Here is a 143,119-nt window from a genome sequence, read left to right as displayed (position 1 = left end):
ACAGAAAGAGACTGGCTCACTCACACACTCCACGTATCATCACAGAAAGAGACTGGCTCACTCACACACTCCACGTATCATCACAGAAAGAGACTGACTCACACACTCCACGTATCATCACAGAAAGAGACTGGCTCACACACTCCACGTATCATCACAGAAAGAGACTGACTCACACACTCCACGTATTCTCACAGAAAGAGACTGACTCACTCACACACTCCACGTATCATCACAGAAAGAGACTGACTCACTCACACACTCCACGTATTCTCACAGAAAGAGACTGGCTCACACACACACTCCACGTATCATCACAGAAAGAGACTGACTCACTCACACACTCTACGTATCATCACAGAAAGAGACTGACTCACACACTCCACGTATCATCACAGAAAGAGACTGACTCACTCACACACTCCACGTATCATCACAGAAAGAGACTGACTCACACACTCCACGTATCATCACAGAAAGAGACTGGCTCACTCACACACTCCACGTATCATCACAGAAAGAGACTGACTCACTCACTAACTCCACGTATCATCACAGAAAGAGACTGACTCACTCACACACTTCACGTATCATCACAGAAAGAGACTGGCTCACACACTCCACGTATCATCACAGAAATAATCTGACTCACTCACACACTCCACGTATCATCACAGAAAGAGACTGGCTCACTCACACACTCCACGTATCATCACAGAAAGAGACTGACTCACTCACACACTCCACGTATCATCACAGAAAGAGACTGACTCACTCACACACTCCACATATCATCACAGAAAGAGACTGGCTCACTCACACACTCCACGTATCATCACAGAAAGAGACTGACTCACTCACACACTCCACGTATCATCACAGAAAGAGACTGACTCACTCACACACTCCACGTATCATCACAGAAAGAGACTCACTCACACACTCCACGTATCATCACAGAAAGAGACTCTCACACACTCCACGTATCATCACAGAAAGAGACTGGCTCACACACACACTCCACGTATCATCACAGAAAGAGACTGACTCACACACTCCACGTATCATCACAGAAAGAGACTGACTCACTCACACACTCCACGTATCATCACAGAAAGGGACTGTCTCACTCACACACTCCACGTATCATCACAGAAAGAGACTGACTCACTCACACACTCCACGTATCATCACAGAAAGGGACTGTCTCACTCACACACTCCACGTATCATCACAGAAAGAGACTGACTCACTCACACACTCCACGTATCATCACAGAAAGAGACTGGCTCACACACTCCACGTATCATCACAGAAAGAGACTGGCTCACTCACACACTCCACGTATCATCACAGAAAGAGACTGGCTCACTCACACACTCCACGTATCATCACAGAAAGAGACTGACTCACTCACACACTCCACGTATCATCACAGAAAGAGACTGACTCACACACTCCACGTATCATCACAGAAAGAGACTGACTCACACACTCCACGTATCATCACAGAAAGAGACTGGCTCACACACTCCACGTATCATCACAGAAAGAGACTGACTCACTCACACACTCCACGTATTCTCACAGAACGAGACTGACTCACTCACACACTCCACGTATCATCACAGAAAGAGACTCACTCACACACTCCACGTATCATCACAGAAAGAGACTGACTCACACACTCCACGTATCATCACAGAAAGAGACTGACTCACTCACACACTCCACGTATCATCACAGAAAGAGACTGACTCACACACTCCACGTATCATCACAGAAAGAGACTGACTCACTCACACACTCCACGTATCATCACAGAAAGAGACTGACTCACACACTCCACGTATCATCACAGAAAGAGACTGACTCACTCACACACTCCACGTATCATCACAGAAAGAGACTGACTCACTCACACACTCCACGTATCATCACAGAAAGAGACTGACTCACACACTCCACGTATCATTAAAGAAAGAGACTGACTCACTCACACACTCCACGTATCATCACAGAAAGAGACTGGCTCACACACTCCACGTATCATCACAGAAAGAGACTGACTCACACACTCCACGTATCATCACAGAAAGAGACTGTCTCACTCAGACACTCCACGTATCATCACAGAAAGAGACTGGCTCACTCACACACTCCATGTATCATCACAGAAAGAGACTGACTCACACACTCCACGTATCATCACAGAAAGAGACTGACTCACTCACACACTCCATGTATCATCACAGAAAGAGACTGACTCACACACTCCACGTATCATCACAGAAAGAGACTGACTCACACACTCCACGTATCATCACAGAAAGAGACTGGCTCACACACTCCACGTATCATCACAGAAAGAGACTGGCTCACACACACACTCCACGTATCATCACAGAAAGAGACTGACTCACTCACACACTCCACGTATTCTCACAGAAAGAGACTGACTCACTCACACACTCCACGTATCATCACAGAAAGAGACTGGCTCACTCACACACTCTACGTATCATCACAGAAAGAGACTGGCTCACTCACACACTCCACGTATCATCACAGAAAGAGACTGGCTCACTCACACACTCCACGTATCATCACAGAAAGAGACTGACTCATTCACACACTCCACGTATCATCACAGAAAGAGACTGGCTCACACACACACTCCACGTATCATCACAGAAAGAGACTGACTCACTCACACACTCCACGTATTCTCACAGAAAGAGACTGACTCACTCACACACTCCACGTATCATCACAGAAAGAGACTGGCTCACTCACACACTCTACGTATCATCACAGAAAGAGACTGGCTCACTCACACACTCCACGTATCATCACAGAAAGAGACTGACTCACTCACACACTCCACGTATCATCACAGAAAGAGACTGACTCACTCACACTTTCTATATTTTGCAGCTGTAACATACTGTACCATTCTCTTCAACTCATGCAGTCTCTCAAGCTACTGACCAATTGTCATTTGTCTTACGACATAACCTCATTGACTACATTACATAGGACAGCATTGTGGCTGCCTACCCTCTGACCTTGTTTGAAACAAATTCTATATTTCTAAGCAAATGAATGAATTTTATGGCTATTTTATGTTGAAATGTTTTTATATAGGACATTGTTAAAGCTGCTATTTTGCATGTTTGTAATAAATATTTTAACTGTACTGCAAGTCCATGTAGGCCATTTTTGCACAGTGTGTGTCAACCAGTTGAAACCTGTTTCAGAGAGGGAAAACAACTCTGCTGTGTTGCCCACTCCTGTTCCTGTTTGTTTCAGTCTGGGTCATGAAGTTCAAAACTTTAATTGCTGTTTGTTTTCAATGTGTTAACTCTCAAAATGCACAATTTAATTAATAATGAATGCATTTTGACAAAGTAGAACAAAAAAACATCCATGTTATTGCAATTAAAACTCGTATTTAACTGTAATTAAGGAAGTAAAATGCTGTTTTGAATAAAATGAATTTCTGTGTGTGTTTTTGTGGATCCCCACCTCCCCAGGCTACAGAAGCAGAGTGGAGAGAGAACTTTGCCCTGCTGATGATGCTAGATGGGCAGGACGAGTCTCTCCACTGTTTCTGAGGGTAACACACAACATAGTGAACCTACCCCTAGTGATCCTGAACCTACCCCTAGTGATCCCACCCCTAGTGACCCATGTGATCCTGTCCCTAGAGACTCTATCCCTAGTTACCCTGGTGACTTGACTCCTAGTGAACCTAGTGATCCTACCCCTAGTGACTCTACCCCAGTGACCCTAGTGACTCTACCCCTAGTGACCCTGGTGACTCGGCTCCTAGTGACCCTGGTGACTCTACCCCTAGTGACTCTACCCCTAGTGACTCTACCCCTAGTGACCCTACCCCTAGTGAACCTAGTGACTCTACCCCTATTGACCCTAGTGACCCTACACCTAGTGACCCTTGTGACCCTACCCCTAGGATGTATACATGGCATGGACACAGAGAGATGTGGTCCGAGCCGTAGAGGGTGTAGTGCATCCTAAGACAGGTATAGAAGGGTTCAGAAGAGATCTGGAAGGTCTAGCAGCCAGTTTTAAGCTAGACACAGGGGAAATTGAAAGAGCAGTAAGACAGCTGGTGGGGAAGGACTGGGCAGTGGTCCGAGGACAGGGGGTACCTGGACATAATGATTTGGTGGTATTGCCCTGGGCAGCAGATGGGCCGTATGTCGACAAAATAACACAGCTGTGTAATAATCTGAGGGAACACTATCACCGACATGCTGATTTTTCCAAGGTCCACAAATGTAAGCAGGGAGACATAAGTCAGTACCTAGAGAGGCTGAAAGAAGTATTCAATGCCAACAGTGGGTTAATAGAGCCACCGGTAGCCCAGGGGAACGATACAGCATATCACCAGCAACTGAAAATAGCTTTCCTCAGTGGAATGCGCCCAGAGATAAGTCGTGCCATAAAAAGGACTCTAGTAGGATGGGGAACAGCAACTCTAGCAGAGGTAAAGAGATATGCCGTTCACTATGAGCAGCATGGGGGAAAATGACAGAATTAAAAAAGAACAGAAAAGAGCAGAGTACCTGATAGCGACCCTAGGGGAAATAGCGGGGAGGAGCAGAGACTCTGTAGACAGAAGGGGAAAAACAGGTTAACGCGATGACAGAGAGAAGCGGTGTTTTAATTGCGATAAAACAGGACATTTCACCAGGGACTGTAAAACACCCTGCAAATACTGTAACAAAGTAGGACACAATCACCGAAACTGCAGACATAAGGGGAAAGGCAGGCGTGACAATCGGGGTGGGAAGGGAGAGAAGAACAATATGCGCCCACAGCCCGATTCAGAGGAGGAAGAAGATGAGGCGTGACTAGATCTAGAGGTAAGGCAGAACGTTGTTTGAGTTGGGGTTATATTTTTGCCTACTGGTAAGAATAGGAGAGTTGGTTGTGTGCGCTGGGCTATGTTGGGCTGTAAGGGTGTGAATAAGGAAAAGTTAAGTTTCTGATAATTGTGCTTGGTGAATTTGAGCAGGAAGTTTAATGTATTCTAACATCTGTTTCCATTACGTGGAACAATGTCCGGTCATTACTGAGTGGAGGGGGAGCCTGGACATTTAGAATCTTGAATACAAGACATGCGTCAGTGTATTGCAAAATATTTTTTTTCCAACTCAGGAGCTCATGCTTTCTGAGAATGTAACAGTGATTATAGCTGTTGGGCTTCCTATCAAGCACTTTGAGAGCCTGTCTGCAGACAGACTGAATAGGTTTTAATGTTGTAAAGCAAGCTTGGGGCAAACTAGTCATGTAGTATGTTAAGTGGGGGAGTATCATAGATTTGAAGTACAGTTTGATACCTCTGTAGTCAAACAATTTCATATGTTTTGGAAATTAGCTAGGTTGAATTTGGTTCTTTGAGTTACCTTTTTCATTTGCTTTTTAAAAAGAGAGGTTGGAATCAAGTATGATGCCGTGGTACTTAAATTGGATACCACCTGGAGCTCTTCCCCTGATACATAGACATCTGTCTCAGGGGCATCAGTTGTTTTCTTTGTAGTGATTTCTTGTGTAGCTTGTTGTTTACTATTTGCATGCATTTATCACTGTATCATCTGCATACATTGGAACTTCAGACTCTGTACAGACAGAAGGAAGATCATTAATGTACTAGCTGAAAAGTATTGACCTTTGGGGCATGCAAACATTGTAGCTATGAGTGGAAAAAGAACTTTGGGGTTTCTGAATCGGTGTAGTATAATGAATGCTGACCAAGTGTTTGTGTTTTTTCTCTGGAAAAATGAGTGTTTCATTGTCTCTCTTTGGAATGTTTCCTGGGGCTATAATCTTGGAGAGAGTGAATGAGATAGAGGCCGTGAACTACCAGGTTGAAAGGGCCTGGCAATGTTTTGTTTGTTTTTAACCTAGGGTTTGCAAATACCCACACACAACAAATAGTGGATAACTATTTGTTGATATTTTTAATATACTATGTTTGGATTGGTGTGTTTTATTTCCGTTGGGTTTGAGGAGATTTCCATTTTTCTTAGTGCTACGATATCTTAAAGGGGCACGCACACACCTGGAATTTTAGAAGTTTTATTGTCTGAGTTTTAATTAAACACGTGAATTCTTTTGATAAAGGAATGTTCTGCGAACCTGGGATACAACATGTAGAAAATGTTTGACGGTTTTTCTTTAAATTTGTCTAATATAGTAAGAAACACTTCTTTGAAGGGGTGGTATGACTTATGACCCATATCATGACTTTCCTTTGTGGTTTGATCAGCCTCATTGGAAAGCCATTTGGATAATGAATTTAAGGTCATTTGTAATACTGATTATAAGGTAATTTGTGTAATTGATAATTATGATATAGTTTAAAGTTCTTAGACATATTTGTAATTTAAACCAATGAGAAGAAAGAAAAGGCATAGCCTTAAGGAAGCCTACCTTTAGTCAAAGGCTATCTTCCTATGACCATAAGGGTACAATACATTTTCTTTGTGGAGTGTTTCAGAGTAGTGATTTTGATCAGATTATGTTATTTGAAACTTTGTTTTATCTTTTGACCATTAGTAGTATTTTTATACATTACCTAGCTAAGTTTTATTTTCCCTTAGGTAGTTAGCTGTTGTTCTATATAGATTATATATTTGTGTAAAATTTAACACAAGGCGGTAAAATTGATATTATAGTATTATCTTTTTTTTATTGAATAAGGTTATAAAGTTACCAAGAATAAGTTTAATAATGGTAGACTTATGTTAAGCATTTAGGACATATTCTCAGCCAACAGGACAGGGATATATGACATCTGTGGTGATCCAGGATCATTGATAGTATCGAGATAAACTTAACCTGTTAGGGCTAGGGGGCAGTATTTACACGGCCGGATAAAAAACATACCCGATTTAATCTGGTTATTACTACTGCCCAGAAACTAGAATATGCATGTAATTATTGGCTTTGTGTCACGAGCGGAATGAACAGTTTAAGGAGTGAGTCAAACGCAGGAGACTGAGGTCCGTTGGAACAATCTTAATTTAATAAATCCACGGGTAAGTTTCACATACGGCTGGGAGCATAACAGTCAGAAAAATGGACAAAAAGAAGCTCCGTTCAAAAGGCAGACGGGCGCAGCCCGGCAACCCTAATGCCTAGATAATAAAAGTAACACCACACGTAACAACGAACAATCCCGCACAAAATCCTAGCTAAACACAGACAGACTAAATAACCCCCCCACTAATGACAAAACACAAAACAGGTGCAAAAAAAACCAGACATAACTAATAGACACTGAAACACAGATCGGTGGCAGCTAGTAGGCCGGCGACGACGACCGCCGAGCGCCGCTCGACCGAGGAGAGGCGCCCCCTTCTGTGGATGTTGTGACACTTTGGATAGAAAACACCCTAAAGTTTTTAAAACTGTTTGAATGGTGTCTGTGAGCATAACAGAACTCATATGGCAGGCAAAAACCTGAGAAGATTCTGTACAGGAAGTGCCCTCTCTGACCATTCCTTGGGCTTCTTGACTCTTTTTATTGAAAACTTAGGATCTTTGCTGTAACGTGACACTTCCTACGGCTCCCATAGGCTCTCAGAACCCGGGAAAAAGCTGAATGATGCCGAGGCAGCCCCTGGCTGAAAAACATTAGCGCCTTTGGTAAGTGGTCTATCAGAGGACAATGAGACTGAGGCGCGTGCACGAGGCGACCCCATGTTTTTATTTTCTCTCTCTTTGTACTAAAACACAGATTCCCGGTCGGAATATTATCGCTTTTTTATGAGAAAAATGGCATAAAAATTGATTTTAAACAGCGGTTGACATGCTTCGAAGTATGGTAATAGAATATTTAGAATTTTTTTGTCACGAAACGCATCGGGCGCGTCACCCTTCTTTACACTTCGGATAGTGTCTTGAACGCACGAACAAAACAGAGTATATTTGAACATAACTATGGATTATTTTGAACCAAACCAACATTTGTTATTGAAGTAGAAGTCCTGGGAGTGCATTCTGACAAAGAACAGCAAAGGTAATAACATTTTTCTTATAGTAAATCTGACTTTGGTGAGGGCTAAACTTGGTGGGTGTCTAAATAGCTAGCCCTGTGATGCCGGGCTATCTACTTAGAATATTGCAAAATGTGCTTTCACCGAAAAGCTATTTTAAAATCGGACATAGCGAGTGCATAGAGGAGTTCTGTATCTATAATTCTTAAAATAATTGTTATGTTTTTTGTGAACGTTTATCGTGAGTAATTTAGTAAATTCACCGGAAGTTTGCGGGGGTATGCTAGTTCTGAACGTCACATGCTAATGTAAAAAGCTGGTTTTTGATATAAATATGAACTTGATTGAACAAAACATGCATGTATTGTATAACATAATGTCCTAGGGGTGTCATCTGATGAAGAACATCAAAGGTTAGTGCTGCATTTAGCTGTGGCTTGGGTTTATGTGACATTATATGCTAGCTTGAAAAATGGGTGTCTGATTATTTCTGGCTGTGTACTCTGCTGACATAATCTAATGTTTTGATTTCGTTGTAAAGCCTTTTTGAAATCGGACAGTGTGGTTAGACTAACAAGTGTCTTTAAAATGGTGTAAAATAGTCATATGTTTGAGAAATTGAAGTAATAGCATTTCTAAGGTATTTGAATAACGCGCCACAGGATTCCACTGGCTGTTACGTAGGTGGGACGATTTCGTCCCACCTTCCCTAGAGAGGTTAATCAACTATGTAATAATCTCAGAGATTACTACCATAGACCTGTTGATTTTTCTAAAATCCATGAGTGCAAACAGGGTGACAGTGAGACATTTAGTCAATATTTGGAAACATAAACCATATTTGATACTGACTGTTATGAGAAAGAGCAACAGACAGATAGAAGGAAGGGCAGACGGAGAAGTCCTCCCCTGCACTATGCTGAGACCTTGATGGTTTGAGAATAGTAGGAAGAGAGGAGGAGAGCAAGATAGAGAGCAGAAGGTTAGATTCTCATAATAAGCCAGGAGGAGGAGAAGATAGAAGGGACACAGAATGGTTAGATAACAGTTACTGAGTGGAGACCAGCATAGTTAAATTATAGACAGGTTAGAAGCTGTACCCTCCATGTTTTGGTCCCAGGGACCCGTTGAAGTGGACTTAGTTAAAGGGGTTATTTTAGTATAAGGAGTACCGAAGTCAAATTATAGATTTTATTAAAAGTAATATTTAATGAAGTCCGAGGTTATAAAAGGGATTACTCCCATGTTATATATACTCGGCTACTAGAAGGAGTGATTTAGAGTGGGGGCCAGTACGGGTAGTTGAGGATTCTGCCACAGAGGTATGGTAACTACCTCTGGGAAACCTATTACACATGCTCAGTTGATTTTTAATCTATGAGATGCTGTACTTTGGCCAGAAAAGTTAGCTATTTGTAAGTGTGAGGCTTATAATAAAGGAACAGATAGTATCAGCCTACCTAAGTCATTGTTTAGATATGCAGCAATATTGATACATGGGCAGAGCCATGTGTCAACAGGGAGGATGATAGGCAGGTGGTAGAGCAGGTTAGGAAACACAGCAGGTTAGGAAAGACTTAGTGGCCTATAGGATAACTACTTTTAAAAAAATGGGTAGAATATCCATTCCAACAATTGGAAATGGACTTCATTGAACTATTCCAAAGTGAGGGAAAGAAGGGGTGTTTAACAATAATAGATAAGTAAATTAAATGGGTAGAAGTGTTCCCAACTTACTTGGTGGACACGATTAGGGTAGCTAAAATATTAGGTCCAGATATTATCCCTAGAGTTGGTTTACTAGGATCTATTTCTTTAAACAATGGATTACATTTCAGCTAATCAGGTAGACCATATAGAAATGCCAGAGTTAGGGAGACCAGAACAGGTAGACATAGAAGTTGAGGATATACTAGCAGAACACATAAGAAGACATGTTTGTTAACCAAACCCGTATGTCCAAGATTTTGTGTCCAACAGGTGAATTACAGGAGAAGGTGATTCACTCAATCCAACCAGGAGACTGGGTGTGGATCCAGTCCCTGAGGAGAAAGGACTGGACGCAGCCCCGTTGGGAAGGCCCATACCAGGTTCTGTTAAACCATCGCCTTTGCCATTAGAATAGCTGAGAGAGTCACTTGGGTCCATGTTACCCACTGCAAAAAGGTATGTACACATACAAGCACTGCTGATCACCCACAGAGTTAGGAGAAGAACCGAGTACCAACAGGGTCCGGGGGTTACCTCCTTAATGAAGATTCCCTATCCCGACCGTTCCTCACTGTGGATGCTCCTAGAAGTGTGAGTATGGGGTGGTACCTAGCAGACCGACTAAGGGCAGGAGAGGGTTGGCGGTTTTTGGGAATATTAGGGACTCTGAGCTGCATCATAGTCTTGGTAATCTTTCTGATACATCCTGATCCACCATCTTCCGGTACTAATTATATGACGCCATTATCATTGATAAGAAGTAAAAGACAAACAATATAAAATACTGACCATCGAGGATGAGTGACTTACAGCATAGGAGTCAAAGAAGGTCAAGATGTAGGATTTAAGGTAAACATTAAACATTTCCCTTGGAAAGCAAATAACTTTACAGGGTTTGGGTTGGCCAGATTGGAGTACTCGGCCAACCCACCTCGGTTCACTTTAACTCCTGATGAGTACCAGTGTTATAGATACAAGAAGGGCACCAAGAACTTGGGTGATTTTAATGGCTGTAAGGCAATTGTTAATGTGACTGACTTAGGTTTGGAAGCACAGGAGAAAATTCTTAACCTCACATTACCTATAACTGATGTATGGTATGCTTGTACCAGCAAAGGACGCATACGATAGACACTACCAAAAAGGTAGTTAGGAACTTGTGCGCCGGTGTTATTGGTCCAACCAGCTCGAGTTAGTCATCAGAGGCCAGTTATAGGATGTTAAAGTAGGCACAGGAGGAGTTTTGACCAGGATGGGAGTAGCTTTGTCTAGATGGATGCTATTGGCATCCCCAGGGAAGTTCCAGATGAATTCAAAGCTATGAATCAAATAGGTGAAGGCTTTACCGCTACGTTCTTTTGGTGGTTGACAATAAATAAAAATGTGGATTGGATTAATTACATTACTATAATCAACAGCGATTCATGAATGAAACCGGGGATGCAGTAAAGGGGTTCTCTGACCAATTATCCGCCACCTCCCTCATGACCTGGCAAAATAGGCTGGCTCTCGATATGTTATTGGCAGAAAAGGACGGGGTATGTAGAATGATAGGGGTTCATTGTTGTACATTTATTCCCAATAACACAGCTCCAGATGGATCAGTGACCAAGGCTCTGGCCGGTTTAACCACATTAGCTCATGAGTTAGCATAGAACTCTGGGGTGGACACGTCCCTGACTGGGTGGTTCGATAGTATGTTTGGAAAATGGAAAAATGTTGTTTTTACCGTATTGTGGGCTGCTTTCACCTGTATGAGTGTGTTGGTGTTGTGTGGATGCTGTGTTATCCCATGTGTGAGAGGTTTAATCACCAGGACTCTAGAGAGATCGATTACACAACAAATGATGAGGTATGGACCGGTTTCAAGCGCCGACCAGTGGGATGACAACTTCATGCCTCCAGGCCTAGTAGATGGCTAAGTTTCTTTCAACCACGAGGAGCCCATCTTGGATGAGACTATCTTCAATGTTTAGACAGACTGTTCATTTAATGAAGATTATTATGAAAATCCTAAAAAGAAGAGTTGTAATTGGATATAGGCCTAGAACAGTCAGTGAGGAGTATCTGATATAAATACATGTATTGGTTTTGTTTGCTTTTGTGTAACATTTATGATTCCATATGACGTTTGAAGTATCAGTGTGTAATATTTAGTCATGGGGTGGATTGATAAGGGAATTTATATGTTTAACTTAAGGTTTAAAAAACAATCCACCCTGAAACGTAATTATTAGATTATGTAACTTGTATTATGAATAATTAGAGTGATAAACTTACGTCCAATAAGGTTTGGTCGAGACCAGTAAGGGAGAGAAATGTGTGTGTGTGACTAAGAAAAATACAGAGGACAATTAACCTGTTGGGTCTAGGGGGCAGCATTTGCACGTCTGGATAAAAAAAATGTACCCGATTTAATCTGGTTACTAATCCTACCCAGTAACTAGAATATGCATATACTTATTATATATGGATAGAAAACACTCTAAAGTTTCCAAAACTGTTTGAATGGTGTCTGTGAGTATAACAGAACTCATTTGGCAGGCAAAACCCTGAGACATTTTCTGACAGGAAGTGGATACCTGATGTGTTGTATTGACTTTAAACCTATCCCATTGAAAAACACAGGGGTTTAGGAATATTTTGGCACTTCCTATTGCTTCCACTAGATGTCACCAGCCTTTACAAAGTGTTTTGAGTCTTCTGGAGGGAGATCTGACCGAACAAGAGCCATGGAACGGTGATGTCCCATTAGACACCTGGCGCGCTACTTCATGTTGGGTACCCTCGTTCCAATACGTTATAAAAGGCTATGCATTCGTCCACCTTGAATATTATTCATGTTCTGGTTAAAAAGGCCCTAATGATTTATGCTATACAACGTTTGACATGTTTGAACGAACGGAAATATATTTTTTCCCCTCGTTCATGACGAGAAGTCCGGCTGGCTTACATCATGTGCTAACGAGACGGAGATTTTTGGACATAAATGATGAGCTTTTTTGAACAAAACTACATTCGTTATGGACCTGTGATACCTGGAAGTGACATCTGATGAAGAGAATCAAAGGTAATGGATTATTTACATAGTATTTTCGATTTTAGATCTCCCCAACATGACGTCTAGTCTGTATCGCAACGCGTATTTTTCTGGGCACAGTGCTCAGATTATTGCAAAGTGTGATTTCCCAGTAAGGTTATTTTTAAATCTGGCAAGTTGATTGCGTTCAAAAGATGTAAATCTATAATTCTTTAAATGACAATATAATATTTTACCAATGTTTTCTAATTTTAATTATTTAATTTGTGACGCTGACTTGACTGCCGGTTATTGGAGGGAAACGATTTCCTCAACATCAATGCCATAGTAAAACGCTGTTTTTGTATATAAATATGAACTTGATAGAACTAAAAATGCATGCATTGTCTAACATAATGTCCTAGGAGTGTCATCTGATGGAGATTGTAAAAGGTTAGTGTATCATTTTAGCTGGTTTTATGGTTTTGGTGACCCTGTCTTTGACTTGACAAAACATTACACACAACTCTTGTAAATGTACTGTCCTAACATACTCTAAATTTATGCTTTCGCCGTAAAACCTTTTTGAAATCGTAAAACGTGGTTAGATTAAGGAGATGTTTATCTTTCAAATGGTGTAACATAGTTGTATTTTTGAAAAATTTGAATTTTGACATTTATTTGGATTCAAATTTGCCGCTCTTGAAATGCACCTGCTGTTGATGGAGTGCACCACAGGTGGCACGCTAGCGTCCCACCTAGCCCCAAGAGGTTAAACTATTCATGACCTGACCTGGTTGGAACTTTAAGAAACTTACGACAGGAAAGGGAGCCCCGTCAAGGTTTCTCTAATCTCAGGAGGATAGAACTGCCAGCTTGGTAGTGATAAATGAGGACTGTGGGGAAAGATACATCCCACCTACTGTTTGTGTGTGTGCGTGGAAAAAGGTGGGGGTGAGAGTTATAGGTGGGGGTGAGAGTTATAAAATGACATGTCCTTGCATTCTTGTCTTCAGAACGTTCTTTGAATAAACTGTATTTACATTTTGCATAAGCTGAGTCTTCACCTAATTATTATTAAACCCAGGGTCTTACAAACCTCGGGGATTGGTCAAAGCTTAAATAATTGTTAGTTATCATCATTGGGATTGAAAATTCTCGTGAAGTGAAATTAATACTTTAGCATGTTCTATGTTTTTGCACCTCCTGAATGAATAATGCAAGGCTCTGTCACATAGACCGGATGAGAATACTAAAGGTTCTGTTTATTACTCACTGGCTCCTATTACAAACTCATTTTGAAGGCCAAGAAAACACTGTTTTCATGGAAGAATCTATGTAATTGCTCAGGAACTGCTGGTGTGACATTGTGCCTTAACAGTGTGTCAAAGCCACTAAACACGAGGCCTCACAAGACTCATCTGAAGGTCCCAGGTACCAGTTGAAAAAATGAATGGAAGTATATATGGAGACTGTTTTAATGCCAGAAATATGGGGTAAAATAAATAGATAAATTCCTGATCTTATCTCTCAGATATAGGAAAAACAATTAAGAACAATATGTTTAAAAAATACACTGCTCAAAAAAATAAAGGGAACACTTAAACAACACAATGTAACTCCAAGTCAATCACACTTCTGTGAAATCAAACTGTCCACTTAGGAAGCAACACTAATTGACAATTAATTTCACATGCTGTTGTGCAAATGGAATAGACAACAGGTGGAAATTATAGGCAATTAGCAAGACACCCCCAATAAAGGAGTGGTTCTGCAGGTGGGGGCCACAGACCACTTCTCAGTTCCTATGCTTCCTGGCAGATGTTTTGGTCACTTTTGAATGCTGGCGGTGCTTTCACTCTAGTGGTAGCATGAGACGGAGTCTACAACTCACACAAGTGGCTCAGGTAGTGCAGCTCATCCAGGATGGCACATCAATGCGAGCTGTGGCAAGAAGGTTTGCTGTGTCTGTCAGTGTAGTGTCCAGAGCATGGAAGTGCTACCAGGAGACAGGCCAGTACATCAGGAGACGTGGAGGAGGCCGTAGGAGGGCAACAACCCAGCAGCAGGACCGCTACCTCCGCCTTTGTGCAAGGAGGAGCATGAGGAGCTGGAGGAGCACTGCCAGAGCCCTGCAAAATGACCTCCAGCAGGCCACAAATGTGCATGTGTCTGCTCAAACGGTCAGAAACAGACTCCATGAGGGTGGTATGAGGGCCCGACGTCCACAGGTGGGGGTTGTGCTTACAGCCCAACACCGTTTGACATTTGCCAGAGAACACCAAGATTGGCAAATTCGCCACTGGCGCCCTGTGCTCTTCACAGATGAAAGCAGGTTCACACTGAGCACGTGACAGACGTGACAGAGTCTGGAGACGCCGTGGAGAACGTTCTGCTGCCTGCAACATCCTCCAGCATGACCGGTTTGGCGGTGGGTCAGTCATGGTGTGGGGTGGCATTTCTTTGGGGGGCCGCACAGCCCTCCATGTGCTCGCCAGAGGTAGCCTGACTGCCATTAGGTACCGAGATGAGATCCTCAGACCCCTTGTGAGACCATATGCTTGTGCGGTTGGCCCTGGGTTCCTCCTAATGCAAGACAATGCTAGACCTCATGTGGCTGGAGTGTGTCAGCAGTTCCTGCAAGAAGAAGGCATTGATGCTATGGACTGGCCTGCCCGTTCCCCAGACCTGAATCCAATTGAGCACATCTGGGACATCATGTCTCGCTCCATCCACCAATGCCACGTTGCACCACAGACTGTCCAGGAGTTGGCGGATGCTTTAGTCCAGGTCTGGGAGGAGATCCCTCGGGAGACCATCCACCACCTCATCAGGAGCATGCCCAGGCATTGTAGGGAGGTCATACGGGCACGTGGAGGCCACACACACTACTGAGCCTCATTTTGACTTGTTTTAAGGACATTACATCAAAGTTGGATCAGCCTGTAGTGTGGTTTTCCACTTTAATTTTGAGTGTGACTCCAAATCCAGACCTCCATGGGTTGATAAATTGGATTTCCATTGATTATTTTTGTGTGATTTTGTTGTCAGTACATTCAACTATGTAAAGAAAAAAGTATTTCATAAGATTATTTCTTTCATTCAGATCTAGGATGTGTTGTTTAAGTGTTCCCTTTATTTTTTTGAGCAGTATAGTTTGATTGCATATTTTCTTTACATATTTTATTAATTTATTTGCCAAGTAGCATACATATTATTTATTCGATGAAATCTAAAAATGTATTGTGAGAGCCTATAACATAACTTACCTCCAAAATGCATAGTTTTGGAGCGAAATGCAATAAAAAAAAGTCAAGATAGCAGAGAGTAGGCTCTTTCGACAATGAGACCCACGTTGAGGAAGGTGTTTTTTTTATTGCACTGTTGGGCTGGGAACAACCCCGGTGAAAGCGCAGGTCTGTGTGGGTCCAGAGATGGTTGAAGTCCCGAAAGCATGCAGGGGAGTTCCACCATCTCATCTAAGAGCTTCGACTATTTTGAGAGGAATTTCGACGTTTATTTAATCTGGACCGAAGCGAGTTGGATCACCTGCTCCAGATAGTTGGAGCCAGGATCGCCCGGATGGGTACCAACTGACGGGAGTCCATTAGCTCAGTTGAACGCCTGGCGATTTGTCTCCGGTAAGCTAAATTCTAGTGAATTATTAAAGCCTTTGATTCCGTAATTGATTGATTTTAGATATATTTTATGTGCAACCTAGCTAGCAAAAGGGCTCTCTAGTTAATAGCCCCTATGTGACATATGCACTTTTACAGAATGTTCATTAGGACTATAACTTTTCCCAAAGTTGGTTTAAAATCCCATTTTAATGAAGCAATGTTACCAAATGAAAAGAACGTCGGGGTGCCTTCTGCTCTGATGAAGGTGGGCAAGTCTTCTCCAGGACCCATTGTTGTTCAAGACAGTCAGTCATTCATTAAATTCTTATTGTAATCACTTACACTCTTAGAAAAAAAGTTTCCAAAAGTGTTTTCCTGCTCCTGCTTTCCCCATAGATAGCCCTTTTTGGTTCCAGGTAGAACCCTTTGGGGAAAAGGTTATACTTGGAACCATAAAGGGTACTACTACCTAGAACCAAAAATGGTTCTTCAAAGGGTTCTCCTATGGGGACAGCTGGAGAACCCTTTTACGTTCTAGATAGAAAAAAGTGCTAAGAGTAGAGTTAGGCTGGGCTACAGTTTATTGATAGTCATAGACGGAGTTGTTTTTTTAAACATTTTATTTCACCTTTATTTAACCAGGTAGGCTAGTTGAGAACAAGTTCTCATTTGCAACTGTGACCTGGCCAAGATAAAGCATAGCAGTTCGACACATACAACAACATAGAGTTACACATGGAATAAACAAAACATACAGTCAATAATACAGTAGAACAAAAGAAAACAAAAAGTCTATATAGAGTGAGTGCAAATGAGGTAAGTTAAGGCAATAAATAGGCCATGGTGGTGAAGTAATTACATATAGCAATTAAACACTGGAATGGTAGATGTGCAGAAGATGAATGTGCAAGTAGAGATACTGGGGTGCAAAGGAGCAAGATAAATAAATAAATACAGTATGGGGATGAGGTAGGTAGATAGATGGGCTGTTTACAGATGGGCTATGTACAGGTGCAGTGATCTGTGAGCTGCTCTGACAGCTGGTGCTTAACCTCTCTGGGCCAGTGGGACGTTTGCGTCCCACCCTAGTCAACAGCCAGTGGAATCGCGTGGCGCGAAATACAAATACCTCAAAAATGCTATAACTTCAATTTCTCAAACATATGACTATTTTACACCATTTGAAAGATAAGACTCTCGTTAATCCAACCACGTTGTCCGATTTCAAAAAGGTTTTACAGCGAAAGCAAAACATTAGATTATGTCAGGAGACTACCCTGCCAAAAATAATCACACAGCCATTTTCAAAGCAAGCATATATGTCACAAAAACCAAAACCACAGCTAAATGCAGCACTAACCTTTGATGATCTTCATCAGATGACACTCCTAGGACATTATGTTATACAATACATGCATGTTTTGTTCAATCAAGTTCATATTTATATCAAAAACCAGCTTTTTACATTAGCATGTGATGTTCAGAACTAGCATACCCACCGAAAACTTCCGGTGAATTTACTAAATTACTCATGATAAACGTTGACAAAATACATAACAATTATTTTAAGAATTATAGATACAGAACTCCTTTATGCAAACGCTATGTCAGATTTTAAAATAGCTTTTCGGCAAAAGCACATTTTGCAATATTCTGAGTTCATAGCTCGGCCATCACAGGCTAGCTAATTTGACACCCACCAAGTTTGGGGCAACCTAAACTCAGAATTACTATTAGAAAAATTGGATTACCTTTGCTGTTCTTCGTCAGAATGCACTCCCAGGACTTCTACTTCAACAACAAATGTTGTTTTGGTTCCAACTAATCCATAGTTATATCCAAATACCTCCGTTTTGTTCGTGCGTTCAGGTCACGATCCGAAGGGTAACGCGCGAGCGCATTTCGTGACAAAAAAATCCGAAATATTCCATTACCGTACTTAGAAGCATGTCAAACGCTGTTTAAAATAAATTTTGATGCAATTTTTCTCGTAAAATAGCGCTAATATTCCAACCGGACAACGTTGTATTCATTCAAAGACTGAAAGAAAAAATGGAGAAGTCTCGTGAACGCGCATCTCAGTCTCACTGTCCCCAGGCAGGCCACTTACAAACTCTGCTTCTGTACTTTGCCCAGAGACAGGAGACACGTCATTCCGCTTTCTGAACGCTTTAGAGAGCCAATGGAAGCCTTAGAAAGTGTCACGTAACAGCACAGATGCTGTAATGTCGATAGAGATGCAACAGAAGGACAACAAATTGTCAGACAGGGCACTTCCTGCATGGAATCTTCTCAGGTTTTGGCCTGCCATATGAGTTCTGTTATACTCACAGACACCATTCAAACAGTTTTAGAAACTTTAGAGTGTTTTCTATCCAAATCTACTAATTATATGCATATTCTCGTTTCTGGGCAAGAGTAGTAACCAGTTTAAATCGGGTACGTTTTTAATCCGGCCGTGAAAATACTGCCCCCTAGCCCCAACAGGTTAAAGCTAGTGAGGGAGATATGAGTCTCCAGCTTCAGAGATTTTTGCAGTTCGTTCCAGTCATTGGCAGCAGAGAACTGGAAGGAAAGACGACCAAAGGAGGAATTGGCTTTGGGGGTGACCAGTGAGATATACATGCTGGAGCGCGTGCTACGAGTGGGTGCTGCTATAGTGACCAGTGAGCTGAGATAAGGCGGGGCTTTACCTAGCAGAGACTTGTAGATAACCTGTAGCCAGTGGGTTTGGCGACGAGTATGAAGCGAGGGCCAATCAACGAGAGCGTACAGGTCGCAATGGTGGGTAGTGTATGGGGCTTTGGTGACAAAACAGATAGCACTGTGATAGACTGCATCCAGTTTGTTGAGTAGAGTGTGTTGGAGGCTATTTTATAGATGACATCACCGAAGTCGAGGATCGGTAGGATGGTCAGTTTTACGAGGGTATGTTTGGCAGAATGAGTGAAGGATGCTTTGTTGCGATATAGGAAGCCGATTCTAGATTTAATTTTGGATTGGAGATGCTTAATGTGAGTCTGGAAGGAGAGTTTACAGCCTAACCAGACACCCAGGTATTTGTAGTTGTCCATGTATTCTAAGTTAGAGCCGTCCAGAGTAGTGATGCTGGACGGGCAAGCAGGTGCGGGCAGTGATCGATTGAATAGCAGGCATTTAGTTTTACTTGCGTTTTGAAGCTTGTCTGGGGGTTAGTTAACACAGTGTCCAAAGAGGGGCCAGAAGTATACAGAATGGTGTCATCTGCATAGAGGTGGATCAGAGAATCACCAGCAGCAAGAGCAACATCATTGATCTATACAGAGAAGAGAGTCGTCCCGAGAATTGAACCCTGTGGCACACCCATAGAGACTGCCAGAGGTCCGGACAACAGGCCCTCCGATTTGACACACTGAACTCTATCAGAGAAGTAGTTGGTAAACCAGGCGAGGTGTGGTGATTGATAGAGTCGAAAGCCTTGGCCAGGTCGATGAATACGGCTGCACAGTAATGTCTCTTATCGATGGCGGTTATGATGTCGTTTAGGACCTTGAGCGTGGCTGAGGTGCACCCATGACCAGCTCTGAAACCAGATTGCATAGCGGAGAAGGTACGGTGGGATTCGAAATGGTCGGTAATCTGTTTGTTAACTTGGCTTTCAAAGACCTTAGGAGAGACAGGGTAGGATAGATATTGGTCAGTAGCAGTTTGGGTCTAGAGTGTCACCCCCTTTAAAGAGGGGGATGACCGCGGCAGCTTTCCAATCTTTGGGAATCTCAGACGATACGAAAGAGAGGTTGAACAGGCTAGCAATAGGGGTTTCAACAATTTCGGCAGATCATTTTAGAAAGAGAGGGTCCAGATTGTCTAGCCCGGCTGATTTGTATGGGTCCAGATTTTGCAGCTCTTTCAGAACATCAGCTATCTGGATTTGGGTGAAGGAGAAATGGTGGGGGCTTTGGCGGGTTGCTGTGGAGGCTGCCGGGCAGTTGACTGGGGTAGGGGTAGCCAGGTGAAAACCATGACCAGCCGTAGAGAAATGCTTATTGAAATTCTCAATTATAGTGGATTTATCGGTGGTAACGGTGTTTCCTAGCCTCAGAGCAGTGGGCAGCTGGGAGGAGGTGCTCTTATTCTCCATGGACTTTACAGTGTCCCAGAACTTTTTTGAGTTAGTACTACAGGATGCAAATTTCTGTTTGAAAAAGCTAGCCTTAGCTTTTCTAACTGCCTGTGTATATTTGTTCCTAACTTCCCTGAAAAGTTGCATATCACGGGGGCTATTCGATGCTAATGCAGAACGCCACAGGATATTGTTGTGCTGGTCAAGGGCATACAGGTCTGGAGTGAACCAAGGACTACATCTATTCCTAGTTCTACATATTTTGAGTGGGGCATGCTTATTTAAGATGGTGAGGAAGGCACATCATCTACTGACGGGATGAGGACAATGTCATTCCAGGATACCCCGGCCAGGTCGATTAGAAAGGCCTGCTCGCAGAAGTGTTTTAGGGAGCGTTTGACAGTGATGAGGGGTGGTCGTTTGGTCGCTGAGATCTTGATTGAAAACAGCAGAGGTGTATTTGGAGGGCGAGTTAGTTAGGATGACATCTATGAGGGTGCCCGTGTTTACGGATTTGGGGTTGTACCTGGTAGGTTCATTGATAATTTATGTGAGATTGAGGGCATCAAGCTTAGATTGTAGGATGGCCGGGGTGTTAAGCATGTCCCAGTTTAGGTCACCTAGTAGCACGAGCTCAGAAGATAGATGGGGGGCAATCAATTCACATATGGTATCGAGGGCACAGCTGGGGGAAGAGGGAGGTCTATAGCAAGTGGCAACAGTGAGAGACTTGTTTCTGGAAAGGTGAATTTTTAGAAGTAGAAGCTCCAATTGTTTGGGTGCAGACTTGGATAGTAATTCAGAACTCTGCAGGCTATCTTTGCAGTAGATTGCAACACCGCCCCCTTTGGCAGTCCTATCTTGGCGGAAAATGTTATAGTTAGCGATGGAGATTTCAGGGTTTTTGGTGGTTTTCCTAAGCCAGGATTCAGACACGGCTAAGACATCCGGGCTGGCAGAGTGTGCTAAAGCAGTGAGTAAAACAAACTTAGGATACTCTTTCAAGGCATTGTTAATGATGGTTGATGAGTATTACAATATAATTAGTAGAGCATAATAAACTAATGTGGTAGAATATGTGGGCGTAATTTCATGTTACACATACTATTGATAATTATTTTTTATTATATTTCAGATTCTTGGCGACAGGGGACTCCTACAGGACCATGGGATTCAGCTTTGGAGTTGGATGGCCCACAGTAGCAGGCATTGTCCCCTCTGTGGCACAAACCATTTGGGACTGTCTGGTTGGTGAATACATGCCTGTCCCCAAGGAGAAAGACTGGAGGGCCATTGCTGCTGAGTTCCTGGAGAGGTGGAATTTCCCCAACTGTCTTGGCTCCATTGCCGGGAAACATGTAGTAATCCAGGCTTCACCGTGCTCGGGTTCGCAATTCTACAACTACAAGGGTACATATTCAGTTGTACTCTTGTCTGTTGTAGATGCCTTCTACGTGTCGTCGATGTTGGTGCTTACGGTAAGGGAAGTGATGGCGGGACCCTCCGGGACTCTGCCTTCGGGCATGCACTTCAGGATGGCACCCTGGAGATTCCACCACCTGCATCACTCCCTGGGGCTGAAGACCTGGGACCTGTTCCCACCTGCACCACTCCCTGGGGCTGAAGATCTGGGACCTGTTCCCACCTGCATCACTCCCTGGGGCTGAAGACCTGGGACCTGTTCCCACCTGCATCACTCCCTGGGGCTGAAGACCTGGGACCTGTTCCCACCTGCATCACTCCCTGGGGCTGAAGACCTGGGACCTGTTCCCACCTGCATCACTCCCTGGGGCTGAAGACCTGGGACCTGTTCCCACCTGCATCACTCTCTGGGGCTGAAGACCTGGGACCTGTTCCCCACGTCTTCGTCGATGACGAGGCCTTCCCTTTGAGACCCAAACTCATGATGCCCTACGCTGGACGCCAGCTGCCATTGCCAAAGCCTGTAAGGATCTTTAACAAATGACTATCCAGGGCAAGGTTAGTTGTTGAATGCGCCTTTGGGATTCTGGCAGCCCGGTGGAGAATGTATTGGAGAGTGCTTGGTCTCAGCCCCTCAAATGTCGATGCCTGCGTGAAGGCCACATGTGTTCTCCACAACTACCTGTGGAGGTCATTCCAGGAGCTGCTCCGGATGGAGACGGGCACGCCAAATGGTTACCTACCTGATGTAGGTAACCATTTGGGTCCGAGTATAAAGCTTCAATATACGATGCGCCAAAAAAGCGGTTTCTAAATATGTATAGAACCCAAATACCGCCCGCAACTGCGCTGAAAGATCAAGTGATGATGCCTAATGGACAGCAATGGGGTTATCTGTTTCATTACCCGGCCTGTAGAGTGAAACTCTATACCATAGCCGAAGGAGAAGAAAATACAGACCAGACTTTAGGAGTGGCCTACGGGCTTGAAGACTGACAGGTTTTTCGCAAGGTGGTGTGTCCATGTGGGTGTGTGGAGTTCTATATCAACAACGAGGAAATCTGCAACCAAAACATTCGTGATGGTGGCCTGACTGGGGATTTTAGGTTGCGCATGCTTATTCCTTTTAAAAGTTGGGATCTAATGGAATTGAAAATGTTAGAGTTGTTGGACACTCTTTTTATACAGAGCCAACAATGGCAGAGCATTGTTTGGCTAAGGAAGTGCATAATATATACGAATCCTGAGGATTATGATTCAAAAAAGATTATGACGGGGAGCTTATAGAGGGTTCCTTTTATGAGAAGGAACTACAGAAGGTACAGCTGGGAAAAGACAAAGTCTTTCACATGGAGGAGAAAAGGGTAAAAAATGTTGGTCCGTTGGAGGCGTTGGGGGTTAACTTAAACCCTCATGCATGATAAATACAACATAATTTGCGTGTACACAGGAGTGCATAATGAAACACAATGGCTTCTACCTAACTCTCCCCAGTAATGCGTCTGCACATATATATAGTTTGCCCACTGACAAAGAAATGATCAGTCTATAATTTTAATGGTAGGTTTATTTGAACAGTGAGAGACAGAATAACAACAAAAAAATCCAGAAAAACGCATGTCAAAAATTTTATAAAATTATTTGCATTTTAATGAGGGAAATAAGTATTTGACCCCTCTGCAAAACATGACTTAGTACTTGGTGGCAAAACCCTTGTTGGCAATCACAGAGGTCAGACGTTTCTTGTAGTTGGCCACCAGGTTTGCATACATCTCAGGAGGGATCTTCTCCAAGTCATTAAGGTTTCGAGGCTGACGTTTGGCAACTCGAACCTTCAGCTCCCTCCACAGATTTTCTATGGGATTAAGGTCTGGAGACTGGCTAGGCCACTCCAGGACCTTAATGTGCTTCTTCTTGAGCTACTCTTTTGTTGCCTTGGCCGTGTATTTTGGGTCATTGTCATGCTGGAATACCCTTCCACGACCCATTTTCAATGCCCTGGCTGAGGGAAGGAGGTTCTCACCCAAGATTTGACGGTACATGGCCCCGTCAAATGATGCGGTGAGGTTGTCCTGTCCCCTTAGCAGAAAAACACCCCCAAAGCACAATGTTTCCACCTCCATGTTTGACGGTAGCGATGGTGTTCTTGGGGTCATAGGCAGCATTCCTCCTCCTCCAAACACGGCGAGTTGAGTTGATGCCAAAGAGCTCCATTTTGGTCTCATCTGACCACAACACTTTCACCAGTTGTCCTCTGAATCATTCAGATGTTAATTGGCAAACTTCAGATGGGCATGTATATGTGCTTTCTTGAGCAGGGGGACTTTGCGGGCGCTGCAGGATTTCAGTCCTTCACGGCATAGTGTGTTACCAATTGTTTTCTTGGTGACAATGGTCCCAGCTGCCTTGAGATCATTGACAAGATCCTCCAGTGTAGTTCTGGGCTGATTCCTCACCGCTCTCATGATCATTGCAACCCCACGAGGTGAGATCTTGCATGGAGTCCCAGGCCTAGGGATATTGACAGTTCTTTTGTGTTTCTTCCATTTGCGAATAATTGCACCAACTGTTGTCACCTTCTCACCGAGCTGCTTGGCGATGGTCTTGTAGCCCATTCCAGCCTTGTGTAGGTCTACAATCTTGTCCCTGACATCCTTGGAGAGCTCTTTGGTCTTGGCCATGGTGGAGAGTTTGGAATCTGATTAATTGTGTTAATTTTGATTGCTTCTGTGGACATGTGTCTTTTTTACAGGTAACAAGCTGCGGTTAGGAGCACTCCCTTTAAGAGTGTGCTCCTAATCTCAGCTCGTTACCTGTATAAAAGACACCTGGGAGCGAGAAATCTTTCTGATTGAGAGGGGTCAAATACTTATTTCCCTCATTAAAATGCAAATCAATTTATAACATTTTTGACATGCGTTTTTCTGGATATTTTTGTTGTTATTCTGTCTCTCACTGTTGAAATAAACCTGCCATTAAAATTATAGACTGATCCTTTCTTTATCAGTGGGAAAACATACAAAATCAGCAGGGGATCAAATACTTTTTCCCCCCACTGTAGATCCAGAGGTGCTTCCTCCATTTCATCATCTTCCATGGCTGCACCGGTGGTGGTCATACTTGTGGATGATGTAGACGTTGTAGAGGGTTTCGCTGCACCGGTGGAGGCGTGGGTCTCACTTGTAAATGACGTAGAGGGTCTCGCTGCCCCGGTGGTGATCATACTTGTGGATGATGTAGACGTTGTAGAGGGTTTCGCTGCACCGGTGGAGGCGTGGGTCTCACTTGTAAATGACGTAGAGGGTCTTGATGCACCGGTGGATGACGTAAAGGGTCTGGCTGTAAAATTGCCACTCGTTGCCCTAGGCACAATAAATGGATCCAGAAAAGAAAGAATGTGGCTGAAGCGCCAAGGCTGCTGGCCTGAAGCTGCTGAACCAGACCTCTTCTCTTTCTCTGCCCTTCTCTCTCTCTGATACCTGTCCCTGAGTCTTCTCCACTTCCTCCTACAGTCTTCTTCTACATAGACATGAACATGATAAGCCAAACCATTACCTAGCATAGCTATAGTTTTTAGAAAGCTATCATGGACATTTTACCTACTGTACACACAGACACACACACACATACACGTGCTTATCTGACCAAATTATTAGGAGTACAGTACTATCTACCATTTCTATTACTATTTATCTGACATTCACACTCTTTAAAACATGATTATTTGGGCAAGTTATCAGGGGTAGTAACTAGCATAATTTATATTACTATTTATTTCACACACACACCTCATTGGCTAGGTTAGCAAGCTAGCTAACTAGCCACATCTAGCACAAGCTCACTACTAAACTGACCTGATAATCCTACTATCATGGACACTTATCTCCAAGCAGAATTTGTTTGTGTTTATGTCCCTGTAGCTGTCAGCTGTTGTGTAAAAAATATATGGTTTTGAGGATACTGCGAACATGATTCTCTCCTCCATGTGTCCAACCGCATGCGACCGTCTGCAAAAGATACCTGCCTCAGTATATCTGCACAAAATGTTATGCAGCATTGATGCAATGACGCAGTGGGTGTGTTCGAAGAGTAAGGAACAGGACAGCATCATTGCGTTTTGGGACACCAGAATAACATTAATTTCCAATGAAAAGCTGCGTTTGCCTTGCAGCATTGTATTGCAGAGGCAGTTGCAGTGCGTTTGGTGTGCTGCAATGTGCATACTTTGGATTTATCGAAGGTATGCATCAAACTATGCTTAGACGGCTTGACAGAAATGGTAACAGAAGGTGAATATTGACATTTTGTTGCATACATATCCAGATGATGCTGCGTACTATTTTGCGCCATAACGCTGTCAGTGTGTTCGAAGCGTTAGACTCTGATGGGGTTGAGGCTTCCAAGCATCATTCTGCATTATGCAAAATAATAAGCAGAATCATCTGGATATGTATGCAAGAAAAGTTCAACATTCACCTTCTGCTACCATTTCTGTCAAGTCATTTACGCATACAGTTTGACGCATATGTCCGATAAATCCAATTTATGCTTTGCACCACACCTAACGCACTGCAACTTCCCCTACAACTCAATGCTGCAAGGCAAACGCAGCGTTTCATTGGAAATTCATGTTATTCTGGTGTACCAAAATGCAATAACGCTGTCGGTGTGTTCGAAACATAAGTGGGTCAGATCTGCTAGTTTGGTGCCCTGCAGCCAGGCTTGCCAAATTTCTAGCCTGATGACCTCTCAAAACCATCTACAAGGTCTGGAATCTAGCCCAACATGTTTTGGGGCAGCAAGAGAGGAGTTGCCACATTTATCCAATAAACCCTTTTCCCATAACGTTATCGAGTGAATAAAGAAGGAATATCGACATAATTTGTAATGACGTAGGCTAAGAAGCAAAATGTGGTTTTCCATCAAAAGTTTAAGAATATGTCCCAAGAGAAAATATAAATTGCCTTTTAACTCGCCAGATCATTTTCCATCAATGGATGTCGATTTAACTTGTTTGACTGCTATGATTAAGCAATAAGGCCCGAGGAGGTGTGGTATGCTATAGGACCAATATACCATGGCTAAGGGCTGTTCTTAGGACATAGTCCTTAGTTGTAGTATATTGTAAGAACAGTCCTTAGCCGTGGTATATTGGCCATATACAACAAATCCCCAAGGTGCCTTATTGCTTAATTATAAACTGGGTGGTTTGAGCCCTGAATTCTGATTGGCTGAAAGCTGTGGTATATCAGACCGTATACAACTGGTATATCAGACCGTATACCACTGGTATGACAAAACGTTTATTTTTACTGCTGTAATTATGTTAGTAACCAGTTTATAATAGCAATAAGGCACCTCAGGGTTTGTGATATATGGCCAATATACCATGGCTGAGGGTTGTGTCCATGCACTCTGCATTGCGTCGTGCATAAGAACAGCCCTTGGCCATGGTATATTGGCCATATACCACACCTCCTTGGGCCTTATTGCTTAAATAAATCTGCATGCGCATAACTACAGATAAATCTGACAGGAGAGTTTGAGTGATGAGAGTTGGACAGAGGATCTCGAAATCTCTGTGCAAGAAACACTTGGCCGAAATTCAAAAAACTCATGTTAGGCTATTTTCTGGCAACTGTGCCGTTATTATGTGCCAGATGTTAAGACTACAAACTGTTATAAATGGCCTATTTGCAAGATTGACTTGTTATTTCAATAGGCATAGGCTACTGACTAAAATCTGGTGTATAATTGCAATGTAATGTTGCCATTGTTTGCTGAGCTACATGCAGGTAGCCCACAATAGCCTCTGATAGACCAACATCTAATTTCAGGGAAAAGTCCACAATGACTGATACATTTGTGATAGAGCTGTGACCATGATCGCAATTGATAACTTCCAATTTAATTGACTAAACATGGGCATTAATAATTGCATAATAACACCAGGCTAAAACAACAATAAACTGAAGTTATAGGCAAGTTATTCAATCCAGCTCCAATCCAGCTCCAGAGTGGCACAAAACTCCAGAGATTGTAATTTCAAGATATGTATTGTATCAAATGGTATGCTACTAGTTGCCTACAATGGCATATAAATGAATTGACAAAAGTTGCAAATGTATCATTCTCCACATTTAATGTCAGTTTCATTGTGGGCTTTTTCCCCATAAGAGAAGCATGCAAGGGAGTTCCATAACTTCCATTTCAAATTTGAACTTGCGCAGTGCTCGAGAGCCAAGAACTAAGCATGCATAAAACCCTTTGCTTCATACATTTTTCCATAAACATCGACATTAGAATGCAGTTTACTTTAAACTTCCTCTGAGCGAATGTATCAAATGCGATCTAGTGCCCTAAAGTCATTTTACAGTGCTTTGTCGCTGCTATATCAGTTCTAGCGCGTTACTATGTTTTATGGCAAAAAAGTTTGTCATTATCTAGACACCTATTTCTATCTAAATGGCCTACCTACAACTGGTAAAACAGTTGTCACAACATGCCAGCGTGATGCTCTGACTCAGTTGCCTGCTGTAGCACCTACAAGCTATGTGCAGCGCTCTCTCAACACACACACACCTCCGGGCCTCCACACCACTCACTCAGTAACAGCCTGCTAACTGCCAGATAGGCAGCTACAGCAGATCACAGTGAAATCGTTTTTGTTGTTGTTGAGAAATGCCATGGCGGCCACGGTGAAATTTAGAAGTAGCCCAAAAACCGGCAACCAATACATTTTCACCCACAACATAATTTTCAAAGGTGCCCAATTTCTGAGAAAGCCATGGGGAAAATAACGGACTTGGCAACTTTGCCTGCAGCTCGAGAACACACGGAGATGGCTACCCTGCCTGCAGCTTGTGAACATCTCCTACAGAGCCTGAAAGCACTCCGCAAGAGAAGATTCTGCAAATGGAAAAGCTTAATTGGAAGAAGATTAAAAACCATGTCCCTGGTGATTATGCTAGGTTGAGAGGAGCCATCACTGTGGTCCCGATATCTATGTCCACAGATGATATTAAAGAAAATGTGAAGGGAGGAAGAGTGATTGAGGCCAAAAGGTTGATTAGTAGGAAACGGTTAAAAAAGTGAAAGCTTATCCATGCTGCTGAGGTTTGAGAAGGTTTTGCCTGGAAAAGTACTTTCAATGTCAGAGACTTTGTCCCATCCCCATTGAGGTGTTTTAAATCCCAAAGAATGGGACATGTTCAATGTAAAGAAAGAAAAATATGTGCAAAGTGTGGAGGGGTTAAAAAAACGTAGATAAAAAATATAAAAATAAAAACATGAGCTGGCGCACACCCAGAATAATAGTTTGTGTGGAGGTGCTGACTAACGGCGAATAAACTAGAAACTGTCAAAATAAAGAAAGTCGCACACTCCATGTGTAATCTCCCAGCAATGTAATGGGTATTTACCAACGTTTCGGCATCGCTGTGCCTTCTTCAGGGTGCAGCACAGTGATGCGAAACATTGGTAAATACCCATTAAATTGCTGGGAGATTACACATGGAGTGTGCGACTTTCTTTATTTTGATAGTTCCAAGTGTGGAGGGGAACATGATTACGGTAAATGTGGGAGCAATGTCAAGGTTAAGTGTTGTAATTGTGTGGGGGAACATAGTGCAGCATTTGGTGGATGCCAGGTGCAGAGAGCGGCTAGAGAGGTTCAGAGATATAAAATGAGTCACGATGTATCGTATGCATAGGCTGTAAGGCAGATTGGTGGAATACAGTGTGGCATGATGGAGCTTCCACGGCTGCTCCTCAACTAAGTGAACCTAATGTCGGGGCTGGTGTTTTTGCTGGTCCTGGCGTGGTTTCGAGGCCTGTTCAGAAATCTTGCGCCCATGAACGTGCGGTGTCAAAGGACACTTTGATAATGAATAAAGTTGACTTCATAGGTTTTATTGGTAAGGCTATCAATATGACTCGGGTCGTGGAAAGCACAGAAATAACAGGTTGAAGGTTATTGTGGAGACTGGGGGTAACATGTGTTACAGTAGATATGGTTGTTGACATGCTGAACAATCTGAAGGGTGGAATCTTTCAGCATGAAATATGTCAAGTTTAATGGGGTAGGGGGGTACATTTTATTTTAATGGTAGTACAGAATTGGGAAGATCATAATTGATCGTACATTCCAGCACAGTAGGTGGCGTCATGCACATAGCCTAAACGTTTGTTTGCAGACCGCCATGTCGAAGAAGAAGAGCCGAAGGCAAGGGGGTGGAGTGTAGTCTTTAGTAAATTAGAAACCGTACTGACTTTGGCAACCAGAGCAGAGATCTCCAGCATTGAGATAAGAGTGAGAGTGAGGAAGGAGAACGGCAAAGGACGATAGACGACTGGCAAGGATTTGCGACACATCGGATCATCAGTGATAAACCCAGAGCAAGAAGACTCGTAAGTAGCCTAAAGATCGGAAAATTATCCACTCAACTTTTGAAAACTGACCGAGAAAAATGTATTAAAGCCATGCCAACCTACCACTACACCGGCAGTACAAAGTGGTCGCTCGTGGATCAGTGACTTATGAACGACCTACATAAATGGGGTAATCCGTCATTTATGACCAAAGCAATTAGGATAATAATATAATAATTGCTGTATTGATTTAGTCGAATGTATTGCTCATGACAGTTTGCTGTATGAATAGAATAGTGCACAATATTGCCGATTGATAAAGACTGCATGCCTTCGATACAAACTGCATCCGTCCTCACCAGACTGTTCTCTAGTTAGCGCTTCCTCGGCGTAGTCTAGTCTACTATGTGTTTACATAGGGGGCTATAATATAGTAATGCATATATAATATAGTGCAAAACCACTTGAGTGCACTTATGTCTTCAAATCTTCTGGTAGCATATGGTATGTGTTTGCCGTGGCACATGCAGTAGTGGAACCACTGAAGACATCAAAACCATGAAATAACACACGTGGAATCATGTAGTAACCAAAAAAGTGTTAAACATATTTTAGATTTTAGATTCTTCAAAGTAGCCACCCGTTGCCTTGATAACAGCTTTGCACACTCTTGGCATTCTCTCAACCAGCTTCACTTGGAATGCTTTTCCAACTGTCTTGAAGGAGTAACCACATGCTGAGCACTTGTAGGCTGCTTTTCCTTCACTCTGTGGTCCCACTCTTCCCAAACCATCTCAATTGGGTTGAGGTCTGGTGATTGTGGAGGCCAGGTCATCTGATGCAGCACTCCATCACTCTCCTTCTTGGTCAAATAGCCCTTACACAGCCTGGAGGAGTGTTTTGGGTGATTGTCCTGTCGAAAACAAAATGCGCAAACCAGATGGGATGGCGTATCACTGCAGAATGCTGTGGTAGCCATTCTGGTTAAGTGTGCCATGAATTCTAAATAAATCCCAGACAGTGTCACCAGCAAAGCACCATCACACCTCCTCCTCCATGCTTCACAGTGGGAACCACACATGCAGAAATCATCCGTTCACCTACTCTGCATCTCACAAAGACACGGCGGTTGGAACCAAAAATCAAAACATTTGGACTCATCAGACCAAAGGACAGATTCCCACCGGTCTAATGTCCATTGCTCGTATTTCTTGGCCCAAGCAAGTCTCTTCTTCTTATTGGTGTCCTTTAGAATTTGACCATGAAGGTCTGATTCACACAGTCTCCTCTGAACAGTTGATGTTGAGATGTCTTACTTGAACTCTGTGAAGCATTTATTTGGGCTGCAATCTGAGGTGCAGTTAACTCTAATGAACTTATCTTCTGCAGCAGAGGTAACTCTGTCTTCATTTCCTGTGGCAGTCCTCATGAGAGCCAGTTTCATCATAGCACTTGATGGTTTTTGCGACTACACTTGAAACTTTCAAAGTTCTTGAAATGTTCCCCATTGACTGACCTTCATGTCTTAAAGTAATGATGAACTGTCGTTTCTCTTTGCTTATTTGAGCTGTTCTTGCCATGATATGAACTTGGTCTTTTACCAAATAGGGCTATCTTCTGTATACCACCCCTACCTTGTCACGACACAACTGATTGGCTCAAACGCATTAAGAAGGAAAAAAATTCCACAAATTAACTTTTTGACAAGGCACACTTGTTAATTTAAATTAATTCCAGGTGACTACCTCATGAAGCTGGTTGAGAGAATACCAAGAGTGTGAAAAGCTGTCATCAAGGCAAAGGGTGGCTACTTTGAAGAATCTAACATATAAAATAGATTTTGATTTAACACTTTTTTTTAACTACATGATTCCACATGTGTTATTTCATAGTTTTGATGTCTTCACTATTATTCTACAATGTAGAAAATAGTAAAAAAAAAAATTGAATGTGTAGGTGTGTCCAAACTTTTGACTGGTACTGTAAATATCTCTATCTCTCCAGAATCCAGATTACTGCATCTTGAGTGAGTAGTTTTGTCCAGGATTTCAGGAGCAGCAGTTCTCTGTCCGTCCTTCATTTCTTCAGGATGACAGAGACTGAAGGGAAGTTTGACTTTGCCATCGACCGCGGTGGCACTTTCACCGACGTCTTTGCCCGATTACCTGACGGCCGGGAGAGGGTCCTGAAACTGCTGTCCCACGACCCCCAGAACTACAAAGACGCTCCAACTGAGGGGATCCGCAGGGTTCTGGAGGAGGTGAGATGGAACTCTGGAGAGACGGGGAGAGGAATAAAAGGACTAAGGAATAGACAGATGAGAGAGGTAGTTTATGGAGAAATGAAGAGAGCAGGAAGAGTAGTTTTAGTTAAAGCTTGTGACAAGCTGAGATCAGACATGACGTCAGCAGACCCAGAGGTTAACCAGTGCTTAATGTGTGATCCTCTCTAACCCCCCCCCCCTGCTACATCCTGCTATGTTCACAGGAGACTGGGCAGGCCTTTCCCAGGGAACAGCCTGTGGAGACATCCCTGATTGGCTGGATCAGGATGGGCACCACAGTGGCGACCAATGCCCTGCTGGAGAGGCAAGGAGAGCGGATTGCCCTCCTGGTCACAAAGGGGTTCAAGGATCTGCTGCATATTGGCACCCAGGCCCGGCCAAAGCTCTTCGATTTGGTTAGTGCTTCTCTATGGAATGGAGACTGGGTTGATGCTACAGCACAATAGTTTTCTCTGTGAGGGCCCTTTGTTTGGGGTGGTGAGGTGGGGGGTCACGTCCTGCCTTGTCGGAGACTGACACTAATGTATTGATGAATGAATTAATGCTCACTTGAACAATACCATACCGGCCGTGCTACTGGTACGGTTAACTGAGCGCTGATTATACTATACGCACGTGGCAGTCAGCACTTTTCCACTATGTTGCTTGGTAATGGAATAATGCACTCTTATCATTGAAGCGTTTCAAATGATTCAGTAATGTTTAGGTAGACTCTTTCACGACAAGTTTATACTAAGCCTGCAAAGTTAGTAAGTGATACTTTAAATTAGGATCTAATAGTGCTTCAGATAAAGTCCCCAATTTATTGCATCAAGGGTTTGAGAGGCAGAGCTCACAAATGTCTCTGTTTCTTCATGGGAGTGTACATCTGGAGTGCATCACTGCTCCTCAGTAGGTCTGTGTGAGACCTGTTGGAACTACAGCTGCACCCTCCCATCTCCTGCTGGGCTCACAGTAAAGACATGATCTACATTCTGTTACCAGGGACAGGTGGGCCTGTCAGGGAGCGCTATGGGGTTGGGAGGGACACAACAGGGACTGAATGAATACACCGTGTGCTTACTGGAAGATGTGTGGCAGCATAGAATGAAAAACACACACAGATGCATGTGCATACATAAACACTCAGTGCAGACACGGAACATGCAGCTGTCTCAGAAAAACTGTTGCATGGGCAGTTAATGGGAGGGTAGGCTATATACTGTACACGCATAGGGGTTGGTCTTGGAGTTTGTCCCCAGACCTGTGTTCTACTGTTGGTCCGAGTGAACTTTGACTGTCGTAAAGGTCACTGTGGTGACATACTGACCTAGCATATATCCAATGATATTTCAACAGCTTTGTGCTGTCCGCTGCACCTTTGGGACCAGACCCTGCCCTCTGATCATTTTTAGTTGGAGGTCCTAAGATTTATATGTAAGTGATGACTAATACCATTTCCCAACTTTTCCTGTTCCAGGCCAGCTAGGGCAGCCAGCTCTTACCCAATATCAACTACCATCATGGATAGTCAATACTGAGTTGTTTTATTAAAATTATAAAGTTGGGAGTCTTGTAGATTATTTGCAAGTTAGAGTAACTTAACGCTCTGTGTGTGTGTGACAGGAGGTGGCTGTTCCAGATGTGCTGTATGAAGAGGTCATTGAGGTTGATGAGAGGGTTGTCCTTAGACAAGATGGCTGCCAGCTACCCAGGAAAGAACCCAAGCGTATTGTCACAGGTAACAGCACTACACAGGACTAACTCAATAACCTGCAGGCCTTCAGCTACACAGACTCTACTGTACAGTGCATTCAAAAAGTATTCAGATCCCTTGACTTTTTCCACATTTTGTTACGTTACAGCCTTATTCTAAAGTTCACTAAATAATATTTCCCCCTCAATGACAAAGTGAAAACAGGTTTTTAGAAGTTTTTGCAAATTTATAAAAAATACAAAACATACCTTATTTGCATAATTATTCAGACCCTTTGCTATGAGACTTGAAATTGAGCTCAGGTGCATCCTGTTTCCATTGATCATCCTTGAGATGTTTCTAAAACGTGATTGGAGTCCACCTGTTGTAAATTCAATTGATTGGACATGATTTGGAAATGCACACACCTGTCTAAGGTCCCACAGTTGACAGTGCATATCAGAGCAAAATCCAAGCCATGAGGTTGAAGGAATTGTCCGTAGAGCTCCGAGACAGGATTGTGTCAAGGCACCGATCTGGGGAAGGGGACCAAAAAATGTCTGCAGCATTGAAGGTCCCCAAGAACACAGTGGCCTCCATCATTCTTAAATGGAATACGTTTGGAACCACCCAGACTCTTCCTAGAGCTGGCCGCCCGGCCACACTGAGCAATCGGCGGAGAAGGGCCTTGGTGAGGGAGGTGACCAAGAACCCAATAGTCACTCTGACCAAGCTCCAGAGTTCCTCTTTGGAGATGGGAGAACCTTCCAGAAGGACAACCATCTCTGCAGCACTCCACCAATCAGGCCTTTATGGTAGAGTGGCCAGATGGAAGCCACTCCTCAGTAAAAGGCACATGACAGCTCGCTTGGAGTTTGCCAAAAGGCACCTAAGGGATTCTCAGACCATGAGAAACAAGATTCTCTGGTCTGATGAAACCAAGATTGAACTCATTGGCCTGAATGCTCATCACCTGGTCAATACCATCCCTACAGTGAAGCGTGGTTGCAGCATCATGCTGTGGGGATGTTTTTCAGCAGCAGGGACTGGGAGACTAGTCAGGATCGAGGGGGAAAATGAACGGAGCAAAGTACACAGAGATCCTTGATGAAAACCTGCTCCAGAGTGCTCAGGACCTCAGACTGGGGCAAAGGTTCACCTTCCAACAGGACAATGACCCTAAGCACTCAGCCAAGACAACGCAGGAGTGGCTTCGGGACAAGTCTCTGAATGTCCTTGAGAGGCCCAGCCAGAGCCCGGACTTGAACCCGATTGAACATCTCTGGAGACCTGAAAATAGCTGTGCAGCGACACTCCCCATCTAACCTGGAAGAGCTTGAGAGGATCTGCAGAGAAGAATGGGAGAAACTCCCCAAATACAGGTGTGCCAAGCTTGTAGCGTGATACCCAAGAAGACTCAAGGTTGTAATCGCTGCCAAAGTTGCTTCAACAAAGTACTGAAAAGGGTCTGAATACTTACAGTACCAGTCAAAAGTTTGGACACACCTACTCATTCAAGTGTTTTTATTTATTTTTACTGTTTTCTACATTGTAGAATAATAGCGAAGACATCAAAACTATGAAATAACACATGTAGAAAATAATAAAAATAAACCCTTGTGAATGAGCAGGTGTCAACTTTTGACTGGTACTGTATGTAAATGTGATATTTTCTGGTTTTTATTTTAAATAAATTAGCTAAAAATTGTGAACTTGATTTTCCTTTGTCATTATGGGGTATTGTGTGGAGAAAAACAAATTATTTAACTGTTTTAGAATAAGGCTGTACTGTAACAAAATGTGGAAAAAGTCAAGGGGTCTGAATACTTTCCCAATGCACTGTATGAATATTTCCACACTATGAGGTTGGAATTATACTGTGAAAAGGAAGATAATGCCCTTTTAGTGTAAGAGCTGTTTGAAAAGACCGCCTGAAATGTTTGGGTGGGATGGAATTGTGGCCTGCCTGGTGACATCACCTCTCTGCCAATAACAGCACATTTTCAGTTTTTCCCTCCCCACTCAAACCACTCCCAGATAGTCCTAGTAAAATTCTTGCTTGAGTAATTGTTCTATGCTCAGAAGCTATTTTTGTTTATTTTTGACCATTTTAATTTAAAACAGTCACAATAAGGTCCTTAATTATTACCCAGAAATGATTTGATATTGAGATAAAAACAGCTGCATTGGGCCTTTTCCCATTTAATTTATTACAATACCCATTTTACAATAAAGTAATTATTGCACAAATTTAAACAGAGTGCAGTATTCTTGACCATATCCTGTAAGATATGGAAATGATATGGATACGTTTCCTGCTCCTACTGAGGCACAGGCAATGACTGACAAGGAGAGCTTTTTTAACATATACAGTTTTCAGATGCAAATTCCCCACAGGACTATTACCTCTTTTTTTGTCAAGTTTATGACAGGCTTGAGTGGTAACTGCTTGGGTTAATAATTTGCATCCACACACACACATATAACTGTCCCTTACCTCTGCCCTGTGTCTCTGTCCTCCAGGCAGTACAGGGGACTCCCTGGAGGTGTGGCGTGAGCTGGACATGCAGCGTGTGGAGGACGATCTGAGAGGAGTCCTGTCCCGGGGGATCCACAGCCTGGCTGTTCTGCTGCTACACTCCTACACGTCAGTATACTGCCAACCCAGACAGCAAGACTTTCTCCCAGTTTACTATCTTTAAAGATTGTTGTTGTGTGTGCCTGGTGTCAGATTACCTGTTTTTCTTGGTGTGGGATCACTGTGGTAGATGTGGAAGGTCATGAACAGTCAGTCTGAGAAGGGTAGAGGAAGAGTTTCTGTTATATCCATTCTGGGAGTTCTCGTTTATTGACTTACAGGGTTCTTTCTACTCCGTTTCAAACTGTAAAGTAATTTAAAGTCGCTAGATGTAAGTATGTTGTAAAGGCACCTTCAGAACTGTCTGGCTTAATGCCAGGTCTGATAACCACAGAACACACAACCTTTCAACAGGAGGGAGAGCACTGGAAGGCTTTTCAAGAAAACACTACTGAGTCAACTTTGCAGTTTGCCTAATAGTACTAAACTCATCAAAAACAGAAATGTCCACTCACTGTCAACTGCGTTTATTTTAAGCAAACTTAACATGTGTAAATGTTTGTATGAACAAAACAAGATTCAACAACTGAGACATAAACTGAACATGTTCCACAGACATGTGACTAACAGAAATGGAATAATGTATCCCTGAACAAAGGTGGGGTCAAAATCAAAAGTAACAGTCAGTATCTGGTGTGGCCACCAGCTGCATTAAGTACTGCAGTACATCTCCTCCTCATGGACTGCACCAGATTTGCCAGTTCTTGCTGAGAGATGTTACTCCACTCTTCCACCAAGGCACCTGCAAGTTCCCGGACATTTCTGTTGGGAATGGCCCTAGCCCTCACCCTACGATCCAACAGGTCCCAGACGTGCTCAATGGGATTGAGATCCGGGCTCTTCGCTGGCCATGGCAGAACACTGACATTCCTGTCTTTCAGGAAGTCACGCACAGAACGAGCAGTATGGCTGGTGGCATTGTCATCCTGGAGGGTCATGTCAGGATGAGCATGCAGGAAGGGTACCACATGAGGGAGGAGGATGTCTTCCCTGTAACGCACAGCGTTGAGATTGCCTGCAATGACAACACGCTCAGTCCGATGATGCTGTGACACACCGCCCCAGACCATGACGGACCCTCCACCTCCAAATCGATCCCGTTCCAGAGTACAGGCCTCGGTGTAACGCTCATTCCTTTGACGATAAACGCGAATCCGACCATCACCCCTGGTGAGACAAAACCGCGACTCGTCAGTGAAGAGCACTTTTTGCCAGTCCTGTCTGGTCCAGCGATGGTGGGTTTGTGCCCATAGGCGACGTTGTTGCCGGTGATGTCTGGTGAGGACCTGCCTTAGAACAGGCCTACTAGCCCTCAGTCCAGCCTCTCTCAGCCTATTGTGGACAGTCTGAGCACTGATGGAGGGATTGTGCGTTCCTGGTGTAACTCGGGCAGTTGTTGTTGCTATCCTGTACCTGTCCCGCAGGTGTGATGTTTGGATGTACCAATACTGTGCAGGGGTTTTTACACGTGGTCTGCCACTGCGAGGACGATCAGCTGTCTGTCCTGTCTCCCTGTAGCGCTGTCTCACAGTACGGACATTGCAATTTATTTCCCTGGCCACATCTGCAGTCCTTAAGCCTCCTTGCAGCATGCCTAAGGCACATTCACACAGATGAGCAGGGACCCTGGGCATCTTTCTTTTGGTGTTTTTCAGAGTCAGTAGAAAGGCCTCTTTAGTGTCCTAAGTTTTCATAACTGTGACCTTAATTGCCTACCGTCTGTAGGCTGTTCCACAGGTGCATGTTCATTAATTGTTTATGGTTCATTGAACAAGCATGGGAAACAGTGTTTAAACCCTTTATAATGAGATCTGTGAAGTTATTTGGATATCTACGAATGATCTTTGAAAGACATGGTCCTGAAAAAGGGATGTTTCTTATTTGCTGAGTTTATATGTTGGACAGGAACATAATGGAATGAATCTGATCTGAGAACTACTCTCTCTCTCTGTATGTCAGGTGGTCTGCCCATGAGAAGGCTGTTGGGTCATTGGCGCGCAGGCTGGGTTTCACCCAGGTGTCCCTGTCCAGTGAGGTCATGCCCATGGTGAGGGCAGTGCCACGCGGGTACACCGTATGCGCCGATGCCTACCTCACACCGAAAATCCGCCAGTACTTGAAAGGCTTCACCTCTGGCTTCAGAGGTGGACTGGAGGTTAGTCAGTGTTTTTGTAAATAAATATGTGTTTTATATTATTAACATAATGTTGTGTAGCTGTATTTACTGAGCACTCATAAGTGTGCAGAGCGATCATACTCTTACAGGTCACATTCTGTATAGCTACACATCTTGAAATGGCTGCCTCTCTCAACCTCCTGTACTCCCTCCGCTTCTCTCAACCTCCTGTACTACCGCCGCCTCTCTCTCAACCTCCTGTACTCCCTCCGCGCCTCTCTCTCAACCTCCTGTACTCCCCTCCGCGCCTCTCTCTCAACCTCCTGTACTCCCTCCGCGCCTCTCTCTCAACCTCCTGTACTCCCTCCGCGCCTCTCTCTCAACCTCCTGTACTCCCTCCGCGCCTCTCTCTCAACCTCCTGTACTCCCTCCGCGCCTCTCTCTCAACCTCCTGTACTCCCTCCGCGCCTCTCTCTCAACCTCCTGTACTCCCTCCGCGCCTCTCTCTCAACCTCCTGTACTCCCCTCCGCGCCTCTCTCTCAACCTCCTGTACTCCCCTCCGCGCCTCTCTCTCAACCTCCTGTACTCCCTCCGCGCCTCTCTCTCAACCTCCTGTACTCCCTCCGCGCCTCTCTCTCTCAACCTCCTGTACTCCCTCTGCCTCTCTCTCTCAACCTCCTGTACTCCCTCTGCCTCTCTCTCTCAACCTCCTGTACTCCCTCCGCGCCTCTCTCTCTCTACCTCCTGTACTCTCTCCGCCTCTCTCTCTACTGTAGGGTAGGAGCGTTCTCTTCATGCAGTCTGATGGAGGTCTCACCCCCATGGACCAGTTCTGTGGGTCCCGGGCAGTGCTCTCTGGGCCCGCGGGGGGTGTGGTGGGCTACGCCATCACCTCCTACAGCCAGATAGAGAACAAGCCCGTCATTGGGTTCGACATGGGGGGTGAGGAGGAGCACAGGATGTAGGGGGGGGCACAATGGAGAAGAAGGAAACAGCTACAGGAGGGGAGGGGCCATATGCAGCCTATATAGCATGAGGACAGGGGAAGAGGGTAAAGGCGTCAGCATGCTTCTGTTCAGTTGGCGGCTAGCTGAAGTCTAGATGAACTGAACGAGTATACTCGCATAATCCCTTAAAAGACCTTCGCATGAAAAATTTGAAAAAAGCACAAATACTATTGTTTGTCCATTTTGAGACTCCGTAGCCAGTATACAATTCCTCCAAAGAGTCAGAATTAATCGAAGATGACTCCCGAAGTCTGTGATTAATTTTGACGTTTTTGCCGTAATATACGCATTTTACATCTAAGATGTTTGTTGCAGTATTTCTCAATGAAAACGTTTCCATGAAAATGAGTTGAATGACAACAAAGACTTTATTGAAGAATCCCTACTGTTGACCTATCACCGACGAATAGACTTTGACTACCGACTTCAGCTTGTCTCCCGGAAAAAAATGGTGTTCCTGAACAGCCGAAAAAACCCTTACCGAAGTCCAAACGAACGAAAACATCACAAAATGTTGTCATAATTTATGCACAATCTCTTCCAAACTGTTTCGGCTGGGAAGCATGCGGACGCTTTAAGGGGTTGCTGACTTTGAGAGAGAGAGAGGTGTGAACTAAAGGGTTTAAAAGGAAAGAATCATAGCAGGAAGCAGGAATTGTACTGATGGATGTTAGACAAAGGCTTCTTTGAAGCCCTTGATGACTAAATCTCACATTATTCGATAATACTGGGCTGATGAAGTCCTAGCATTCCATCATTTAGGGAAACTTGAGCTCTTTTACACTTCATGCCCCTAACAGCTACTCTGGGCCACTCTGTGCCCCCTTTTAGGCACGTCTACAGATGTGAGTCGCTACGCGGGTCACTATGAGCACGTGTTTGAGGCCACCACGGCCGGCGTCACCCTGCAGGCCCCACAGCTAGACATCAACACCGTAGCAGCAGGCGGTGGCTCCCGCCTCTTCTTCAGGTCAGTCAGGACAACAGGTTCACACACAGTATGAATATGGACTTTCAGCATACTGTATGTTTACATAGACTTCACTGTACACAGTCTGTTGCTTGGAGGTCTGGGAAGTATAATATCTATTTTCTCGTGTTTGTGATTTATGCTCAGACTGTTCTGCCATAGCTAAACCATTAACCCACAGTTACTACCTATGAACCTATTAGACAAACATTGGATGGCAATGTATAACTTCCACAGGGAATGACTGTGTATGTGGTGGAAGTCAATCTAGTCCAGTCAGTCTACAGGGAGGGAAATGTGACATTATAGTCGTGACCCCACAAATCTCCCCTCTTTGTTCCCAGGTCAGGGATGTTTGTTGTGGGGCCAGAGTCGGCTGGTGCCCATCCAGGACCCTCCTGCTACAGAAAGGGTAGGAATACTGCCCCCCCACCCCATCCCTCTCTCTGTCCCCCTCTCTCTCACACACATGCTCCTCTTCTTTCCACTCCTTTTCTCTGTTGAATAGAGCCGTTACCCTTTTTCTCCCTGGTACAGATTTCTATCCTTAATCCGGTCCACTCAGTTAAATTAAAATGTAACAAACATTTTAACATCTGTACGGCCAAAGCTTTTCCCTCTCTGGTGCCTTTTCCCTACCCCATCTCTAGGAAGATGGTGTGGCCGAGGGGGAAGGCTTAAAAAAGTTGGAATAACTCCCAAATTCCAACAGAAACGCGAGATTATGTAACAGCTCTGGATACAGCTCAAGTGAAGTACTGTAGTAACCTATTAGTTTTCTCCTGCTACTGTTGGTATGGTATGACTCCTGATGTGGAAGTGTGCTATTTATAGTATTGCCTATATTCTGAACACTTATGGTTTGGTAATACTACACAGAAGACATCAATCTGTGAGTTGTAGTGTGGTCAAAGGCCTGGTGTAATGTCCAGGTATTCCTATATGATCTTCATAGGTGGTCCTCTGACGGTGACGGATGCCAACCTGGCTCTGGGCCGCCTGCTCCCCTCCTTCTTCCCCAGGATCTTTGGTCCGGGAGAGGACGAGCCTCTGTCCAGCGAGGAAACCATGGAGCACTTCCAACAGCTCACCCGCGAGATCAACCACTTCCTCTCCACCAACCAATCCCAGAGCAGTGCCAACGGAAGCGCCCATTCAAACAACAGCAGGGTCATGAGTGGCAAATCAGAGATGAGCATGGAGGAGGTTGCTATGGGTTTTATCAGAGTGGCCAACGAGGCCATGTGTCGTCCAATCAGAGCACTGACACAGGTATTGATGGGAGGGATTATATTGATGTGTTTGTTTTGTGTAGTCTGGTGTTTCACTAGAGACATTAGTTGAAATACTTGAATTAGTCCCATTTTCACATTGAAAATGAGCAGCGGAGTTTGTTGTTAGACTACAGCAGCGGAGTTTGTTGTTAGACTACAGCAGCGGAGTTTGTTGTTAGACTACAGCAGCGGAGTTTGTTGTTAGACTACAGCAGCGGAGTTTGTTGTTGATAATTCCACCATTCCATGTTGAACAGAAGTTTCTGCTGCCTTTTCCAAAGACTCTCTCTCCCCCTGTCGCTCGCCCTCTCTGTCTCTCTGTGTAGGCTAAGGGACATGACACCTCTCAGCATGTGTTGGCATGTTTCGGTGGAGCAGGTGGGCAACACGCTTGTGCCATCGCACAAGCTTTAGGTATGAAGACCGTCTTCATTCACAAGTGAGTCCTGTTTCCTGTCTACACATGTCTGAGTAGAGAGTCCTGTTTCCTGTCTACACATGTCTGAGTAGAGAGTCCTGTTTCCTGTCTACACATGTCTGAGTAGAGAGTCCTGTTTCCTGTCTACACATGTCTGAGTAGAGAGTCCTGTTTCCTGTCTACACATGTCTGAGTAGAGAGTCCTGTTTCCTGTCTACACATGTCTGAGTAGAGAGTCCTGTTTCCTGTCTACACATGTCTGAGTAGAGAGTCCTGTTTCCTGTCTACACATGTCTGAGTAGGGAGTCCTGTTTCCTGTCTACACATGTCTGAGTAGGGAGTCCTGTTTCCTGTCTACACATGTCTGAGTAGGGAGTCCTGTTTCCTGTCTACACATGTCTGAGTAGGGAGTCCTGTTTCCTGTCTACACATGTCTGAGTAGGGAGTCCTGTTTCCTGTCTACACATGTCTGAGTAGGGAGTCCTGTTTCCTGTCTACACATGTCTGAGTAGGGAGTCCTGTTTCCTGTCTACACATGTCTGAGTAGGGAGTGAGTTTAGTACACAGGTGGTTGTGTATTCCAAGGAGGGACAGGTGGAGAAGGAGAAAGCGAGGGTGAGCGAGAGAGGCTGGCATGAAAATGCTAGGTTTGTGTTTGGCCAGGGCAAACAGGTGCCTAGGAGGTTGTTCGTTCCTTTTGCAATGTCATTTCACAGTTTGATCCATTACTGTACATTTTACATTTACATTTTAGTCATTTAGCAGACGTTCTTATCCAGAGAGACTTACATTTAGGGCATTCAGCTAGGTGGGACAACCTCAGTCATAATAAGTACATTTTCTTCAATAAAGTAGCTAACTACAGTCAGTGCTAGTAAGGGGAAAAGTCAAGTGCGAGTGAATGTTATTCACAGCTGTAATGGCTGCCGAAGGTGCTTTCACCTAGTGTTAGCTCTGGGCTGTGAAGACCTACACAATCAAGACATCTTTGTTTCTTTATTCTTTGTTATCTCTAACTTTCTTTCACTTTGTAAATGTGGAGTAGGTTGTGTATATCTCTCTAGAAAAAAAAACATGTAAATGAATCCCTTTTTAGATAAGGCAGCAAAATGTGAAGACTGCAAGGAGTGTGTAGACTTTCACTAGACGCTGTGTATTATAGTGTATAAGTTAGCGTTAGGTACATTTTCCTTCTCACCTTTAGATGAAAACGAGTGCTGAGAGATTAGTGCTTTTTAAAGTCGGTTCGAAGAAAAAACATCACTTTTCGACTTCGGTTTCAATAAAACATTAAAAAAAATATCTTGTGAATGATTTGATTTCTCTCTAGAGAAGCGGCATGTTGGGCTCACAAAAACCCCAAACTAAATTGAATTCAAGTAACTGAAACGACGTCGGTCAGTTAGTTGTTTAATAACAAAAAAGAAATGAATTGGTTAATCGCTCAGCACTAGATGAAATAAAACTCAATCAATGTTCCTCCTCTTTAGGTGTTACACAAGTTTATTGAAAAATAAAAGAGTACATTTCTCCATATAACCCTCTGTGTCTCTCCCTCCCAGGTACAGTGGTGTGTTGTCGGCCTACGGCCTGGCGCTGGCTGACGTGGTGGAGGAGGTCCAAGAGCCGTGCTCTCTGCAGTACAACCCTCGCTCCTTCTCTGAGCTGGACCACAGGGTGGAGCAGCTGACCCAGCGCTGTACAGAGACCCTGAGAGACCGCGGCTTCAGCAGGTCAGACACATGAGCACTCACACACACACACACACACACACACTCTTTTCCTTCGTCTGGGTTCTATAATTAAGAAATATTGCCCAAGGAGGTGTGGTATATGGCCAGTATACCACGGTCTTATGCACAACGCTATGCAGAGTGCCTTGATACAGCCTTTAGCCGTGGTATATTGGCCATATACCACAAACCCCTGAGATGCCTTATTGCTATTATAAACTGGTTACCAACATAATTAAAACAGTAAAAAGTCATTTTGGGTCATAATGGTGGTATATGGTCTGATATACCACAGCTTTCAGCCAATCAGCATTCAGGGCTCAAACCACCCGTTTTATAATTAAGAATGAACCAATGCTTTCTTGTCTCTCTTTCTCTCTCAGCTCTCAGATAACCACTGAGGTTTTCCTCCACCTGCGTTACGAGAAAACAGACTGTGCTCTCATGGTGACAGCCACAGGTTACCCCGGCAACTCTCGGTCTTGTAAGTCAGGGGACTTCCGTAGTGCCTTCACTAAGCGGTGAGCACATGAACCTTTCCCCTCACTTCTTTATGTTCCTTCATAATAACAACCAATGATCTTACGTCTACAACCATCGCACGGAGCCCTCATGTTCCCGCTGTACCCCTCCCTCGCTCTCTCCCTCTCTCTCCTTCCCAGCTACCTGCAGGAGTTTGGCTTCACCATCCCAGACCGGCCAATCATGGTAGATGACATCAGAGTCAGGGGCTCTGGGAAGTCCGGAATCAAATCTGTGACCAACACCAAGATGGGATCTGGAATTCTCAAAGCCACTACGGTAAAGAGATTAGTATTTTGAGAGTCACAAATCATCACAAGCACGGATTCCTTACTCTACATCTCAAAGTAATGTCACTTTTTTCACCTGTGTTTACTGTGAATACAGTCTCCTTTTATATGAGTAACAAGTAGTATTACAGTATATTTAATGTATGGCTCCATCCTGGGATCCTCACAATGAACTCAATGTCAAATATATGCTCTTTTCCATCCCTAAGATAACCAAGTGTTACTTTGAGGACGGTTACCTGGATACCAATGTTTACCTGTGGGAGGAGTTGCCATGTGACCACAATATCCCCGGTCCAGCCATCATCATAGACAAGAACAGGTGTATATTTGTCATGCTGTATCACTTAAGTGTCAGGAAGGGACAAGGCTACCTTGGATTATTTACAAATAATTATATTGTAAATACTAAATTCAGATTAGTTTTCAAGCCTAAAATAGCCACTGAATTACATCCGTTGGGATCGATTATGCTGGCATTCTATAGACCGGTGGTTCTCAATCCTGGTCCTGGGGACCTAAAGGGGTGACCATTTTTGTTTTTGCCCTGGGCACTACACACCTGATTCAAATCATCAACTCTTCATCAGGCTTTGATGATTTGAATCAGGTTTGTAGTGCTAGGGCAAAAACCAAACAATGTCACCCCTTTGGGTCCCCAGGACCAGGACTGAGAACCGCTGCTATAGACCAGTGTAATGTCCTCTGTAAGTACTGTTTTAGACGGTGTCATTGGGTTGTTTCCTCCCAGCACCATCCTGGTGGAGCCCAGCTGTGTGGCCCATCTGACAGAAGGGGGTGATGTGTGCATCGCCGTGGGCTCCGACCCCCACTGCCTCTTGGGAACTGAACTCAACACTGTGCAGCTCTCCATCTTCTCCCATCGCTTCATGAGCATCGCAGGTCCGTTAATACCCAGGGAGGAGGGACCGAGGGAGGGGGATGGGAAAGAGAAGGAGGGTGGGGAGGATAGTGTGAAAACGGATAGAGGATAACCGGTGGATAGCTGAGATGGAAATGGATGGGAGTCGAGGATGCAGAAGATTGAGGGATAGGGAGTGTCAAACTTATCACGGAGAAAATCATTGCCATCTACAGTTGAAGTCAGAAGTTTATACACCTTAGCCAAATACATTTAAACTCAGTTTGTCACAATTCCTGACATTTAATCCAAGTAAAAATTCCCTGTCTTAGGTCAGTTAGGATCACCACTTTATTTTAAGAATGTGAAATGTCAGAATAATAGTAGAGAGAATGATTTATTTCTTACATCACATTCCCAGTGGGTCAGAAGTTTACATATATTCAATTAGTATTTGGTAGCATTGCCTTAAACAATTGAAACTTGGGTCAAACGTTTCGGGTAGCCTTCCACAAGCTTCCCACAATAAGTTGGGTGAATTTTGGCCCATTCCTCCTGACAGCTGGTGTAACTGAGTCAGTTTTTAGGCCTACTTGCTCGCACATGCGTTTTCAGTTCTGCCCACAAATTTTCTATAGGATTGAGGTCAGGGCTTTGTGATGGCCACTCCAATACCTTGACTTTGTTGTCCTTAAGCCATTTTGCCACAACTTTGGAAGTATGCTTGGGGTCATTGTCCATTTGGAAGACCCACTAAGCTTTAACTTCCTGACTGATGTCTTGAGATGTTGCTTCAATATATCCACATAATTTTTCTGCCTCGTGATGCCATCTATTTTGTGAAGTGCACCAGTCCCTCCTGCAGCAAAGCACCCCCACACATGATGCTGCCACCCCCGTGCTTCACGGCTGGGATGGTGTTCTTCGGCTTGCAAGCTTCCCCCTTTTTCCTCCAAACATAAAGTTGGTCACTATGGTCAAACAGTTCTATTTTTGTTTCCTCAGACCAGAGGACATTTCACCAAAAAGTATTTGTCCTCATGTGCAGTTGCAAACCGTAGTCTTTTGCCTTATGGCAAGGTGCTCCATCATGCTGGAAAAGGCATTGTTCGTCACCAAACTGTTCCTGGATGGTTGGGAGAAGTTGCTCTCGGAGGATGTGTTGATACCATTCTTTATTCATGGCTGTGTTCTTAGGCAAAATTGTGAGTGAGCCCACTCCCTTGGCTGAGAAGCAACCCCACACATGAATGGTCTCAGGATGCTTTACTGTTGGCATGACACAGGACTGATGGTAGTGCTCACCTTGTCTTCTCCGGACAAGCTTTTTTCCCGGATGCCCAAACAATTCGGAAAGGGGATTCATCAGAGAAAATTACTTTACCCCAGTCCTCAGCAGTCCAATCCCTTTACCTTTTGCAGAATATCAGTCTGTCCCTGATGGTTTTCCTGGAGAGAAGTGGCTTCTTTGCTGCCCTTCTTGACACCAGGCCATCCTTCAAAAGTCTTTGCCTCACTGTGCGTGCAGATGCACTCACACCTGCCAGCTGCCATTCCTGAGCAAGGTCTGTACTGGAGGTGCCCCAATCCCACAGCTGAATCAACTTTAGGAGACGGTCCTGGTGCTTGCTGGACTTTCTTGGGCGCCCTGAAGCCTTCTTCACAACAATTGAACCGCTCTCTTTGAAGTTCTTGATGATCCGATAAGTGGTTGATTTAGGTGCAATCTTACTGGCAGTAATATCCTTGCCTGTGAAGCCCTTTCTGTGCAAAGCAATGATGACGACACATGTTTCCTTGCAGGTAACCATGGTTGACAGAGGAAGAACAATGATTCCAAGCACCACCCTCCTTTTGAAGCTTCCAGTCTGTTATTCGAACTCAATCAGCATGACAGAGTGATCTCCAGCCTTGTCCTCGTCAACACTCACACCTGTGTTAACGAGAGAATCACTGACATGATGTCAGCTGGTCCTTTTGTGGCAGGGCTGAAATGCAGTGGAAATGTTTTTGGGGGATTCAGTTCATTTGCATGGCAAAGAGGGACTTTGCAATTAATTGCAATTCATCTGATCACTCTTCATAACGTTCTGGAGTATATGCAAATTGCCATCATACAAACTGAGGCAGCAGACTTTGTGAAAATTAATATTTGTGTCATTCTCAAAACTTTTGGCCACAACTCTACAGATAAACGTGGTACCTTCAGGCATTTGGAAATTGCTCCCAAGGATGAACCAGACTTGTGGAGGTCTACAATTTCTTTTCTGAGGTATTGGCTGATTTCTTTTGATTTTCCCATGATGTCAAGCAAAGAGGCATTGAGTTTGAAGGTAGGCCTTGAAATACATCCACAGGTACACCTCCAATTGACTCAAATTATGTCAATTAGCCTATCAGAAGCTTCTAAATCCATGACATTTTCTGTAATTTTCCAAGCTGTTTAAAGGCACAGTCAACTTAGTGTATGTAAACTTCTGACCCACTGGAATTGTGATACAGTGAATTATAAGTGAAATAATCTGTCTGTAAACAATTGTTGGAAAAATGACTTGTGTCATGCACAAAGTAGAAATCCTAACCGACTTGCAAAAACTATAGTTTGATAACAAGAAATTTGTGGAGTGGTTGAAAAACGGGTTTTAATGACTCCAACCTAAGTGTATGTAAACTTCCTACTTCAACTGTACCATTGCCATTTAAGTAACAGAAAGGTAACTAACTGAAAACGAGCAAACCACCACTGTAAGTTTCCCCTGAAGTCTCCATTAAATGCCCCATGGTCTCATGCATCTACAGAACAGATGGGCAGAGTGCTCCAGAGAACCTCCATCTCCACCAACATCAAGGAGCGTCTGGACTTCTCCTGCGCTTTGTTTGGTCCTGACGGAGGCCTGGTGTCCAACGCACCACACATCCCTGTTCACCTGGGAGCCATGCAGGAGACAGTCCAATACCAGGTCTGGACTATCACTGCAAGCATGACAATTCACTGCTTTAACAACCTATTCAAAGTCTGCAAATCATACTAAGCAAGTATTTGGGGAAGTGGAGACATTGTTACACTAAGCCAGGAAGAGTATATTGTCATGTCTCTCTGTCCCGCTTTCCTTATTTCTATCCTTGTCATCTACAGATCAAATCCATAGGGAGCACCATTAAAGAGGGTGATGTGATTCTGAGTAACCATCCATGTGCAGGAGGCAGTCACCTCCCTGACCTCACTGTCATCACTCCGGTGAGTTTCACTTATAATAGTCCCTAGAAACATGAGGTGGAGTCGGGGGCCTGGAGCCCGGGGTGGGGGGGCCTGGAGCCCGGGGTGGGGTGGCCTGGGGCCCCTTATCAATATATTTTGCGCTCTCTGTCCCTCTCAGGTGTTCAGGAGAGGCGTGAGTGGGCCAGTGTTCTTTGTGGCCAGTAGGGGGCACCATGCAGACATCGGGGGAATTACCCCGGGCTCCATGCCCCCCCACTCCACCTCCCTGCAGCAGGAGGGTGCTGTCTTCACCTCCTTCAAACTGGTCACTGCTGGAGTATTCCAGGAGGAGGGTGAGGAAATGCTACGGAGAGCAACCCTTATGAAAGGGAGAGCCAATATGTTGTAATATCTGCTTGGCACTAGCGGTCATTGAGATGGTGTGTTGTTATCAGTTGGCTGTATAATATGTTGTAGCCAGGAGATGTTGGTAGCAGTGACTTTCAGTGTAAAGCTATAGTCCCAATAGGATATGTTGAGCTTCACTAAACACACCATGAGACTTGTCTGACTGGCTTAAATCCTAGGAATTCAAAGCACTCCAGGAATCTGTTTTGAAATAACGTTTCCATGGCATTGTACTGATCTTTCTCTCTCTCTTTCTTTCTCCTCCTTTGTCAGCTGTAACTGAAGCCCTCATGGCTCCGGCTCAGTACCCAGACTGCTCTGGGACTCGCAATCTCCATGACAACCTATCAGACCTGCGAGCTCAGGTGGCAGCCAATCAGCGAGGGAGCACGCTGGTGGGGGAGTTGATTGACAGCTATGGGCTGGCTGTGGTGCAGGCCTACATGGGGTACATCCAGGTGAGGAGGACGTCACTGTGAGATGCTTCTTTCAGTTGGGCTGTATTGTATTAGCTTTATTTGGATTCTTAGGTCATATCACATTATAAATGGAGTGGTCAGCATTCCTGTCCAGGTGTTTGTCTTTGTAATCTGACGTGTGTGTGTGTGATTCCAGACTAATGCAGAGCTGGCGGTGAGAGACATGTTGAAAGAGTTTGCCCGTTGCCGGCGGCAACAGACAGGCTCCCTGGAGGTGGAGGCAGAGGACTTCATGGACGATGGAACACCAATCAGATTGCGGGTCCAGATTAATAAGAACGAGGTGGGTGGAGATCTAACACTACCCATCTAGCATGGCTGGGGCGCCAGATCTGTTTGTACTGGAGAAAACTCCTCTTGCTCTTTCGTGTTTGGCAGGCCTACAAACACGAGAGAAGTGTTGGTTAAAATAGACAGATCTGGCAACCAGGGTGCTACCCACCATCAAGACTGGGCAACAACTACTGCTAATAATGTTAATCAACGTTACTGCTCCTTTCTCGTTCCCTCTATCTCTCGTTCTCTCTCTCTTTATCCCTCGTTCCCTCTATATCTCTTTATATCTCGTTCTCTCTATCCCTGTATCTCGCTATCGTCCCTCCCAGGGCAGTGCAGTGTTTGACTTCACAGGGACGGGGACAGAGGTGTGGGGGAACTGCAACGCCCCTCGTGCCATCACCTTCTCTGCCCTCATCTACTGCCTGCGCTGCATGGTGGGCCAAGACATCCCCCTCAACCAGGTCAGACACCGTTCCCATTCTCAATCCACCACAGAACAAAGTCAGTAATGGGAAACCTATGCTAGGACCTCTGGTGGGAGATCATGGATACTGCAACGTTGAAGTTTGGGCTCAGTATACCAACAGCTGTAGGTTTCTATTGTATGGAAGAGTTGTCCTTTAGGTGATATGATCACTTCTAATGACATAATATTATGAATAGTTATATTATTATGATATGTGAAGCAGTGTCTCTATATGGAGAATGTATTAATTAAACCACTGTCTCTCAGGGCTGTCTCACTCCAATCAAGGTCATCATTCCCAGCGGCTCCATTCTCCAGCCTTCCCAGAATGCCGCTGTGGTGGGGGGGAATGTGCTGACGTCACAGCGGGTGGTTGATGTCATCTTCCGCGCCTTCGAGGTCTGCGCTGCCTCACAGGTAGGAGAGAGAGCTGCTACTGGAAAGTTCTGCTACAGTTCCATATGGAGCAATAGTCTTGATGTTTGAGTGTTACCAGCCCTCACTCTCTCGTTTCTTCTCTCTCGCTCACACTCAGGGCTGCATGAACAATGTGACTTTCGGCAACGAGGGGAGCGGTTACTACGAGACGGTTGCCGGGGGAGCAGGGGCGGGTCCAGGCTGGACTGGGCGGAGCGGTGTCCACAGTCACATGACTAACACACGCATCACCGACCCAGAGATTCTGGAGAAAAGGTGGGTGGAGGATTTATAGAGGTTTTAACCTTCTACAATGTGAAAGGCAATGACTTAACATTCAGTTCCATAGTGTCTTTAACCTAGTTGGCTAGCAATAATTTCTTCTGTCCTGTTGATCTGATTCTCAGGTACCCTGTGGTTCTGGAGCACTTCTCCCTGCGGCCCGGCTCGGGGGGTGCAGGGGAGTACCGTGGGGGCGATGGGGTGATCCGGAAGCTCCTGTTCAGGAATAAGGTGGTCCTGTCAGTTCTGACAGAGAGGCGCTCCACCCGACCCTATGGTCTCCATGGTAATCTCTCACATATGACCTCTCCAATGACCTTGATTAGTATGATAATGTCTGTGTAGTTTTGATTGAGTAGCTGTCTGTTTTGTACCGCCATGTCTTCTAGTCATAACATCTATGGTTTGTTGTTCACTGTATTCTGTTCTCTCTCTTAGGGGGTGGCTGTGGGGCATCAGGCTTGAACCAGCTCCACAGAGCAGATGGAAGGGTTCTCAACCTGGGGGCCAAGACCACTGTGAGCCTGGAGCCTGGGGTGAGACTAGACTACTGTCATGGCTGTCAGTTTGTCTGTGTGGCACATCTGCATGGGCCTGTTGGTGTGGTGTACTGCCCACTATGGGCCTGTTAGTGTTCCTGCATTGTACTCATGTTCATGCTTGTCTTTTGATTACCCTACTGACCATCTGTGTGTTTCTGTGTTGCAGGATATGTTTTGCCTGTACACACCTGGCGGAGGTGGATATGGTGAGGACAAGCAAACAGCTGGGGATGGAAGACTCCTTAAAAAGCGCAGGCGCTTGAATGACAACTTCTCTGAGAGGGGCAGTGTGTTTGAGTATCGCATGGCACAGGAGGGTGTGTGAGCGACAGGCTAGGGCTGTAGGGGAAAGAGACCTAGAAACACAGTTCCACTAAGAAGAGTGCGAGGTGTGCTGGAGAGAGCATTTAAAATGCATTCATGTCCTGGTTTTTTTTAGGCCTTGAACAATGCTTTTTTTCCATGTCTATAGTCAACAACCCATTCCACTAGTCAAACCACAGTGTTTAAAAGGATGCTAGTGGTATGTCCTTTATAGTACTTTTGAGTTTGCACAGAGACAAACATGGAAATTGTTTCACTGGAAGGGGAGTTAATGAAACAAGTTTAATCTTCTGAAGACAGACCTTTAGGCCTAGATTCAGTCAGGTCAAGGGTTAACCTGACCTGTGTCAACAGTAGCGTTTGTTGTATTTTCCTTCAAGCTTAGGCAACAGTGTATTAAAGCAATCTCTAGACATCTAGTCTGCTGCCTCTCACCACAACTGATTAGAAACAGGATGTAAAAGCAACACTAGATTATACAGTTGTATGGCTTCAAGGGTGCTAACTAACTAGACTTAACTCTTCAAATCTGTTGAGGTGTAACGAAGACTAGCCGACCTTTGGATCAGATGTATACAGTAAATCACGGCATTGGATTTGTTCTGTGTGGAACTTTGACTTTCATTATTATACAACTAGTTTGGAGATGTATCACAACTGCATGTATCCCAATTGAATACATTTGAAAGCTTGCCATTTATTTATTGAAAAATTACACCATTTAAAACATGAGGTTTTACAGTAGCAGTGTGAGCACAGCCCTGACAACAGGGAGCATCTCAATTGCATACTCTCCTTCTCAAAACTCATTGCTCATCCAATGGGTTGAGGCGTATGCAATTGAGTCTCCCAGAGAACCAAGGAAAGTAGTTATCAAAATTCACCCACACCAAGCCAAAATGACGGTTTGCTGTTCTTGCACTGCCACCCTGTGTTCAGAGCACCACATGGCACAGAAATGTTACAAAATAGCCTGTGTCATGAAGGGTCTGAGCTATGGGAATGAGTACAATGATTGCAGTCACAACACTTAACCCCTGCATGGTGCCTAGGTTTACAGTATCCCCTCAAACTAAAGGCCAGACCCCAATATGAATTCCAGGGTGTTCTGGGAGATAAGGAGACACAGCAGGAGGTGGGGCAGGAGGGTTTGGGTGCGGTGGGGCTGAGAGGTCCTGGGGGGGGGGGTGAAGAGTTCAGGGGAAGGGGTACAGGCTCTGGGCAGGCATACATGGAGACTAGATTGAGAGATAGTGAGCATTGCTGTTGCAGCAGGAGGTTGGTTGGAGTGGCGTGGGACTGCGGATCAAAGACAGGAAAATCCCAATTCCTGTGGTAAAAATGTTGGTCACACCCAAAGAGCAAGTCTGCCTCTCCTTGTCACCACTGAGCACTCACCCACCCTGTATTGACTGATACGGTGGCTACGGCCCTGACGTGACAGAGGGTGGTGGCTACGGCCCTGACGTGACAGAGGGTGGTGGCTACGGCCCTGACGTGACAGAGGGTGGTGGCTACGGCCCTGACGTGACAGAGGGTGGTGGCTACGGCCCTGACGTGACAGAGGGTGGTGGCTACGGCCCTGACTGACAGAGGGTGGTGGCTACGGCCCTGACGTGACAGAGGGTGGTGGCTACGGCCCTGACGTGACAGAGGGTGGTGGCTACGGCCCTGACGTGACAGAGGGTGGTGGCTACGGCCCTGACGTGACAGAGGGTGGTGGCTACGGCCCTGACGTGACAGAGGGTGGTGGCTACGGCCCTGACGTGACAGAGGGTGGTGGCTACGGCCCTGACTGACAGAGGGTGGTGGCTACGGCCCTGACTGACAGAGGGTGGTGGCTACGGCCCTGACGTGACAGAGGGTGGTGGCTACGGCCCTGACGTGACAGAGGGTGGTGGCTACGGCCCTGACGTGACAGAGGGTGGTGGCTACGGCCCTGACGTGACAGAGGGTGGTGGCTACGGCCCTGACGTGACAGAGGGTGGTGGCTACGGCCCTGACTGACAGAGGGTGGTGGCTACGGCCCTGACTGACAGAGGGTGGTGGCTACGGCCCTGACGTGACAGAGGGTGGTGGCTACGGCCCTGACGTGACAGAGGGTGGTGGCTACGGCCCTGACGTGACAGAGGGTGGTGGCTACGGCCCTGACGTGACAGAGGGTGGTGGCTACGGCCCTGACGTGACAGAGGGTGGTGGCTACGGCCCTGACGTGACAGAGGGTGGTGGCTACGGCCCTGACGTGACAGAGGGTGGTGGCTACGGCCCTGACTGACAGAGGGTGGTGGCTACGGCCCTGACGTGACAGAGGGTGGTGGCTACGGCCCTGACGTGACAGAGGGTGGTGGCTACGGCCCTGACGTGACAGAGGGTGGTGGCTACGGCCCTGACTGACAGAGGGTGGTGGCTACGGCCCTGACGTGACAGAGGGTGGTGGCTACGGCCCTGACTGACAGAGGCAGATATCCTACGCATCAGGAAAGACTACTCAATAAATCGCCTGTTTTGTATACCGTTAACCTTTTTAATGGCTCTTTTAAAAATGGGTGAAATAGATCAAATTGTAGACATGACTCCAGTCTAGAAGTTATCTGTCACAGTATACAAATAAGCCCATTAGAGCTGACTGGGGGATTGAAGCTCAACTTTTGTCAACTGCAGATCAAATTGTCTTGTAACACTGGCACAGCTCTAAAGGACAAAGAATACAAGGTATTTGACAGTGAACTTTGACAAGGAAGTTAACGCTGAACCCATTAACACTGACAACTTTACTCAAGTCAGGAACAAACACTTAATTTGGGTTGCACCATCTGAACAAACAACGTCACTGGAGGAAAAGGGGGGGGGTGATCCACTGGTCTAAAGCAATGAGACAAGATGACCAACACACCACGCACACACAAAGACAAACAGCTCGCTCTCCACTTTGAGGTTTAGAGAACCTCACTTTGTTTTCCTACTTGAGGCTCTTGGCACTGAACTAGCACAATGTTGAACAGCACCCTGCCTCTTCCTACATTGACACTCAAAAGAGTGGGGGAAAAAGTCATACCCTGTAAAAGACAAGTAAACGTTTTCAATAATGCCCTTTCCATAACCTGGCTTTATGTGCAGTTTTACAATTAATATTAAAAATACAAACAAAGACAGGAGAAAAAAAATGAAATTTTCCACTGAAAAACTTTGAATAGTTGAGGTAGGTAACAAAGAATTCTTAAAAGAAAATGAATATACAATAGTGAAAACAAATCCCTGTATTAAGACGGAGGTAAACAGTGGTTGAGGTAAATATTAGTGGTTGTATGGTCGAGTTAGATATAAGTAGCACATTTGAATGTACAATTGTCTTCTGTAAACATTTAATACTATGACCTGTCAATTAGAAGTGACATTGATAGGGTGGACACATTTCTAGCCATGATTTAAGCTTGTACGAATAGGTCAGTAGTATCCTTGCATTGCACTTACAATATATTTGGTGCTGGTTTGATTTGACAGTCAGTCAATAATGGGGATGACGCCTGAGAGGGGGCCCACTCTGTAGGGTATACTGACCAGCAGGCTGGTGAGACGACTGATTGGGCAGACCCAGCGCATCAAACACACTCTTATTGGGCGGTACTGACTGGAGCATAGCGTCCAAGTCCATAATGAGGGGAGGGCGCCCGCTGGGTAAGAGGGGCCAGTAGGCATGACCTACAAAATGGCTGGATGTGACAGGAGACCCCCCATAGCCATACAGAGGCATCCCTAGTGGAATCAGAGGGCCCCCATTAAAACGCATGCTGGGCGGGGCCACAGCGTTGGGCGGTGTGTACTTGGCATACGAGGTGGGCAGCTCCCAGGGAGGGGCGGAGACTCTACGGGCAGACTTGTGTGGAGGGAGTCTGCAGTCCTCGTACCCATCTGATCCCGCCTCTCCCTCAGGAACCCGCTTCCCTCCCTGCGACACGCCCCTCCAGTCCTCATCGGAGGAGGAGGAGGCGGGGCTGGCGGAGCTGGCTGAGGCGCTGCGGGCAGTGGAGGAGTAGCGAGGGTGTGGACGAGTGTGGGGCTCCACCCCCCAGCAGTCCCTGCCAGGCTCTCCTGCAGCGCTGGCCGGCCTCAGGCTGTGGAGGAGGGAGTCAATGGCAAAGGACGAGTCCAGCTTGGGCCGGTACAGCGCCTCCTGAAGGGGGGAGTGTTGTCTGGTGGAAAAGGGGGGTAGAGCAGTGAGAGGTGGGCCTGGGGGTAGAACAGTGACTGGTGGGGCCGGGGGCTCTGTGTCTGGCTTATGTTGGTGCCCATGCAGGATGTAAGGGGCGAGGTCCTGGGCGAAGATGGTCTCATCCTGGCGCGACACGGCAGTGTTCTGTCTCTTGAGGAGCTCCAGAGGCACCCGGCTCTCCTCCACAGCCCAGAAGTTGCCCTTCCCCTGGGGCTTACCAGGATCCTTCAATACCTACAGGGACCGGGAGTAACAGACAGCAGTGAGATCAAGTGTATAGTACAACCTGAAAACCAGTCAGACAGGATTGCCCCAGTCTCACAAAACTCTGAATTAGCTAGAATGATTTACTTGATCTAAAGTTTCATGAAGCACTGCAGTGGCCCTTGGTAGGCTACAAATAAAATGTTCTGTATTTATTTGGACAGTGAAGCGCAAACTTAATTTAGCTCAATACTCCAGCATTTGGGATTTGAGATCAATTGTTTTATATACAGTATGAGGCGACAGAGCGCCACCTTTTATTTGAGGGTATTTTAAAATATAGTTGACTGTTTAGAAATAAAAAGCACTTTTTGTATCGAGTCCCCCCATTTGAAGGGTACTTGGACAAATAGTCAAAAGTTTAGTATTTGGTCCCATATTCCAAGCACGCAATGACTACATCAAGCTTGTGACTCTACACACTTGTTGGCTGCATTTGCAGTTTGTTTTGGTTGTGTTTTTTGAATAGGTTTTGCCCAATAGAAATTAATAGTAAATAATCTATTGTGTGCACAAAGATCATGCCCCCAAAACATGCTAACCTCTCACCATTGTCAATAACAGGGGATGTTAGCATTTTATATCATACCCCCATAGACTAAATGCTTTCATTTCTAAGCAGCAAAACAGGTAGTACCCTCAAAAAAGGTGACATTCTGTACTGTCGCCTTATATAAAACATTTGATCTCATAAAAAATGCTGGAGTATAGAGCTGAATTAAGTTTTTGATTCATTGTCTGAAGAAATACAGATGGGAGAGTATACTTGCTTGTAGGTTGTTCAGATTTTAGAATCAAAAAGTGCCTTTTTGAGCCCACTGATTGACATACCAATAAAGACCCCTAATAAGACACACCTTAACAAAGCAGTCATAGGAAGAGAGGTTGTGTCTCACTGAGTCCCGCCAGCCCTTGTAGTTCCCTTCGAAAAAAGGGAAAAGTGTACTAATCTCCTTTAGAATCTGGGGAGAGAGAAGGGAGTCAATTTACTTCAATTGGTGTCTGCATTAAAACAGACAAATTAACAGACTATATGAAGAGATATACTATTTAACACGCCACATGATTGTAGGCATACATTTAACTAATTTATATTAATTCACTGTCATCATGCAGCATTTTCATAGGCCTAGAATAAATAATGTAAGATGCACTGTATTACTGCACAGAGAGCAGTCCTTGACTACACTTCTTATCACCTCAACCCACTGCAGCTGATACAGCTCAGTGTCTGCTTTCACTGTATGCTGCTATCCTTAACAAAACAAACCCAGAAAAGCATGGCAGTGTTACTATTCTGTTAAGCATCAAATGATTGTCCTGCTGGTTAAATGCTGGTTAAATGCAGTTGAACTGCATAACCCTACCCCAACAAAGACAGTTTTTTTTTACTTATCATAAGAGAACATCTCCGATTAGAAATTAAGTTTTAAAATAATTAAAACCCATATAACCTTTTTTCGGACCATGAAACGGACACATAACCATGCATAATTTGGCCAAAATTGACACAACCGTTCGTAATTTGGCCCAAATGTACCATTCTAAACTCGCATGTCCACACACAAACTCACTTTACCTCAGACAAAGTAATCTTCTTCTCTGGAGAGTTTTGGATGACCATGGCAATCATTGCGAGGTAGGAGTAGGGTGGTTTGGGGTAGCGCTGATAGTTTTTTTTCTTTCCACTTTTCGCATTTTTCTCCTCGTCCCAAGATTCCTCCTGGTCTAGCGGTGTCGCTTTATCCATGGGCGCTGAGGCCAGGCTGAATTGGTCAGGGGCAGGCTTCTCGAGCCGTGGAGGCTGTCGGACTGGCGCCTGGATAGGGCAGTAGGGCCAGTGTTGGGCTGGAGAGCTCCGCGCTGTGTTGCTCAGAGGATGGATCTGGAAGTCAAGTTGATGATCGTGATTGCCTCCCAGGCTAGGAGAGCGCAGGTAGAGAGCGGGTGGTGCCAGCATGCTCTGACCCCCCCAGTGCTTTGTCATGCTGATCAACCTGGGGGCAGATCGGGCTGCACGGTCGGACAGGAGAGGGAGGGAGTCGGCCCTTAACCCCTGGCAGACTGCTGGCTCCAGGCCGCTGGCTGGCTGCCTAGTTGAAGAGCAAACAATTAACAGTTTCATGTAAATCCCGCTGTGTAATCGATGAGAGAATGGCGCGCTATCTGCGGGCAGAATGACTGATTGCCCCGGGCGGCTAGGGAGGGTCTGTGTGAGAAAGAGACAGTAAACCTGTAAATAACCCCTCGGACAAACAACATGCCACTTACCACACAGCGTTAATTTTGGTAATCCGCTCCAAAACTTTTACGCATCAAGTGCGCACAGGAGTGAGCTTCTTATATCCGCAGAGAGAAACATCCAAATGTTTTTATTTATATATCAGTCCACTGGAATGAATTGAATCATTAGCCCCCCTTACACAAGTTGTTGGGGATCATAGTGAGAAAGGTAACCCCCAACCTCCATCTCATCCCCTTCATTTTTAAAACGTGCTTACAGTAAACGCAGATTGTGATGTTCCAATGCCACCACATCAGTCGCCAACGTGCCCCATATAAAGGGGAGAAGTCGAACGAGAGGGTCCCACAAAGCAGATTGAAAAATAAACCAAGAGGTATTTTTAGTGAGGCTTTCATTTCATTCAATAGGACCGCTAATATACAAACATTGAGGGATTAACGCCCTGGCCCACTAAAACACATACTGACGGAAGACAACATTTCAACTGAAAGATTACCTCATTAATTGTGTTGCTGATTTGTTCATTGTTATAAATTGTCAACACCGGACAAAATCTAATCGATCACATTAGTCAATAGTAACTGCCCGATTAAGGTCCTGTATACCATATTTTTTAGAATGATAATATTATAATCCAATTATGTAAATATGGTAGATATTGCATAGTCTGAGAAAAACAGTAGGCAGACTAGGCACTGGTATAGCCTGCGTGGTGTCAGCAGAATTAGGATCGATGTTCGTATTCAAGAGCAAATACAAACTTTTGAGAGTTCTCAAAACCCCAGGGACCGTGCAGGAGCGCACCGGGTTTAGGGTGTGTTGCGCACAGTAGGAAGTCCCTTGAGAATATGCAGTGCACGTCCAAAGAGATTAGTTTCGGTAATGTATTTATCTTTTGTGTAAATTAATGTAGTGCTAATGCATAGCCCTTACTTCTCAGCAAAACAAGTTGGATTAGCCAGATTGACCCCGTCTCGTTCCTGGGATTGCCTACTATTCAGCATGTGAGGAAGACACAATGGAAGATTGAACACCATCCATGGTCGCCAAGTGATGGGGACATTCGCACCTTGTAAATACGAGCTATTGTCCGATTTATGCACAAGTTCAATTTAAATATAGGCTATGCAGAAGCCGTTACATGACACATTATTATCAAGGCTGTCTAACCAAGGGAACATTTTAATGAATTAACTCTGACAGTTAGGCAGACCAATATGGGGAGAAATTTGCACTTTCAAACAAAACTGAAAAATGTGCAAGTAATAAATACATGTTGCCTACAATATGTGAAAGTGGCTAAACGCGTTTTAGCCTGTTGAGTGTCTCAGGTAACCTAGGCCTGACTTTATGTCTACCATTATCTCTTCGATCTTACCGTGTAGAAATGAGCAGTCAAATGTTTCAGATCATATATTGGAGTGAAGATGATATCGAAAAGGTACAGGAGACCATTGTGCATTCATGCTGTCCTCACCTGGCTAGCAATCGGCTGGTACACGGTTTAATTGCTCCAATGTGACCTCTCGTTTCCAATTAGTTGTAATCAACCAACTCTTCCTGCTTCCTATTATGAATTGTGTTTTGACAGGCATTCCATGCTAAACACAATTTCATAGTACTATGAAACTAAATATGCTTGGTTATTTGGGTATTTGTAGAAGAACAATGTGATATTGTTTATAAAGACCAACTAATATTTTATTGACTGCTGTTCAGAAACTTGTTAGGACATGTATGTACATCTGAGTAGACATGTTCAGGCCAAAATAAATACTTCAGTATTGCTCCCTGATGACTATTAAAATGAGAAAATTAAGGATAATAGATTATACAGTGCCCTACCTAATTAATGGGACAGTGAAGCATTTTTTTTCTTATTTTGGCGCTATACTCCAAAAGTTTGGATTTGAAATGACTATGAGGTTAAAGTGCATACTGTCAGCTTTAATTTGATGGTATTTTCATCCATATCAGGTGAACCGTTTAGAAATCACAGCACTTTTTGTACATAGTCCCACCAATTTAGGGGACCAAAAGTATTGGGGCAAATTCACTTGTACTTATATTAAAGTAGTAAAAAGGTAAGTATTTGGTACCATATTCATAGCACGCAATGACTACATCCAGCTTGTAACTCTACAAATTTGTTGGATTCACCTTCTTTGGTTGTGTTTGAGATGATTTGATGCCCAATAGAAATGAATGGTAAATAGTGTATTGTGTCATTTTGGAGTCAGTTAAGAACAAATTCTTATTTACAATGATGGCCTACACCGGCCAAACCGGACGATGCTGGGCCAATTGTGCGCTGCCCTATGGGACTCCCAATCAAGGCCGGTTGTGATACAGCCTGGATTCGAACCAGGGTGTCTGTAGTGACGCCTCAAGCACTGAGATGCAGTGCCTTAAACCGCTGCTTTCACTCTGGAGAACAAGCATCCTGTTTGCAACAACACACTAAAATAATACTGCAAAAAAATGTGTCAAAGCAATTCATTTTTTGTCCTGAATACAAAGTGTTATGTTTGGGGAAAATAAATGGATTGGAGCTATGCACAGGCTAAATCCTAGAGGAAACCTGCTTCAGTCCGCTTTTCACCAGACACTGGGAGATTAATTCACCTTTCAGCAGGACAATAACTTAAAATACAAGAACAAATCTGAACTGGAGTTGCTTACCAAGAAGACAGTGAATGTTCCTGAGTGGCCAGTTTTGACTTAAATCTGCTTGAAAATCTATGGCAAGACCTGAAAATGGTTGTCTAGCAATGATCAACAACCAATTTGACAGAGCTTGAAGAATAATGGGCAAATGTTGCACAATCCAGGTGTGGAAAGCTCTTAGAGACTTACCCAGAAAGACTTACAGCTCTTATCGCTGCCAAAGGTTATTCTAACATGTATTGACTCAGGGGGTAATGGAATTGAATTTATTAAATCAAGATATATTATTGTTGTATTTTTCATACATTTTTTACAAATGTTTTAGTTTTTCTTCCACTTTGACATTACAGAGTATTTTGTGTAGATCATTGACAAAAAATTTAAAAAATGTAAAAAAAATGACAATTAAATCCATTTTAATCCCACTTTGTAACACAACAAAATGGGGGAAAAGTCAAGGGGTGTGAATACTTTCTGAAGCCACTGTAATCCTTTTAAGCTTCTCTGAGATACTCCCCGATACTGAGATGGACTAAAGAGAGTAGGTTTAGTCCTGCTGGGAGAGAGGAGTCACTGTCTTTGTCCCCCTGAAGCTTTCCAATAAGGGACAAATTCCATGTCTGAATCATCTACAGACCTTTCAAATACATTCTCAGTCAGGATGCACAATCCTCTGGTTTGGATAAGACTAAGACAAAATCTTTAGTTTGAGAAACAGAAATGGAGGGCACTGCACAGCATGGATGATCCACATGAACAATAACCATGCAATCCCAACATCCTATTTAAGTTATCTTGAATCGGTACACATCATGAGATAATGGCAAACCTTTCTTTTCCAAAGCCTCCTCTAGACAATGTTGCTTCAACAAGCACAGTCAATAAAATATAATTTCCCCACCGATCACAGAACAATTGAGAAAACACATAATTCAGGATGCATCATTCCTAAAGTGAAAAACAAGAGAAGCATCCCATTCTCTGTGCTTGCTACCATGTTGTGTTGCTTAAAAAAAACATGTTGCTACCATGTTGTTGTCATGTTGTGCTGCTACCATGCTGTGTCTTCATGTGTTGCTGCCTTGCTATGTTGTTGTCTTAGGTCTGTCTCTCTTTATGTAGTGTTGTCTCTCTTGTCGTGATGTGTGTTTTGTCCTATAAAAAATAAAAATTATATATATATATATATATATATATATATATATATATATATATATATATAATTTTTATTTTTTTATCCCAGCCCCTGTCCCCGCAGGAGGCCTTTTGCCTTTTGCTAGGCCGTCATTGTAAATAAGAATTTGTTCTTAACTGACTTGCCTAGTTAAATAAAGGTTGAATAAAATAAAATTAAAAATCTGTGTCCAAACCTCTGCAGAATGTTACTCCAGTGTTGACCAGGGAGGTCAGCAGAGGTCAACAGATTACTGAGTCATCATTGTCTGTGGGTCTCAGCAGCAGATTGTCTTGGCCTGGGAGTTTTCCCAGGATTATCTATCAGTCCAACCAACCCCGAGCTGTCAGTGGACTCGTCACATAAACAGAATAGGCCTACTACATTTTAAACAAATTTCAGGTCAAATCTAGCACATGTTAGCTAGATCTCTTCAGGTGTTATCTTCATTCTCTGATAGATACAATACCCTCCCCTTTCACTATTGTAAAATATAACACACCTATATATTTTTTCTAGTGGTTAGAGCCTTGGGCCAGTAATTGAGAGGTTGCTGGATCGAATCCCCAAGCTGACAAGGTAAAAATCTGTCGTTCTGCCCCTGAGCAAGGCAGTTAACCCACTGTTCCCCGCACCGAAGACGTGGATTCAGAGTGGTTGGGTTAAATGCGGAAGACACATTTCAGTTGAATGCATTCAGTTGTACAACTGACTAGGTATCCCTCTTTCCCCTTTCTATGAAGCATGAGAAGGGGTGGACTACAGTATTTTTCATACAGCTGTTCTTTTGACTGATTTTAAAGGGAAATGTCAGAAAATGTGAGACTAAGTTTAGGTAGCCAGGATTTTGTTGTCAAATAGTTTGGTGAAGGTCATTTTACTGTACAGTTACAGTTGATATGCACTGTATGTCACATAATAAATATTGCACCAGGCTCACAGTATTTTAATTCATAGGGTTTGCTCTGAGCAATGTCGTCCTCTTGTGGCACCTTTCAATGACAACAGCCGATGTTATGTTTGAATCAGATGGCGTGTCAAGTGGAGATGAGAGTGGGAATAAGTGGATTACAGTGGAAAATGTAAAAGGAAATAAGAAAAGTAAATTGCTAGTGGACTCTAGTAAATCCAAGTGTAGTTATGACAATTCTTAGGTTGGAGTAAAGGTTTTGGATCGATGTTGTTACCTGGGAGATCCGATTGAGGTCTATAGAAATTGTGGTTTGAGGTGGCGTCGATGAGAGTAACGAGTGGTGTGCACTTTTTGTTGTTGTGTGTATCTTTGGAACAGAAGGAGCGTGCTCTGCGCCTCAGGAAGATATCGGATTGGAATGTGACGTGTGTGGCTCTTCGAAGCAGAGCGCATATCAAGGGTGTTATCTCTGGGGCGGCACTAGAAGGGAAATCAATGGATATATGTGAAGAATTGGATCAAGTGGTTGGTGCACACCGACTGACCCGCGAAGTAGATGGCGCGAAGAAGCCCACTCCATCCATTCTATAGTTTAAAAATATATATAGTCTCTTCTCCCTTCACCTGTGTATTTTGATTTTATGAGATACCCTGTAAAAGCCTTCATGCCCAAACCCACGCAGTGTGATAAATGCAAAATATTTGGTCACGTGTATGTAGATGGGTTGCCTACCCCGGCCAAACCCTAACACACTGGGCCAATTGTGCGCCACACTATGGGACTCCCAATTACGGCCAGTTGGGATACAGCCTGGAATCAAACTAGGGACTGTAGTGACGCCTCTAGCACTGCGATGCATTGCCTTAGGCCACTCGGGAGGCTTCTGCTGTAATTGCGTTGGTGAACATGCACCCGAATTTCTTAAGTGACCTGTTAGGGTGAATGAGACTGAGGCGGTAAGAATATGGACTGTCCAGCATGTCCTATCCAGAGGCGGTGAGAAGAGTGGAAGAAAGGAGTGAAGTTGAAGAAATAATGGTAATAGGAGTAGACACCAGATAAATTAATTGTCAGAGGGATCCTGACATGTTGCATGTTAAGAAGGTGGACTTTAGCGTTAATTGCATTGGTTATCATCTGCACAGGGCAAACAGAGGACATCTTAGAAAATAGGTATTGTGAGTGCGGCTGAGCATTTTGTTGGGACTGTGGGATTATTATGATTATTTTGTTTACAGCAGAGGCATTACAAGGAAGGCTGTCGATGAATGCTCCATCTTCACATGCACCCGAGCCTGTTTATGGATGGGATTTGAACTGTGACTGAAGGAGTGAGATGTTTTTTTATTTTGCATAACGTCGTGTTCCCACCCCATCCCTCAATGAAATATATTTTGTTTCAATACCCGGTGGAGTAGATGGCGGCAATAGACCTGCACCAATAGGTGTATTCTGCCAAACAACTTTAAAAAGAAGAAGAAAAATATGACCGCTCAGCGGTTGTTATGGAGAAGCATTTCCCCTGAGGGCTGGAGAAACATTGGAGCGCTGGCGTTGGGGACAGAAAGCAGCTGATCGGTTTCAGACGGGCTGAGAACACGAGCTCGCCCTTCTGTCAGACTGAATGAACTCCATAGGTAAGCAACATGCGTTGTTTTTCATCGCCAATACATTTGAAAGTCGACATTTGAGCTACGCAAAGCAAACTTTTACCGCGACTGAATGAGGTCAGGTAAGTGAGTTGTGTTAGCAGCCTAGCGATAGCTTGGCTTCCTAATTAATTTGCATGGCAGGCATTACAAAATGGCAATGACGCACAGGTTGGCCACGGAGAGCGGTATGTTTGTAGCAGGTCGTTTAGGATAAGCGATGTAGAAACGTTTGTTGTTGACCAAATTTAACTTAATACTTCAGCTAATTAGTTGCATAGTTTTATGTTACTGGAGTATTAGATTTAGACTATTTTGGCTGAACCAGAAAGCAACTTACTGCGTCTAGTGTAACCTGGCACCTAGCATGCTAAACTAGTCTCTTACCTGTAGCGTGCTAATTAAATCTGCTAACATCTACACACAGTGAAACAGATTTTTCATAATGATTCTGCTTGCTTACTATTCAAAGTTTAATGTATTGGTCAGTCATCAGACATTTACTGTTATTTTAGGTGGATAACTTGTTACATGATTGTAGACAGTTGTTAATATGTTCAATTCATGCAACAAGTTACTTGTATTTTTCAGTAGGCTAGTACTGCAAGACTTTTGCCAGGTACCATGTAAAGAAGCACAGATAGATGTATACATTTTAATGACTTACTTTAGAATAGAAATTCAAGTCTATTGCATTGATGGATTGTGTCCGTGTGTTGTTTTCCAGGTCTGACTATATGAAATATATGACGTGTTAGTGTATTATATTTGTGTGTGTCAAGGACCAACAGGATTTCAGGCCTAGAATTGACGTTATAAGAATGACACTGCCTTGTAAATGACAAACACACCTTATGTCGGCTGTCCCTACACGTAATGTCCGTGCTGCAAACATTTATGATACTGGTCATAGTGGTTCCTATTTCCCGGGCTTTGCATAAATTAGCATTTGATTTTGTTTTCATGAAGAAACAGTCTATTGAAAGAGAGGAAGCAGGTCACATTTCTTACTGTACTTTAGAGAGATCTGGTAGAGGTTACACCTACTGCATGAACTTGAGTAGTACACTGCTGCACTCACATGTGTACACTATCTAAGATTCTGGAGATTAATGCAATAGCTTAGGCCACATTGCAACATGGCACACACACTGGCCTATGTAAACTCTGCTCTGTGGCTGACTAGTGTGTTTAAATCTTGCTGACTCTTTTGAAAGAGGGTCTTGCCACTCTAAGGTCGTTATGTTGTCTGAACAGTACAGTTTTCATACAGCAAGGAGAGAGAACCATACCTAACCAAACGTCTTATCCAACCATAGGATAAACAGTACTAGCTCTGCTTTTCTCTGCCTATCAATGTAGGTCTAACTACTGAGGACAATGTTCAGTTTTCAGAGGAGCCATATAGTGTAGCCTTCACAAACCTTGCTGTCACTTATCCATGTCTAACTACTGTATAGCCTAATGATAAGACAGTAAGGCGGTTGGGCTGATAAGCCTTGAAGGAGTTTATAACTACTGCACCCTGACTTTGACATTTCCTCTTCATTTTTTGCCACCTACTGAACGGAACCCATTAAAATGGTGCCTTTGGGTCTGTCTCCCTCCTGCCTTCCATTCCTCTTTATCTCCATCACTGTCTTTCCTCCACATGCCATACTTTCCCTCTGCTCTCCCCTCCCCCTCCCGTCTGTCTTCCTCCGTCTGCCTTCCCCTGTAGCCTCAGATGGCTGAGTGATTGTGGCTAACATGGATAAAGGTCACTCCAGTCCACACAAGACGGGATTTCTGAAACGTCATGTGTTAATTGCTCATTAAACCATTTTAAAGCTGGGGATGGGGGGGGAAAAGGCCTTTAGGAATATTGAACAGGAGATTAGACAACTGGGCAGTGGTTCAGGTGGCAGGATCATTCCAGAACACCATTGATTTTTTTTAAATCTATTTTTTTCTTTTACCTTTATTTAACTAGGCTAGTCAGTTAAGAACAAATTCTTATTTTCAATGACAGCCTAGGAACAGTGGGTTAACTGCCTGTTCAGGTGCAGAACGACAGATTTGTACCTTGTCAGCTCGGGGATTTGAACTTGCAACCTTTCGGTTAGTAGTCCAACGTTCTAACCACTAGGCTACGCTGCCGCCCTGATTCAGCATTGTTAGCCTATATAAAAGCCAGGGACACAATGTACATGGGGTTGGTCCTTCCTGTCCTCTGATGGAACAGGAATGCAATTTAGGCCCAAGCTAAATCTAGCCAACATGTATGGTCAACTACCACTACCAATTTATATGTTGCTGGATTTATCATAATCACCTATAAGGCTGCTTTAATCAGATTTCAAACCCATTTTTAGATTACATTTGTCTCCCTAACCAATACTTAGACCTGTTTGTTACTAAGCCTAGGCCTATGTGGAACACAGGTTCACAGTAATCCCTGTTTCTGGTCTATAAAGTCCATTTGAATACCTTACTCTATAGACCTTACTCTAACTAATTTATGCACAAATGTGTAAGTCATTTGCTTTTTCTCTTGGGGACTAAACCACACCAAACAAATATTTTTGTGAGTATTCATAGTGAGGGCCAGTCACTGAGTGATTTGTTCCACAGAAACACCGGCCCTCCCTGTCCAGGCTGAGTCATTGACACGGTGGCTCTTGTTAAAGGTTCCAAGCGTTCACCGACCAATCTCAAAGTACACTGATGATACATGAAGAATGCAGATGAGCAAACTAGGCCACCCAGAAGCCTATAAGCTGGTAGTGTGCATTACTGTGGTAGAGACGAGATTCAGCAACACTTGGAGGACAATGGAATCAAATAAAAAGCTTCTTTATTTCAGAAAGTAGAACCAACGCATTTTGACTTTTGGCCTCCAGGGTTTTTTTCCACTCCTGCCGGTGATGCCCAACCTGACGCATTCCTATACAGACTTGAATACTTACTTGGTAGGGTTAGGGAGTGACATGTCAAACGTTCAGTCGGCCTACCTAGTGGCACCCATTTTTAAAAGGTGTGCTAAACGCATCTGCTTGCTGCCAGAAGACAGTAAAACAAACTATCAGGAAGTATGCCTGGTTGCATACATGAACTGAGATACAGGAGAGAGCGTCCCTCACAGTAAATTATCCTTGATTTAATCTTCCCTATGCTATTGACTCTATTAAAGGCCCAGTGCAGTCTAAATCTACTTGTTCCTGTGTGTTGTATCATATTGTACAACAGCTGATGAAACTAAAAGTGAAGAAATTATTTCTTTAAGTTATTTCTTGATAGTTGCTGGTTGAAAACACAATCTACACAGGAACTTCAAATCAGCAGGTTTCCATGGTGACCTCACCATATGTTAAATTGGCTAATAGACCAATAACAAGGAGTTCCAAACATCTCTGCCAGTAACAACTTGTTTTCAGTTTTCCCCTCCCCACTCAGACCACTCCCAGACGGTCCTGGCAAAGTAGTTGCTTGAGGAATATTTTTTTGCTAAAAAGCAATTTATGCCCATTTTAATGGGAATCTATTGCAGTAAAGTACTTAATTGTTACCCAGAAATAATTTGATGTTGATATAAAATGGCTGCATGGGGCCTTTTAATAGCCACTCATCCCTCAGACACACTCTTTCTTGCAGGTAGTAATTTCTGTGGAGGAGGGCTGGGGTGGAGTTGACTTGTGGATAGGCCAGTCTTCGGCAAGAACAAGCTGTGAGGTTCAGTTTAAGGGGTGTGAGGTTCTGGGTGGAGTAGAGAGAGTAGTGAGTTCTCATTGCTTTTTTTTAATGTTCTCTGAGTTTAGAAGACACAGTGGCTGTTATTGAACTGTATCTCCTGTGGGCCTGTCTGCTCGGCTAAAGTACATATACTGTTCTGTCTCTGTTCCAGACTTGCTCGCTGTTCGATTGACTGGCTGCGACTTGGTTTGTTTTATTTGTCGCATTTGAACTACAACAGACAAGCAATGATGTCCTTCCGTCCTAAAAGCTCACTCTGCAACTAACTCTATAAAGGACTGTGTGTACACACAGGGTCAAAGTTCAGCGATAGGTGCCTACATGTTTCCTGTCCCCGGGAGAAGCCTGAGATCATATCTATGGTTGGTTATGTAATTCAACTATCACTTTCAAAATGACTTATGAGCCACCAGGTGGTTATATTCACAGAAATATGAGCATGCTCTCTGCCTATCCTTGTCAGATTTGATTTGATCAGTTGATATCTAGGACTATTCTACTGGCTATCCAGGGTGGAATTAGACGCTTTGTGTAGGTTTCATGGAAATTGAACAAGTGTGATTATATAGGCTAAGCTTCATGGTCACTTACGGTCTCGATGAAGTATAATGATAAGAGGTGAAGGGGTTTATCTCCATGGTGATTGACAGCATTACTGGGAGAACTGTCAGCCAAAAACCGTGAGATTAGGCAGGAAGGGGAAGTTAGCGGTTTTGTGATTTAGGCCAGCATAAGGTGCGAAGACGTAGACATGCACTTCTGTCAGGCTCACACAGATCAGTGTTCACTCTGCAACTGAACAGGCTCGTGACTTTCAGCAGTACAGAGGGGCACAAAGATGGGCGATGACACGCATGCATAGAAAGTTATTAAATCCCTGATTCACATGGTGTGTGTTCTTAGTGAGGACAGCAAACACAGTAAACCGGTTTTATGAACAGGGATGTGGGATGGAGGACAAACACATGAAGACCAGTAGTTCTCCTCACGTCTACATCACTGTTTTCAATATTTGAAATACAGGCATACTGGTGTGGTGTTGTATTTTGTAAACCCTGATTGCAGTTTTATTTCGGTGGCATTGTGGTTTGTTTTTAAATTGTTTACAGCGCTTTCTTCTGATCCTGAAGTAAAGTCCCTAAAGGGATTGTGGGGGACACGGCCTCTCTCAAATTCCTCTTCCAAATCTCCTTAAGCGTCTGTAAATGCTGAGTCTTCTCTCTCTGTGTTCACTGTGGTGGAAAGTAGGCCTTGAAGGGTTACGCTACCTATGCTCACTGATTACAAACTGTTATGTGGTGTGTGGACACTAGACCTCCACAGCCACAGTTGACTGGTTTCCCATGGTGATTTAACCTATAGCCTATAGCCTGTTAGCCAATGCGTCATCAGCAGCTGTTTCTGTGTGTATATATGGCTGCTTAGTCATTCTGTAGGTGCTGTTGAAGGAAGAACAGGTAGATGGGAAGCAGTTCACTTCTCTGTGATGGGGGGTCAAGCGAGATGTGGCCCTGGCCTGTATGCTGCAGTAAATATATTTGAATAGGAATACCAGTATGCTGTGTGTTTCATGTGCCCTGACAGGGACACTTTAGTAGTGTGTGAGGGTGAGTAAACATTCTGAATCCAAGGAAATCCATACACTGTGGTCTGGGTGCTGACAATGGACAGGTCATCCTAAATATAGTTTGAAGCCACAGTGAAGTGTCTTGCCATCTGCAGAGGAGGGTGTCAGGAACAGCTTGTCTTCATACTGCCAGATCATTGATGTCTTCGTCCACCGCTCAGGTAGGCCTCCGTTTGGAGTTGTCTCCCTAGTGTGTCTAGTTGACCTTCCTCTCAGCGACTCACAGGCCAGGCTAAATAATGGATGAGGTGCCTGGAAAGAGCGGCTGGTGTGTAGGTCCGGGACGATACCAGTATCGCGATACGAGTTAGTATCGTGAACAGCCCTAATGTTGGGAACAAACATCATTATGTTGTCATCCAGAGTAAAAAGGAATGAATTTTCTAAACTATAGCACAATATGTTACATACAGCAGGTTATTGAAGGAACAAAGAGTGAGGTCTGCTTCATGTTTACATTTTTGCCACTGAAAAATATTGTGATACTGGTATCATCACATCTCTACTACTTCATTCATTTCATCTGTTATACTGTGTGTGAAATGAGTTACGGTTCAGTTTCGAGGCAATTATCAGGGTGATTATCAACTGGGCAGGGCACCTTCACTGTCGGGAGGAGGATGGGAGCAGGGCCTACCTGTCGGGGCATGAGCAGGGCCTACCTGTCGGGGCGGGAGCAGGGCCTACCTGTCGGGGCGGGAGCAGGGCCTACCTGTCGGGGCGGGAGCAGGGCCTACCTGTCGGGGCGGGAGCAGGGCCTACCTGTCGGGCGGGAGCAGGGCCTACCTGTCGGGCGGGAGCAGGGCCTACCTGTCGGGCGGGAGCAGGGCCTACCTGTCGGGCGGGAGCAGGGCCTACCTGTCGGGGCGGGAGCAGGGCCTACCTGTCGGGGCGGGAGCAGGGCCTACCTGTCCGGGCGGGAGCAGGGCCTACCTGTCGGGGCGGGAGCAGGCCCTACCTGTCGGGACGGGCGGGGGAAGCAGGCCCTACCTGTCGGGAGGGGGGATGAGAGCAGGCCCTACCTGTCGGGAGGGGGGATGAGAGCAGGCCCTACCTGTCGGGGGGGAGCAGGCCCTACCTGTCGGGGGGAGGATGGGAGCAGGCCCTACCTGTCGGGGAGGGGGATGGAGCAGGTCCTACCTGTCGGGGGAGGATGGGAGCAGGCCCTACCTGTCGGGGGAGGGGGAGCAGGCCCTACCTGTCGGGGGAGGATGGGAGCAGGCCCTACCTGTCGGGAGGAGGATGGGAGCAGGCCCTACCTGTCGGGAGGAGGATGGGAGCAGGCCCTACCTGTCGGGAGGAGGATGGGAACAGGTCCTACCTGTCGGGGGGGGAACCATTCAAAAAATGCCATGTCCTCCTAATACAGACAATATTGCGATACTGGTGTGAGATGCTACATACCTAGATAAACAGGGAGGACAGCCAGAAGGGCCACTGCTAGCCTAGCACTTAGCACCCAAACAAGTGTCAAGTACAACAACCCAACTAATAACCACCCTACAACATCCCTCCCTGATCCGTCCTCTCACACTAACCAACCACAGAGTGTGCTGTGCTGAAGCCGTGGTGGTGCTGCGCAGGCCAGGCAGGGTGTGTCAATCATTAATGAAGGGCGTCCCATCTCTGGTTTCCTCAGGGAGGGGGACTGGCTCAAGATTGTGTACATTACGGTAACAGGGAACTCTCTCTGTCTCTCCGTCTCCAGGTGTCAGGGGAGGGAAGTAGAATGTTATGTATTCTCAGCAGCACAATGGATCCTTGAGACGCCTTGATGCTGGACTCTTCCTGGTTCCTGAAGCACCACCTGCACTGGCCTATTACAGGACTAGAAGACTGACAAGTGGTCCAATCCCATGCAGCCCCCACCTCTGACCAACCTCTGCCCTTCCATTCTCTCGTACTATTGCACTCTGAATTAAGGTTCTGTGCCGTATTAGTCCAAATGTCTTTACTTTTGATTTCTTTTTTTTACCTCATTGATAACGGGTTATTTATACTTTTTTTACAGGGACCTCACGATACGATACTTAGGCGCCAATATGTATTGTGTTTCTCATGATTCTATAGTTAGTGATTCGATACTGTGATTTTATTGCAATTTGATGTTCCAAACATATTGCTCACCACATGTCAGCTGCAGAGAGTCAAGAGAAAGCATGAGAAAATGAGTTTTGGTCAGTCATGGAAATAAGTGCTGAAAACATGTTGGCTCACTATTTAAGAAGAAGGAGAACAAGCTATAGGATGACTAGTACAAGCTAACACTTCCTAGCAAGAAAAATAAATGACAAATCGAAAGTAGCGATTTATAATGGGACTATATTGATTTATTATATTTTTTTAGCAGTGATATGGATTTAAGGACTGAAATATGGTTCAAAGTTATTTTTGTTCGCTTTCTACTGCTAAAACCCAGAACCAGATCAGACCAGTGAAACAGGACAGGGGAGGGGGGGTGGGCATTGGCGTGGCATGGCGGAGCACGGCGAGCTGCTCGGTGAGATGGCCACGATTGGGCGTCTGAGCGCCACGGAGCGCTTGAAGCATGCCCAGAAGCGGCGTGCCCAGCAGCTAAAGGGCTGGGCCCAGATGGACAAGGACATGGCCCGCGGTGAGGGTAAGGCCGGCCAGAAAAGCAACAAGAAGGGGCGCACGCGCAGGGTGGTCTTCCCCGACAACATCACTCTGCTGGAGGCTGCAGCCCGCAATGACCTGGCGGAGGGTGAGTCAGTCAGCACACCACTGTGGGACAGTTTCAGAAACCGATTGAGCCTAGTCTTGGGTTAAAAAAGCATGCTCAATGAAGAATCTCTTCATTAAAAGTGCTTTTAAATCCAGGATTAGGTTTAGGCTAATCCATGTCTGGGAAACGGGCCATAGAGGTTTTATTCTACCAAAGGAATTCCCACTACCCCTTAGAAAAGCCTGTAGATAACACTCACTGTTGTTTTCATGGCTGCTGTTCTTCAAAGTAACATGAATACTGGCAGGGCAGTTGCACGACCGCTCTATAAACACAAGTTACACAGGAAATCATTCATGCGTATTTTATGTGAGACGCATCATACATTTAGGCTTATCAGAACAGACATTTGGTTTCAATGGTGCTATTGTTAGCACACCCGATTATGGCTAATTATAGCGGTAACTTTTGTTTGCATTGCAAGAGCAGAGGTTATCTGAAATTTATACAACAGGTGGGTCAAATCCTGCATTCTGATTGGTTAAAAACACATTCCAGACGATTTCTATTTGACAAGTTACCACCGGCCAAAGCTATGACTTTGTAATGCATTAGTGTTCCATTTCACTGTGAAATCCACCGTCTCATCATCATCATCAGCCCAGTCAGACAGGCAATTCCTAAAAGTTGACCTCCACTGTAAAAGTCATCTAGACATTATTTCCTCTTTTTTTTAAGACATGCATATTGTTGTTAGATGTTACTGCACTGTTGGCGCTAAGAGCACAAGCATTTCGCTACACCTGCAATAACATCTGCTAAATATGTGTATGTGACCAATAAAATTTGATTTGAAGACTAGTATTTGGTTTCCAACAGCAGAGATTTGCATAAACCTTGCTGTCTCTCTCGACTCGGGCCTAACAACATCGTTCCAATATATCCTCCAAACACCGGCTTGTCGGGCATTATCACTTAACTAAGATTCATAGTATGACTTACTGGAGTTGTAGTGAATAATGACCATGTGTTTCTCTGCAGTGAGGGAGCTGCTGAACGGTGGAGTCAGTCCAGATCTGTACAACGAGGACGGACTCACTGCCCTTCACCAGGTACACACGCGCTCGCGCACACACAGTCCGACGTCTGCCCGCTTGGTCACCACTGTGTGTGTGTGTGTGTGTGTGTATTTTATGTTTAGTGTGGTTCTCAACACTGTAAGTACTGTCTGTCTGTGGGGTGTCTATCTAAAATCACAGTTTATGTAAACACTGTAGAATGTTTTCTCATTGCTTCTAGAACTAGACATGTAACTGCTGCTCTACTCTGGACTGGCTCTTACATTCCTAGACCGTTGGGAAGGATAGATTTAGTGACCCCCCCCCCCCCATAGCATTACTGTGTTGTTTGGAAACGTCTACCAACACACCACCAAGAAAATACACTGCTCTCTTTAGAAATAAAACACACCCTACATGTACATGTTAGCACACACGCACACACACTGTAAATGCGTAAGAGTGGCACTAGAGAGCACAGTGCTGTCTTTATAGTCATGAAGTATTTCTTCCCTCCAGAAAAAAATGTAATGTGTTTACTTAGTAAAAGGCTGGAGGCCTGGACCTGTGCAAATTCAGTTTACTCTGCAGTTGACAGTAAACCCATGGATGTGCTGAAGAGCTGTGTGTGTGGTGTGTGTGTGTGTTATTATGCCCGTTGTGTGTCTGTCTGCATTCCCCCTGCAGTGCTGCATTGATGACTTTGTGGAGCTGGTACAGTGTCTTTTGGATGCCGGGGCCAGTGTGAACGCCTGTGACAGTGAGCTGTGGACGCCGCTTCACGCTGCTGCCACCTGTGGACACACAGGCCTGGTGCAGCTCCTCGTGCAGTCGTGAGTCACATTATAAACACCTCAACACGACACACAAATGTACACAGTTACAATGTACTGTTCAGGATGCAGAGGACTTTAAAATGTACAAATAGTTTTGACTCATTCCTCTGGGTGAACTTCCACAACTTCTTAGCCTTTCTTCAGACACTGTTGAACAGTTCAAGGACATCCTTATAATTTCCAAGTAGGCTGTGATAACGATGTGTGTGCTTCTGGTGTAACGTTCTCCTTGTCTGTGTCCAGTGGAGCAGAGCTGCTGGCTGTCAACGCTGATGGCAACATGCCCTATGACCTTTGTGAGGATGAGGCCACTCTGGAGCTGCTAGAGATGGTCATGGCAGAGCAGGGTCAGTAGGGAGACTAAAAACCAACCTGATTTCCCCCCCCAACTTATCCTCTCTTTACATTTCTGACCATTCACTCACCCTCTCACCATGGCTATAGCCCGTAGTCGCAGCCCTGTAATCATAGCTACCGTTGAAGTCAGAAGTTTACATACAACGTTTTTCACAATTCCTGACATTTAATCCTAGTAAAAATTACATGTTTTAGGTCAGTTAGGATCACCACTTTATTTTAAGAACGTGAAATGTCAGAATAATAGTAGAGAGAGATTTATTTCAGCTTTTATTTCTTTCATCACATTCCGAGTGGGACAGAAGTTTACATACACTCAATTAGTATTTGGTAGCATTGCCTTTAAATTGTTTAACTTGGGTCAAACGTTTCGGGTAGCCTTCCACAAGCTTCCCACAATAAGTTGGTTGAATTTTGGCCCATTCCTCCTGACAGAGCTGGTGTAACTGAGTCAGGTTTGTAGGCCTCCTTGATCACACACGCTTTTTCAGTTCTGCCCACAAATTTTCTATAGGATTGAGGTCAGGGCTTTGTGATGGCCTCGACTTTGTTGTCCTTAAGCCATTTTGCCACAACTTTGGAAGTATGCTTGGGGTCATTGTCCATTTGGAAGACCCATTTGCGACCAAGCTTTAACCTCCTGACTGATGTCTTGAGATGTTGCTTCAATATATCCACATTGTTTTCAATCCTCATGATGCCATTGATTTTTGTGAAGTGCAGCAATCCCTCCTGCAGCAAAGCACCCCCACAACATGATGCTGCCACCCCTGTGCTTCACGGTTGGGATGGTGTTCTTCGGCTTGCAAGCCTCCCCCTTTTTCCTTCAAACATAACAATGGTTATTATGGCCAAACAGTTATATTTTTGTTTCATCAGACCAGAGGACATTTCTCCAAAAAGTACGATCTTTGCCCCATGTGCAGTTGCAAACCGTAGTCTGGATTTTTTATGGTGGTTTTGGAGCAGCGGCTTCTTCCTTGCTGAGCGGCCTTTCAGGTTATGTCGATATAGGACTTGTTTTACTGTGGATATAGATACTTTTGTACCTGTTTCCTCCAGCATCTTCACAAGGTCCTTTGCTGTTGTTCTGGGATTGATTTGCACCAAAGTACGTTCATCTCTAGGAGACAGAATGCGTCTCCTTCCTGAGCGGTATGACTGCTGCGTGGTCCCATGGTGTTTTATACTTGCGTACTGTTGTTTGTACAGATGAACATGGAACCTTCAGGCGTTTGGAAATTGCTCCCAAGGATGAACCAGACTTGTGGAGGTCTACAATTATTTTTCTGAGGTCTTTGCTGATTTCTTTAGATTTCCCATGATGTCAAGCAAAGAGGCACTGAGTTTGAAGGTAGGCCTTGAAATACATCCACAGGTACACCTCCAATTGACTCAAATGATGTCAATTAGCCTATCAGAAGCTTCTAAAGCCATGCTATCATTTTCTGGAATTTTCCAAGCTGTTTAAAGGCACAGTCAACTTAGCGTATGTAAACTTCTGACCCACTGGAATTGTGATACAGTGAATTATAAGTGAAATAATCTGTCTGTAAACAATTGCTGTAAAAATGACTTGTGTCATGCACAAAGTAGATGTCCTAACCGACTTGCCAAAACTATAGTTTGTTAACAAGAAATTTGTGGAGTGGATGAAAAACAAGTTTTAATGACTCCAACATAAGTGTATGTAAACTTCCGACTTCAACTGTACCTGGAAGTTGCAATCCCCTCTACGAGCCTTACTTAAACCCAGTCCATGTCAAATCAACAATGGTCTTTGTGGAAATGTAGAAGTGTGTAAGAACTCTGACTTGCTGTGTGTCTGTGCAGGTATAACCCAGGACCGTATAAACCGGTGTCGTGGGGCTAAGGAGATGAATATGCTCACAGATCTTCGAGTGCTGGTCCAGAATGGAGCGGACCTGAACGCTCAGGATGACAACGGGACCACGCTGGTGAGACGCTCACATTCAAATAGATGTTTTTTTATTCTTCCCCTCTAATCAGGGACTGATTTTAGATTTGGGCACGAGGTGGGTACAATTCATTATCAGGTAGAACAGAAAACCAGCAGTACTCCGAAGCTCGTAGTGTGGGATTTGAATACCCCTGCTGTAACCCTGAAAACACCTGCCTGGGGAGATTTTCTAGTCTTGTATTATGATCATATCTTCACTTCACCACTGGGATGAAAGGTTGACTAACAATTCACCTCCAGCTGCACATAGCGGCGGCTAACGGCTACTTGTCGGTGGGGGAGCTGCTACTGGAGCACCGGGCCAAGGTGGAGCAGAAGGACAAGGATGGCTGGACACCACTCCACGCTGCCTCCTGCTGGGGACAGGTCAGTATTGTAGCACTCAGAGAACAGGCTAGAATGAAGCTCCCTTTCTCAACGGTCGTGTTATGCTAAATGGCTGGCTCACTGACCTGAACGTACTGGTGTGTCTGTTTCCCTAGATCCTGATGGTGGAGCAGCTGGTGGCTCATGGGGCCAGTCTCAACACCAAGTCTGTCCTGGAAGAGACGCCGCTGGGTAACAACACCACATGTTTACATTTCAGTCATTTAGCAGACGCTCTTATCCAGAGAAACTTCAGATAGCTAGGTGGGACAACCACATCACAGGCATAGAAAGTACACTTCCTCAAAAATGTAGCTATGTTTAGCAGATGTTATTGTGGGTGTAGAGAAATGCTTGTGCTTCTAGTTCCGATAGTGCAGTAATATCTAACAATTTCACAACATATACATACACATCCTAAGTAAGGAATGGAATTAAGAATATATAAATATATGGACGAGCGACGTCAGAGCGGCATAGACTAAGATACGGTAGATGACCAAGATGGCACACACAGCATCACCATGTATCAGAGTGTAAGCCTGAATGGGGAAGGAATCAACAGAAATGTCTTCTGCATTTACTCCAACCCCTCTGAATCAGAGAGGTGCGGGGGGGCTGCCTTAATGGACGTCATCGGCGCCCGGGGAGCAGTTGTTGGGGGTTAGCTGAATGGGGATGACATGTCCTGACTCTGTTGTGTTTTCTGTCCGTGGTAGATGTGTGTGCTGACGAGGAGGTGAGAGCCAAGCTGATGGAGCTGAAGCACAAACACGACGCCATCATGAAGAGTCATGACCGACACAAGGGCACCTTGCAGAGACGAGCCTCCAGCACTGGCAGCAGAGGGTGAGGGGGGAGGGGGGGGTTGAACAAGAGAGAGGATTTGTTCAAGGTTTAAAGATGGAAGGTTAAGAGCAGATGAGGGTTTTGTTAAGATGCAGGCAAAGCCTCAGCCTCTTGTCAGTTTGTAGCTGTGTCTACAGTGTCTGTGTGTCGTCCTCTGTCTGAGCAGTAAGGTGGTGCGGCGTGTGAGCGTCAACGAGCGTTTCAGCCTGTACCGGCGGGAGCACCACAAGGAGGCCATGGTGTGGCAGGAGAGAGGCCGACAGGCCGAGCCGCAGGACGAGGATGAGGACAGACAGACAGACAACGAGCTCCACCAGCACGTTGCCATGGTGAGTGGTACTGTTACTCCTGTCATAGCAACGACACCAGAACAAACTGCTACCATGTTCAGTCGACACTGAGAATAGAGGATATGACTCAGAGTTGATAGGTGAATGTCTCATTAACTCTCTGTTGCTCTGGCTTTCTCAGGCTGCAGGTAGCATGTCGAGGCTGGAGAATGAGGGAGCGGAGAGGAAGTCTAGTCTGGGGAACGGTGGGACGCCCCTTGCCCTCTCGGCGTCTGTCCCAGGGGAGCAGTGGCGTGGAGGCCGGATGGACCGCAGTGCCTCCTACCAGCTGAGCCCTGCTTCAGGGTCTGGGGAGGAAAGGGACAACATGACCCTGGAGAAATCCCACCAGACTCTAGCGGACCTGAAACGCCAGCGGGCCGCGGCCAAGCTCAACAAGTACCCCGCCCCACCTCTACTCCCTCCCGCAGAGGAGGAGTCTCCCTCTCCCGCCCCTCTGCAGGAGATGACCCCCTCCCGAGCCGTCCAGGAGACCCCCAGCACAGAGGTGGCCTTTCCCAGCGCTGTGTACTTCACGCCAGCCAGCGGGGACCCGCCCCTGCTCAAACTACGAGCCCCAGAGGAGGACACGTCCAACAACACCAAGGAGCCCTGCTGTGGAATCATGTAGAGACACACGAACACTCCCATGCCACAATGTAGAGACGCACAAACACTCCCAAGCACCCACTGCCTGACTGGAAATGAGGAGATGTGTAACACTCCTATGTGGCAAACCGATTTCAAGTCAAAACACTACGGTGACCACCAGATATACTTTTAAGGATTCATTGCAGTTCATTCTAAGCATGGTTCCGTCGATGATATGCTGTTGAATGTTTGGTCTCAACTCCATTTTAGTAAATGTAGTAATACATTTTATCTTCTTGCACAGATTTATTTTTAAACTCTCCTTCCTGAAAAATGTAAAACATTTAATATATGAGCACTTAACATAATGTTCCTCATTGCTCCTCTGTTGAGGGTGTGGCCAGAGCCATATATTTCCATATGAATATTGCTCTGGGTCTATTTGGACCTCAAGGAGACCTTATATGGCCACCTGGTGGCTTTTTAGGCTCTGTGTAGAGACCTACAGATACCAGTATTACTCTTGCAATAGCACTGAGTACTTTCCTCTTTCAAGTCCCTTTTTTAATTTGTGTTTGGGGAAGTTCAATAAGAGTTCTCGCACTAGGATGTATCAAGCACATACTATATGAATTGGTCATCTGACTTCAGTGAATAAGATGTGCTTATTCAAAGCAGAAAGGGGCAAGAGCAGAATGAACCAAACCTGATTTATGCTTTTTTTCAAGCTGATAATTGGACCAACGAATGATCTTTCCTACTCATGATTGACTGAACATGATTTGAGATGTGCACTGTAACTTGATGTGCACTGTAACTTGATGTGCACTGTAACTTGATGTGCACTGTTGATTGAAGGGAAGCACAGATTATGATTGAGATTGAGGCAATTTCCTAAGTGATTGATACAAAAGGGTACATGATAGCATTTATTGATCTTACAGTGCATCCTGAAAGTATTCAGACTCCTTGACTTTTTCCCCATTTTGTTTCATTACAGCCTTATTCTAGTTTTTTCCCCCTCAATCTACACACAATACCCCATAATGACAAATCAAATTTATTACAAGCACCTTTGGCAGGGATTATAGCTTCGAGTCTTGGGTATGACGCTACAATGTTATGCTTCAACATATTGATGGTATTGGCCAGGTGATGAGCGGTGCCTGGTTTCCTCCAGACGTGACGCTTGGCATTCAGGCCAAAAGTTCAATCTTGTTTTCATCAGACCAGAAAATCTTGTTTCTCATGGTCTGAGTCCTTTAAGTGCCTTTTGGCAAACTCCAAGCGAGCTGTCATGTGCCTTTTACAAAGGATTGGCTTCCGTCTGGCCACTCTACCATAAAGGCCTGATTGGTGGAGTGCTGCAGAGCTGGTTGTCCTTCTGGAAGGTTCTCCCATCTCCATAGAGGAACTCTGGAGCTCTGTCAGAGTGATCATCAGGTTCTTGGTCACCTCTGACCAACGCCCTTCTCCCCTTGATTGCTCAGTTTGGCAGGGCGGCCAGCTCTAGGAAGAGTGTTGGTGGTTCCAAACTTCTTCCATTTAAGAATGATGGAGGACACTGTGTTCTTGGGGACCTTCAATGCTGTGGAAATGTTTTGGTACCCTTCCCAGATTCGTGCCTTGACACAATCCTGTCTACTGACAATTCATTCGACCTGATGGCTTGATTTTTGCTCTGACATGCACTGTCAACTGTGGGACCTTAGACAGGTGTGTGCTTTTCCAAGTCATGTCCAATCAATTGAATTTACCACAGGTGGACTCCAATCAATATGTAGAAAAATCTCAAGGATGATCAATGGAAACAGGATGCACCTGAGCTCAATTTCTAGTCTCATAGGAAAGGGTCTGAATACTTATGTAAATAAGGTGTTTTTATTTTTCAAAGAAAATGTTTTCATTTTTGTCATTATGGGGTATTGCTTTGTCATTATGGGGTATTGTGTGTAGATTGATGAGGGAAAATGTTTATATAAGGCTGTAACAGAAAGTGAAGAGGTCTGAATTATTTTCGAATGCACTGTATTTGTTTTCCAGACACACCGGTCTCTCTGGCAGGGTACGGAAGTGGGATTGTTTTCGAGAAGTTTATTTTTCTCGTTGGTTTGAATTTGCATCACATTTAAGTGCTATTGCTCTACCTTTCTCCTGATCAGCATTCATCACTGTTCTTAAAATTATTAATGAACAAACAAAAAAATCTACTGTTCCAGTGCACTAAGAAAATGGTACATTTTGATAAGTCTAAGATGCAATTTGTTAAGTTTCTTTTTTTTCCTAAATGATTGTAAGAGATTCTTATATTTAAATGAAGGTGTTTTTGTCATGATGTTCAATGTTACTCCTCAGGATGACAACTTTCTCTAGGCATTTCTATTTGAACACTTTCTATACTCTGAATAGTGATGTATGTTGTGCTCAGTGGCTACAGTAGGTTGTCCTGAACCATTCCTTCACAACAAACCTTTCCTTCCTAGAAACCAGGATCTACCTTGTCTAAATGAAATGAAGGGGTCATCAGAACACCTGACATAAATGTATAGAAAACGATCTTGGTTAACCTCGTCAGTGTGATGGTTTATCAACAGTAAGTGCCTTCTGTAGCACAGGAGGTTGGTGGCACCTTAATTGGGAGGCACGGGCTCGTGGTAATGGCTGGAGCGGGATCAAACACATGGTTTCTATTTGTTTGATGGTATTCCATTCGCTCCGTTCCAGACATTATTATGAGCCGTTCTCACCTCAGCAGCCGCCATTGTTCTGTAGGGTTGGCAAAGTGAAAAATATACTGAACAAAAATATAACCGCAACATGTGAAGTGTTGGTCCCATGTTTCATGAGCTGAAATAAAAGTTTCCAGAAATGTTCCATACCAACAAAAAAAGGTTATTTCTCTCTAAATGTTGTGCACAAATTTGTTTACATCGCTGTTAGTGAGCATTTCTCCTATGCCAAGATAATCCATCCACCTGACATATCAAGAAGCTGATTAAACAGCATGATTGTTACACAGGTGCACCTTGTGCTGGGCACATTAAAATGATGTCTCAAGTTTGTGGGAATGTGCAATTGGCATGTTGACTGCAGAAAATTACCACCAGAGCTGTTGCTAGAGAATTTCATGTTAATCTCTCGACCATAAACCTCCTCCAACGTTATTTTAGAGAACTTGGCAGTACGTCCAACCGGCCTTTTTAATAATTTTTTGTATGCTACATGGGCTTAGAGTACTTGTGTAGACATTGTCACTTAATTTGTATATGTTGGGTCAGGTGGACAGTCATGCTTGCTCTCTTAAAGCGGTAATCCTTAACTGAAGCTTTAAGTGTTCTCCCTGCCACAGTTTCAGTAAAAAGCTGAGGGATGGGTCTGGAGAAATGCAACCACTCTCAAACCATCATTGACTACGCTATGGATGTAAGGACCATCCATGATATCAAAATGGTCGTTTAACCACGTTTTTTGGCTATACAGTGGTTCTTTACATTTACTTTGTTTACAAACATTGGAGTAAAACAAGCTTATATTTTGGGTTCTGCTGGGGTATGACAGTTGAACTAAGCTCACGGGGCATTTATACGTTATATTCCTCAAGAATCAATGGGTACATTACTGTACCAAAAACCAGTAGGGGAACACTGAGGGAAGAGGACCATGCTGCTCAACATTCACACCAGTTTCCTCTCTATTGAACATGAATGGAGCTCCACTGAGTGAAGGAATGGATGTTGAAGTATTGAAGATGCATATAGTTGTCTTTCCTGTTCAGCAGGTACAGGGGATGCATTTGGTTCCATGGAAGGACTCCATGCTGTATAAACTCTGACTGACCAAGGACCGACAGTAGCACCATAACAGCTGTTTTTCTACCTTCTTTCCCTTTTGTTTCATTTCCTATTTGATCACTTTACAACAAATCTAGAGCTTTTTGTAAATATTTCAGAATAAATATGTTGTATATTATGTCAAACTTCAGTGTGTGCTTTTCCTTGTGTATTTTATGTGCTGCTTTCAGGTTTACATATGGACGCAGTAAACATCCCCTAGTGGTGGAATTGTGCAGTGTCTTGGCAAAGAAGATCTTCCATTCAACACACACACACACACACACTGTACTGATTTTAACAGCCCAGTCTGTGCAACAACGGCATTCCAATGCCCAGCAGACATCCAGGCAATACCGGTCTCTTCCCCTGACTCACCCTGACCCACTGTTGTCTCTGTGTTGTGTAAAGGCACGTGGTTGCAGAAAGTATACATCAGCGTGGACGTGAGCTGAGTGGTAGGAGGCTGAGGGGTGATTTTCCACCACATGGTGAAATATGGAAATACCCTGCAGTGTAGACCCCTAGTAATTGGCACATTGCCTGCCCTTCAGTCTACACCTGCCACAACTACCACCCTTCTCTTAGTTTCTGTGCTGACTTTGCCCTTGACAACACTTGGTTATCGTGAGTCTTTTACAGGATGTGGTGAGCCATCGCCCAGTGGGTGGAGTTCGTTGGATGGCGTGACTGCTACTTAGAACTTGATGTCAAGAAAACCAAGGATATGGCTATTGATTTCTGGAGTAGCTCACTGCCTCCAATGCAGGCTGATAGATGGTGAGCCAGTTGATACCGTTGATCGATGTGAATATCTTGGCACTTTCCTTGACAGAAAACTGAGTTTTGAGGCCAATGTGGATGCTATCTGTGCAAAGGGATATCGATGCTTGTTCTTCCTGAGGAAACTCTGCCGTTTCAGAGTGGATAAGATCCTGATCACCATCTTTTAAAGATTGTTCATTGATTCCATTTTAACATTCAATATCATCTGCTGTTTTGGTAATCTAACTTAGAGTAAGAACAGGCTGGGTAACATTATGAAAGTAGCAGGATCGTTGGTAGGCAAGGCCGGGCGGCCTTATTTGGGGCCTCAGGGCACCAACCTCCAGAGGGCCCCCAAACATTTAGTAATGAGGCTGAGAGGATATTTTGCCGTGTTAAAGTAATTTCCTGCAATTCTACACACTTTGCCATTGCTTATGATGTCTTCATATGTGACCAACCGGCTCGATTTGGTCTTATGTTGCAACATTTGAGATTTGTGTTTTTTTACATTGGATAAAAATAGAGACTCAGAGCTAGAAAATGGTACATCATACACTACAGTTGAGGAACAACGGGAAAGTTATTCTGCTTTGAAAGTTGATAAACTTGTAACCCCACTTTTGAGAAAATTGCGGTTGAATTTTTTTGGTACACCTACTGGACAGCTTTTCTTTGTCTTCACACGTTCACCATCGTTCACACCCTCTTAAGCCTTTAGCCCCACCCATCTCTTTAAGGATTCACATGTGAGGACGTGCTAAACAGAGTGAGTAGTGTAGTGTACTAAAAACCAAAGATTTCAAGACAAAAGGCTGGTTTATATTACGTCTATCGACATGTCCATGTACAGTTGTCGCAGTGACATCATGAACATTGTCGTCCAACATGAAACTTGATGTTGTTGTTATGAAAAAGTATAAACACAAACATGACAAGCTGCATGTCATCAGCAGCCTGATGGTCCAAAATAGCATAACTGGTGTATTTTAACACCAATAAACCCATTCGTTTAAAAAATTATTTTGTATATGTCAATCTAGAAAACCAGGCAAGTAAAAGCAACTTTCTAAACATTAGCTAACATATAAATATAGCTGACAACATCTTAACATTAGCTCATTTGTATTCATTATTGCAGGAAAATAAACTCACAAGATCATTATTTATAAGTTCATGGTGAGATAATTACAGAAAATAGCTTACGGTTGTGAGCGTGACGAAATAAAAGCAGGGCATTCTACTGAAGAATTTTAAAACTTGGACACTGTCTTGTTGTCCTAACATTATATCCTAATTTGACTTTGGTGCAGGTCATGTTGTTCTTCAAATTACAGTCTCACACTATATCAAATAAAATCAATGTTTATTTGTCACATGCACAGGATACAGACGGTGTAAATGGTACAGTGAAATGGTTACCTGCATAGTGGAGTCTTCTGGTTAGACATGTGGGTAGCTGGTAACGTTACGAACCATAACTCATAACGTTACTGAATCTACAGGTAGCTAAAGCTAACCAAGTAGGTTTAATGTTAGCTAAAGCTAACCAAGTAGGTTTAATGTTAGCTAAAGCTAACCAAGTTGGTTAATGTTAGCTTGACAGCTAACATTAGGCTATAACTAGCAATGCAAATGGCTCTGAGATACAAATAATATTACTGTAAGGAGTGTGTACTGGTGGCAGAGAAGTCAGACGCAGGAGAACAAAAACTATGTTTCCAAACGGTGCAGTTTAATAACAAACAAAAAACACCGAAAAACAGAACAATCAAATAATGGGTACATAACCCGACGCACACCAGGACAGACGTGCACAAGCACTTACAATAAACAATCACCGACAAGGACATAAGGGGGAACAGAGGGTTAAATACACAACATGTAATTGATGGGTTTGGAACCAGGTGTGATGGAAGACAAGACCAAACCAAAGGAAAATGAAAAGAGGATCAGCGATGGCTAGAAGGTCGGTGACTTCAACCGCCGAACGCCGCCCGAACAAGGAGAGGGACCAACTTCGGCGGAAGTTGTGACAATTACTTCACAGATCATACACATAACATTAGCTAGCTTACGGTACACTTTAACTTGCAATGAAAATGACTTTCAGACAAAAATAGAAACCAATAATATCAGAAAATGTAGCTAGTTAGACTCTCTTACCCGTATATATGGATGAACACTTCTCCCTCTCTGTCACAGATGCCATGGTTGCCTTTAGTTTGAAGATGTAATCCGGAGATAGGTGTTTTATACAACAGCCTTTGTGTGTTCTCTTTTTGAATCCCTCTGAATATTTGCAATCAAACGCCTGAATTTCTCCTTAGCTATCATACTCTGCTTCCACCGGGCATTCCACTGATTTCAAAACTCTGTCCTCCAGAAAGTGAAGAGTGGAGAGCATTAGCAACATTATCACAGTTCTTCGTGATATCTTTCAAAAAAGCTGTGTTAGAAAGGATTCCCTACATATACTGAGCAGCTCATGTTATAGACAGAAGAGTGCTACATGGCAGACCAATCCGAACTCATCTCTCGGCATGTCCAGCCCATCCATTATCTCTGCCAATCATGGCTAGCGAGAAGGTTCCTGACTTTTACCGTGGCTAAACCAACTAAGCTCGTGATATAACAATTTTATTTGTATTTACATATCGCATACAAGTTTCTTTATTTAGGCACATGAAAGTTCACGTTTCAGAAGGCATTTCAGCCAAAAAATGCATTTTGATGTTTACGTTCAAATGCCTGCTGTGAAGTAGGGATACACGACATACGCCTAGTTTCCTGAAATGAGTCAAGTATGCTATCTTGGGGACCCCCCAAAAATAAAGAAATACTGTTTATTTTTTGGGGGGGTGGTTAAGGGCTCCTTGGAGGTTGGGCATGTGCCCTGCATGCCCGTTTGGTAATCCGGCCCTGTTGGTAGGAACTTAACTGACCTTTTCTCACCTGTATCAGACACAAGGAATATGCATGGCGCAATCCAAGAGTGACTCCCACCATCCCTTGTTTGATTAATTCATGTTGCTTCTCTCAAGGTGCAGATATAGACTCCCCAACGTTAAAACAAATTGGTCTAATCGCTTCTTCGTGCCAGCTGCTATCAGCTTTCTCAATAAGCTATAGTAGTTTCGATAGTTGTGCACGTACAGTACCTTGCAAAAGTATTCAGACCCCTTGGATTTCTTCACATTTTATTGTTACAAGGTGGGCTTAAAAATGTATTTAATTGTCATTTTTTTGTCAATCTACAACAAAATACTCTGTAATGTCAAAGTGGAAGACAAATTATATGTTTTTAAAGATAAATAAAAAATTCTGAACTTTTAAATATGGTTGTAGCGTAAGTATTCAGCCCCTTTGTTTAGGCAAGCATCAATTAGTCCAGGAGTCAAATTTGACTTAACAAATCACATAATAAGTTACATGGACTCACTCTGTGCGGCAGGTAGCCTAGCGCTTAAGAGTGTTGGGCCAGTAACCGAAAGGTCGCTGGTTTGAATCCCTGAGCTGACATGGTGAAAAATCTGTCGATGTGCCCTTGAGCAAGGCACTTAACCCTAATTGCTCTAGGTTCAATAATGGCTGATCCCTGGCTGTGACTTCACTCTCTGAGTGTGTCTCAGGGGGAGTGAGATATGCAAAAAAATACAAATTTGACATGATTTTTTTAAGGACTAACCCTTCCTCTGTCCCCAATACATACAACATCTGACAAGGTCCCACCAGTCAAATCTTGAATTTCAAGCACAGATTCAACTACAAAGACCAGGGAGCATTTCAAAGGCCTCATAAAGAAGAACAATGGTACATGGTTAACAATAACAAATCAGACATTGAATATCTCTTTAAGCATGGTCAAGTTAGTAATTATGCTGTGGATTATATATTAAACCACCCAGACACATCAAAGACACAGTCGTCCTTCTGAACTGACTTGCTGGACAGGACTTAAACTGCTCAGGGATGTTACCATGAGTCCGTCGGTGATCTTAAAACAGCTACAGAGTTGTCTGTGATGGTAGAAAACTGAGTATGGATCAACAACATTGTAGTGACTCCACAATAATGAACTAAATGACAGAGTGAAAACAACAATACAATGCATTTTGTATGCAACAAGGCACTAAAGTAATACTGCAACAAAAAAAACACAACAAAGTAATACTCTTTTTGTCCTAAATGCAAAGCCTTACGTTTAGGGCAAATACAACACAACACATCACTGAGTAACTGCCTCCTTATTTTCAAGCTTAGTGGTGGCTGCATCATGGTATGGGAATGCTTGATATCGGCAAATCCTGGGGAGTTTTTCAGGATAAAAACTAACGGGATAGAGCTAAGAACAGAAACAATCCTAGAGGAAAACCTGCTTCGGTCGGCTTTACACCAGACTGGTAGAAAAATCCACCTTTCAGCAGAACAATAACCTGAAACACAAGGCCAAATCTACACTGGGGTTGCTTACCAAGAAGACCGGAACATTCACTGAGTGGCCAAGTTACAGTTTTGACTTAAATCTCCTTGAAAATGTATGGTAAGACTTGAAAATTGCTGTCTAGCCATGATCCCCAAAATCTTAACAGAGCTTGAAGAATTTTGAAAAGAATAATGGGCAAATATTGCACAATCCAGGTGTGCGAAGCTCTTATAGGCTTACCCAAGAAGACGCACAACTGTAGTCAATGCTAAAGGTGTTTCTAACATGTATTAACTCAGGGAGCTGAATACTTATGCAACGATTATATTTCAATTATTTTATTTCTATTAGTCTTTAAAAAATGTTAGAATTTTTCTTCCACTGACATTACAGTAATTTGTGTAGATTGTTGATCAAAAAAAAAGACTATTTAATGTATGTTAATCCCACTTTGTAACACAATAAAATGTGAAGAAATCCAAGGGTCTGAATACTTTTGCAAGGCTCTGTATTATTGCAATATATGGTATATTGTTTTGTGTATATATATTGTCATGTGTTCAATGTGTTTTTACTACGTGCCCCCAGGGGATAATAAAGACTGCTCTACTACTGCTCTCAAGCTTGTGTGAGGGAAACCCAGTGAAGAATATACTAAGGGCTTATGACAACCTAGGCCAGGGGTCAGCATTAGGCAGCCCGCAGGCCAAAACCGTTCCGCAAGTAATTTCTTTTGTCTCTCCAAAGTTTTTTGCAAAAAAATATTTTTGTTTTTGATAAAAATAAAAAAAGATTATATTAACAATGAATAAAAAATACAAAAAATAATTCAGGAAATCTGTTCCAAGTATTTCCATTAATAAAAAAAGAGACGTGATGGTGTCTCAATGTAATCAAGGTATGAAATGATTGTTATTTTCAAGTACAGTCTCTTTCTGGACTTAATTGTGGTCAATTTGCAGTGTACAAATTATTAGAATTATGTTCTGGACCCCCGACCATCCGGTCTGACAAAAATCGTCCCGTGGCTGAATCTAGTTGCCTACCCCGGACCTTTTGAGCTTTAGATTTGAGCTATGCAAGTCAACATATTGGAGGGATGCATACGTGCTGATTGGAGTCCCCATGGCCCATATGGAGAATAGGGAGTAGTAGTAGTAGTAGTAGTAGTAGTAGTAGTAGTAGTAGTAGTAGTAGTAGTAGTAGTAGTAGTAGTAGTAGGCCTACTGACATAGTTTGAGAACAGTATGTTGTATGACCAACTGTAAACTGTGTGGTCCATGAACGTCACTAGGCCTGGGAGAATCACATGGTTGCGTGCCCACCATGTGAGGAGGGATCAAATGTCTTTTCCACCCACAGAGACACACGCATACATTCCATCTCCTTGGACTGTATGTTCCACGTCTGCCACTCCCCTCCTAGAATGCTTGCTGATTCTAGACCAGTTGACACAGTGAATGGGCATATAATAAGACATTGAAAACTGAGCACAGAACAGTCCAAACTGTGGCTGATGGTTTTGAAATACAGCCCAGTTAATCCACTCTCATGCGGGTCAAAGGCCAGGTAGAGTGGTTCTTATTTCGGTCCTCAGTTTTAACAGCCGCTGTTCTTGAATAGGCCAGAATCGGTCACTGGGGGCGGGGAAAAGATGTGACATCACAGACTAAGACCAGGTCTGTCCTATGTCCTGGTTGGCAGGGTAAGGTGGGGACAGAACGACCAAAGACAGACAGACTGACTGACTGGGATATACAGAGAACCCTTGTGCTTTTACTGACCACTGATTGACCATTGGCTCGTGGCTACATCCACAGAGAGGATACAGTTCTTTGGTGAGTATTGAGTTGTTTACTGTGATTTAATTGTAGGAGTGAAGGTCTCATAGGAAAGGCATGGACTAGACTGAAGGGTTACAGAGGTTATGCAGTGTGCTGTCATGTCCCTGGTCAGGCCAGAGCACTGTTAGGCATGCTGAAAATGTCTGATTTCAGCTAACCAACACATGTAACACAGGGCAACAGAGGACTGGGCCTGTAACTTCTGTAAACATAATTGTTATAAAGGATATGCCTTATTTATACCAGAGTACCAGTGGAATAATCTATGTAATAATTATGTAGCATGTAAATACACACAGTTACCCTGGAGTAGTAACTATGCAATGTTAGCCCTTTCGGTGCTACATTTTTCTTAGGACTGTTTAAATCAAACGCGTTTGACGATCAGTCAAATATTTTCAGAGGAGCATTGTACTACTGACGTGTGACCTGAATAATTGCAAACTTGTCATAATCCTCAGTGTTTCTCACATGTGTTATTTAGGACAAGGATGAGTCAGGTTAGGATGTTGATATTGAAGGGAATGGTTTGATATTGATGTGTGCAGGGGGGTGGGTGAGAGTGTTGTCGTGGTACTAAAGGTGAAGAACATACGCATATCCAGGTACTTTCCGCAGGGCCTGGAGTTGTAGGCAAACTCATGGAAAACAGAAAGGAAAACGCTGCACACTGTTGCTCATGCTCCCAGGTGATATTTCTTTACAACAACATTTCAACCCCTAGGTTTTCATCAGGCATCTATATCCCAGGTGAGGGTGGAAGGTCCTATATATAGGGGCAGTACTCAGTGACATCACTTCCTGAAATAGGATGTAAAAAATGTATAACAGTTTCACAATAAACATGCAATGTATCACAATATATGATCATACACAGGGAATGTGATCAATAATTACAGTAATATGGATACACATACAATATTCAATTAGGATGGGGAAAAAAACACAATTCTGACATTGAAACTATAAAAACTGTAAAAAAAATAATAAAATAAATAAATAATTGGGACATGACCCTGGGGTGGGTGTGTGGCATGCATTGTGTGTACATTTGGCCAGGCAGTAAGAGTAACACTACACCCCTGGGTGGGAAGAGGACTGGGATGTCCCAGTTGAAAGCACACAGTGTGCTGTGCCACAGAGGAATTTGTAGCCCTTTCGGTGCTGTGCAATTCTGGAAAGCAATGTAAAGGACAAAAATAGAATGTCTGCCAACACTCCTCTCCCTTTTCAGTCTCCATGGCAATAATATTCATCCTTCAATGAAATTGTAATGTTTTTAACCTTTGAGCATTGAAAATCCCTTCCCTAAAGGTTTTGTTATAATCTATAATTATCTTTTACAAATAATTTGTGTCACAAGTGTTCTTTAAATCCACCCCAGCTATTTGTTCAGAGTATTCCGGCCTATGTAAGTACCTAGCTACTTAGAAAACAACAGCCCCAGAATTCCCATGTGAATCAATTTCTAGAATTTGAATAGTATGAAAACTGGTTGAGTTTGAACACTTCTCTGTCCATCATCTCAGACACCCAGAACCAAATCCCACATGCATTCGTCTGTTACGAGAGACCATCATTTAGGGTCAGGGAAGTAAATAACAGATTAAGAATTAAAAGGGCATATTTATAATCAATGGAGAAAAGTTTATATTTTGTTTACTGATTGACAGTCGAACTAACCACATGAGACATTTATAAGTTTGATTCTTTAAGAATCAATTGCTATATCATTCATTGAAAAGTACAGGAATGGATTTAGGCCTACAAATCCCAGATTGACCATTGTTCACATATTTTTTCTCTCACAGGCCTCATGCTCAGAAGCCAGCTAAAGTGAAGAAGGGCTAGAATGGAATAAATAGAAAGGTATCAAACATATGGAAACCACATGTTTGACTCAGCTCCATTTATACCATTCCAGCCATTACAATGAGCCCGTCCTGGTGGCTTCGCCTCTCCCTGTCTGGTATTAAATAACACAAGTCTAAACGAGGCGTGAAAACCTCCTTATAAAAACATTGACTGTTGTAGCCCAAACGGCCGCCAGAAAGCGCTAATATTCCATAAACCACGTACAATGAACAATAGCGCCATCGCCCGGCATGTTGGGCAATGACCGTTAGAGGGGGGAGTTTGTCTCTGACTGTAGCCATCCATAATCTTTGTGTGGCCGAAAAGTTGTTTGAGCAAATCGCAGCCTGTTGAAGACCTGGATCTGACTAAACGACAGCTTGGGCGCGCGTTTTGGGTGGTTATGGTGAGACATGATAACAAAACTGTTTTGAATCCAGCTTATGCCACTGAAAGAAAGTTTGACAAATAGTGTAAAGGATTTAACGCCGGTCCTTTGACTTGCGCACACATGTATGTAGTGTGTCTTCTCCAGTGCAACAATGTTCGGATACCGCGCGCGTGCGCTTTGTTACAACAATAATACTGGCTTTGGCAAGTACTGTACATGCTCATGTGGTGTGCATTGGTGGTTTCACACTTCAAACTAACCAACCACTCTTCGTTCTTTCTCCTCTGCGTTCTCTCAAATTTCACAGAATATTTCGTGGGCTATCAACGGAACAGAGTTTGAGCTCCAGAAACCGAACATGACTGAAAATGGCCTTGGGCACCGGGTGCTTAACATGGACACCATGAACCCGAATGTAAAGCGGGTTGAGTATGCTGTCCGTGGTCCAATCGTGCAACGCGCAGTGCAGATTGAAAAGGAGCTCAAAGAGGTACAGTAAGTGTGTACTGTTGGACAGAGATCGAGATTTGCAATAACACATAACTTCACTGCATTGGTCATTCATTGGTCCTGATGCTGATTTCACAATCGAAGTTTTTGAGCATGTGGCTGGCCTTTTTCTTGAGAAAGAGGACAGCCCCGGTGACATGGAGCAAATTACAGCTGTCAGTGGGAAGTTGCCCATTAACCAACCTAATGTAGCAGGTGTAAAATAAACTTTGCCGTAAACCATGATCGACTGCGATGAGTAAAGATTAAAAGTTAAAACCCACTGGGTTCCTCAGAAGCGTCACTTACACGCTGAATGAGTTGGGACAGGCTATGTCAGACTTTCAGTCAACCTATTTACTAACTTTTAATGCATTGAGTGTGCACAAACACTGTCAAACAGTATAGAGCTGTGTGATGATAGTGCACTTTGGTGACATTGGTGATCCTATGATAAGTGCCATTCTTTCCTTAGAGAACACACAAGTATGCAAAGGATACTGATCTTTATGAGGGACTGCCCTGAAACTAATTCTCACTCTTTTGGAGAAGCTGACCCTGAACCACAACATTGTTTTAAAGGCAGTAGTCTCCTAAAGCAGTGGTTTCCAACCTTTTTCTGGTACTGTACCACCAACTGATTTTTGCTTTGCCTGGAGAATCACTGAAGTATGAGTGATGATTGGCTGAGAGAAATTGATGATAAAAAGATTGTGGTACTGTTTTTTTTTGGACTTCATTGCTGCTTTTGACATTATCGACCATAGTCTGCTGCTGGAAAAACGTATGTGTAATAGCTTTACTGTAGTAGCTATATTGTGGATAAAGAGTTACCGGTCTAACAGAACACAGAGGGTGTTCTTTAATGGAAGCCTCTCCAATATAATCCAGGTAGAATCAGGAATTCCCCAGGGCAGTTTTCTAGGACCCTTACTTTTTACAATCTTTACTAATTACATTTGAGTAAAGCCAGTGTATCTATGTATGCGGATGACTCAACACTACACATGTCAGCTACTACAGTGAGTGAAATCAATGCAACACTTAACAAAGAGCTGCAGTTAGTTTCAGAATGGGTGGCAAGGAATAAGTTAGTCCTAAATATAACAAAAAACTAAAAGCATTGTATTTGGGACAAATCATTCACTAAACCACAAACCTCAACTAAATCTTGTAATAAATAATGTGGAAATTGAGCAAGTTGAGGTGACTAAACTGCTTGGAGTAACCCTGGAATGTAAACTGTCATGGTCAAACATGTTGATACAACAGTAGCTAAGATGGGGGAGAAGTCTGTCCATAATTAAAGTGCTGCTCTGCCTTTTTAACAACACTATCAACAAGGCAGGTCCTACAGGCCCTAGTTTTGTCGCACCTGGACTACTGTTCAATTGTGTGGTAAGGTGCCACAAAGAGGGACCTCGGAAAATTACAATTGGCTCAGAACAGGGCAGCACGGCTGGCCCTTAAATGTACACAGAGAGCTAACATTAATATTAGTGGAGGAGAGATTGACTTCATCACCACTTGTTTTTGTAAGAAGTGTTGACATGCTGACTGCACTGAGGTGTCTGTTTTAAACTACTAGCACACAGCTCGACACGAATGCATACCCCACAAGACATGCCACCAGAGGTCTCTTCACAGTCCCCAAATCAAGAACAGACTATGGGAGGTGCACAGTACTACATAGAGCCATGACTACATGGAACTCTATTCCAAATCAGGTAACTGATGCAAGCAGTAGAATCTTATTTTAAAAAACAGATTAAAAAATACACCTTATGGAACAGCGGGGACTGTGAAGAGATACACAGACGTACACACGGATGTTATATTGTAGATATGTGGCAGTAGAGTAGTGGCCTGAGGGAACACACTTAATGTGTTGTGAAAAGTGTTATGAAATGTAATGTCATGTAATACTTTAAATTGTATATAGTTGCCTTAATGTTGCTGGACCCAAGGAAGAGTAGCTGCTGCCTTGGCAGGAACTAATGGACCCCAGGAAGAGTAGCTGCTGCCTTGGCAGGAACTAATGGACCCCAGGAAGAGTAGCTGCTGCCTTGGCAGGAACTAATGGGGATCCTTAATAAATACAAATACCCCTGAAGTACCCCCTCATGTACATTTTACCAGAAGGTCTATTGTCTCAAAGTCTTTTCAAGTACCTTCCTGGATAGGTCATGTACCCCCTGGGGTCTTAGTTGTTAACTCCTGAGGTGGGGATGGTTACCAAACCAAAGTGGATTGATTCAGAGTACAATTGAGTATACTCCACCCTCCCTCTCTTTTGTCTGTGAATTGGCTCCTTCACTTGGGCTAGTCTGAAGCCATGTGGAGCAGTTCACTGGGCACTGTGCCAACAGCTAAACCCTGTGAGCAGGTTCTGATTGTGACATCGCTGCCCCTATGCTTCTTAGATTGGACTAAGGTCAGTCTGGTTTGAAGTGGAATGGCTGATACATTCACCCCAGACTGGTCAGTCATTTATTCCTAGGCTGCATCCAAAGACTGGCATACAGGGAATGGGTTTTGAATTTTATAGCCGACTTTCCAGTTACTTTTTCCAGAAAAAAAATGCAAATTTCATAAATCTGAAGTATTAAGTCAATATAATTGGGCCAATTTGTTTTGGTCAGTGCTATCCGGAATCCTTGGGACATTCCTACCTTAACCCTTACTGAACCTTAACCCCTACCATTACCCTAACCCTTACCGAACCTTAACCCCTACCATTACCCTAACCCTAACCCTTACCGAACCTTAACCCCTACCATTACCCTTACCGAACCTTAACCCCTACCATTACCCTTACCATTACCCTAACCCTTACCGAACCTTAACCCCTACCATTACCCTAACCCTTACCGAACCTTAACCCCTACCATTACCCTAACCCTTACCGAACCTTAACCCCTACCATTACCCTAACCCTTACCGAACCTTAACCCCTACCATTACCCTTACCGAACCTTAACCCCTACCATTACCCTTACCGAACCTTAACCCCTACCATTACCATTACCCTTACCGAACCTTAACCCCTACCATTACCCTAACCCTTACCGAACCTTAACCCCTACCATTACCCTAACCCTTACCGAACCTTAACCTCTACCATTACCCTAACCCTTACCGAACCTTAACCCCTACCATTACCCTAACCCTTACCGAACCTTAACCCCTACCATTACCCTAACCCTTACCGAACCTTAACCCCTACCATTACCCTAACCCTTACCGAACCTTAACCCCTACCATTACCCTAACCCTTACCGAACCTTAACCCCTACCATTACCCTAACCCTTACCGAACCTTAACCCCTACCATTACCCTAACCCTTACCGAACCTTAACCCCTACCATTACCCTAACCCTTACCGAACCTTAACCCCTACCATTACCCTAACCCTTACCGAACCTTAACCCCTACCATTACCCTAACCCTTACCGAACCTTAACCTCTACCATTACCCTAACCCTTACCGAACCTTAACCCCTACCATTACCCTAACCCTTACCGAACCTTAACCCCTACCATTACCCTAACCCTTACCGAACCTTAACCCCTACCATTACGCTAACCCTTACCGAACCTTAACCCCTACCATTACCCTAACCCTTACCGAACCTTAACCCCTACCATTACCCTAACCCTTACCGAACCTTAACCTCTACCATTACCCTAACCCTTACCGAACCTTAACCTCTACCATTACCCTAACCCTTACCGAACCTTAACCCCTACCATTACCCTAACCCTTACCGAACCGTAACCTCTACCATTACCCTAACCCTTACCATTACGCTAACCCTTACCGAACCTTAACCCCTACCCTTACCGAACCTTAACCTCTACCATTACCCTAACCCTTACTGAACCTTAACCCCTACCATTACCCTAACCCTTACCGAACCTTAACCCCTACCATTACCCTTACCGAACCTTAACCTCTACCATTACCCTAACCCTTACCGAACCTTAACCTCTACCATTACCCTAACCCTTACCGAACCTTAACCTCTACCATTACCCTAACCCTTACCGAACCTTAACCCCTACCATTACCCTAACCCTTACCGAACCTTAACCTCTACCATTACTGAACCTTAACCCCTACCATTACCCTAACCCTTACCGAACCTTAACCCCTACCATTACCCTAACCCTTACCGAACCTTAACCCCTACCATTACGCTAACCCTTACCGAACCTTAACTCCTACCCTTACCGAACCTTAACCTCTACCATTACCCTAACCCTTACTGAACCTTAACCCCTACCATTACCCTAACCCTTACCGAACCTTAACCCCTACCATTACCCTTACCGAACCTTAACCTCTACCATTACCCTAACCCTTACCGAACCTTAACCTCTACCATTACCCTAACCCTTACCGAACCTTAACCTCTACCATTACCCTAACCCTTACCGAACCTTAACCCCTACCATTACCCTAACCCTTACCGAACCTTAACCCCTACCATTACCCTAACCCTAACCCTTACCAAACCTTAACCCCTACCATTACCCTAACCGTTACCGAACCTTAACCCCTACCATTACGCTAACCCTTACCGAACCTTAACCCCTACCCTTACCGAACCTTAACCCCTACCATTACCCTTACCGAACCTTAACCCCTACCATTACCCTAACCCTAACTCTTACCGAACCTTAACCTCTACCATTACCCTAACCCTTACCGAACCTTAACCCCTACCATTACCCTAACCCTTACCGAACCTTAACCCCTACCATTACCCTAACCCTAACCCTTACCGAACCTTAACCCCTACCATTACCCTAACCCTTACCGAACCTTAACCCCTACCATTACCCTAACCCTTACCGAACCTTAACCTCTACCATTACCATAACCCTTACCGAACCTTAACCTCTACCATTACCCTAACCCTTACCATTACCCTAACCCTTACCGAACCTTAACCTCTACCATTACCCTAACCCTTACCATTACCCTAACCCTTACCGAACCTTAACCTCTACCATTACCCTAACCCTTACCATTACCCTAACCCTTACCGAACCTTAACCCCTACCATTACCCTAACCCTTACCGAACCTTAACCTCTACCATTACCCTAACCCTTACCGAACCTTAACCCCTACCATTACCCTAACCCTTACCGAACCTTAACCCCTACCATTACCCTAACCCTTACCGAACCTTAACCCCTACCATTACCCTAACCTTTACCGAACCTTAACCCCTACCATTACCCTAACCCTTACCGAACCTTAACCCCTACCATTACGCTAACCCTTACCGAACCTTAACCCCTACCCTTACCGAACCTTAACCTCTACCATTACCCTAACCCTTACCGAACCTTAACCCCTACCATTACCCTAACCCTTACCGAACCTTAACCCCTACCATTACCCTTACCGAACCTTAACCTCTACCATTACCCTAACCCTTACCGAACCTTAACCTCTACCGTTACCCTAACCCTTACCGAACCTTAACCTCTACCATTACCCTAACCCTTACCATTACCCTAACCCTTACCGAACCTTAACCTCTACCATTACCCTAACCCTTACCATTACCCTAACCCTTACCGAACCTTAACCCCTACCATTACCCTAACCCTTACCGAACCTTAACCCCTACCATTACCCTAACCCTAACCCTTACCGAACTTTAACCCCTACCATTACCCTAACCGAACCTTAACCCCTACCATTACCCTAACCCTTACCGAACCTTAACCCCTACCATTACCCTAACCCTTACCGAACCTTAACCTCTACCATTACCCTAACCCTTACCGAACCTTAACCCCTACCATTACCCTAACCCTTACCAAACCTTAACCCCTACCATTACCCTAACCCTTACCGAACCTTAACCATTACCTTAACCATTTTAAATTTCAACTTCAAGGATTCCGAATAGCACAGACCAATTTGTTTTGGGGCTAGCTAGTTGCTATGCCTGTGTGTCTGGTTGGCACAACAAGGGTCTTTTCATGATGGTGATCAATGAGAGTGCTTAGTTTAGCCTCAATGAGGTTTCTATGGCGACCTACCTCCATTCCCAGGCTTTGCTGTGAAGAACTGAAAATAACATTTTATCAAATGCCCTTATCCAGAGTGTCTCACAGCAAGAGCACATAACAAGGGGATTAAAGGACAGCATCCAAATGTCTGGCGCGGGTGTATGCCACTTTTGATACATTTGTCTAAAACTTGCAATTCATGCATTTCACTGATAAAGCTATAGTGAATAGAGTTGTGTCCTGGTCTCAATTGGCCGGTCCAGAGCCCTGTTGTCAGTGCCTGGTGCTGAACAGGAGAACACAGAGCTGACCGGGGGGGGCAGTTCTCACACAGTGAACAGCACACTCATTGTTCGACTCAAGCGAGGGATGAGACCAAGAAGGGAAGAGCTTTGCGTCCCTTCTCGGACCTTCCCGGTCAGATCAGACCTGTATGGTAGTTAGAATGAGGTGAATCAGAGTAGGTTAACATAATAGGGATGTTGACTTAGTAAAATGATTCAATGGAAAGAGACCAGAGACAATGAACAGCCAGATAACAGCCTGTTTCTGTTACTTAACTGAAACAATGGAAATGAAAAAAACCTTTTTTTACATACCGTGGTTGCCATAACATTGAAGAACTCCGACGGCGCATGATTAATTCTGAGAATCGCCCCTCACCAAAAGATAACTTTCTATGCTCTGTAGTCTACCCAGGCCCTGAGCTCCCCTCTGTAACCCCTGTGCCAGGCTGACTCTGTGCCAGGCTGACTCTGTGCCAGGCCTAATCTATACAGAACCAGGATGAACCAGTCTGATTTGATTTACATGCAGCCAATGTCAGCTGATCTGAAAGGAATGAACAGCTGATATTTCATCATGCATGTGTCGTGTGTCCCGTTCTAAGAATCCTGAGAAGTGTTTTGGACGTGAAACTCAAGTTATTTAAAGGGCCAATCAATAACAAAAAGTCTGTTTTGGTAAAAAGCTGAGGGATGGGCTTGGAGAATTTTAACCACTCTCAAATGTATAGAAAGAGCTATGGATACAAGGACTAACCGTTGATGATATCAACATTAGTGTTTAACCATGTTTTGAGGCTATACAGTGTTTACATTTACAATGTTTACAAACATTGGAGTAAAACAAGCTTATATTTTGGGTTCTGATGGGGTACAACAGTTGAACTAAGCTCATTAGGCAAGTCCAAAAATGTATGTAGCTGCAGATTTCCCCTTTAAATGATTATTACTGGTGGTTTTGGATTGTGGTTGTGTGGCATTCAGCTCCGGTGTCTTTCTCTGTTTGTAAAATGGAATACTTGCTGTCCCTGCCTGAGCACACTGATGTCCCAGCACTACAAACACAGCTGGGTGTCCCCCTCTCCCTTCCATTTTGATTGGCAGAAATCATGAGACGCCCCCTGATATTGACCTACAGGAGGAAAGCAGGAAGGTATCCTGTGGGTTTAGGTTTCAGTTGGGGGAACGGAAAGCCGTGTCATCTACAGTACAGCCCAGGACACATTCCCATACCAAGATGGCTGATGTGAAGACGGAGCACTCAGACAGTAAATGCAGCATAGACGTCACATAGGCTTTCTTTTACCTTTTAATATTAGGTTATGTAGTGTGTAGCTTTGATGACACCTCAGGGTACTACAAAAGTTAAAAGAAAGTTAAACTCCAAATCCCACTAATCCAGATGCTGTACAGTAAAACCATAGGGGGGTGTATTCAGGGGCTTATCACATTACGCTGTTCAATGACTACTAGGTCTACCACATCTACCAGGCTACGCAAAGAACATGTTGTCATTGTCACGTTACACTGTTTCCACTCTAGGTCTTGTCCATCTAGTTTCTTGTATTGGCTACAAGCCTGAATGTTGTTTATCAAGCCTTTGCATTGCAGATGATATGCTCCCTGTTGTAAGTATTTTTTTGTACCAGTATCATGGTTTTGAATTGAATTATGATTATAAGAACTGCAGAGGGCTATGGAGTAGGCTTGAGCAGGGACAGAATAACAGGGAGAAAAAAGAGTGGGCGAGAGGCATCGGCACAGCAACAGCCCTATTGTTGACCCAGATCTCTCCTACCCTCCCCAGTCTACACACAGTGGGAGTATCACAGCTGTCTCCAGTCCCTCTCTTTAACATGCTGTTGGCTTCCGGGATTATACAAAGTCCAATGGTTGACTAGGCAGGGATTTTAAACCAAGGTTAGAGTTGTCATACTCATAGAGGTTGGCGCGTAAGTATTACTATTGGGGAATGTCATGCACTAAATTTGACTGTTGATTAATTTTCCCTATAACCATATCTGTGTAATAACTGCAACTCTGTCTGTTTCTGCAGGGGGTTGAGAAGCCTTTTACAGAGGTCATCAAGGCCAACATTGGTGATGCGCATGCCATGGGCCAGAAACCAATCACATTTCTCCGACAGGTCTGTTAATTGTTGTTCTAAAGCTGTGGTGTATTTTATATGGAAGTGTCCCATTATTATTATAGATGACTATTTACTATACATTACTACAACTTCTCTGTTCCCATCAGGTTGTAGCGCTCTGCGCCTACCCAGATCTCCTAGAAGACGACAAGTTTCCAGAGGACGCTAAAAATAGAGCACGGCGCATCCTTCAGGCCTGTGGAGGGGGAAGTATAGGTGAAATAACTCTTACTGTAGGCAGGCAGTGTGTAAAAAAAACTTTAAAAAAACACAGTTTGTTAAATATCCATTGAACTTTTATCTATTTCAGGTGCATACAGTGTTAGTCCAGGCATTGAGATCGTACGACAGGATGTGGCTAAATACATTGAGAAGCGGGACGGTGGCATCCCCAGTAACTCTGACAGCATCTACCTCTCCACCGGGGCCAGTGATGCCATAGTGGTAAGACTGATGATGGCAGTAGTACTGAGTTCTTGACTTGTGCTCGCGTGACTAAAATGCTGATTACAACGAACTCTTTTAACTATTTACTGGATCAGTAGATCATCTCTCAATGCTGAATCGGATCTTACGGGACATGACTCTCCCCTTCCGTCCCTTCTATCTATCTATCTATCTATCTATCTATCTATCTATCTATCTATCTATCTATCTATCTATCTATCTATCTATCTATCTATCTATCTATCTATCTATCTATCTATCTATCTATCTATCTATCTATCTATCTATCTATCTATCTATCTATCTATCTATCTATCTATCTATCTATCTATCTATCTATCTAGACCATGCTAAAGTTGTTGACGTCAGGCGAGGGGAAGAACCGTACAGGGGTGATGATCTCCATCCCTCAGTACCCCCTCTACTCTGCTGCTCTGGCTGAGCTGGCGGCTGTCCAGATCAGCTACTACCTGGACGAGGACAAGTGCTGGAGCCTGGACATCGGTGAGCTAAGGAGGGCTGTGAAGGCAGCCAGGGAGCACTGTAATCCCCGCGCCCTCTGCATTATCAACCCTGGCAACCCCACAGGTATGTGGACACAAGTTTAGGGATCTGAGTCTTATTTTTAGACCATCTCTGTTCTGTTTAGAGAACTCTTGTGTCACCCTTCACTGTGATAGGTCAGGTCCAGAGCAGGCAGTGCATTGAAGATGTGATCCGATTCGCTGCTGAGGAGCGCCTTTTCCTGATGGCTGATGAGGTAATTTAGTAATACTACAATCTCTTCTGCCTGATCTTACCCTTTCTCCCCCTTCTCTAAGGTTTGTCTTCCAGACAAGATATTCAATACGTATCACTTCCTCCCTCTCTGGATACCAGGTGTACCAGGATAACGTGTACGCGGAGGGTTGCCAGTTCCACTCCTTTAAGAAGGTTCTGTTTGAGATGGGACCAGAGTACTCCAGTGTTGTGGAGCTGGCCTCCTTCCACTCCACCTCCAAATGCTTCATGGGAGAGTAAGTCTGTAGCTACACACCACGTATTCTCACAGATGGTGACTGACATAACTTGGCTCTACTAGGAAAAACGAACTTGACACGTCGTACGGTATGTGAATCAAGTATGCCAGTTACTGTACCATATCAATGTGTGTGTGTGTGTGTTCCTGTCGTACAGGTGTGGTTTCAGAGGAGGGTACATGGAGGTGGTTAACATGGACCCTGAGGTGAAGTTGCAGCTGACTAAGCTGGTGTCTGTGCGACTGTGCCCCCCCATCCCTGGGCAGGCCCTACTGGACATCGTGGTCAATCCCCCTCAGCCTGACGAGCCTTCCTACGCCACCTTCATCAAGGTCAGCATACACATGACGTGGATGTTAAGTTAGGATTCAGTCCTAAATGTCACGTTAATATTATTACAGTGTAACAGGTGCTGTTCAGTAAAAATGTATGTACATTGTGTCACAATTAGTTTGTATTATCCTGACCTCTGACCTCTTAACAGGAGCGTACTGCCAACCTGGATATCCTGGCTGAGAAGGCCAAGATGACAGAGCAGGTCCTCAACACGGTCCCAGGGATCCACTGTAACCCTGTCCAGGGAGCCATGTACACCTTCCCCCGCCTCTCACTGCCAGAGAAAGCCATCAACGCGGCAAAGGTATGTCTTTCCCTCCCCCTCTTTCACCCTCCCTCTCTGTTAATTGATCTCTCTTTTCCCTGCCTGTTTCTGATGCTCAGTTGTCTGATTCTTCCTATTCCAATCCCTTCTGTGTTGTTGTTATTCATCCTTCTTTACCTCTGTGTAGGAGAAAGGCCAGGCTCCAGACATGTTCTACTGTATGAAGCTGCTGGAGGAGACTGGTATCTGCCTGGTTCCAGGTAGCGGCTTCGGGCAGAGAGATGGAACCTACCATTTCAGGTTAGACTGGTCGCCTATCTAGCCTGGGTACCAGTCTGTTTAGCTATCATTCCACTCCTTGTCATGTCAAATATGTTTTCATGGCAAAGAGTGGAATGATAGCTAAACAGACTGGTACCCTGCCCCCAGTGATGTTCATGCGAAGAAAACACCAATTTTTTTCTCTATCACAATCTCTTTCTTTCTCTGTGTAGGATGACCATCTTACCTGCAACTGAAAAGCTGAAGGTTGTATTGGAAAAGATCAGGGAGTTTCATAAGCGGTTCACAGAGGAGTTCTCATAACCCCACTCACCTTCACCTCCCCTCCTCTTCCCATTCTGGTCTGTAACAAAACCCCACCCCTCTTCCCAGTCTGGTCTGGTCTGTAACACAACCCCACCCCTCTTCCCAGTCCAGTCTGGTCTGTAACACCACCCCAACCCTCTTCCCAGTCTGGTCTGTAACAAAACCCCACCCCTCTTCCCAGTCTGGTCTGGTCTGTAACAAAACCCCACCCCTCTTCCCAGTCTGGTCTGGTCTGTAACACAACCCCTCTTCCCAGTCTGGTCTGGTCTGTAACACCACCCCACCCCTCTTCCCAGTCCAGTCTGGTCTGTAACACCACCCCAACCCTCTTCCCAGTCTGGTCTGTAACAAAACCCCACCCCTCTTCCCAGTCTGGTCTGGTCTGTAACACAACCCCACCCCTCTTCCCAGTCCAGTCTGGTCTGTAACACCACCCCAACCCTCTTCCCAGTCTGGTCTGTAACAAAACCCCACCCCTCTTCCCAGTCTGGTCTGGTCTGTAACAAAACCCCACCCCTCTTCCCAGTCCAGTCTGGTCTGTAACACCACCCCAACCCTCTTCCCAGTCTGGTCTGTAACAAAACCCCACCCCTCTTCCCAGTCTGGTCTGGTCTGTAACAAAACCCCACCCCTCTTCCCAGTCTGGTCTGGTCTGTAACACCACCCCTCTTCCCAGTCTGGTCTGGTCTGTAACACCACCCCACCCCCCTTCCCAGTCTGGTCTGGTCTGTAACAAAACCCCACCCCTCTTCCCAGTCTAGTCTGGTCTGTAACACCACCCCACCCCTCTTCCCAGTCCGGTCTGGTCTGTAACAAAACCTCACCCCTCTTCCCAGTCTGGTCTGTAACACCACCCCACCCCTCTTCCCAGTCTGGTCTGGTCTGTAACAAAACCCCACCCCTCTTCCCAGTCCGGTCTGGTCTGTAACACAACCCCACCCCTCTTCCCAGTCCGGTCTGTAACAAAACCCCACCCCTCTTCCCAGTCTGGTCTGGTCTGTAACACAACCCCACCCCTCTTCCCAGTCCGGTCTGGTCTGTAACACAACCCCACCCCTCTTCCCAGTCCGGTCTGTAATAAAACCCCACCCCTCTTCCCAGTCTGGTCTGGTCTGTAACAAAACCCCACCCCTCTTCCCAGTCCGGTCTGGTCTGTAACAAAACCCCACCCCTCTTCCCAGTCCGGTCTGTAACAAAACCCCACCCCTCTTCCCAGTCCGGTCTGGTCTGTAACAAAACCCCACCCCTCTTCCCAGTCTGGTCTGGTCTGTAACACAACCCCACCCCTCTTCCCAGTCCGGTCCGGTCTGTAACACAACCCCACCCCTCTTCCCAGTCCGGTCTGTAACACAACCCCACCCCTCTTTCCAGTCCGGTCTGTAACACAACCCCACCCCTCTTTCCAGTCCGGTCTGTAACACAACCCCACCCCTCTTTCCAGTCCAGTCTGTAACAAAACCTCACCTTCCTCCTCAGAAACTGGATGGAGAGATGGTGAAAATATCTAACTGAAAGAGTGCCAGTGTGTTACCAACACACCTCCTGTTTGAGACTCTCCCCTCTAGTGTCTGAGACTTGACATTAAAAGAGGAACAATGTGTTAAGAAACTGCACTTTTTAGCATGGTACCTGGCACGCTGTTCTGTTTCAGCTCATTGTTTAAATTGTGTCAGACAGCATCTGCACAGTGTACATATGTGATAATGTTTGTCATTTTCAGTTCATGACTATAACTGATTTTGTAAGTTGAGGGTTTTACTTGTTCTGCCAATTATTTTACAGCCTATCTAGTTTTACAGGTTATACAGCTACATTATGATCAGTCGTACTAATATCAGTAAATAGTTGGCAGTGGTGTGCTTTTCTTGCATGCCAGAGGGATCTTCTGTTGAAAAGGATACTGTGAACTACTGTGTGTACGATGAACAGTCTGAATGTAGTTACAGTATTTAATAACTATGTTGATTTTATATTGAATTGTAAAAATATAAATTAAAGTGTCATTTCTATGTCTTGGTTTGCTCATGCCTTGTCTGTGCACCAGACCAGTGTGGGAAGCTGAACGTACTTCTACAAAAAAAAAGGAGATCTTATCGATTGCTCTGGAAATGTTTATGGCAATGTCACCTACTATATGAGTTCACAAGACGGCACAAACAGATGTGGGAGCAGGCTGTACAACATTTTACTATTTTGTAAATTTTTCTAAAATTATGTAAATATGCATTATGGGGTTACAAGGTATGTCAAACAATGTCCACCAGGAGGAGACGCCTCACCGCTTGAACGAATGGGGTCGAGTAACAAATGATTGGCATAGTACAGAGACGCCAGTAGACTTTTACAGTCACTAGTGTAACCAATCCCAAATGCAGATGTGCTGTAGGTGGGCGGGCACTAAACAGGAAATTTGCTCAATCGACGCAGCTTCTGCTCCAAAGTGCACATGTTAGTAAATTATCCATCTATTCAATATTTTGTTATCTTTATTAATATGCAATATTAGACAGTTGAGTTTGAATCCGGACGCTTGCTTTACTGGTCTTCTGAAATCTCATCCCAAGAAATAATATCCTTTGACGGTAAGTTGCTAGCTAGGATAGCCAACTGTTAGCTATTCTAGCTAGCTATCATAAATGTTTTTTTTCAATATCTAGATAACGTTAGCTAGTGTATACTTTCCCAGATCTATTTGAACTACTATTGGCCATAACTAGCTACGTAGGCAGGCCTTTTGACCATTGATGTTGGCAAGCTAGCTTGCTGAGTACAAACAAAGACCGGCTGAAACCGAAGAGTATGCAGATAGGCTAAAACTGCTTCTCCAATAGAAATCCCTGTCACACTTGTGGTCGATGTCATGGCGACGTTGGCTAGTTAAACTCACGCGTGCGTGTGCAGGCCGTCGAATCAAAGCCATTCCGATATTAAGTCGTTTTTTACTAAATTAAAACGTGTCAGATTGTCACTTTCACGAGGTTGGAGTAATAACATGTTCAACTATTTAATACATTGGCTCGAATCTAGATTTTTCACTTCTCCAACCTATGCCTGGTCTGTTCAGCCTCGCTACCTTGCCACTCTGGGTTGGTAGCAGTGTTGACAACTCATTTTCAGGGTAGGTTGCTAGAGGCAGGTTGATTTGTTGCTAAATGACGTTACACAATAACGTTATTCAAATTGACTGGCCATCTATGCAAAAAAATATGATTTGACATTTGTTCAGGTACAGACTCCCACTCTTTTCTGTACTTCTGGCTGTACAATTTTGATTGAGACATGTTGGTTGATGTTGTAAGTTCTGTTCAAGATCAAACATTCGTGACCAACTATATTCATTGGGTTTGTCTCGTCGAACCCGTACTACTGCTGCTGTAGTCAGACAACAATAATTTGCTGAAATTGCTGCTGGCCTGCTGCTGACGTCACTCACAATGCACTTTTGAAGCCAGGCACGTGTGTTGTGACTGAGTGTGTGACAGAAAATCGTTTTGTGTCATTTGGAGGGAAAATGCGTACATTTTAGCGTTTGAGTCACTTTTCAAAAGTTGCTAAAAGTTCAAAATACAGTAGCTAAATTTGTTGCTAGGTGCTGTTTGGAAAAGAAAAGTTGCCAGGGTAGTCTGAAAAGTTGCTAAATCTAGCAACAAAATTGCTAAATTGGCATCACTGGAGTGATGGGTCGTTCGCGAACGAGTCGGGCTCTTGTAGGTGAACGTTGGGAGCCGGCTCGCATATCAGAAGAGCCGAATCTATTTATATATTTTTTTAGATATGAATAGAATTAAGAAATAAATAAAATAATATACACATTCGTTCTGTCTGCACAGATTAACAGCCTCACCTGTTGTTCCTGTCAATCAGACACGCAGTGTCAACCAATGATCCAAAGATGCGTGAGGGAGGGCCGAGCCAACTCACTCACAGTCGCACACTTAGCAGCGAGGAGAGGGAGGAAGGACAGCTGTGAAAACAACAGCTGAAAATTGAGTCGGAGGCACAGTAGCATTTGGATGCATTTTAATAGTGTAGACAATGTCAGAGCACAGTGTAGAATTTGCCAAAACAAAATCTCATATAAAGCCGGTTCTACGCACAACCTACACCAGCATATGCGAACTGTGCACCCAACTGTGAAGCTAGCTGTAGCAGAGCTTCGAGAAACTAGCGGGCCTGCTAGTGATAGTGGTGGAGCCAGTATCCACTCAGTCAAGTAGGCCTACTCTGCGACCCACAGCAGTCTTCTATGGACCAGTTTATGCCAAAGTCTATGTCTGTAGCAAAACAAGGCCAAATTGATATTGCATTGGCAAAAATGATTGCCAACGATTTCCAGGAATTTATGATGGTGGAGGACAGAGGTTTTAGAAATTATAGCAATAGTCTAAATCCAATGTACACAATTCAAAGCAGGAAAACCCTTTCAAAATCACTTATTCCACAACTGTACAAGAGCACACAGGCTTCAGTGCGGGAAAGAGTCCAAAAAGCTACTGCAGTTTGCCTTACCACTGACTGCTGGACATCAAGGGTAACCACTTCTTACATGTCGGTTACATGTCACTTCATTGAAGATTTTTCGATGTCTAGCTGTCTTCTGGACTGCTTTGAGTTCAGCGACAGACAACCTTCAGAGAACTTAGCAGAGGAACTGTTGAGAGTGGCCAGAGAATGGCAAGTAGATTGAAGTGTTCTGTTGTGTTAGCGACAATGCAGCTAACATAACCAAAGCCATGAAAATGTTGAAATGGACCCATCATCCATGTCTTGCCCACACAATCAACCTGATTGTAAGAGATACTCTGAAGGTGATGAAGCCCACTGTGGTCAAAGTGAAAGCAGCTATGGAATACTTCCACAGGAGCACAGTAGGTGCCCAGATGGGGATGCCTGAGCTGAGGCCTAAACAAGACTGCACTACAAGGTGGAATTCAACATTTTTATATGTTGAAGCGGTTTCTTGAGTCAAAGGATGTCATCATCTCTATCCTGGCCATTGTCAATGCACCTGTTGATGCTCTGACCCAAGAGGAATTGGGAGGTGGTGGAGGAGGGGTGCAGAGTCCTGGAACCCTTTGAGCAGGTCACTGTGGAGATCAGTGGAGAGATACAGTAAGCAGTTATTACTACATTATTTTATCCAGTATTGTATATGTATTTGAGCAGTAGATGAGAATGCAGTATCAGTATTAAAAACATGAACCTGAACTAATAAGTTACTGTTCTCTCTTTTCAGCTGTCGCAGCCTCAAAAATGATACTCCTATGTAAGGGTCTGCAGCGAATCACAGCCAGCCGCCAGAGAGAAAAAAATGTAACCACAGGACGTGACAGAGTTGATAGACAGAAACTGCTGCACTTGACCCCAGGTTTAAGAAGTTAGCCTTCAGTGATGCCAGAGCGATTGATGAGGCTCTTTAAAGAATAACCTCAGCAGCAGGGAGGGACAGCCCCAGCAGTCAGCTGGCTCAGGCACCAGGACAACAGGAAGAAGAGGAATCAGATGGAGGGACAGCCCCAGCAGTCAGCTGGCTCAGGCACCAGGACAACAGGAAGAAGAGGGATCAGATGGAGGGACAGCCCCAGCAGTCAGCTGGCTCAGGCACCAGGACAACAGGAAGAAGAGGGATCAGATGGAGGGACAGCCCCAGCAGTCAGCTGGCTCAGGCACCAGGACAACAGGAAGAAGAGGGATCAGATGGAGGGACAGCCCCAGCAGTCAGCTGGCTCAGGCACCAGGGCAACAGGAAGAAGAGGGATCAGATGGCGGGACACCCCCAGCAGTCAGCTGACTCAGGCACCAGGACAACAGGAAGAAGAGGGATCAGATGAAGGGACAGCCCCAGCAGTCAGCTGGCTCAGGCACCAGGGCAACAGGAAGAAGAGGGATCAGATGGCGGGACACCCCCAGCAGTCAGCTGACTCAGGCACCAGGACAACAGGAAGAAGAGGGATCAGATGAAGGGACAGCCCCAGCAGTCAGCTGACTCAGGCACCAGGGCAACAGGAAGAAGAGGGAGCAGAAGCACCAGCAGTAGTGCCACAAACGTCTGCTGTTGGGATGCTGTTTGACAAGAGAGCAACTGGGGATGCAGCACGAAGGAATCTCTCAGCAGATGCCATAATGGAGGTCTGATCCTATTTGGAGGAGCCCCTCCAAAGATCTGCAGATCTTCTGAGCTGGTGGAAGAACAAGGCCTCTGTCTACCCACTGCTTACTAAAGTCATAACAGGGAGACTCTGCATAGTGGCCACATCCGTTCCCTCTGAGAGGGTCTTCTCAAAAACGGGACAAATAATTACTGAGAGAAGAAACCGCATCAGCCCTTCGAAAGTGAGGCAGCTTGCATTTCTGAATGCAAATCTCTCAAAAGCAAAATCTGGTCAGCATTGCTGTGTGCTGCTGGTTATAACATGGCAATAAAGAATAGAGAGAAAAGAGGGACCAGTTTGTTTTAAGTGGGATGCTGCAGTTTTGCACATTATTTATTTTTCTTTGATATGGTACAATATTCTATTATTATGTTGTTCAGATTGTATTCGTTTTGAATTGTTACATTTATATGCACTTTGTTTATATACATTAAAAAAGTTATACTTTAAATGCACGTGTAATAGCATCCTTTACATTTATTTCAATTTGTGGGATGCTGCAGTTTTGCAAATTATTTATTTTTCTTTGATATGGTGTAATATTCAAATTTTATTTGTCACATGCACATGGTTAGCAGATGTTATTGCGAGTGTAGCGAAATGCTTGTGCTTCTAGTTCCGACAATGCAGTAATATCCAACGAGTAATCTAACCTAACCCTTCTTCGATGACGTAGAACGGCGGTTCGCATCCAATAAACGTTGCATTACTGCCACCTACTAGACTGGAGTATAACTCTCTTATACTTTGTTTGGAGAGAAAAAAATGAACAAATCCCCTACCCTCTAACCCTGCACTCACTAAAAACCCACCACCATTACTCCACTATTTAAATCTATCTAGTCCTACCTCAGGCCAACAGCCTGAAAGGACGGGATACCACCACTCAACACACCCTGTAACTCTTCTGATGTCAAGTCTCGTACACCCAAATACTCCTGTAGCTGTCAACAGAACCTCAACCTGCCTCTCTCGCACTGGACACTTCTGATTCCCAGCCCCATGGGCACCCCTTCAATTATACAATTAACACATACCACTACTTTTCCCAGCTACAAGCTAGCTAGCTAGAGCAGTCAATCAATGTCCAAAACAATGGTTTGCTGTGTGGCTTTTGATCTAACTGCTTGGGCATCCCTCCCTGGCTCTAACAATATTGGTTGGCTGTATTAGTGCAGTTGAAAAGGGTCCTTACTGTGTCATCCAGCGAGTTTGTAATGCAAGGATTTATCACTAAACCTTATTATTTATTCTGTCAGCATTCATGTCATTACATCTTCTGTCATCAATTTGCTCAAGTCAAGCCCTGACCAGTGTTTTTGGCCAGGTGTTTGGCTGCATGTTCTCAGATCTCTGCACCCTTTTCTGTCTACAGTCATGGGGGAGGTTGAGTTGTCCTGTCTCGCCTATGTGAAGATGTACCTGCACGCCTGTCTGTTTCCACGGTGCAGTGTCAATGGGCTGCTGTTGTCGTCCAGCCCAGCAGGTGGCGCTGTGTGTGTGACAGACTGCGTTCCGTTGCTTCACACTCACCTACCATTGGCTCCCATCACCCAGCTGGCTCTCACACAGGTAACCACCTAATAACCTGTGGTCTTTGCTGTCCAACATACAGTATGTCAGAAATGATCAAACACAAGTAGCCTAACTACTCGTTCTTACCTGGCAGTGGTGCATGTACATTGTGGTTGTCTTTTGGCTTGTCATGTATTTATGTGCTGTAATGTATCATACCTTCTTTGCTTCAGGTGGATGTATGGTGTGCACAGACACAGCAGAGGATTGTAGGATACTACCAAGCCAACGCCTGTGTGTCAGACAGCAGGTGTGTGTGTCCCACTGTGGTTCAGCTTCACCATTGACTCTGTAGATGTTCATTTCTCTATCATGTGGTTTCAGTGGCCTGTTAGCCTGCTTATCACATGCTAATCACCTGTGTTAAACAATAACCGCTCCTTCTCTTTCCCCTTCGCTGGGCAGCCCTACGCCATGTGCGTTGAAGATTGCAGACAAGATCGCCGAGCAGTGTAACAATGCAGTTTTGTTAATGGTAGGCATCCACTGTGGTTTTATTGTCTGTAACTTCCTTATTGTGTGTGTGTGTGTGTGTCCAAGCTAACAATGCAGCAGATTTTTGGTAAATCTTTGTGACGTGTGTCTGCATCCCATTCTCTCTAACTGTGACCTGTGTGGCTTGTCAGATTGATGGTGGAAAGATGTCTCCTGACTACAGGGTGCCTCCCATCGTGATGTATGAACGAAAAGATACCCGCTGGACCCTCAAAGACAAACACACGTAAGATCTGGACATCTCTGCTATCCTTCTTTCAAGATAGTTAATTACCATTTGCTTTTCTGTTGATAGCACACCTCTATCAAGTACATGCACAGTAGCTGTGGCTGTAGCAGCTGTGGCTGTAGCGGCTGTGGCTGTAGCGGCTGTGGCTGTAGCGGCTGTAGCGGCTGTAGCGGCTGTAGCAGCTGTAGCAGCTGTGGCTGTAGCAGCTGTGGCTGTAGCAGCTGTGGCAGCTGTGGCTGTAGCAGCTGTGTAGGACTACATTGTATTGAAGAGGGAGAGGGGGTGTGTCTCTTTGTTAACAACAGCTGGTGCGCAATCTTTAATATTAAGGAAGTCTGCTCGCTTGAGTTAGAATACCTCATGATAAGCTATAGACCATACATTTTACCAAGAGAGTTTATCTATATAATTCATAGCCATCTATTTAGCACCATAAAACCGATGCTGGCACTAAGACCGCACTCAACGAGCTGTATAGGGCCAGAAGTAAATAAGAAAATGCTCACCCAGAGGCGGTGCTCCAAGTGGCTGGTGACTTTGATGCAGGAAAACTTAAATCCGTTATACCTAATTTCTACCAGCATGTTACCTGTGCAACTAAGAGGCAAAAAAACCTCTAGATCACCTTTACTCCACACACTGAGATGCATACAAAGCTCTCCCTCGTCCTCCATTTGGCAAATCTGACTATAACTCTATCCTCCTGATTCTTGCTTACAAGCAAAACCTCAAACAGGAAGCACCAGTGACTTGCTCAATATGGAAGTGGTCCGATGAAGCAGATGTTCAATTACAGACTGTTCCGGGATTCATCCAATGCCACTGAGGAGTTCACCAGATCAGTCACCGGCTTCACTAATAAGTGCATCAACGATGTCGTCCCCACAATTACCGTACGTACATATCCCAACCAGAAGCCATGGAATACAGGCAACATCCGCACTGAGCTAAAGGCTAGAGCTGCCGCTTTCAAGGTGCGGGAGACTAATCCGGACGTTTATAAGAAATCCTGCTACGCCCTCTGAGGAACCATCAAACAGGCAAAGGGTCAATACAGGACCAAGATCGAATCCTACTACACCAGCTCTAATGCTTGTCAGATGTGGCAGGGCTTGCAAACTATCATGGATTACAAAGAGAAACCCAGCCGAGAGCTGTCCAGTGTCGTGAGCCTACCAGATGAGCTAAATACTTTCTATGCTCGCTTCGAGGCTAGCAACACTGGACCATGCATGAGAGCACCAGCTGTTCCGGACGACTGTGTGATCACGCTCTCCGTAGCTGATGTGAAAAAGAACTTTAAACAAGTTTACATTCACAAGGCCGCAGGACCAGATTAATTACCAGGATGCGTCCTCAGAGCATGTGCTGACCAGCTGGCAAGTGTCTTCACTGACATTTTCAACCTCTCTCTGACCCAGTCTGTAATACTTACATGTTTCAAGCAGACCACCATAGTCCCTGTGCCCAAGAATGCAAAAGTAACCCAAAAGTGACTATCGCCCCGTTGCACTCCCATCTGTAGAGATGCAATGCTTTGAAAAGCTGGTCATGGCTCACATTAACAGCATCATCCCAGACACCCTGGACCCACTCCAATTCGCATACCGCCCCAACATATCCACAAATGACGCAATCTCTATTGCACCCCACACTGCCCTTTCCCACCTGGACAAAAGGAACACCTATGTGAGAATGCTATTCATTGACTACAGCTCAGTGTTCAACACCATAGTGCCCTCCAAGCTCATCACTAAACTAAGGACCCTGGGATTAAACACCTCCCTCTGCAACTGGATCCTGGACTTTGACGGGACGGCCTCAGGTAGTGGGGGTAGGTAACAACACATCCGCCACAGGGGAGCGTGCTTGGTCTGCGTGGCCGCAAATGACACCAACACCATCAATAAGTTTGCAGAGGACACGACGGTGGTAGGCCTTCAATTTCCTCGGTGTCCACATCACTAAGGAATTATCATGGTCCACACACACCAACATAGTCGTGAAGAGGGCAACAACAACGCCTCTTCCCCCTCAGGAGGATGAAAAGATTTGCAAAAGGTTCTACAGCTGCACCATTGAGAGCATCTTGACTGGCTGCACCACCACTTGTTTATGGCAACTGCTTGGCATCCGACCACAAGGCTCTACAGAGGGTAGTGCGCATGGCCCAGTATATCACTGGGGCCGAGCTCCCTGCCATCTAGGAACTCTATACCAGGCGGTGTCAGAGAAAGGACCTAAAGATTGTCAAAGACTCCAGCCATCCAAGTCATATACTGTTCTCTCTGCTACCACACGGCAAGCGGTACCGGAGCACCAAGTCTGGAACCAACAGGATCCTGAACAGCTTCTACCCCCAAGCCATAAGACTGCTAAATAGTTAGCCCGGGTAGCTATTGGTTAACTATTTAACTATCGGCATTGACCCTTTTTGTCTCGATTCATCACATACGCTGCTTTTACTGTTTATTATCTATCCTGTTGCCCTGTCACTTTATCCCTACCTATATATACACATATCTACCTCAGTTAATTCGTACCCCGGGAAATCGACTCAGTACTGGTACAATGTGTATATAGTCAAGTTATCGTTACTTATTGTCTATTTATTCCTTGTGTAATTATTTTTCTATTAATAATTTTTTGTCTCTGCATTGTTGGGAAGGGCCCTTAGTCATTTCACTGTTAGTCTACACCTGTTGTTTACGAAGCATGTGACAAATACAATTATTTGATTAGAAAAATATACATTTATTTGAAGTATACATTAATTAAAGATACCTTTTTTTCCCAGGATAATGCTGCGGCAGTGGGAGGAGACTCGGGACATAGCCAGTCAGCTGCTGGACTCTGGAGATCACTCGTTATTAGTTGATTTTGACAGCCATTTGGACGACATCACTAGGGACTGGACAAATCAGAAACTGAATGCCAAAATAGCCGAGCTTGCCTCACCAGCCAATGGTAATGTTTGAAAGAAGCTTGTAGATAACTAACTTTTGAGTTACATCTTTAAAATTTAAATAAAGTTGGAATTATATACAGTATGTCTTAAACCTGCTGAAACTACACATATTTAGTTAAGAATCTTATTTTTATTATTACCATCTAACAGCCAAATAAGCACATCATCCATGATAATTTCAAAATATGAAATACATTTTTAATACAGTCAGGCAGAACACTGACATTACAAAACATGCATAAATAACTGAAATATTGACAGATCTGTGCAGTCTTCCACCTAACAACGTTCTCAGTCCAGAGTGTGCCTTGTGTCAAACCCAGCAGTCATGTTGTTAACCCACTTACAACCATTAACAAAGCCCTGCTCATAGTTCAATGGCTGCCAATGGCATCACAACATTATGTACATCCTGACCCACTGCTTTCAGAGTGTGTAAGCTTATCAACTCATTAAACTACATCTACAAACTATTTAAAGTATTCATGTGATATTATGTTCATATAAACATCGGTTCATAAGAGAAAGGAGCCCCCCCCCCCCCCCGGATTCATTTCTATATGACGAAGAGATAAAGTATACAAATATTGTTTTTTCTCAATATAAATGTGCTGAACAAGCATTACCACTTTCAGAAACCAAAATCGCAGACAGACAAGTTGGTTTCCTGCCTCGAACAATTGACATGGTGATGATCAAATAACTGAACTTCGGCCTACTATGGCTTATGAGCCTGTTTTGGGAGAATCTCATACACTACTTACAACAGCTTCGTCAACAGTTACGCTATCACAGACTATGTAAACAACATGAGGAGGACCCCGAAAGGTATCTGAAGCAGTGCCACAGTCACCATTCATAAAGACAGCAATAAGGAGTAAAAGTCTCTGACTCCCTATAAAAAGGCCCAATTGTGATATGTTTTTCCACTAATTGGTCTTTTGACCAATCACATCATCTCTTTTCACATCAGATCTTTTTCAAAGCTGATCTGATTGGTCAGTAGAAAAAGATCAGAATTGGGCTGCCTGTGTAAACACAGCCAAAATGAGTTGGATATAATTTGGACCAATAGTATAACACCAGGTGATTGGGTTGGTAAAGGGCAATCTTAAAGGCTAAACCAAAGTGATGTCTCCCTTCCATGTAGTGCTATTCAGTCTAGTGGTTCATGTCTGAGAAGGCTTGGGACTCCGTTAAATCCGTATCATGGATGTTCAGTGTGATTTGAAATGTAAAACTAATTTCCGACTGAGCCGACTTATGCAGCGTTTACCATGAATGCAGTCTCCGCGGACGCGAGAACATTGCCTTTAAATTGCGCTATAGTGCTGAATTTCTACGACACGGATTGAATTGAGCCCTTGGTATCAGATCAGATAGTGCTTAAAAAAAAATGTCTCGTAATTTATACGAGATGTTCTGTGATTGGATGCTCAGGGGTAAGGCACTGGTACCAGGTTGATGGTGACATCTCCTGATTGGCTGGCTATGTCGCGGAGGTAGGTCATTGACTCCCGGAAGTCTTCAGCTTCTTTGACCTGCTGCTGAGCCCAGGGTAGGGTTATCTGGAGAAGAGGGGGTGCGTGGTTCAGTCCCTCTTTAATTTACAGGGAAACGTGTAGTTATCCTGTACTTACATAAAACTTAGTTTAAGGCAGGGATCAACTAGATCCAATCATTTCAAACCTTGTTTACGATCACATATCTCTTTATTATGCGTAGGAATACTTTGGGAACAGATTTCCCAAATTAAAATAACTTGGAGCTGATTTGCTGGTGTTTTATGTCCAACAGAAAATTTGGGGGGGGTCGCCAGCTGGGAAACCCTGTTCTAAGACATTTTTACATTTTACATTTTAGTAGACACTCTTATCCAAAGCGACTTACAGTAGTGAATGCATACATTTCATACATTTTTTTTCTGTACTGGCCCCCCGTGGGAATTGAACCCACAACCCTGGCGTTGCAAACACCATGCTCTACCAACTGAGCTACAGGGAAGGCCATTTACTGCACCTTTTGTTTACATTTGAACAGGTGTTACAGTTATTTATGAGTAAGTGAGGAAAAGCTTTCTCAGCTGTACCTGTGTGATGATGAGTTTGCTGGATGGGTCCTCTGTGGCACTGAACTCCTCTCCGAAACACAAGGTGATGCCACACTGAGGAGGGTCTCCCCCGTAACTGCGGAAGTGGTCCAGCTCTAAGGAAACACGCAGTCAGTAAATACACACTGACTGCTGAAATATCCAAAAGGGGGCCAACAAAGAAGTGGGTTATTCTCACCAACAAAAAAACAAGAGAGAGTGAACAGCCCCATGTCACTCACCCATTTTGAAAGCCTCTCTGTCAAAGAGCAGCACGGGCTCCACAGCACGGTTCATCTTGTGGGGTCCCGTCGTGGTTGAATGTGGCCCTGTCCAGAACACCCGGCCCTGGCAGTAGCGCTTAGCATAGATCCCTGCCCCCGTGGAGGTCAGGATCACCCCTTTCTCCATGAAGGGCAGCAGTGTGGAGAGGGCCTGGAGCCGAGGCCCGATGCCAGGGCTGGAGGTCAGGGTGGAGGGGGACTCTGGGAGGGGGATGCGTGGGAACCCACCCATCATCAGGGTGGGGGGGACAGGCGATGAGGGCAGGTAGGCGATTCGGACATCGCTGCCTATGACCTCACGTTTAAGCACCTCCTGTCCTATGTATTTCACTAAGACATGGAACGAGTCCCGTGCTGGAGTGGGAGAGACAGACAGAGAGAGCGAGAGAGAAAAGGAATGAGAGTGAATGAGAGACAGAGCAGGAATAGTTAATGTAGTATGGGACCGATTCCAGTTTAGGAAATTACGCCTTTCTTACGCACACCTTTCCTACGCACTTCTCAATAGTTGGTATTCAGACTTACCTCACGAAGGTGCGTAACAGGCTTTGCAGGTGGGCGCGTGCTTAACAAATGTAATTCAACTGCTGAAAACCCTCCCACTTGCCGGCCAACAGATTATTTAATGGAGTTTTTATTCATTAGGGTTTTCAGTAGATTTATCTTAAGCCATCCTTTTAAATACATGGTGTACCTTTTTAGTTAGAATTTTGTCGACAGACTCACTAGAATATTTTGAGAGAACAGGTTCAGAATATTAGGGATCAATGGAAGAAAGCCATCTAGATATATGCTTATTTGTCTCCGTTTCAGTACAAATTGGTAGATAAAAAAAATACTCTGATCTTGTAGATTATTTAGGGTTAGGAAAGTACAGTATATATCTAAAACAAGTGTAATTTATATTCACAATTCTCTTGTCCAAACGGATTACTCATTTACCTAGCTCTTATAAAGTTGTAAATTACAATACATGAAGAATGGTGTTATTTCTATCTGAAAAAATAGATGTTTTTCCACTTGACACCAGTAGGTTCTATAGAGGTTATTCATGGTTTCCTCGCTCCTAAAGGTTAAGTCGAGGTCAGAATAAGGCGTATCAGGCCTCCTAAGTGGTTCAGTGGTCTAAGACACTGCATCGCTGTGCCATTAGAGATCCTGGTTCGAGTCCAGGTTCTGTCGCAGCCGGCCGCGACCGGGAGACCAATGGGGCGGTGCACAATTGGCCCAGCGTCGTCCGGGTTAGGGGAGGGTTTGGCCGGCAGGGATGTCCATGTCCCATCACCACTCCTGTGGCAGGCCGGGTGCAATAACACACTGACACGGTCGCTAGGTGTACGGTGTTTCCTCCGACACTTTGGTGCGGCCGGCTTCCGGGTTAAGTGGGCATTGTGTCAAGAAGCCGGCTTGGCTGGGTTGTTTTGGAGGACGTACAGCTCTCAACCTTCGCCTCTCCTGAGTCCGTACGGGAGTTACAGTGATGGGACAATTAGATACCACGAAATTGGGGTAAAAAAATATATAAAAATATCTGTAGCCACACCTACATTTTTTCGATCTCCACCCCAAAGAAATAGCAGGTGAATAGCATGCTGTTCTCATGCTTAAGTTCAAGGTCAAAATAAGAGTAGAGAGAAAAGTGCATAAAAATGGAAATGCATTCCATTTACGTGCGCTTAACTCAGGTCAGAATCGGCCCCCATGTGATTGAGAAGCTTATTTGACTTCCTTTCTGCACAGCATCATCAATAGCATTACCTCCAGGGGGAGGGACGGTCTCAATCGTGACGTTCACCTGGAGCTCATCGACCGCTAGAGGAAGACAACAGAATATCAACAGCATGTCAATCAACCACATGCTATTGGAGAACTCCCAAGAGTGGAGAAACAGTAGTGGAGAAACAGTGGCTGAGAGATCCAACATCAATTAACACAGAGATTCAGTGTTTGACAGACATTTGGAGGACAGACATGACATTGAGTTAGTAAGCCATAAGACTTACTCCCATCGCTCTTCAGGATGACCAAGGGCTGATCGAACTGGTCTTGTTGGATGGTAAGAACACTTTCCTCAACCTCCTGAACAGACTGATAAAAACACACACAAATTGACATAAACAATAGAGATACATCCAAATGTTTCTAGAACTTGTTTTTGTCTTTAAAATGCCAGACCTACCATGGTGATTGGAGCGGTGATGACCTCCTCTTTCATCTGTTTGACCACAACCTCCTCCTCCTTCACCTCCTCCTCGCTATCTGAATCGCTGCTCCTTCTCTTCCTCCCTCCTGCTCTGGCTCGACCCTTTAATTTAACATTCCCCAACACTGTGAAGACAAAAGGGACGATATGTTAGCAATTTGTTTACTGCAATTTAGCCTGCTTTGAAGTTGCCTCAGTAGCTACAAACTATGTGGAGTTATTGCTGCTCAGATAAAATTTGCACCGCTGACACTGGTATGACTGTATGTCCCTTTGGACTGACTGAGGGAACTACAGTGGAGTACAGTCATGGCCAAAAGTTGAGAATGACACAAACATGAATTTTCAAAGTCTGCTGCCTCAGTGTCTTTAGATATTTTTGTCAGATGTTACTGTGGAATACTAAAGTATAATTACAGGCATTTCATAAGTGTCAAAGGCGTGTATTGACAATTACATGAAGTTGATGCAGAGTCAATATCTGCAGTGTTGACCCTTCTTTTTCAAGACCTCTGCAATCTGCCCTGGCATGCTGTCAATTAACTTCTGGGCCACATCCTGACTGATGGCAGCCCATTCTTGCATAATCTTGCATAATCAATACTTGGAGTTTGTCAGAATTTGTGGGTTTTTGTTTGTCCACCCACCTCTTGAGGATTGACCACAAGTTCTCAATGGGATTAAGGTCTGGAGAGTTTCCTGGCCATGGACCCAAAATTCCAATGTTTTGTTCCCCGAGCCACTTAGTTATCACTTTTGCCTTATGGCAAGGTGCTCCATCTTGCTGGAAAAGGCATTGGTCGTCACCAAACTGTTCCTGGATGGTTGGGAGAAGTTTCTCTCGGAGGATGTGTTGGTACCATTCTTTATTCATGGCTGTGTTCTTAGGCAAATTGTGAGTGAGCCGACTCCCTTGGCTGAGAAGCAACCCCACATATGAATGGTCTCAGGATGCTTTACTGTTGGCATGACACAGGACTGATGGTAGCACTCACCTTGTCTTCTCCGGACAAGCTTTTTTGTGGATGCCCCAAACAATCGGAAAGGGGATTCATCAGAGAAAATGACTTTACCCCAGTCCTCAGCAGTCCAATTCCCTGTACCTTTTGCAGAATATCAGTCTGTCCCTTATGTTTTTCCTGGAGAGAAGTGGCTTCTTTGCTGCCCTTCTTGACACCAAGCCATCCTCCAAAAGTCTTCGCCTCACTGTGCGTGCAGATGCACTCACACCTGCCTGCTGCCATTCCTGAGCAAGCTCTGTACTGGTGGTGCCCCGATCCTGCAGCTGAATGAACTTTAGGAGTTGGTCCTGGCACTTGCTGGACTTTCTTGGGAGACCTGAAGCCTTCTTCACAACAATTGAACCGCTCTCCTTGAAGTTCTTGATGATCCGATAAATGGTTGATTTAGGTGCAATCTTACTGGTAGTAATATCCTTGCCTGTGAAGCCCTTTTTGTGCAAAGCAATGATGACGGCACGTGTTTCCTTCCAGGTAACCATGGTTGACAGAGGAAGAACAATGATTTCAAGCACCACCCTCCTTTTGAAGCTTCCAGTCTGTTATTCGAACTCAATCAGCATGACAGAGTGATCTCCAGCCTTGTCCTCGTCAACACTCACACCTGTGTTAACGAGCGAATCACTGACATGATGTCAGCTGGTCCTTTTGTGGCAGGGCTGAAATGCAGTGGAAATGTTTTTTGGGGATTCAGTTCATTTGCATGGCAAAGAGAGACTTTGCAATTAATTGCAATTCATAACATTCTGGAGTATATGAAAATTGCCATCATACAAACTGAGGCAGCAGACTTTGTGAAAATTAATATTTGTGTCATTCTCAAAACTTTTGGCAATGACTGTAGAGTGCTGCATGCATGTGGTCATGGAGTTGGCCAGTATTAAAAATCTAAATCTTCTCAACCTCGAGTGTAACTTCCTCAAACCTAAAGAATGCACACTGCTACACCCGGTCTGTTCCCAGATAGTAGATATGAGGATGTGTTTTTACTGTAGATTCCTACACAAGATCAAAAGATAATGGCTGGAACATCGTAGAAGAGGGGTAGAAATAAACATTGCATAACTAACTCACAGTGTGTGTTCGTGTGTCTCTCACCTTGTTCATTCATCGGTACAAGGCAGTAAACTTTGTATGGTTCGGAGATGTCTAGCTGGGACCTCTCGGGGACCTCTCTGAACTCCGGGCTCTTATTGAGAGCACAGCGCAGCCGGGTCTTCCAGGAGGCAGGGTCCACACGACCCCCATCGGACAACTTCCCCTTAAACACCGCCCATGCCTGTGGAGGAGGCATTTAGACTCACAGCTCAGGAAAAATGCCTACTGTATGTTTTAATAGATTATAAATAACAAGGGGCAACTGTAAAATAACGACTTAACGGACTAGGGATAGTACTTATAAAGTGTCAGGACCTTGAAGATGGCACCATCCTCTTCACTGCGGAAGTCCTGTTTCCCGGCGTGTTTCCAGGGGATACGAAACATGGTCTTGGCGTCATCGTCCCATATCAGGCCAGGGTACTTCCCACTGGTGACCTGCTCAAGACACGGTGGGGGTGAGACCAGGACAACACTCACTCAACCCATGTCCCAGACAGACAGTACACTAACTTTGGTGGCAGATAGCCTGGCGGTTAAGAGTGTTGGCCCTATAACTGAAAGGTCACTGGTTCGAATCCCTGAGCCGACTAGGTATAAAAATCAGTGGATGGGCCTTTGAGCAAAGCAGTTTCTCTGCTTTACAGGTCACTATGGTGTACCAGCTCAGACACATCCACTGTAAACAGCTGTTGCAGTGCACACACATTCATGTGCTCAAAAGGAACTATTGAACAAATCATCCTCAAACACTCACCTGGTCTACCATCCAGGAGCGTAGTCTGCGGGTTGAGCGAACTCTCCCAGATGCCATAGCTGTGAACAGAGTATAACTTTCTTATTTCCATCTAGTCTGGCAAAAATATATATAATTGTGTCATACAAACTATACACACAGTATTAGGCCTACCTCAGTGGAGGCTGCTGAGGGGAGGACGGCTCATAATAATGGCTGGAACGGCGCTAATGGAATGGCATTATCCCATGTGTTTGATACCACTCCAGCCATTACCACGAGCCCGTCTTCCCCAATTAAGGTGCCACCAACCTCCTGCTGCCTACATAGGCTGATATAAACAAACTCAATATGGTACAGTAAGAGCAGTGCTAGCAAGATAACGAATATTGTGAGTACATGACTGCTTATGTATCCGTGACGTGTGTGTGTGTAGTTCAGCTGAGGACATTCACACTGGCAGACTGCTATGTTTGATTGCACAAATAGCTTCTTAAAGGCGCAGTGGTAAAGGCTAGGTTCTCATTGAATGCATATCTAAGAAGCGGTAGATCCGTTCTATGAGCGCCATTTCTATGCTTCCAGTTGCGTTTTTGCTCTTTTTACTTTCGGCTTTTTACATCAGCTTCAAACAGCTGAAATAACAATATTTATATTTTTTATTTATGAATGTAAGCAACTATTATGCTTAGAGCCGATACTATAATCAAATCAACTACTGAAGTCCCCATCTAAAAATAGCAAACTAATAAATAGACAAATTGCTAAAGAAGTGTAACTCTTTTGCATACCACTTTTCCACATATTTATAATGAGTGTGATGAATGTGAATAGTTTCATTTACCTTAGGTTGCGTTTCCTCGGATTCTTCAATAGAGCGGATTATGAGCGCATAGTACTGTACTTTGACTGGAAAATCCAGAGGCTGTTCGCCCGCCTCCCGCAGAGCAGGCAGACGCTCCTTTTCCCCGAAATCACGTGACTTTAGAAAAATAAAGCAGGTTACTGCTTAGACATCTGGGGGCGACATTTCGCTCAAATATTGGATATTTTCTCAGAGTATATCCTGCAACTGATGAGACTAAATTGAGACCGGTCACAAAAGTCATTTTTAAATCAATAAAATACTTTATTGCATGGTATACTCTAATGTTACACTCAGAATAGTATGTGCTATTGATCTCACAATATGGACTGGCATTTTGAAGATGACAGACACCGTCCCCTTATGAGTTCTAAAGTTGTTTAGTGCTGTATTTTAAACTCATATATTTAATAAAAATAAACCAGAAAGAGAGTTCATGTATTTCTTGTAAGTCTTCCTTTGCAGCTTTATCCTTGTACAGAGAGGAAATTGAGATACTACATGTAGACGTGTAATTGTGAACAAAATTATTTCAGAAATCTAATTAACCATATAACAAACAAAGCATGTTAAACTTCAATGAGATGTAATATAACAGCTAGGTTGGTAATGCTGTGGTGGGAGGTTTGAAACCCGATGCTGTTAGGATACCTGTACTTTCCTTAAGATGGATAATAACATCTTTAAAATCAATTTTCATCTCATCCGAGGAACCTTTTCTCCAAGTGGAACTTCCATCAGTTTCTGTAAAGAAAGAGTAAATTACACTTTCACACAATCTGAACCACAACAAAAACACTACATCAAAATTAACATAGAAACGATTTAGTGCAAACTTCCAGTGAGGACACAAGCCTAACTGAGTGATGACTGACCTTCAGCAGTCGAGCCTTGTACACCCTGTCGTCCTCCCCCTCCCCTTGCTGCTCCTCCACCTGGTACCTCTTGCAGGCAACTGTGACCTCTTGTTGGTCGTAGAGAATAGCAGGGTCCAGGGTGTGTCCGTTGATGAGACTAACCAGGTACTCTCTGTAGTGTTTACTACAATGGCACACACAGAGACAGACAAAGTGAGAATAGGCTAACAGCCAGAAAAGGTGGTTTAAAATTTATTATAAACTGGGTGGTTCGAGCCCTGAAAGCTGATTGGCTGACAGCTGTGGTATATCAGACCGTATACCGCAGGTATGACAAAACATTACTTTTTACTGCTCCAATTACATTGGTAACCAGTTTATAATAGCAATAAGGCACCTCAGGGGAGAGTGGGGTAAGTTGAGCCACCCTTGTTTCTAAGAAACCATACACAAAATATATAATTTGGCCAACTATTTAGGAAGAGGTCATCATTTCATGGAGTCTGTGAAGGAAGAAATCACATGTAAAAAGTGGAAAGCAAGTTAGTTCCGAAAAATGGATTTTCACCAAGTCAAATGAATGTATTGTGTTAGAGGTTTCATGATGCTTGTATCGAAACCAAAGTTGGTCATTTTAAGATTGTTCTATACATCAGTTGCGTCTCTATGAGCTTCAATATTGGGTCCTCAACCTAGCATGAACATGCATCTTTGTAGCTGTGTGGGATTATATAGTCAAAATGTTTGCCACGGGGTAAATTGAGCCAATGGTTGAACCAATGGCAAGTTGAAGTTTTCTTCCAAGGAATAATGCAAGGCAAAGTGTTTGTTAGGTGTTAAACCTGTGTTAAAAGATGATTCAAATGATTAAAATACAAAAAAGCGATTGTGATTGTGTTGAATTGTATTTGGGAAATGAAGATACATGGTTTTAAAAAGGTAGTGGTAATATTTCATTCAGTACAGAAATTTGTAGGCGACTTAACTTACCCTGTTCCGCAGCTCTTGTGCCAAGAGACCACTATTTTTTTGGACAAATCTTTTTTTACATATTCTTTTACCCCCTTTTTCTCCCCAATTGGTAGTTACAGTCTTGTCCCATCACTGCAACTCCCATACGGACTTGGGAGAGGCGAAGGTCGAGAGCCGTGCGTCCTCCAAAACACGACCCCGCCAAGCCGCACTGCTTCTTGACACACTGCTCGCTAAAAGCCAGCCGCACCAATGTGTCAGAGGAAACACCGTACACCTGACGACCGTGTCAGCATGCATTGTGCCCGGCCCGCCACAGGAGTCGATAGAGTGCAATGGGACAAGGACAACCTAGCCAGCCAAACCTGGACGACACTGGGCCTATTGTGTGCCGTCTCAAGGGTCTCCCGGTCGCAGCCGGCTGCAACACAGCCTGGGATCGAACCAGGATCTGTAGTGACGCTGCTAGCATTGCAGTGCCTTAGACCGCTGCGCCACTCGGGAGGCTTTTTTGGACAATTCTGACTATTTCCAGGGATACACAACATCCTGAAATATATGTAGATATCTTTATTAGAAAGAATACTGTATTTCCCTTGAACCCTCTGAATGTAAAAAATGGCTCAATTTACACCACTCTCCTCTACAATTAAATACAATACAATTATGTGTTTGTGCGTGTGTGTAGTGCACAAACAAACAATAAGATATTTTCAACTATGTGTGTGTGTGACTCACTTGCAGAGTCCAGCTTGTCCTGCGTGAGTTTGGACTCCACAGGGTGAGTCAATCTGCTGACCCCCCTCGTCCTTCTGCTCCATCACTCCACACGCGTCTGAGTCACACACAAAGGAGTCAGACAGAAAGAGAAAATGTAAGTATGGGCAGAAAGAGAAAAAAAATAGAGTCAAGTTCTCACAGATCTGGGATCTAAGAGAGGATAAACAAGAGGTCACTCTCACCAGTCTTTGTCCCATTAGGGGGGTCTGTGTTGAACTCAACAGCATTCCTCTGTGGACAAAATACAAACACCTCAGCTTAGAAACACAACATTGAAATGACAACCCTTTAACGTTACCAGAACATTCCCAAAACATCCCCCCTGTAACATTCCCAGAACATTATCTCTGTAACGTTCCCAAAACATTCCCTCTGTAACGTTCCCAGAACATTCCTTCTGTAACCTTCCAGAACATTCCTTCTGTAACGTTCCCAGAACATTCCCTCTGTAACGTTCCCAGAACATTCCCAGGACATTCCCCCCTGTAACGTTCCCAGAACATCCCTCGTCTCTGTACCTGCAGCAGGGCCTGTAGTCTGGCAGGCTCCCAGTCCCTGAGGTAGAAGAGACAGTCTCGTGGGTGATGAGCATGGAGACCTGTGATCTTACACTGGACTGTTTTACAAGCCGTCTGAGAGAGAGGGAGAGGAGGGGGGGAGGGAAATGGGTGAAGAAGGGAAAGCGAAAAAGGAAACAGACATGAGGCTGTGAATGTGTGATAAGAAAGCCCTGGGGGAAAGGGAGATCCTTCTCTCTGACTGAATCCATTTAGTGACAAATATGGTACTCCATGCAGTCCCTTTTATGTGACTTACAGTGTGGAAGGGATTGTTGCAGCCGCTGCAGAACTGGTATCTGCATTGGGAGCAGCTGAAGTGCATGCAGCCCCCTTTGGTCAAGGCATACTGGAACCTGCAGTGAGGACAGGCTACGTAGAGAGATGAGAAGAAGGGCCACATCATGGTGTTATAACAATTATGATGATGGTGATGAGATGGCATTGTGTGCCAGGAGTCAAGAGTCTCAAAGTAGAAGTGCTGATCTAGGACTAGGCCCTATCTGTCCAGATAATCGTATTTATCATTATCTAAAAAAGGAAATCTGATCGTATATCAGCAATCATACTCTTTGTGAACATGGGCCAATAACTGCAGAATGTCTAGGCTGACTGACTCACTGATGCCGTTGTCCCGCAGGAACCCGGCCAGTCCCTGTCTCTGGTAGTCAGGGTCGTTCTCTCTCTTCCACAACTGGAACTGCTCACAGGATACATCCTGGTGCTGAGCTTCCCACTGAGGGGGGGAGGGAGGGAGGGAGGGAGGGAGGGAGGAGAGAAGGGAGGGAGGGAGGGAGGGAGGGAGGGAGGGAGGGAGGGAGGGAGGGAGGGAGGGAGGGGAGGGGGAGGGAGGGAGGGAGGGAGGGAGAGGGAGAGAGGGAGGGGAGGGAGGGAGGGAGGGAGGGAGGGATGGATGGATGGATGGATGGATGGATGGATGGATAGATAGATAGATAGATAGATAGATAGATAGATAGATAGATAGATAGATAGATAGATAGATAGATAGATAGATAGATAGATAGATAGATAGATAGATAGATAGATAGATAGAGGAGCGATAGAGGGAGGGAGAGAGAGAGAGAGAGAGAGGGAGAGAGAGAGATAGAAAGAGAGACTGGCATCATTATTTGGGTCCCACATACACGTGGCTATGAAATGACACAATACATGGCAGGCAAGGCAACAACAGGTATATTTTGTACTTACAGGCTTTTTGCATTGGTTACAAAAGCTCTTCATACACGTGGGACAGGTGACTTTGAATTGATTTCCATCATAGATAAACCCAAAGGTGCACTGAGAAGGGAAGAGGAGGGAGGAGAGAGTGGTGAGAGTGGCGGCAGGTAGCCTAGTGGTTAGAGCATTGGGCCAGTTGCTGGATCGAATCCCCGAGCTGACAAGGTAAAAATCTGTCGTTCTGCCCCTGAGCAAGGCAGTTACCCCACTGTTCCCCTGAGCAAGGCAGTTAACCCACTGTTCCCCTGAGCAAGGCAGTTAACCCAGTGTTCCCCTGAGCAAGGCAGTTAACCCACTGTTCCCCTGAGCAAGGCAGTTAACCCACTGTTCCCCTGAGCAGGGCAGTTAACCCACTGTTCCCCTGAGCAGGGCAGTTAACCCACTGTTCCCCTGAGCGCCGAAGACGTGGATGACGATTAAGGCAGCCCCCTGCACCTCTCTGATGCGGAAGACACATTTCAGTTGAATACATTCAGTTGGACAACTGACTAGGTATCCCCCCTTTCCCTGAATGAAAAGGGAAATACAGTAGAGCTGTGATGGAGCTGGTTAGAAACCTACTCACGTGACAACACCACAGGAACATGGGGTCCTTCATCAGAGCATGTTCCATCAGCTTCTTGTGGAAGAGCTCGTACACCTCACGATCCAGACAATCTCTCAGCTAAACACATGACATCAATAACAATGTTATAAACATGAAACACAACCAGCAGCAGCTCATGACCGTCCCATTTCAATCTACCTATAGCCCTCCAAGGGACGCAGAACTGTAGACGTTTTACAAAAATGCTCAAATTGGAATTTGTGAAAAAAGAAAACAGGATCTCTCACTTCTATCTCCATATCTTCCATTCTTCTTCATCTTCTCACCTGAATGTCCAGAGTAAAGAAGTAGCTGTCCAGGTGCTCAGGGTCGTTGATGTCTGGTCCTGCACACACAGGACACACCATGTCTCTGATGTGTTTGTCTCTCACAGCGATGGTGAAGTGCTGTGTGAAACACTCGTGGCACACCGAGCACTGACACGAGGTCAGGGACTGCATCTGAGATGTACAGAGAATATATAGCATTAATCCAATAACCCACATACCAGTATTAACAGCTTATAGGAAATTACGCACCATATCTGAGAGAGGAGGGCACCAAAGTGAAAGTTACAGTATGTCAATTGTACTAAAGAATGACAAAATAACATGCAGTGCAATGTAGCTACACCATTCCACGCAAACTCAACCAAACCCCCAGCAGCCCACCTTGCTGTGGGGGAAGATGCTGAGGCAGCAGGGGCACTCGTTGTTGAGGAGGCGTCGAAGGAACTCCCTGTCCTGGGACTCTCTGACGGCCTGGATGACGTCCTCCAGGGAGTACTGGGCATCAGGCTCCTGGAGTAGAGACAGGGCCAGCTCACAGCGCCCCCAGCTGGGCAGCTCGTACAACGCCAGCAGGCGCCTGCACATCTTCTGAGAGGACAATGGAGGGTAATGATGATGAACAACAATCAGATTATTTGTGTTATCTATGGCCTTGGAAAATGCAGTTTAGTTGACTTGTGCATGCTCTCTCTCTGTCTCTCTCAGACACACACTCTCTGCAGTACCTGCTTGTCAGGGTTCTTGGCATCAATGGGGGCCTCTGGCTGGTCGCTCCAGATGCGCTGGTGGAAGGGCTCCAGGAGGGGCCGCTGCAGCAGGGACAGAGCCCCCCGCACCTCTCCTCCACTCAGACGCAGAGCCTCCTCACACTGCGATGCCTCCCGGAAGCCCAGAGAACGCAGCTCCCGCATCTACACAGCAAAGACAGACCAGATCCAGTCAGAGTGGAAACAGCTCTTTTATATCTCTTAGTATTACTGCATTGTTGAGGAGCTTGCAAGTAAGCATTTCACTGGACGTTTACACCTGCTGTATCCTGTGCACGTGACAAATAAACGTTGATTTGGGGCAGCAGGTAGCCTAGCAGTTAAGAGCGCTGGGCCATTAACTGAATGGTCGCTGGTTTGAATCCCTGAGCCGACTAGATTAAATATTTGTTGATGTGTCCGTGAGCAAGGCATTTAAACCTAATTGTTCCTCTAAGTCTCTTTGGATAAGAGTGTCTGCTACCTGACAATTTGTTTTTAACTGCAGTATACTTTGCATATAGGCTTAATCGTGACACAGACTAGCTCAGTAAGTAGTCTTGCATGAGTTGGAATGGCTCATAGGAGCACGACACTATCTGTGTCAAGCAGAGTCACCTCAGGTCCCATTTTTAGTCTTTCCCTGGACTCGGCCTGGGATCAAACTCCCAACCTTCCAACCTCAGGGCTGACAATCTAACCACAAGGCCACAGATGGGTCTAGTGAACGCTTGGTTATTTGAGTGGATATCTAAAGTGATTAGCCATATCAGTTTTGAGTGACCATTAGGGTCAGGTGAACTGTCTGGTTCTTACCTTGGCCTGTCTGTCTCTGAGCAGCTGACGGACTGCTCTCTCAGTGTCGCCCCCTGCTGCCAGCCATGCCTGCTTCGCCTCAACCCTGGACAGCTGCACCCCCTCACCCAGCAGCACACTGGGACTCTGTTGCTCTGTCGACCCCCTATCCCTCTCTGTGTTATCCTGCGGCCCAGAAACCCTTGCTTTGAAGTTCTGCAAAGCTGCCGAAGCTGCCATGGCACAGATCTCATCCAGTAGGTGAGGCAGCTCTGATTTCAGCCAATCACAGGGGTTGACGTTGCTGCCCCTGGAAACGCAGAGGGCTGCGTACACCTCCTCGGGGCCCACTCCCTTCTTCTCTCCCTTCTGAGGAAGAACATCAAATTAGAAGTTAGAATTATATCAGTTAATGTGGTTTTAATTCACATTTAGAGTCAGTTCAAAAGCCACCTACTCGTATTTGATGGACAAGCTTCAGCCCTTCTTCCCTCATCAGGTTCTGTCTCCTAATGTCGATGTTTACCCTGGAAGAGATCTGGGGAGGGACCTGGGGCGTCACAGGAGGCGGGACAAAGTCTTTGATTGGAGACTGCAGGAGGAGGGACTTGGGACTGGTGACTGCAGGATCTTTGCACGGCAGGTTGCACACCTCACAAACCACTGCAGGAGGAGAGTTCACATAGGTGCAGAACTGACACATCCACTACAGAGAGAGAGAGACAGCATAGGAGAGAGGCAGGGACGGGGAGAGATTGTGAAAGATTAAAACCAAAAAGATACGCTTGAATGATTAGATCTCACAGAGCATTCCAACTCTAGAGAGTATTTAAACCCCCGGGGGGGTGTGTAACCTCTGTTTCCTTGTCTGCCGTGGGTCCTGGCGTGGGGAGTACTGGCGTACTGGGGAGTACTGGCGTGATAGAGGGACGGGTGGCCAGACGGGGGCGCTCACACACCTCACACAGTATACTGCTGCCTTGGTTCACCACCGTACAGCTCTTACACTGCCACTCTATGAGGTCAGAGAGAGTAGATAAACAGACAGCCTGGTATTGAGCTTAGCTTCTAGTAATGTGTCATTATTATCACTGATATAGAGGCACAGGTGACGTGAACACCTCAAACAGGACAGGACAGGTGACTGATGGGTTGTTCAAACGAATGTCACATGAAAACTACTCAACAATTGAGACGTGTATATGAATGTGACCTGGGTTGGGGGGCGGCTGCCCTGGGTCCTCCTGATCTATCAGGGAAGCCATGGCCAGACGGGGTCGTTCACAGGTCACACACAGCGCGGCTTTCACCTCGTTGACTGTAGTGCACTGAGCACACTCCCACGAGGAAAGAGAGAGGCTAGAAAAGAGAAGAAACACAAGTGAGAGGAAAGAGAGAGGCTAAAAAAAGAGAAGAAACATGAGTGAGAGGAAAGTGAGAAGCTAGAAAAGAGAAGAAACACAAGTGAGAGGAAAGAGAGAGGCTAGAAAAGAGAAGAAACACGAGTGAGAGGAAAGAGAGAGGCTAGAAAAGAGAAGAAACACAAGTGAGAGGAAAGAGAGGCTAGAAAAGAGAAGAAACACGAGTGAGAGGAAAGAGAGAGGCTAGAAAAGAGAACAAACACGAGTGAGAGGAAAGAGAGAGGCTAGAAAAGAGAAGAAACACAAGTGAGAGGAAAGAGAGAGGCTAGAAAAGAGAAGAAACACGAGTGAGAGGAAAGAGAGAGGCTAGAAAAGAGAAGAAACACGAGTGAGAGGAAAGAGAGAGGCTAGAAAAGAGAAGAAACACAAGTGAGAGGAAAGAGAGAGGCTAGAAAAGAGAAGAAACACGAGTGAGAGGAAAGAGAGAGGCTAGAAAAGAGAAGAAACACAAGTGAGAGGAAAGAGAGAGGCTAGAAAAGAGAAGAAACACAAGTGAGAGGAAAGAGAGAGGCTAGAAAAGAGAAGAAACACGAGTGAGAGGAAAGAGAGAGGCTAGAAAAGAGAAGAAACACGAGTGAGAGGAAAGAGAGAGGCTAGAAAAGAGAACAAACACGAGTGAGAGGAAAGAGAGAGGCTAGAAAAGAGAAGAAACACAAGTGAGAGGAAAGAGAGAGGCTAGAAAAGAGAAGAAACACGAGTGAGAGGAAAGAGAGAGGCTAGAAAAGAGAAGAAACACGAGTGAGAGGAAAGAGAGAGGCTAGAAAAGAGAAGAAACACGAGTGAGAGGAAAGAGAGAGGCTAGAAAAGAGAACAAACACGAGTGAGAGGAAAGAGAGAGGCTAGAAAAGAGAAGAAACACGAGTGAGAGGAAAGCTTCGTGTCCAGCAGACGCCTCAAACGCTTTACGTTCCGCTGGGAAGTCATTCAGGGTCAGTGGAGCAGTCCGCAGCACTAGGTTGGGATGCAGCACTAGGTTGGGATGCTGCACTAGGTTGGGATGCTGCACTAGGTTAGGATGCTGCACTAGGTTGGGATGCTGCACTAGGTTGGGATGCAGCGCTAGGTTAGGATACTGCACTAGGTTGGGATGCAGCACTAGGTTGGGATGCTGCACTAGGTTGGGATGCTGTGCTAGGTTGGGATGCTGCACTAGGTTGGGATGCTGCGCTAGGTTGGGATGCTGAGCTCGGTTGGGATGCTGCACTAGGTTGGGATGCTGCACTAGGTTAGGATGCTGCACTAGGTTGGGATGCTGCACTAGGTTGGGATGCAGCGCTAGGTTAGGATGCTGCACTAGGTTGGGATGCAGCACTAGGTTGGGATGCTGCACTAGGTTGGGATGCTGCGCTAGGTTGGGATGCTGCACTAGGTTGGCATGCTGAGCTAGGTTAGGATGCTGCACTAGGTTGGGATGCTGCGCTAGGTTGGGATGCTGCGCTAGGTTGGGATGCTGAGCTAGGTTGGGATGCAGCGCTAGGTTGGGATGCTGAGCTAGGTTGGGATGCTGCCCTAGGTTGGGATGCTGCACTAGGTTGGGATGCTGAGCTAGGATCGGATGCAGCACTAGGTTGGGATGCTGCACTAGGTTGGGATGCAGCACTAGGTTGGGATGCTGCACTAGGTTGGGATGCTGCGCTAGGTTGGGATGCTGCACTAGGTTGGGATGCAGCGCTAGGTTGGGATGCTGAGCTAGGTTGGGATGCTGCACTAGGTTGGGATGCTGCACTAGGTTGGGATGCTGCACTAGGTTGGGATGCAGCGCTAGGTTGGGATGCTGCGCTAGGTTGGGATGCTGCACTAGGTTGGGATGCTGAGCTAGGTTGGGATGCAGCACTAGGTTGGGATGCTGTGCTAGGTTGGGATGCTGCACTAGGTTGGGATGCTGAGCTAGGTTGGGATGCTGCACTAGGTTGGGATGCTGAGCTAGGTTGGGATGCTGCACTAGGTTGGGATGCTGAGCTAGGTTGGGATGCTGCACTAGGTTGGGATGCTGAGCTAGGTTGGGATGCTGCACTAGGTTGGGATGCTGCACTAGGTTGGGATGCTGAGCTAGGTTGGGATGCTGCACTAGGTTGGGATGCTGAGCTAGGTTGGGATGCTGAGCTAGGTTGGGATGCTGAGCTAGGTTGGGATGCAGAGTTAGGTTGGGATGCTGAGCTAGGTTGGGATGCTGAGCTAGGTTGGGATGCTGAGCTAGGTTGGGATGCTGAGCTAGGTTGGGATGCTGAGCTAGGTTGGGATGCTGAGCTAGGTGCGTCCTGTGTACCGCATGAGTTCAATATTTTCATCTTGTGCGTTGCAAAACGTTCATAAAAGGCAGTGCGCCCTGTTGGATAGTTTTCAGGAAACCAGCCAACAGAATGGCGTGCAAAATGAATATCCACAGAACTGTTCTGTGTGTAATTTAGCGTGCCATCATGCAGGACAAACTAGTGATTTGAAATCAGTAGCGTACTCTATATGGGAACAACCAGTTCATTTTATTGATGTCGCTCGAGATGAATGTGCCAGAAGGATAGAAACAAACTAGATGAATTCCTGTAATGCGGCCTTGTGTGCAGCCGATGAAACCAGTAGGTCCATATGAGAATAACTTTCATCTGTTTTAATTATTAGCTTTGGTCAAACAAGTCAAAAATGATCTTCTCCATGCTGCAAACCGTACTGCAGCCTTGCGAAGCAGATGTGCATCAAGTATGGAAAATGCGGTCTAGACATCTGGCAAAAACAACATAGGGCAAAACACATCTGGTGGACATATGGTGGAAGAAGTGAGTGATCAGGTTTGTGTGTGTGTGTGTGTGTGTGTGTGTGTGTGTGTGTGTGTGTGTGTGTGTGTGTGTGTGTGTGTGTGTGTGTGTGTGTGTGTGTGTGTGTGTGTGTGTGCGTGCATGTGTGTGTAGAGTCGATTATAACACATTCTCATTTCTAACCTAAAAGCTCTTGTTAGTTTGGCGGGGGTAATCAGTGTCCTGTTGTGACCCCCGCGGTCAGGGTGAGAATGGTACAGTCTGTCACATTCCAGACACAGCCTCTGAGAACAGGTGGAGCAAGGGACGCATACTTGGGACATACCACAGATGGTACAGGTCTCTACAGGGGGGTTTAAAGATGATAAGTGTTAGTTTACATATTCATGGATAAGAATATTCATATAAATATTGGATTAAAAGTGAGATTTGAGCTGAAATGGTCAAAGCTATGACCCATTTCTTACCCTGTATTCTATCTCTCCTGTGATTGGCTCTTGATGGGTGGCGGTGGTAGATGAGGTCACATGACTGACAGAAAGGAAGAGAACCACAGGGTGGGCAGAGGAGAGAGGGAGTGGCACCGCACAGATTACACCCCCCATCTGAGAGAGAGGGAGAGAGAGCGAGAGAGAGAGAGAGAGAGAGGAGCAATAAGCAATACGCCATAAGTTTGTCATCCAATGACAGTACAACAGACAGGCAGATGACATATGCCAGTGGGGTTGGAAGTGGGCAGGTTGCCAGGTGACAGACAGGTAGACTCGTACAGGGAATGGCTGTCTGTCTCACCTGTGGGAGTGGTGGGGGCGTGTCTTAGTCCAGGACAAGCAGCTGGTTTGTGTGGAGGAGATAGTGGCTGAAGGTCTGTCCCCCTGTCCCCATGCTCCTCTCCTGGTGGGATGACCACCGCATCAGACATCAGCTCTGGTTTATCCTGAAGAGAGCAGAATAGCCCTAATTACAACAGTAATCACAGAAAAATGTAGACGTAGAAACAGACAAACCGATTAACCACTTGACTGTATGTTGTTACACAGACCTGGTTTGTCTTCTGTAGACTAAGGGATGGGATTATATTGCTGTAGATTTCTGGGTGAGCATGTGTACCCTGACAGACAACAACAACACAGTAACACATAAGAGTTAGAAAGAGATCAAACATGGAAACTCATCTTTGTGGTTATCCTCAAATTGAGAGTTAGAACAATTTAAACATTTTAATTAGATAATAACACTCTTAGACTCTCATATGAACGTTCACCTTGATAAGCATGTCCAGTTCCATGCGCAGGGTCATGACCTCAATGGTCACCGCAGCAACCTTCCCAACGTCTGGATCTGTGACATCATCTGGGAAGCTGAGGCCGTCTGGCTGCTGATTGGTGTAACCGTAGAGAAACAGGACTGACCTGCCACCCTGTAGAAAAGATAGCAGACAGTAGAATAAACCCCTGTTGACTCAAATTAGTGAAAAAGTCAACTCAAATGCTTTAAAAATCACTGGGTACCCACTGCCCTAGGTCTATGTCTATGACCCATAAGGCACATTAAACATCGCTTATTGATCCACTCCCTTTTTGAACAATCTGACTATTTGTAGTGAAATCAATAGACTCTAATCTGTACTATGCACAAGGAAGGCAATAATGATCCTGTAATAATAAGAAAAGTAAGTTCCTGATAGGAACTTAGGAACTGTGTTAACTAACCTCCAGATGAGCTTCAATGCCATACAACTCTCCTTCCGTGGCCTCCAACTGCTCTTAAATGCAAGTTAAACTAAATGCATGCTCTTCAACCGATCACTGCCCGCACCCGCCCGCCCGACTAGCATCACTACTCTGGACGGCTCTGACTTGTATATGAATATGTGGACAACTACAAATATCTAGGTGTCTGGTTAGACTGTAAACTCTCCTTCCAGACTCACATTAAGCATCTTCAATCCAAAATTAAATCTAGAATTGGCTTCCTATTTCGCAACAAAGCCTCCTTCACTCATGCTGCCAAATATACCCTCGTAAAGCTGACTATCCTACCGATCCTTGACTTCGGCAATGTAATTTATAAAATAGCCTCCAACACTCTACTCAGCAAATTGGATGCAGTCTATCACAGTGCCATCCGTTTCGGCACCGAAGCCCCATATACTACCCACTACTGCTACCTGTATGCTCTCATTGGCTGGCCCTCACAACATATTCGTCACCAAACCCACTGACTCCAGATCATCTATAAGTCTCTGCTAGGTAAAGCCCCGCCTTATCTCAGCTCACTGGTCACCATAGCAGCACCCACCCGTAGCACGCGCTCCAGCAGGTATATTTCACTGGTCACCCCCAAAGCCAATTCCTCCTTTGGCCGCCTTTCCTTACAGTTCTCTGCTGCCAATGACTGGAACGAATTGCAAAAATCACTGAAGCTGGAGACTCATATCTCCCTCACTAACTTTAAGCATCAGCTATCAGAGCAGCTTACAGATCATTGCACCAGTACATAGGCCATCTGTAAATAGGCCATCCAACTACCTCATCCCCATATTGTTATTTTTTTTTTTATATATTTATTTTGCTCCTTTGCACCCCAGTAACTCTACTTGCACATTCATCTTCTGCACATCTATCACTCCAGTGTTTATTTGCGAAATTATAATTATTTTGCCACTACGGCCTATTTATTGCCTTAGCTCCCTATTCTTACTTCATTTGCACACACTGTATATAGACTTTTCTATTGTGTTATTGACTGTATGTTTGTTTATTCCATGTGTAACTCTGTGTTGTTGTTTGTGTCACACTGCTTTGCTTTATCTTGGCCAGGTCGCAGTTGTAAATGAGAACTTGTTCTCAACCGGCATACCTGGTTAAATAAAGGTGACAAAAAAAAAGAATAAAATTGGGTTTAGAGAGGCCTGTCTCCCTCCTTTACCTTGATGGCATCCACAGTAGCCCTGAAGACTGGGTTGTTGTGCTTGACGCTGCGCCAGTACCTGGGCCTGCTGGGGCTGGTCAGGTTACAGCCATACTTTTCCAGGATGCTCAAGGCTTTAAACAGCCGTCCCAAAGACTCTAGGACCTGATGGAGGGAGGAGAGGAGAAGTGGGGGAGAGGGGATCAGGAGGGCAGAGGGGTTAACAAGAAAACCTGAAGGTGCAAGGCGTACAGTAAAGACAAAAATACATTTAGGGGGCAACTGGATTGGACAGAATATAAAACCTCACCTCTTCCCTGCTGTGCCCTGCTATGTTCTGTGTCACCATGGTCTGTGCTGTGATGTGGTGAAACTTGTCAGACAGGGACAGGGGAACATTGGCCATGAACTGGACATCAGCCTTCAATGCCTGGGCAGAGCCTGAATAGGACAGGAGGGACTCAGCTCTCCTCCGCACCTCCTCGAAAGGGACAGGCTGGGAACTCATCATTCACTCACTGGGGGGATAGAGATAAAGAATGACAGTAGGTCAACTCAGGGATGGGATTGTTGACTGATGTGCAGTAGGTAGGCCTACCGTCATTTCTTATGTACCGTCTAGCTACTCTGTCTACTGTGAACATGGATATCTCCAAGGTAGCTCAAATGGTAGAGCGCTCGCCAGGGTAACGTTTCTAATATAAGTAGTTCTGTCTGGATAACAGCTTCTGCTAAATGGCTTAAATGTAAATACATTGAAGTTTCAACTTTTATTTCAAAATGACACGTGACACCAGATAGCTGTAAACTTTACAGTTAGCTAGCTGTAGTAGTACATGTTCTGAAATTGAAGTGGCACATTGAGCTGGCTGGCAAGTCCATTTGTAATTATGCTCTAGCTAATGTAAGACTGGCTAGCAAGGCGACATCGAAAGTTTATGATGACAGCCAGATCAGTGCCACTGCTTGCCTTACCTTTATCTTCTGCGTTTCCAGATGTATTTCGTGATCCAAGTCCTTATGAATCCAACTGACTGTTATATCAAGGCAAAATGTAGCTACATTTCTAGCATCACGTCGGTCTTCTGAAGCATGTCTTCTAAAGCATAGCTAGCTAAAGTCACAACAACAATGAAAATGTAGTTGACGCGGAAGTTGTTATCGAGAGGGGCAATGTAGAATAAACCTTGATGTACACTACCCTCTAGCGGTATTATAAATAATAGCAGGTACTGTAATTACGCAGACTACAGTTAACAACATTGTTATTATTACATTGTTATAAATCAATCACTCACCACAAACTGCGGTTCACGTGTCTTCTTGGAACTGAACACATAACACTGTCTTGGAAACATTACTTTTCATGGTTGGACTGCTTTCATTCATTATTCATAGTATTAGAAATAACTTAAAGACCAGTTCAACTCTTCTGTGTAAGCTTTTTTAATTATTTAAGCACAACATTTGCCCAATGTACAACGTTCAAAGATTGTACTTTCTCTGTTTTACCACTAGAGGAGGCAACTGCTATTTTCATCAATAATAGTGCCTTTTCATCATGATCTGGCAAGAACAACTCACAAGACACAAGACACAAGACACAAGAAGAGTGTGATTGAAGTTTTTGCAATGACAATGATATGGTCACTGACTAGGCGATCCATATGGTAGTGGTCAGTATCAGGGCTTGAGCCATAACAACAAAATGACCTTTCTTCAGGCGAGGGCCTTTATGTGATGGCTAATATCTAACCCAGGCCTGTACTGACATACACTACAGGACCAAAAGTATGTGGACAACTGCTTGTCGAACATCTCATTCCAATATCATAGGCATTAATATGGAGTTGGTCCCCCCTTTTCGGCTATAACAGCCTCCACTCTTCTGGGAAGGCTTTCCACCAGATGTTGAAACATTGCTGCGGGGACTTGCTTCCATTCATCCACAAGAGCATTAGTGAGGTCGGGCACTGATGTTGGCCGATTAGGCCTGGCTCGCAGTCGGGGTTCCAATTCATCCCAAAGGTGTTGGATGGTGTTGCGGGCAGGGCTCTGTGCAGGCCAGTCAAGTTCTTCCACACCGATCTCGACAAACCATTTCTGTATGGACCTCGCTTTGTGCATGGGGGTATTGTCATGCTGAAACTGCTGCCACAAAGTTGGAAGCACAGAATTGTCTAGAATGTCATTGTGTTCTGTAGCATTAAGATTTCCCTTCACTGGAAGTAAGGGGCCTAGCCCAAACCATGAACCATGAACAGCCCCAGACCATTATTCCTCCTCCAACAAACTTTACAGTTGGCACTATGCATTGGGGCAGGTAGCGTTCTTCTGGCATCCACCAAACCCAGATTTGTCTGTCGGACTGCCAGGTGGTGAAGAGTGATTCATCACGCCAGAGAACGCGTTTCCAATGGCAGCGAGCATTACACCACTCCAACTGACGCTTGGCATTGCACATGGTGATCTTAGGCTTGTGTGCGGCTGCTCAGCCATGGAAACCCATTTCATGAAGCTCCCGACAAACAGTTATTGTGCTGACGTTGCTTCCAGAGGCAGTTTGGAACTCAGTACTGAGAGTTGCAACTGCGGACAGACGGTTTTTACATGCTAGTCGCTTCAGCACTCGGCGGTCCCGTTCTGTGAGCTTGTGTGGCCTACCACTTTGCGGCTGAGCTATTATTTCTTCTAGACATTTCCACTTCACAATAGCAGCACTTACAGTTGACCAGGGCAGCTCTAGCAGGGCAGAAATTTGACCAACTGATGTTGGAAAGGTGGCATCCTATGACGGTGCCACGTTGAAAGTCACTGAGCTGTTCAGTAAGGGCATTCTACTGCCAATGTTGTCTATGGAGATTGCATGATTGCATGGATTTTATACACCTGTCAGCAACGGGTGTGACTGAAATAGCGGAATCCACTCATTTGAAGGGGTGTCCACATACAGTGTACGTTTGTATATATAGTGTATCAGGGTCTGAATGGCATCCACGGGGCACTGGTGACAGGGTGAGAGAGAGAGAGAGAGAGAGAGAGAGAGAGAGAGAGAGAGAGAGAGAGAGAGAGTAGAACTAATGCCAATGCAGGTCAATTTCAGAATCCAGGCAGTTCCTTTCCCATGACTTTGCACTCTAGTTAGCATAAAGTATTAATCGTGTGTTGATGCTGCTGGCGACTTGCCAAAAAGTGCCAGTAGTGCCATTGAAGATAAGATGCCTATCAATTCAATTCACTTCAATTCAAGGGGCTTTATTGGCATGGGAAACATATGTTAACATTGCCAAAGCAAGTGAGGTAGATAATATACAAAAGTTAAATAAACAATAAAAATTAACAGTAAACATTACACTCACAGAAGTTCCAAAAGAATAAAGACATTACAAATGTCATATTATGTATATATACAGTGTTGTAACGATTTACAAATGGTTAAAGTACAAAAGAGAAAATAAATAAGCATAAATATGGGTTATATTTACAATGGTGTTTGTTCTTCACTGGTTCACCTTTTCTTGTGGCAACAGGTCACAAATCTTGCTGCTGTGATGGCACACTGTGGTATTTCACCCAGTAGATATGGGAGTTTATCAAAATCGGGTTTGTTTTCGAATTCTTTGTGGATCTGTGTAACCTGAAGTAAATATGTGTCTCCAATATGGTTTTACATTGGGCAGGAGATTGCTAAGTGCAGCTCAGTTTCCACCTCATTTTGTGTGCAATGTGCACATAGCCAGTCTTCTCTTGAGAGCCAGATCTGGCTACAGCGGTCTTTCTCAATAGCAAGGCTATGCTCACTGAGTCTGTACATAGTCAAAGCTTTCCTTAAGTTTGGGTCAGTCACAGTGGTCAGGTATTCTGCCACTGTGTTCTCTCTGTTTAGGGCCAAATAGCATTCTAGTTTGCTCAGTTTTTTTGTTAATTCTTTCCAATGTGTCAAGTAATTATCTTTTTGTTTTCTAATGATTTGGTTGGGTCTAATTGTGGCTCACTTGGTAGAGCATGGTGTTTGCAATGATGTTTGCAACGCCAGGGTTGTGGGTTTGATTCCCACGGGGGGCCAGTATGGGAAGAAAAAAAAAATGTATGAAATGAATTGAAATGTATGCATTCACTACTGTAAGTCGCTCTGGATAAGAGCGTCTGCTAAATGACTAAAATGTAAAATGTAATTGTGTTGCTGTCATGGGGCTCTGTGGGGTCTGTTTGTGTTTGTGAACAGAGCCCCAGGACCAGCTTGCGTAGGGGACTCTTGTTCAGGTTCATCTCTCTGTAGTTGATGGCTTTGTTATGGAAGGTTTGTGAATCGCTTCCTTTTAAGTGGTTGTATAATTTAACATCTCTTTTGTGGATTTTGATAATTAGCGAGTATTGGCCTAATTCTGCTCTGCATGCTTTATTTGGTGTTCTACGTTGTACACGGAGGATATTTTGGCAGAATTCTGCATGCAGATACTCAATTTGGTGTTTGTCCCATTTTGTGAATTCTTGGTTGGTGAGCGGACCCCAGACCTCACAACCATAAAGGGCAATGGGTTCTATAAGTGATTCAAGTATTTTTAGCCAGATCCTAATTGGTATGTCGAATTTTATGTTCCTTTTGATGGCTTAGAATGCCCTTCTTGCCTTGTCTCTCAGATCGTTCACAGCTTTGTGGAATTTACCTGTGACGCTGATGTTTAGGCCAAGGTATATATCGTTTTTTGTGTGCTCTAGGGCAACAGTGTCTAGATGGAATTTGTATTTGTGGTCCTGGCGACTGGAACTTTTTTGGAACACT

At 44.6% G+C, this 143,119-nt stretch overlaps 7 protein-coding genes across 17 annotated transcripts; 4 read left to right on the top strand and 3 right to left on the bottom strand.

The window, feature by feature from the left end:
* Positions 1-30,127: 30,127 nt before the first annotated feature.
* Positions 30,128-53,151, top strand: oplah (5-oxoprolinase, ATP-hydrolysing). 2 transcript variants are annotated; one of them, XM_045702696.1, is made up of 27 exons: positions 30,128-30,312; positions 32,278-32,533; positions 32,761-32,952; positions 34,163-34,277; positions 36,756-36,879; positions 38,830-39,025; positions 39,764-39,929; positions 40,826-40,964; positions 41,309-41,376; positions 41,920-42,236; positions 42,565-42,677; positions 44,219-44,389; positions 44,773-44,910; positions 45,052-45,190; positions 45,411-45,523; positions 45,953-46,104; positions 48,863-49,023; positions 49,200-49,301; positions 49,441-49,615; positions 49,944-50,128; positions 50,286-50,432; positions 50,755-50,889; positions 51,162-51,311; positions 51,430-51,587; positions 51,719-51,879; positions 52,032-52,129; positions 52,302-53,151. In XM_045702696.1, exons 2-27 carry the CDS (start codon positions 32,363-32,365, stop codon positions 52,458-52,460), a joined length of 3,945 nt encoding a protein of 1,314 aa, XP_045558652.1. In that variant the 5' UTR covers positions 30,128-30,312; positions 32,278-32,362; the 3' UTR covers positions 52,461-53,151. The 2 variants fall into 2 exon arrangements, with proteins under 2 accessions (XP_045558652.1, XP_045558651.1); XM_045702695.1 differs by having other exon boundaries at positions 30,167-30,463.
* Positions 53,152-55,964: 2,813 nt separating this feature from the next.
* On the bottom strand, positions 55,965-60,733 carry LOC106579553 (forkhead box protein H1). Of its 4 annotated transcripts, none has more exons than XM_014159573.2 (4): positions 60,656-60,733; positions 58,513-59,026; positions 57,791-57,895; positions 55,965-56,903 (listed from the first exon to the last, which is right to left on the bottom strand). In XM_014159573.2, the coding sequence occupies exons 2-4, from the start codon at positions 58,918-58,920 to the stop codon at positions 55,965-55,967; spliced, it is 1,452 nt and encodes a 483-aa protein (XP_014015048.1). In that variant the 5' UTR covers positions 58,921-59,026; positions 60,656-60,733. The 4 variants fall into 4 exon arrangements, with proteins under 4 accessions (XP_014015048.1, XP_045558653.1, XP_014015047.1 ...); XM_045702697.1 differs by having other exon boundaries at positions 58,513-59,022; positions 60,557-60,724; XM_014159572.2 differs by lacking the exon at positions 60,656-60,733 and adding an exon at positions 60,557-60,644.
* Positions 60,734-64,771: 4,038 nt separating this feature from the next.
* LOC106579551 (protein phosphatase 1 regulatory subunit 16A) lies at positions 64,772-81,188 on the top strand. Of its 3 annotated transcripts, XM_014159567.2 has the most exons (12): positions 64,772-65,570; positions 72,650-72,864; positions 72,953-73,666; positions 74,669-74,739; positions 75,373-75,518; positions 75,765-75,868; positions 77,712-77,836; positions 78,100-78,225; positions 78,342-78,417; positions 78,945-79,074; positions 79,241-79,403; positions 79,546-81,188. In XM_014159567.2, the coding sequence occupies exons 3-12, from the start codon at positions 73,417-73,419 to the stop codon at positions 80,032-80,034; spliced, it is 1,680 nt and encodes a 559-aa protein (XP_014015042.1). In that variant the 5' UTR covers positions 64,772-65,570; positions 72,650-72,864; positions 72,953-73,416; the 3' UTR covers positions 80,035-81,188. The 3 variants fall into 3 exon arrangements, with proteins under 3 accessions (XP_014015042.1, XP_014015040.1, XP_014015041.1); XM_014159565.2 differs by having other exon boundaries at positions 72,650-73,666; XM_014159566.2 differs by lacking the exon at positions 64,772-65,570 and adding an exon at positions 65,603-65,770 and having other exon boundaries at positions 72,650-73,666.
* Positions 81,189-90,614: 9,426 nt separating this feature from the next.
* On the top strand, positions 90,615-106,730 carry LOC106579549 (alanine aminotransferase 2-like). Of its 2 annotated transcripts, none has more exons than XM_014159562.2 (12): positions 90,615-90,853; positions 93,412-93,594; positions 101,970-102,059; positions 102,170-102,278; positions 102,373-102,506; positions 102,854-103,097; positions 103,190-103,269; positions 103,389-103,525; positions 103,686-103,860; positions 104,013-104,168; positions 104,317-104,429; positions 104,624-106,730. In XM_014159562.2, exons 2-12 carry the CDS (start codon positions 93,463-93,465, stop codon positions 104,712-104,714), a joined length of 1,461 nt encoding a protein of 486 aa, XP_014015037.1. In that variant the 5' UTR covers positions 90,615-90,853; positions 93,412-93,462; the 3' UTR covers positions 104,715-106,730. The 2 variants fall into 2 exon arrangements, with proteins under 2 accessions (XP_014015037.1, XP_014015036.1); XM_014159561.2 differs by lacking the exon at positions 90,615-90,853 and adding an exon at positions 92,978-93,119.
* Positions 106,731-107,069: 339 nt separating this feature from the next.
* Positions 107,070-116,609, top strand: LOC106579550 (ER membrane protein complex subunit 9-like). Of its 2 annotated transcripts, none has more exons than XM_014159563.2 (6): positions 107,070-107,165; positions 112,245-112,441; positions 112,618-112,694; positions 112,850-112,919; positions 113,071-113,165; positions 115,966-116,609. In XM_014159563.2, exons 1-6 carry the CDS (start codon positions 107,087-107,089, stop codon positions 116,144-116,146), a joined length of 699 nt encoding a protein of 232 aa, XP_014015038.1. In that variant the 5' UTR covers positions 107,070-107,086; the 3' UTR covers positions 116,147-116,609.
* Positions 116,310-124,679, bottom strand: irf9 (interferon regulatory factor 9). 3 transcript variants are annotated; one of them, XM_014159557.2, is made up of 10 exons: positions 124,410-124,679; positions 123,587-123,645; positions 123,145-123,267; positions 122,830-123,010; positions 120,689-120,837; positions 120,513-120,597; positions 120,268-120,321; positions 118,468-118,863; positions 118,226-118,341; positions 116,310-117,704 (listed from the first exon to the last, which is right to left on the bottom strand). In XM_014159557.2, the coding sequence occupies exons 2-10, from the start codon at positions 123,641-123,643 to the stop codon at positions 117,573-117,575; spliced, it is 1,293 nt and encodes a 430-aa protein (XP_014015032.1). In that variant the 5' UTR covers positions 123,644-123,645; positions 124,410-124,679; the 3' UTR covers positions 116,310-117,572.
* On the bottom strand, positions 124,671-139,526 carry LOC106579548 (E3 ubiquitin-protein ligase RNF31). The gene is made up of 24 exons (XM_014159560.2): positions 139,312-139,526; positions 138,647-138,854; positions 138,355-138,501; positions 136,688-136,843; positions 136,466-136,534; positions 136,216-136,360; positions 135,891-136,028; positions 135,607-135,766; positions 132,466-132,611; positions 132,107-132,267; positions 131,710-131,958; positions 131,274-131,621; positions 130,437-130,622; positions 130,093-130,299; positions 129,709-129,882; positions 129,401-129,499; positions 128,806-128,895; positions 128,218-128,332; positions 127,856-127,968; positions 127,558-127,671; positions 127,222-127,270; positions 126,998-127,094; positions 125,306-125,471; positions 124,671-125,174 (listed from the first exon to the last, which is right to left on the bottom strand). The coding sequence occupies exons 2-24, from the start codon at positions 138,845-138,847 to the stop codon at positions 125,127-125,129; spliced, it is 3,378 nt and encodes a 1,125-aa protein (XP_014015035.1). The 5' UTR covers positions 138,848-138,854; positions 139,312-139,526; the 3' UTR covers positions 124,671-125,126.
* Between the last annotated feature and the right edge of the window lie 3,593 nt (positions 139,527-143,119).

This window comes from Salmo salar, chromosome ssa19, assembly GCF_905237065.1.
Source record: "Salmo salar chromosome ssa19, Ssal_v3.1, whole genome shotgun sequence".
Taxonomy (NCBI): domain Eukaryota; kingdom Metazoa; phylum Chordata; class Actinopteri; order Salmoniformes; family Salmonidae; genus Salmo; species Salmo salar.
This window is presented reverse-complemented; position numbering and strand designations above follow the sequence as displayed.

Bases quoted from the DNA above. Each gene is read 5' to 3' on its own strand.
- oplah (XM_045702696.1), top strand. From the start codon at position 32,363: ATGACAGAGACTGAAGGGAAGTTTGACTTTGCCATCGACCGCGGTGGC. The intron at 39,930-40,825 runs GTGAGGAGGAGC...GCCCCCTTTTAG, and splicing joins CATTGGGTTCGACATGGGGG to GCACGTCTACAGATGTGAGT. The intron at 40,965-41,308 runs GTCAGTCAGGAC...CTTTGTTCCCAG, and splicing joins GGCTCCCGCCTCTTCTTCAG to GTCAGGGATGTTTGTTGTGG.
- irf9 (XM_014159557.2), bottom strand. From the start codon at position 123,643: ATGGCATCTGGGAGAGTTCGCTCAACCCGCAGACTACGCTCCTGGATG. The intron at 118,864-120,267 runs GTAATGCTATTG...CTCCCACTCCAG, and splicing joins GACCGTCCCTCCCCCTGGAG to CACGGGACTCGTTCCATGTC. The intron at 117,705-118,225 runs GTACAGCTGAGA...CCTCTTCTCCAG, and splicing joins GCAAACTCATCATCACACAG to ATAACCCTACCCTGGGCTCA.
- LOC106579551 (XM_014159567.2), top strand. From the start codon at position 73,417: ATGGCGGAGCACGGCGAGCTGCTCGGTGAGATGGCCACGATTGGGCGT. The intron at 74,740-75,372 runs GTACACACGCGC...TTCCCCCTGCAG, and splicing joins GACTCACTGCCCTTCACCAG to TGCTGCATTGATGACTTTGT. The intron at 79,404-79,545 runs GTGAGTGGTACT...TGGCTTTCTCAG, and splicing joins TCCACCAGCACGTTGCCATG to GCTGCAGGTAGCATGTCGAG.
- LOC106579548 (XM_014159560.2), bottom strand. From the start codon at position 138,847: ATGATGAGTTCCCAGCCTGTCCCTTTCGAGGAGGTGCGGAGGAGAGCT. The intron at 130,300-130,436 runs GTACTGCAGAGA...TTGTCCTCTCAG, and splicing joins CCAAGAACCCTGACAAGCAG to AAGATGTGCAGGCGCCTGCT. The intron at 125,472-126,997 runs GTGAGTCACACA...GTGCCATTGTAG, and splicing joins GGACAAGCTGGACTCTGCAA to TAAACACTACAGAGAGTACC.
- LOC106579550 (XM_014159563.2), top strand. From the start codon at position 107,087: ATGCAGATGTGCTGTAGGTGGGCGGGCACTAAACAGGAAATTTGCTCA. The intron at 112,442-112,617 runs GTAACCACCTAA...TCTTTGCTTCAG, and splicing joins CCCAGCTGGCTCTCACACAG to GTGGATGTATGGTGTGCACA. The intron at 112,920-113,070 runs GTAGGCATCCAC...GTGGCTTGTCAG, and splicing joins ACAATGCAGTTTTGTTAATG to ATTGATGGTGGAAAGATGTC.
- LOC106579553 (XM_014159571.2), bottom strand. From the start codon at position 60,215: ATGGTGTTCAATCTTCCATTGTGTCTTCCTCACATGCTGAATAGTAGG. The intron at 57,896-58,512 runs GTAAAGTGAGTT...CTCTCTCCCCAG, and splicing joins AGAAGATTACTTTGTCTGAG to ATTCTAAAGGAGATTAGTAC. The intron at 56,904-57,790 runs GTGTGTCTTATT...CGGTCCCTGTAG, and splicing joins CCTATGACTGCTTTGTTAAG to GTATTGAAGGATCCTGGTAA.
- LOC106579549 (XM_014159561.2), top strand. The intron at 102,279-102,372 runs GTGAAATAACTC...TATCTATTTCAG, and splicing joins CTGTGGAGGGGGAAGTATAG to GTGCATACAGTGTTAGTCCA. The intron at 103,526-103,685 runs GTAAGTCTGTAG...CCTGTCGTACAG, and splicing joins TCCAAATGCTTCATGGGAGA to GTGTGGTTTCAGAGGAGGGT.